The sequence below is a fragment of the Papio anubis genome, chromosome 12 (assembly GCF_008728515.1).
Source record: "Papio anubis isolate 15944 chromosome 12, Panubis1.0, whole genome shotgun sequence".
Lineage (NCBI taxonomy): Eukaryota > Metazoa > Chordata > Mammalia > Primates > Cercopithecidae > Papio > Papio anubis.
This window is the reverse complement of record NC_044987.1, coordinates 96,453,657-96,597,835: the sequence shown is the minus strand read 5'-3', so window position 1 is coordinate 96,597,835 and position 144,179 is coordinate 96,453,657. Positions and strand designations below refer to the sequence as shown.

Here is a 144,179-nt window from a genome sequence, read left to right as displayed (position 1 = left end):
ACTCCTTAAATAAAAAATAATTCAAGATGGATTAGAGACTTAAATGTTAGACCTAAAACCATAAAAATCCTAGAAGAAAACCTAGGTAATACCATTCAGGACATAGGCATGGGCAAGGACTTCATGTCTAAAACACCAAAAGCAATGGCAACAAAAGCCAAAACTGACAAATGGGATCTAATTAAACTAAAGAGCTTCTGCACTGCAAAAGAAACTACCATCAGAGTGAACAGGCAACCTACAGAATGGGAGAAAATGTTTGCAATCTACTCATCTGACAAAGGGCTAATATCCAGAACCTACAAAGAACTCAAACAAATTTACAAGAAAAAAACAAACAACCCCATCAAAAAGTGGGCAAAGGATATGAACAGACACTTCTCAAAAGAAGACATTCATACAGCCAACAGACACATGAAAAAATGCTCATCATCACTGGCCATCAGAGAAATGCAAATCAAAACCACAATGAGATACCACCTCACACCAGTTAGAATGGCAATCATTAAAAAATCAGGAAACAACAGGTGCTGGAGAGGATGTGGAGAAATAGGAACACTTTTACACTGTTGGTGGGACTGTAAACTAGTTCAACCATTGTGGAAAACAGTGTGGCAATTCCTCAAGGATCTAGAACTAGAAATACCATTTGACCCAGCCATCCCATTACTGGGTATATACCCAAAGGATTATAAATCATGCTGCTATAAAGATACATGCACACATATGTTTATTGTGGCACTATTCACAATAGCAAAGACTTGGAACCAACCCAAATGTCCATTAGTGACAGACTGGATTAAGAAAATGTGGCACATATATACCATGGAATACTATGCAGCCATAAAAAAGGATGAGTTTGTGTCCTCTGTAGGGACATGGGTGCAGCTGGAAACCATCATTCTTAGCAAACTATCGAAAGAACAGAAAACCAAACACCACATGTTCTCACTCACAGGTAGGAATTGAACAATGAGATCACTTGGACACAGGAAGGGGAACATCACACACCAGGGCCTATTGTGGGGAGTGGGGAGGGGGAGAGGGGAGGGATAGCATTAGGAGATGTACCTAATGTAAATGACGAGTTAATGGGTGCAGCACACCAACATGGCACATGTATACATATGTAACAAACCTGCACGTTGTGCACATGTACCCTAGAACTTAAAGTATAATAAAAAATAATAAAAAATAAAACAGCTTTGATAAAAATCTGTTGATAAATATACAGATGAATAAATCAATAAACTGACTCATTTTTAGTAAATGGATAAATAAAAGAAAATTAGAGAACATTTTTTATTTGAATAGAATGGTAGGCAGCCTGGAGATTTTTGGGGAGGTTCAAAAAATGACAGCAGATATATAGAGAGGGAGTAAAGTACGGCAAGTTATAAAAGTCAAGCAAAAAAGTTTGTGCTTGTCATATGTGGAAATACAGAAGTTCTCATGAGCTTTTAAGTTACAAAACGATAACACAGTTAGTGCCTATATTTCTAGGTTAAATTTTATACCATGAATACATGGTATTCCTCTGCTTCTGTTATAGGAATAAAATGCCATGGCATATTTTACCATTTGTTAACAAATTCCATTCACCATCAACTATGCAACAAGTTTTACTGACTTAATCCTCACAAAAATCCTTTAATGCTGGTTCCAAATTTTTCAAAAAAAGGAAATTGAAATTTTAAAAGATTAAATAATTTTCCCAATGTAACATCAGAAGAGGAAGTTATAGAATTTGGGAACAGGTTTCTTTGAGAAAATTATCACAATTTTCCTACCATTTAAAGATGTGTTATTAGCTTAAGCCTTTACTTTTTAAGTGAATATTTAACTACTTTGTATAAATTAGCTCTGTGTAACTATTGGAAGAGAATCACACAGGTAAAATATGCTTAGGACCAGCTACACGTTCTATTGAGAACATTTTCTAGATGAATTAAATCTCAAAGAATTTAAAGGATGTCTCTGGAAAGTTTCACTTTTTGTCAAAGTCCTGGAGGAAGATAAGGAATTTTGAGATGATTTTTCACCAAAGGTACTCCAATTACAACCGTATTAACTTTTTTTCAGAGAGAAGTAGAGGAGAGAGAGAAGAAAAGACTTAGGGCCATAGCAATACTGCATAATATCTTTTTAAACACTGCAGTATTTAAAGAAAATGGAGCTCCCATTAAATTAAAAAGACATAAAACAGTTCAATTTGATTATAAATTCACCTAGTTAAATCATAAAATAATTAAAATAAAATATTCAAATCCAATCACTTTGAGATAGTTCTTGGCATAGGCCTCTGAGTAAATGTTCATGCTCGTCTTTACCCAGAAGTTTACTGTTATTATAGATAGTTTTATATCATTACTACTACTATAATTAACCATTAATTAAATGTGTATTATGCTATCTTCTCTCACTTTAGATACTAGCTGTGGTCCCGCTACACAGATGTCAAAGAAAGAAAGATATCACTTAAAACCCTCAGCAGGTTGGAAATAAACATGATATGAAATTTGGATGAATAATCTGGTTGCCCTACATAAAGAATACAAAGTATTCACTTCTATATACCAAAATAAATTCAATTTTATTAAAGGGCTGCCTTTCTTAAAAAAAAAAGAAAGTGTAAAATTACTAGGTTATTAGTATAGGTTTGAGGATCAGAACAGCTAAAATTTCATTTCAGCTCCACTTCTTATTAGATGTGTGACGTTAAACAACATAATTTATCTCTCGCCCTAGTCTTTTAATCTCTAGAGATTATAATTTATTTTATAAAGTTGTTATAAAGGATTAAATAGATAACACATGTAAAGTTCTTAGCATTTTCTGTAGGTTTATAAGTATACAGTTATATTAATATCACTATTATATTCAATCAATATGAATCTGCCCTCATAGATTACTTTGTCATTTTAATGTAACAAATTTAAATAGAAATATGAGATAAGAGAAATACTGTTTTTGATTTTAATGTCGAAACATTATCTAAATAAGGCTCAAGAAAAAAGTCAATTTTCGACTTGCCATTATTTGTACATACATGCATAAATTTTTTTTACTTTATTGTGACAAAATTTATATACATTTTGAAATCACAGATATTAAGTACACAATTTGATGGGTCTTGATACATGTATAAACCTGTGAAGCCGACACTTCAATGAAGATGTAGAATAGTCCCATCATCACAGAGAGTTTTCTCATAGCCCTTTCCTGTCCATCTTCACACTCCAAAAGAAATCACCATTTTAATGCCCATCTTAATGGCTTTGTTTATGGATTTTATATAAAAGGACTCACATATTTAGTACTCTTTTTTTTGAATGGTTTATTTCCTTAATATCATTTTCTTGAGATTTAGTCATGGTGTTCTATCTATTGCTGGTAAAAATATTTCCTTGTATGAATACATTACACAAGAGTTTATTTATTCCTATACTGATAGACATTTTTCCCCATTTTCTTTTTCTTGAATTTCTTAAATATGTTCACAATGGGGTTTTAAATTTCTAGTCTTCTAATTTTATAAGGTGGCGCATCTCAGGATCTATTTATATTGACTACCGCTTTTCTTATGTTGTATTTTGTGTTATACATTTCTGCTTTGTCATATACTTATGAATTTATTATTGTATGCTTAGATAATATAGATACTACATTTAGAGTATCTGTTATATTGTCTTTATTGAAAAAGTACTATGTTTTAGTCTGGCCAACAGAAATAGTTCTAGCAAATCTTTCCTATACTTTCACACATTTTTTTTGTTTTTCCCTGGCAATATTTCAAGAAAATTGTTATAGACAGAAATAATGAAAGAATTATACAGTGATGGTAGTATATGAGTGAAAACTCAAATCCCATCATTTTGAGATAGTTTTAGGCAACAACCTCTTATTTACCTCTCATGTGAGTGAAAATTCACATACCGCCATTTTTTACAATTGTCAAAACTTTGCTATGTTGATTTGGTTTTACATCTATCTATCCATATGTCATTTGTTGATACATTTCAAGGTGAGGTGCAAGCATCAGTAACCTTCACATCTAAAAAGTTCAGCATTTCAGGCTTGTTTATTAATATGGAGCTACACTGATATTTGTCCTTAGTCTTGAGAGCATATCCCTTCCTCCAGGGTGTTGTCATTACTATCAAGGTGGGGATTTTCTATAACCAAACTTGAAGGTTTGAGGTTCTCACCAAGATTACTCTGACTGTAATATATCTAATGTCTCCCAGCGCTGTATGCCACTAGTGTCTGTTCAGATCTCAGTTACACAGTAGCCACTATCTTTGTGGAATCTCACTGTGTGTGTATACTCAGTGTAGAGTAGTGTTCAGGAAGTTCTTTCTTATGCAGACATATTTTATAATCTCTCTACATAGCTCTCTTCTCTTTATACAATGCCCCATTAATACTAGCTGCTTCAACACCCTAGAACTCGTCACCCTTGAAGTTTAACTCAAACAAAATCTTGTGCTCTGCTTGGACTTCAAACCCTTGCTTTAACAGCTAAACCAGCACTGTTGAAAAGAATCTCCTGTGATTTAAAAAAAAAAAAAAAAAAGTCCAATTCTACACTGCTCAATATGGAAGCCATGAGCAACACATTGAGCACTAGAAATGTGTATTGTTTGCAGCATTGGATTTATAATTTCAGCAAATTGCTGCATAATCATTTGGCTTTAAGAAAGAGGACCAAAGCAGCAGTCCAGCTGGAAGCTGATTCCCTCACCTTCCTTTGTGCTGTCTTTGATCTTGTATTTCCCTTTATCATAACATTTGCAACCTATAATTTTGTTACTGTTACTAGACTGCTAGCAACTTTACGGCAAGTCTTTCACATCCGTGTTGTTAGTCCCCAGCATAGTACTTAATACATAGTACGCATCAATAAACGTATGTTAAGTGAACAAGTAAAGGAAATACTCATTCCATCTGCGCTTTTAAGTAAACTGATTAAGAAGGGCAAGAAGTTTTAACTTAAAGCCTTATTTTTCTCTCAGGTTTGTGGGAATGGGAGAAACTTCCAAAACACCTACCACTAAAGGTAGATCACAGGAAGCACAGAAAAGAGGGATTGTTCTCTTAACTGGTTGTTCAAACTCAGGCCTGCAGAGTCCCAGTCTTGACCTTCAACAGATTTATAGAATGCCATGGAGCAAATCTAACATCAAATACATAGAATCATGAAGATGTTATGTTGCTTTCACTTTGAGATCCAGCCTTCCCCAAAATTTTTACTTTTTAGCCCAAAGGCATGGATGTCTACTGGAGAAGACTATGTTAAATAAAGTAGCCAATTATTTTATTTTCCCATACTTGTGTGATGCTAATCATTAAGTTTGTCATTTATACAATGATTTAAACTCAGAGTGCATGCACAGCATTAATAAAATGTTTTATCCATTTTCTGCTTAATTCTTCTACTTAATTTTCTTGCCATTGCACATTTTGCTTAATTCAATTGGATGCATGGTTTCTTCTTTAGGTCTACACAAAATGAGTATTCCTCTGCAATTATAAGTAATCCTACAAAGAAAGGAATAAAGACTCAATTATGGAGTGCTTTAAATATAAGCTGCACTGTGGATAGGAATACATCTCTCTCTACAAGTTCAGTGCAACATGAAGAAAGATGGGGATGTAACATAATAAGAATTCAACAGGCTCATATGGGGGAGCATTTTCCACATTTATACAATTTGAAGTGCAGCAAGCTATCTTAAACATAAAATATTTTTATAAAAAGATGATGCTGAAATTGTTTCTTTGCATAAAAAAAGTCACTGTTGTATTTGGCAGGCTATTACTCATAGTCTATTTTTTGTTTATGTTTTAAATTTATTAATATTCAAATCAATGAACATACACAAAATTTTGTGCAATTTTCCATTTTTCTTCCTACCAACAATATTTGGAATTAGTTCAATTCTGTATACACTGAAATATCAGTTTTAAAATAACAAATACATAGAAAGCTCCCTCTAGGATAAAGAGAAGGTTGATTCTATGACCATTACACATTATATAATTTTTAGGTTTAGTTTTAATTTTCAACCTTCCACATGTTTCTTTTCCTTCACTTTCTTTTTACTTTTTGTTACTCATAACTTCTTCTTATATTAATGTTTACCGATGGAGATAGCTGTCTAAATTTGACTAGAGCTAGAAGTTAGATTTTTCAAGTGTATCTGATAAACAGGGAATAGTGTTTGAGTTGCTGTGATTTAGCCAATACTGTTAGGTATTTATATCTCTGTGAATGTACTAAATTCTGTAATGCTTAGATATTTGATAAGTGCTATTTATAAGAAAATTTAGAAAAACAATGGCCAATAGATCACACTGCCAATTAATCATTTAGTTCTTAGGGAAGGGAAAAGCAAAGCAATCACATGAAATCAGCAGCACTGATTGTGCAAGAGGGAACAGCCTACAGAAGAACACTGACTTTTGATTATAGAAAAGTGAAAAAATTGCATTTGACATCTAAATATGTTGTTAACTTTATGGAGAGGGGTTCCAGTGGCTTGTGAATAGTTATTACTAATCCAAACATACTTGTTCTTTTGACATCCTACTCCCTCGAGAATACAAGTACAAAATTAATATGATAGCAACACACTTTGTTTCGATGAGAGTGAAAAAGCATGGTTTTACATCTTGTCTTATTATCTAGCAGCCACACTAACTTGATAAATGCATAGCCAAAGAATATTCATCCTTTCCTAGCTTGATTGCTCCTATGCCTGTTCCCATTATTGCCTTCATGAATGTATTTCCAACTTGGAAAGAAACAAATAGAATTAGTCTTCGAAGGAAGTAGGCCAACTGCTCACTAGAAAAAATAGTAAAATTAAGAAAAATAAAAGGTTTAGCTACGTGGAATCCAACAAGGGCTTTGTTTGGTCTTTTTTTTCTTTGCATTTTCTCCAGCTCATATTTTTGGTTAAATTTTAGAACATTTCTTAACTTTCCTTTGGCAACCCTTGATTCCCATTCTATCACTTTTTACTTTTTCAATTGTATAACTACCTAAATGTTTCTTTACATGTTGACAAAGATGCCCTCCTTAACCAAGCTTTAGGCGGGCCCATTGGACATGTCCTTAAGAGCCGAGTGTTAGCAGGAATTGTCGTCAGTTGGGCCAGAATACCTCCTTCTCTTCATGTTTCCTTTTAGTAATTTTCTTTCCACCGACACACTCATTCTGCTCCATAGCTATAAATCCCCAGTTTCCTTGTTGTTCTGGAGTTGAGTCCACTCTCTCTTGCCCATTGCAAAATCCCCTTGCAGGAGTCCCTATATGTACCTCAATAGACCTGAATAGTTTGCCTTACCATTTAACAAGAGTCGGAATAATTTCTTTTTCAACAATATCATAAAATGGATCTTCTTCCCTAGCTGTGGTAAGGGCAGACTATTTGAGGAATTATTTCAGGTTATTATTCTTTGCCTTGCCTGAGAGGCTTCTCCCTACCTCATGCCTCATCAAGCTCATTTGTTTATTGTTCCATGTCTATTATGGCATTTCAAATGAGGATAATTTAGCACAAAGTTTTCATTTAGTATTTTATTATAAAATGAATATATATTTGAACACTGTGCATTTTTTAAATATAGAAAATAAAACACAAAAGGAAACAGACACATCGAAGGACCAAAAGCCTGAGAAAAACCTCCAGCTCTCCATTGGCAGGCCTAACTCAGTGATCTTTCAAAAAGCAAATGTAGTGAAAACCTTTATCTGTTGAGACCTTTGCCATAGATTTTTACATCCCACAGGACAAAGTCCACATTGCTTACTGTGGCAAACTAAGCTCTGCATAATCTGGCTCCCTCCAAAGCATTCTAATAATCTCAAAAATTTAATGCAGTAGTTCTCAAACCTGAGAATATATACAAACCACTCTCACCTGCATCTCCGGAGGTTTTGTTTATTTATTTGTTTGCTTTTATTCCAAACCCTGGTTGGTGCATTCTAAAACTGTGACTGAATAGGTCTAAAATGAGGCCCTCAAATTCACATTTTTAACGTGTACCCTGTGGGATTGTGGTGCAGGCGGCTGTCAGACAAGTCTGAAAAATATTTTTCTAGGCACCAAGTTTATACAATTGTCTCTATTTTACTACCCTGTGATTCATATGTGCTATTTTCCCTATGCAAAATGCATTACTCATCTTTTCAAATAGCATATTCTTAATAATCCTTCAAAATTTAAGCGTAAATAAAAATTATTTGATAGTAGGGAGAACAAGCAACAACAAAAGGTTTCTTATCACATCAACCCAATGTATTAAACTCCACAGTGTTCATTTTTCTTTCTGTATTAAAAAAAATAAATTAAAAACCTAGAATTAAAACCTAGAATAAAAACAGTGGCAATATTTCTACTAAGAACATTGAATTTTTAAAACAACCTATCCTCTTGAATTTACACATCTCTACAACCCCCAGGCTATGGACTGGTACTGATTCGAGGCCTATTAGGAACTGGGCCACACAGCAGGAGGTGAGCAGCACATAAGGGGAGCATTACCACCTGAGCTCTGCCTCCTATCAGGTCAGCGGTGGCATTAGATTCTCACAGGAGTGCGAACCCTGTTGTGAACTGTGCATGGGAGGGATCTAGGTTACGCATTCCTTAGGAAAATCTAATGCCTGATGCTGTGAGGTGGAACAGTTTCATCCCAAAATCATTCCCCTACCCTCCCACCCCCACATCCATGGAAAAATTGTCTTAGACAAAACTGATCCCTTGTGCCAAAGTGGTTGGGGACCGCTGCTGTACCAGGCATTGAGGACAAAATAGTGAAAAGAATTCAGAGCCTGAGGATGCTCATTACCAGAAGCTAAGACAAAATACACATTAGAGAACAATAAGAATATATATATATATTCATATATATATAATTAATTTATATATTATATATAATATATAAATATATATATATGGGCCAAGGTTTAGATTATATATCCGTATTAGTCAGGGTTCTCCAAAGAGACAGAACCAATAGGATATGTGTATGTGTATATAAATAGAGATAGATAGTAGACAGACAGATAGATAGATAGATAGATAGATAGATAGATAGATAGATAGATAGATAGATATAGAGAAATACAGAGAGAGGGAGATTTTAATGAATTGGCTCACATGATTATGGAGGTTGGCAAGTCCAAAATCCGCAGGGTAGACCAGCAGGTTAAAAATCCAGGGAAGAGTTGCAGTTTGAATCAAAAGACCATTTTCTGGTAGAATTCCTTCTTGTTCAAGGAAGGTCAGTCTTCGTTCTATTAAGGCCTTCAGCTACTTAGATATGGGTATTCAAATTATGAAGAATAACCTGCTTTACTCAAAGTTTACTCATCTAAATGTTAATCTTATCTAAAAAAAGCCTCATGAAAACATTTAGAATAGTGTTTGAACGAATATCTGGATCATGTGACCTAATCAAATTAACACAAACTAACCACTACAGCATCAGAATTGAAATATAGGATTTTCTGTGGATTGACAGATTGATTAATTCATAAAAATTCACATATGTTAAAAGTGAGGCATAGTATGAATTGCTATCCTTTTTGTTAGACCAAAATCTTTAGAGCTAAACCCCCCCAAAGAACTTTAACAGTGGTTCATGGAATTCTTTTTGAGCAAACAATATGATTCAGAGTTTAGCAAAGGAAGAAACCAATATATTAGGTAGACTTACCAAAAATTTCAAAATGTATAAAAGTGGAAGGGTGAATCAAAAATATAGAATCTCTCCTTCCAACACTTAACAAGAGAAAAAGTCAAAGACAAATAGAACAGAAATAAATTATCCAGCAATAGCTGAACAAAGAAAATTTTGAAAATCTGTATCCAGCTAGAGAGTTGGAATATTATCTGAAGTAAGGTTCGATGGACCTTTTAACCATTTCCCCACCATAGCCCCTACCTGCCAAAAGTAGAAATTAAAAGAGGATTAAATAAAATTCTGAAAGCTTTCACTAATAAATTCTATATTGGGAAAGGTGGACCAAGGCATCAGTAGATAACCTTATACATAGTCAAGAAAATACATTCACACCAAGACCTCAATAAAACAAGAAAAGCAACCAGAGTTTGTCATCTTCCAGGGAAGTATGCTGAGTTAAAATAACACTGCAAAATAAAATGCAGAAGACCTAGTTAAGTTTTAATTGCAGATAAACAACAAATATATAAATATACACAGACACAAACATACATATATGTGGGTTTGCGTGTGTGTATGTATGTACACACACACTTAACCAGAGAAAAAGTCAAAGAAAAATAGAGCAAAACATAAATTATTCAGCAATAGCTGAACAGACATTAGTATATGTTCTCAACATTGCAAAGGGCATATTTATACTAAAATATATATTTGATGTTTATATGATGTTAAAATTTAACTGTTCACCATATGTTTTTATTTGCTAAATCTGGCAACTCTTGGTTGGAGCCACTAGCTGATGGCCACCGGAGTGAAAAGCATCTCTGGATGAGTAAAGAATCCTGGAATAGGATTTGTGACAGAATCTATCCTAGTTGAGTTGCCTCCTTCTCCCATTTTTGTACCTATAATGTATGAAAAGCAATACCAATAACTCAAACTGTAGCTCAAACCACCAAACAGAAATTGATGCTTAAAAAAGATGTCCATAGTAAAGTTTGGTGGGAAGAAAAGATATGACATGGCAACCAAACAAGAATACCAGATGTGGATGGTGAAATGGAAAAATAAGGTTTGGTGGGGATTTGTGAGGAAAGGAGGAAAGAGGTAATAAAGAAGGGAGGAAAGAATGAGAAGAAGTAAGGGGAGAGGAAGAAAGAGGAGATGGAAGGGAGGGAAGAAAGGAAGAAAAAGGGAAATATAAATGAAGAACCCATTGGGCAGGGGGAGGTGCCTAGTCCAAGGAAGGGAAGCACACTCACTACAAAAGCTAAGATTCTAGAAGAACTTTAAAAGAACGAGATTTTTTTTAAAAAAGGCTTAAAGTTCAAAAAGACATCAAAGATGACTTAATTATAACAACAGAATTCATTAAAGTTGAGATTGCAAAAGTAAGAAAATATTCAAAGTAAAGCAATTACAGAAGTAATAAATTAGAAAAGCTCAAACTTGCATGTCTGAAAACGCTATTACTGTTTTAGATAAAAGGCTTGATATGAACATAGTGTTTGCAGAAAAACAAGACAAAGATTAAAGCAATTACAGAAGACATTATACATATGGAGGACAAAGACCTCTGCGTACGTGTTTGTGCTCATGTGTCTGTATTGCAGAAAATCTTTCCTTAAAAGAGGAATTCTGTGTGTTGCATAAAAGAGCATGCAGGCCAGGTGCAGTGGCTCATGCCTGTTATCCCAGTATTTTGAGAGCCCAAGGCTGGAGAATCACTTTAGGCTGGCAGTTTGAGACCAGTCTAGTCAACATAGCAAGACCCCATCTCTACAAAAAAAAAAAAAAAAAGAAAGAAAGAAAATTGGTTTTAATTATCCAGGTGTGGCATTGCATGCTGGTAGTTCCAGCTACTTGGGAGGCTGAGGGAGGACTGTTTAAGTGTAGGAGCTCAAGGCTGCATCAAGTGCTATGATCACACCACTGCACTCCAGCCAGGGCAATAGAGTGAGAACTTATTTCCAAAAATAAAGAACATGCAATACAATTGAAAAATAATTGGTAAACAATCATAAAATATATACCAGATGCATTATCAAGCTTCATAAATAAAGGACATGGTTCTTCAAGAGTATAGGCAAGGGACGCAAATCACCGGCAAGAAGAGAAAACAGACTGGTTTCAGGCTTCTCTACAACCACATTCAGTGATATAACAAAAAGGAGTTATGAACACAAGTTTCTGGCAGGAGACAAAACCTCTTACCGAAAAATATTCTACCCAAACAACTTATCATTCAGCTATAAAGGTATCAGACAATGCATCTCAAATCTGATAGAACTATAGAACCATGAACTGCTTTTACAGAAAAAAAAAATGATGCAATTCAGCTAACCAAGGGATCAATAAAAATAAAATGTAAAGAATAAAAATTATAATAAAAATGGGGTGGTGAACATTAAATCCAGTAAATGTTTTCCTGTGACTGAACATCTGGGGAATTGTAATTGCAGGACAGATGGTAAATTTTATAAACTCTAACAGTTTAAAACATAACTAATAAATACTGGAAGGTTTGGGGTGGAGAAGTAGGAGAAAGTATGAGAATGCTAATTTTCCTTCTCCCAAAGTAAAGAATTCATTGATGCTATCTCAAGCTGAAAGTTGTAGCTACAAATCACAATGATTAAAATCACTTAGTAGAATTAATCTTTTTGGAAAGAAAAATTAGCCCAGCTTCATTAATCTCAATGCTATTTTTTTCCTGCTAAATTCAAGTAAACTTAAACTTAACATTTTAATTATAAAAATATTATCTACATTTTCATATGTATTTCTATATGCATGTATATAAAGATACATATTTGGAAGGATATAAAACAAATATTAAAACTGGTAAGATTTTAGGCAATTTTTAGTTTTATAATTTTGTGTATAGCTTGAATTTTCTCTTATGATGAACCTATGTAATTTTGATAGGAATAAACAAAATTGTAGTGACATGTTTTATAGGCAGGTAGAAATGTTTCTTATGTTTGAGTTTTTTTCTTTGTTTGTTTTCTGTCTTTTTAAAATTTTATCAGTTCGAATACTATAGAAATGTCTTGAGAGAAAATTATTGCATTTGTTTCACTATGGGAAATATTTTGTCCTCATTGCAGCATCCTTACTAGAATAAATGAATGAAAGGATATGGAATGGCAGAAAATAGTGTTGAGCAACATTTTGTAAAGAAATCTCTGATCTAGATTGTTTTATAATAAACGATGAGGCCACTCTTACTGTTCCCATTCACATGTTGACCCTGGAGATCATGGTTCTGGACACAGTTGTTGCTTAGTAAGTATCTTTTGGGTTTTTCTGTGCAACAACTTCAAAGCCTTTTGCCTTATGGACAGGTTATTGAGCACAGGTCAACTAAAGTCAGTAAATTTGTATTAAGAGCTGTACTCTCTCCCAGATGTTAGTTTTTTTTAACCTCGTGAAAATGTACACAAACCAAATGTCCAACTGCTCAATAAAGAATCCATAAGATTATACTCAGGCAGGAAGAGCTCCGTGCCAAATGGCCTGAAGATCAGTATGCAACCCCCATCAGTTTTTGGCATGAACTTTTTATATATTTCCAACATTTCAAATGGTTCCTTTTATTTTATGTTCTTTTTCAGATAAAGATTTCACATAAGATTAAACCTAACATCCACCACATTCAACATGCCCAATGTTTTCCTTCTTTATTTCAATCATGGTACTGTTAATATTAGCTGTTTGATTTTCTTTTCCATTTTCCCTTCACTTTAATAAAACAAGCAAGATGCAATAAACATTAATCTAATGTAACCAACACAGCTGAAATTGAACAACTGATCTATTTTACATAAGTCAATACATAAAAGTCAAAAAGTTTCAATGTAGAGTGTGAAAATGCCAGGCATGATGGCCTGTAATACCAGCACTTCGGGAGGTTTAGGTAGGAAGATCACTTGCGGGGCAGGAGTTCAAGACCAGCCCATGCAAAAAAGCAAGACTCCATTTGTATGAGATATATAAAAAAAAAAAAAAAATTAGCTGGGTCTGGTGGCATGTGCCTATAGTCTCAGCTACGCAGGAGACTGAGGCAGGAGAATCACTTGAATCCAGGAGTTTGAGGTTACAGTAAGCTGATGGTGCCACTGCCCTCAAGCCTGGATGACAGAGGATGACAGAGTGAGACACAGTCCCCTCCCCACAAGAAAAATAAAAATGAAAGTGCTAAGTGTACAAGTCAAATAAATGTTCACCATTCAAGGACCAGCTCTAACCTGAAGAGCATCAGAATGCTTTAAGCCTCCTTTAAATTTGTTGAGATACGGATTTTGGAAATTTGGTCACAGAAAGGCAAAAAGGAGTGAAATTGTCTACAAATCATTACAGCTGTAGAAAGGGAGAGTGTTGGCCAGAGACCCAAACATAACCAACAAGCCAAATGTAGTGGAATAGTTTCAAAAAGTGCTTACTCTAAACTGAATATGAAACACAGGGAATGACAGAGCTGTGACTGAAACCTAGGCAAATTTAAATAAATGCTTCAGCCCCTGGAAAATACGCCTACGGCAGTTACAATAACACTTTAGCTAGTAATGTGATAAACATCTCCTCCTCCACTCCACACGACTATCGTTTTTTAAATATGAGGATGAACATTTGCAGAGAAACGTTATCATAAATATTTCTGGTATTGTTACCAACTAGAAAAAAGTAATCCTCTATTTGGATCCTCACAGCTGTAGAAATCATTATGTCTTCAGAAGAGGAAGGTAAAAAATAAACCTTCAGCTCAAATGAAATCTTATTTTCATGCAAATATCTCTAGTAATACAACAGAAGGAAAAGAAAGTAGGAATATGGTGAATACATATAGTCAATTGTCTGGAAAGAAAATGTCTGTCAAAAGCCAATAACTGTTTTGAAAATTCTTGTTTCATGGCAAGAAATATAACATAAATGAGGCACTTATACACAGATGTGGTCATTATTTGGCACATTTAGAGAAAGTCTTGATATTAATTTTTTATTTTATTATATTTGAAATATTTAACTTCCTAGTACTTATCAGAGCACATTTTATTTTCATTTCTATTTATGGCTTTCATTACGTGCTTTGAATTCAGACCACCTGAGATTGTACCTTTGTGAAATACTCAGAAGTCTTAGACCTTAAGAAAAATTCCATGAAGTTCAGTGCTTCAGTTTCCTTGATCGTAAAATGGGAATAATAAGAGTATCATCCTCATAAGATTGTAATAAAGGTTAAATAAAACAACAAACTGCACTGAGAATGATGCTCAGCTCATGGTATATGTTCAGTGAAGTCTGGCTACTGTTACAATTGATTTATCTACCAAACAACAACAGTTGTCTACACTTCTGTGCTAGACAAAAATCTAAGTGTTACAGTAGATAGGCAGATGTGAGCAGGGCAGGAGAGGATCCACCACACCAGGAATGGTAGGTGACCATAAGGTGCTGGTTAGGTGGTTGTTAGCTGTCTCTCTAAAATAATAATGGTCGCAGCCAACACCAGAGAAAGGCCTTTTCCCAATAGATAGAAACACCCACCTGAAACTGGTGATCAACAGCTTCCCAATAAGATCTCAGGAGTAGGGCAAGTGGGCTCAAACATGTGCATTGAGAGGCAAAATGGCAGAGTTTAACTGGTATATGACTTTCCAAAGACATTCCACCAGTAAAGGGAAGAATGCATCAGGGTGAGCATGCATGTAACTCCAGTAAACACACTGCGCATGCTCACCTCCCAAGTGCTAGCAGGCCACTGCGCAAGTAGGCAGCCCACTGAAAGGGAAAAATCAAGGGAAAAGGGATGCAAGATTCCAGATGTATGCCAACATATAAAACCACAAATCAAAAGGTGAAACCCTACATTTGTCCTCCAAGATGCCCACTTGGCCGTCTTCCAAGTGTACTTTACTTTCTCTTCATTCCTGCTCTAAAGCTTTTTAAATAAACTTTCACTCTTACTCTAAACCTTGCCTTGATCTCTCCTTCTGCCTTTTGTCCCTCAGTTGAATTCTTTCTTCTGAGGAGGCAAGAATTGAGCTTGCTGCAGACCTGTAAGATTTGTCACCAGTAACTCAAATACCCACCACCAAAAACATAAGTGTTTTACATATACTAACTCATTAAATCCTCCCATAGCCTATAAATTAGTTTATATAATTATTTCCCCCATTTAACAGAAGAGGAAACTGGGTAGCTGAAAGATTACATAGATTTTCCAGAGCCTGTGTTCTTAACCATCAAGTTGAAATCACCTTTGCAAAAATTACATCATTGAGAAAATTACGATAAGGAAAGAGATGTGAGCTAATCCACCTACCATCTGCCTTTCCCTTAATTATTCCTGGGCTATTGGGCTTGGCTAAGTTCGAGAGACGTAATAGGCCTCCCCAAAACTCAGCTGCCTTTATAAAGCTGATGGGAGGCCACCAGTCTTGGAGGAGAAGAGAAGCCTATGTCCTGCTAAGGCACAGACATAAGTGATTGTCAGCCATTATTCCAGAGCTTATAAGATATGCAACTTCCCCAATTACTCCTTCAAACAACACCACTCTTGCAGATTGGCCTTTTGAGATAGATTTTCAGGTTTTTTGAATGTCTGACATCCATAGTTCTACCTGGACCTGCCAACCACACTCCGGCAGCCCCACTCAGAGGTGATTCAGCCCACAGAAGGACAGCTTCAACCTGCTATGCCTTTAAATAACCCCTAACCCACTAGTTTCCAAGGAGATAATTTGAGCACTAACTCCAACTCCCACATGGTGTGGCCAGCCTTGTGTCTATGAAACTCTTTCTTTACTGCAATGCTGTGGTCTTTCTTTATGCAGGCGGAAGGAAGAACCCCTCGGGCAGTTACAAATTGATTCTCAACTTCAGCTATACCACTAGAATCACTTGGGGAACTTTCAATAGTTCTGATTTTTTGTTGTACCCTAATTCAATTAAGTTGGAATCTCTAGAAATGGCCCCAGTAGTTTTTAAAACTCCTGAATCATGGCATTGGGCTACTCCATAACACATGCCTTTCAGAGTGAAAAATCAGAAAGACACTTAAAGTGAAAGAAGAACACCTGATAAAGCAGACTCTTCTCACAGCTACTCCAGGTTCTTGTTACAACAGCGAGACCCAGAAGTCCAATGTGTCTACAAATGAAATGAAGGAAATAAGACCCAGCAGCAATTGCTTACTAAAGCAATGGTAGACGATATACTTACCTTTGTTATGATTAATGGCCTCAGTAGGAAGGAAGCATTAGCAATTCCATTAATCAGTATTCTGTTCACTCTTGCTCTGTGGACCATAACCATGGGGTAGCTTAAGAAATAATAAACTATTCTTGTCAGCATGTAATCCTGATTTCTTGTTATGTGAGGCAAAGTCATTTGAAGTGAGAAGTTATGTTTATTCACAGCTACATGCAATGTAATCAAGACAGAACACATTTAAATGAATTAATAGCACTATAAGAGACAAAATGATTCCTGATTAATACAATTACTAATTTTCTCTCTTCACTTCTATTACTATTTATTTCTGTATTTATTCATTATTCAACAAATACTCATTGAGCATGTTACATGCTACACACTCAGTTATAGGCTCACATTGATAAAAATGATCAACATGTTCCCAGTCCTTCTAGATTGTACAGTCGGTCATGTTAAAAAATAATAATAATATTCATTGACACTTGCTAAAGCGTGATAAGGTAGACATTATCCAGGACCACTGCAATAGATATACAGACAATGGGAATGGGATTTTGCAGTCAGGGAGAGGTATTGGGCTCAACTCAAACTCAGCTGGGCAAGTGGAAATTTATAGCCTTGGAGAAGTGGATGGAATAATACTAAGAGGTAATATTAGGAGTAAGTAGGATTCTGTCTAAAGTGACATAACAAGATTCTTAGTAAAGATAGGCAAGAGTGATCAAACATCATCTTGGAAATGGTGAAGGGTCAGGAACCCAATAAGAAACTGAGGGTGAGAAATCAAGAGTGGGGGATTGTTTCTAAACTGACTTATGAAGGTTTTTGCTAAAGCTAGATTTTATAAGGAGGCATACTGAGGCACCAAAGAGAAAGTTCAGTAGCCTGACTAAAGACTGGCCAAGCAAGGAATCTTTGTCAACCATTAAGCAAAAACATGAAAAAAAAATTTTAAATAATGACTATCATCTAGAATTCTAATTTCTTTTATCATCTCCAATCAACATATTAACTGTTTATCAAAGGTTCTAGACCAAATATCAAATAGTAAACTTTCCAAAAGTCCTTTTAAGCTTGAAGACAGAATTTAAAAATACCCTACGTAAGCATCTACCCTAAAAGTGGTATTAGTCCAGAAAAGAAAACAAACTTTGTCTAAGTAAAATGCCAAGAGAATATTTGATAATGTTCAGGGTATGGAGTGGGTTAGTAAGAATGAATTAATTTCTCAGGTGAAACTCACAACAGGCATGATTATGTTATTCATCAGAGATCATACTCAAAGCAGATAATAAATGGTGTGGGTGTGGGTGTGGGTGTGTACACTCTATATACACTATTGTCTCAGTATCCTTAGGGTGTTGCTTTTCCAGATGGAAAACCTGAGGCTGGTGGCACCTTTGCCTGAGTTTTTGCTAGCGTCTGCTGGGTTTGTCACTCCCCACTGCAGCCAGAGTCTTTGCAGTGGCCACTTCAGACAGCACACCACTGTCATTGCTGTTTTACATATAATATAGATATATTTCTATTATACAAGTTCTTGCTTTAAGAACTTTAGGAAAGAACTTGTCATTCTACCTTCTCAGGAGAAAACATCTTAATACGTGATCCAAAACTCTGTCAGTAATTTGATAGTTTTCAATGATTTACAATTAAAATTTTAATCTTTTTTAGCAAAGTATTTCTCAACTAGTCCATTTATCCCATTTATATTTGACTTTTATTAAATAAGTTCAAAACAGCCTAAGATAACATAATCAGGTAAAAGGGAAAATTGATTTTATATTCCCATCACTCATGCCAAGGTGGATAAAGTTATAGCGAATACCTATAATTTCAGTAACAGGATTCACAATGCTACCTGAAAATATGGCACCTTGGCATACTGAATATTTTAAGCTGAAGGAAATTTGAGAAAACAACAGATGGAGGAAGCTCTCTTTGATCTTTCTTTGACTCTTCTTACCTGAAGCAAGTCATAATAACCTCATGTGAGAAGGGTCCTCTCTACACCTAGAGAAAAGGAGCGTCCTTTTCATCACCCTGAAGACTAACAGAACACAGAGAGGCACCTGAACAAACAGATGTTCCTAATTTCCCCAGTTTATTGCATTTAACGTAAATGCTGTGATTTCTCCACGACTCTCCACTCTTCAGAAAACCTAGCATAAAAACACTAAGGTTCAAGTGCTTCTTCAGGTCTTTACTTCCTGATGAAGGCTCCTGTATTAAGCTGTTCTCATATTGCCATAAAGAAATACCTTAGACTGGGTAATTTAAAAGAAAACAGGCTTAATTGGCTCACTGTTCTGCAAGCTCTACAGGAAGCATAGCAGCTTCTGCTTCTGGGGAGTCCTTAGGACACTTACAATCAAGGTGGAAGGTGAAGGGGAAGCAGGCATGTCTTATATGGCTGAAGCAGGAGAAAGAGAGGGAAGGGAGAGGTGCCACACACTTTTAAACAACCAGATCTTGTGAGAACTCACTCACTATACAATACCGAGGGAGGACGGTGCTAAATTATTCATGAGAACTCTGCCCCCATTATCCAATCTCCTCCCACCAGGCCCCTCCTCCGACACTGGGGTATACAATTCAACATGAGATTTGGGTAGGGAAAAAGAACCAAACCATAGCAGCTCCCATGTCAGGTAAAAGTTGAATTACATAAATGTGCGTGCTTTTTCTTATTAATTTTTCTTTTGTTATACAGGCCCCAGTCAACAAACCTCAAATGGGTAGAACAAGATAGCTTTCCTCCCCTATGCTTCCAAGACATCCTTGCTCATTTATGCTCCTCCCATATCATCTACATGCTACAAGAAATATGCTAAAACATTATTTGTATGCTACTAGGGAAGAGCAAGCATTTATGTGAAAATACTAGCTTACATTATAAACAAAGAATCTTTTTTATGATAACACAGTGGTACTGGGAATAATACGTATTGCTTCATAATTGTTGCTAAAGCTTCTCCTAGGAGTTTGGTACAAGGCAATGAATAATAAATAAACTATATTTTAAAAGAAAAAATATTTTTTAGTTAAATTTTATACCCATCTTTTTCTACTCCTTCTTTCCTCCGATCTTCCTTAATACCTGAGGATCCTTATAATTAGAAGGAATCTCCATTCAAATTTAATTATAGATGAAATAACTACGTGTTCATCTACTTAACTTCATAAATTCTAAGTGCTGAAACCATGGAGTGTTAGAGATAGAAATAAAATAGCATACAGCTGCAAGTGTCTATTTAGTACCATCTGGGTGTTCATTCAAACTATGTCCATTATCTAGTCCCTCACACCTGCTATGATCCCTTAAAGCCTCATGAATTCACACTGAAAGTGAAGAGAGAAAACATTTTCTTGCATCCTTTTCTTTGTCCTATACTTCTTCCGTAAAGTTATGTTCCACACGATGTCTTTGATACTACATAATGACAAACTTTGGGAATTCTTTCTTTGCTTACTAAGATTCAATGCCTAAAATATTTTTTATCATCATCCTGTAACCTTTATGAGTAGCTCATAGTTGAAGATCACCGAAGCGATTAGAAGACAAATCTTATCTCAACTGCTTCCCTTATCTGACGAAGGCAGATTCTCCTTAAAATAGAGTTACCATTAACCCCACTCGTATAAGGAAGTTTCCGGTTGGAAGAAGATTGATCCCTAGCATGTGGATGTGTTAATTCACCTGTCTAGCTCTAGGGGAGCGTGTAGCTAGGGAGACTGCCCTTAACATCAGGATGAAAAGGCCCAAGAGAACTTTAGTAATTTCCAGTTGAAGTCCTAACCCTACCCCCTTTTGTGAAACTAATATATAAACTCTTACCTTAGGCTATTCTTCCAGTTACTTGCTGACAAATCCTCCAACATAGGTTATGCATTTTTCTCCTGTGAATCTGTCTATTATCAGTTAATTCACATGCCCCCAGACACTTGGAACTAGGTGGGTAAATGAAAAGTTATTCCTCCAAGTGTCAAAATTCCACACTACTCTTGAAACCCATAGATGTTTCTGAGGGGAAAAAAAAATCAGAGACAAGTAGATAATTTTTTAAAGATTTTTTTTCTAAACACTACAAGGAGCTTATGAATTTCCCCCAAATACTTGGATTCTCCTATTGTGGAAATTTAAGTCATAGCCCAGAGTATATGTAGATATAGCTAATCCTAGGAGGATTTGATCTATATCACTGCTTCAACTGACAATTTGTTTCAACCACAAATTAAGTCCCAAGGAACTGGAGGAGAAGTAAAAGAGAAATTGTTAAACTAATCTGTTTGCCTTGAGAGTACAGAAACATGCTCCTTGAAAGTTAAGGATACACGTGACAGCCAATTGAAGTTTCCATGTTTCAAGCAGCCCACATTCTAGGCTTAGATGAAGATGATTTAGATTGTGAGTTGGACCAAATGAGTTTAAACCAATTAATGCAATCCAGTTATTGTTAACAACAAACAAATGATATAATATGTCCCAAATATTGAATGGGACATCCTGATATGTCCCATCATTGCTTATCTAAAATTCAGATTTAACAGGACATATTGTATTTTGTTTAGAAGTCTTATTTTTAATTTATCTAGTGCACAAAACAGGATTGAGAGTTACTACAACACATAAACTATATATTATAAACTCCATTTATAATATCTTTTTTATTCTTTGTTGTTTGGATTGTTTCTCTTTGGGAAAAAGAGTAAACAACAGAATATGAACAAACCTTTAGTAACAGTGCTTTACTGGGCAAAAATAAAAGTCTCTATATGTAACTATACACAAATCACTGCCAAATAAAAATATAGAAAATTTCAATAACTCAAAGCATTAATTAAGCTCCACCTCTACTGCCTAAAATAATAAATACGCATTCACCAAGACTTTGAGGGAGTGGTAAATGGAACTATTAGAACTAAATGAAAAAAAGAATGGTAAGGGAAGGCTAGCTCCTTGCTACTCAAAGTACAATGCTTGGACCAGCATCACCAGCAATATCCGGGAGCTTGTTAGAAATGCAGACTCTCAGGACACATCAAGACCTACTGAATTAGAACTGGTTTCAGCAAAATCATCAAAGGATTTATATACACACCAAAGTTTGTAAAGATCTGTTCTTGATCATGCAATTCAAAAAAGGGTAAATATGAGCATTAAGGGTCACAAAAAGGAGTCAAGAAGACACAAAATAAAGAAGTAAAGCATTTTAAATGTAGATTTCTTTTCTCCTGGTCAATTTCTATAAGCAGCAAGTAGCCTAGTTCCTGTGAACAGGAGTTGCCTAGGTGAAAGGACATCCCTTGCCCCTCTACACTCAACAAACCTAATGAGGTGAATTAGTTAAGGCTAGTTCACTGCCCTTTATCTACTACTTCTCTGAAAGAACTTAGGATATAACCCTGCAAGCTTGAAATGGGAACATTAGGCACTTTCTAATCAAATTTAAAATTGAATAAACAAGTAGATATAATTATTCCAGGTACATCAGCAAAATCTGCATCCAGAATACCAGGTCAATCTTGCTTTAAGTGCATACATATTGATAAAAATCTGATCTTAATGACATTTACTTGAGAAATATTCCTACTATAATATATGACAGCCATAAGAATGCCAAGGACAGGATATATTTAATAGGGTTTGTAATCTCATCCCTTTAAAATTACCTTGGGGGAACATAGCTATTTTCCAACCAAGGACAAGAAATATCAATAGGTATAATAAAATTGAATCATACTTTATTTAGATAAATTCTCATTCGGTATTTTTAAAGTGTTAGCACAATGTTTTCTAAGCACTTCGACAAGCTTCTGAGAAATATCTAATTTGTGAGTGCTGCCTAGCAAAGGAGGCACAATGATTCAAACACAAGTTAATGATATTTATATACTCAAATAACTGCCCCATTTATCAGGAGAGAGAGGGAAATATGCAGGAATTGGTTGGGTCAGGTAATTGGCCAGTTGCAAAATGGAATTTGCTATTTGCTAATCAATTGATTTATTATGATTTCTCAGGCTAAGCCTCTAGCACCATTTCTGTCAATCCATCCAAAAGAAGCTAAGTTAGAGTATGGTTGCATTAAAGCCACAAATACTCCGGCAGGATTGCACTTTTGTGTTTCCCAGGACAGTACAGCTGTGTAACAAAACTATCCTAAGAAGCTTGCTTCTTTTCTGTTTCAGAGGCAAGTGACAGGCATTTACCAAAGGAAATTAGACTGAGGCTGTTCCCACAGAATTGGAGAGAAATTAGGTTCAAATTATCTCTACCAAGCAGGCCAAAACCCCAATACAAACACACAAATCTATTATCTCTATCTCTCCATCTTCCCTGCAGGCAGAATTCTAATTCAATAAAATCAGTTCCTTTCTATTCAGCCACTAATAAGGGAAGAAGCTTCTTAGCCTTTTCCTTCTCAGAAGTGGAGAGTAAATGTGTGTTTACGCCAATCAAGATAATTTATTTTTTTCTCTCCAGTGATTGGTTTAGAAACAAGTCTGCGAGATCATTTTGCACAATGTGATTCTGCTGAGAGGTTAGAGTTTTCTAGACTTTTTAAAAAAGGTACATAAAGAGAAACTTCCACTCCTGTTTCTGGGTGAAATCATCTGCACAAGATACTTGGAATTGCCACAAGCCATACTGGGGCCACGAGAGAAGCAAACCTAAGAAAAGCCAACACTTTGAAGTTGGCAGGAAAAAAAAATAAGAAGACTTGGGTCACTTATCATATAATTGAGCCAGTGAATAAATCAAACCTGGAAACACCTAATCTGTTACATAACATAATAGATCTATTTTGAATTCGATTTCTTTTACTTGCAGCCAAAATTTCTTAACTAACAAAGACAACTAGCCAGAGATTCTATCATTCCTGTCTCATCTGTTTTAGAGAGGAAAATCATGTGGAAACACATAGATCATTACACAGGTGTACGATGACTCACAAAATATGTATACTTAAATAAAGGGAAGGGTGTCCTGCAAACTTAAGACAAAATGTTATTTCATTCAATGCCAGGGTAGACCACCAGTGTTTCCTTCTATAATATAAAGGCATCTATATACTATACTACATGTAATCTAATTAAAATGATATATTTCTGAGTTAATAATCAGAATTTAAAATATCAGGCTGCTTTTCACCTAATATGTGATCTTCACTTAGAATCCTATTAACTAGTTTTCTGTTCATTGTATATGACATTCATTCAGATTGCCCATAGCTGTCATCCTGAAATCTATGTTTCAAGTTAAAACCTGAACTAAAATTGGCTTAAAAAGTAAAGATAATTTATTGGCTCAAAAAAATCCAATTGCTCTAATTATGGTATCTACAGACAAAGTTCCATTTTCTCTGAAGTCTAAACAAACATCTCACAACTCATGAGCTGTGATTTATATATAACCCCAGGCTAGGGTGAAGAAATAGAATACAATTGTGCAGGCTAATAATTGCCTACTCCTGGAACAAGATTGGAGTTAATTCTACCTAAGCCAATTGGCTGATAAAGAAAGGGGAACATCCAAAAGAGAAACCATGGTCTTCTTGGTGAGATAAGTAAGGAAGAATGAATACGATGGAAGCAATAAATAAATATTCATTACACCATGGAGAAATTAGCATTAATTATTTAGACCATGTGTGCAAATGAGTAAAATTTGGTTTCCACTTATTATGCTTAAATCCTGCTATTTTTAAGTTCTCATTTCTATTTAATTAGTTTAGGGATAAAGGTTACAAATTTGGCCCACTGGAAAGAGACAAATAACATTATAGAAAAATCACAGATACTACAGGAAAACTCTTGAGTAACAAGGCTTATATTTGGCAGGTTGATTATACATTGCAAAGTTTTTATGTTCTAACATTAAATTCCAAATGTGTCCACAACCCTCACAATGTCTGTCACTTGTTTTCTCTTGTAAGCACCAAGAAAATTACCCACAAAGGAAATTTCAGAGAAACTCTAAATGTACTTTTGTCTATGATTAAATTATGTGAACAAACTTGCCTCACCTTTTTTTTTTCCTTTCCAACACCTCTACTTGGCAGATTACTAGGTGGCAGAGGGATACAAAAAAGAATTTTAAGTAGAAATATTAGTTTTTAATGCCCACAACTTTCACATAATAATTTTTTCTCTCACATTAAATACTTACACAGTGTATTCAGCTATGCCCCATTTAGCACCACGTTATACAATTTTTAGCTAATTGTGTGTTGTTTCCTGTATAAGATTACTGCTATTTTAAGTCATTCATCTTATTGTAAATCTTATTTCTGCTCTCTTGAACAATGCAGCATATGACTTTCATTATTATTATGATACTTTAGTAGTTTTAATGAGGTAGGGCTTGGTGTTTCATAATAAAGATTATGCAACTTTCAACTTTGCAATTTTAAAAGTGGTTTAGTATCTGTTCCATTTACTCAAAGTTATTTCACATATATATCACATTACAAAGTTCAGGTAAAAATTCTAGCCAATCAAGCCAAAATAATGATATAATCATCATCTGATGCATTTATTAAGAATAAATGCAGAACAAGATTCGGGTGACACATTGTATTGTAATTGAATTACATTTCATTTGTCTATCCATTCCTTCATTTATGCATGCACGTACTCAGGTACATTCTAAGTTAGGTATTATGTATATGAAATGCAGTAAGACACACACCTTGTCTCCATAGTTTACTGTTGTCCATTTACTCGGGCAATTTATTAACTTATGTGAGTCTCTCAGCTTCTTTGTGGCTCAAAGCTCTCATCCGCCTGGTGAAGATAATAACAGTACCTACTTACTGTCTATTTTTTCTTTTTCTTATTTTAAGACAGGTTCTCACTCTGCCCATGCTGGAGTGCAGTGGTGGAATCATGGCTCACTGCAGCTTTGACCCTGCCAAGCTCAGGTGTTCCTCCCAAGTATGTGCCACCACAACTGGCTAATTTTTTGTACGTTTAGTAGAGATGGGGTTTCACCATGTTGCCCAGGCTGGTCTCGAACTCGTGAGCTCCAGAGATCCCTCCACCTCAGCCTCCCAAAGTGCTTAGATTATAGCTGTGAAGCACCTTGCCCAGTCTACTCTCTGTTTTTTTTAAAAGTCTGTTGTGACCTTGAAATAAGAAAATACACATGAAATGTTCAGAATTTATCTAACAACCTAATATATACTTATTGTTAGCTATTATTGTTAATATTATAGAAGGAGAGAAAGATCAAAGTTCTATTAATTTGTTTAATGTGTTCTAAGTACTGATAGCAGTGGTGGTCCATCTAGAGAGGCGCTGCCATGACACTGGCTGCAGTGGAGGAGGCACAACCGGGCTGCATGCTCCATGGAGCCAGTGGGTGCTGGAAACAGGAGAAAACCTCGGCCCCCTTCTGAGTTGACAGGGTTGGAGCTTTGTGCTCCCCAGGTGCAGCTGTGGCCGCCCAGCAGCAGCGGCTGGTGCAGACCCAGGCATCTCCGCACACTTGGAAACCAGGAGCAGGCAGGAGCTCTGCCCTCCTGGGTGCAGCTGCATCCACCCAAGCTGTGGCTGCAGAACTAGAGATCTCTGTACTCTCAGGGGCCCAGGAAGGCCCCACCTGCCAGCACAGGCTTGGAAGTGTCTACTCCCAGTGTCTGGCCTCTCCTCACTCCCAGAGCTCACTCCAATCTTGGAGCAAAGTTGAGGCCAAGCCTGGACGCTGTCACAACCTGGCCAGGTATGTGCACACTTGAGGCAGCACTGACATGACAGCCCCTTGCCATCTTCGTCCCCTCCGGAATTTGGGCACCAATGAGCATGGGAGGGAAACCAAGGGGTTGCTAAGGGAAGCTCAGCACTGGCTTGCAGGCACCCCTCAGCAGGAAAAGCCTGGGTTCCATAAACAGCAGTAGCAGACAGACAGGTTCCTGGGAAAGCGGTGGGTACTGGGTGAAGTCCCACCTTCAAGCCAGGGAAGACCTGAAGCCTGGAGGCCAAGCTGCCAGTCCTGCAGACTGGCATGGAAATTTATTATGCTTTTTCTGGGCCTGCCCATGGCCAACCACAATCAATCAGCATACATTTCCTCCCCTCTGAAACCCATAAAAACCCCTGACTCAGCCAGACACAGATAGATGTCAGAACAATCAGCTGCAAAGAGGAGCTATCCACTCTGAGGTCTCCATTCTGCTGAGAACTGAGCATATTCCAAGACAAGCAGTGGCAGAGCAGAGCTACCCACTCCAGGGTCTCCTCTGTGCTGATAGGTGAGCAGATGCTGGGACAATCAGCTGCAGAAAGGAGCTACCCATTCAGGATCTCCTCTCTGCTGAAAGCTGAACACCTGTTGGAACACCCTGGATGTAGACAGGAGGTACCCCCTGCAAGTCTTCTCTGAGCTGTTCTATCACTCAGTAAAGCTCCTCTTCACCTTGCTCACCCTCCACTTGTTCAGGTACCTCATTCTTCCTGGACACGGGACAAGAACTCAGGACCCACCAAATGGTGGGGCTGAAAGAGCTGTAACACAAAAAGGACTGAAACATGCCCCTTGCTTGCTATACTGCAGGTGCCAAGAAGGAGAGAAGAGCTGTGACCCTTCAGGGAACCCAAATGTACGAGCTCCTGAAGCCAGGGCTGACACCCTCCTTGGGGCTCTGTGGTTCCCAGCATCTCCAAGCTTCTGGGTGCCACTGCATTCCCCAGAGCCAGCAGTGGAAGCTGCTTCCATCCAGGGTGCCTGGTCCAGCCGCAACCTCACAGGGAGCCAGTGCCAATGCTGGCACCTGGAGCTCCCTGCCCTGCCATGCCACAGTGAGTGCGTCTGGCTGTGTTCAGTGATTGGACCCCACACTCACTCACACACACACCCCTCACGGCTCTGCTCCCCCTTGGCAAGCACAGGATACAGGCTGTTAGCGTGAGCTTAGTGCAGCCTGTCACTCCTAGTGGGCCCAGTGGGTCTGAGCAAAACTTAGGTAAAGGTGCCACTGGCCACAGAGGTGTCTGGCTAGTGAAGCCACACCCCAAAGTTCCCGTAACAGTACTCACTATATTCCATCTTATGCAAAGCCCTCAGAATATAGCAGAGTATGACAGACATGTTATCTGCCCTCATAGGATATTTAACCTAACTCATATATGAGGAAAAACACAATATTAAAAGGGAAGGGTAAAACATGGAGAATACAATTAAAATACTTTGATTATTTAGTATGTTTCATATCTTGTGTCAGAAACTTTAGAGAAATTGCTCATTTCATTATTACATGAGGAATCAAAGCTCAGAGTGATCCAAAGTCACATATTTTCTAAAAGCAGAACCAAGACCCAAATACTGATTTATTTTCTTAACTCTATACTGTAAGAAATCCTACCTTCCAGAGAGCAGTTAGAAGACCTGCAGATGTCTTCACCAAGAAAATTAAAAGCTATGAAAAATACCTCTTTGAAAAATACATTTCAAGTAACTAGCTTACATTGGTATTTCCTGATGTGTACTCTGTGGGACCATATTTGCATAAGATATTAGTAAGATCAACTGTTATTGGGAAGATAGAAGTAGTGCCATAGTTTATAACCTCCTTAAGTTCTATCATAAAATCAAAGCCACCAGGAAATAAAGCCAAAACCCACAGAAAAATAGCAAGTAGTAAACTGGCAAAGTAGTCTCATGACTTAACATGAGAGGTAGAAATCCACCAACCACTATAATATATGCATAGTATCAGCACCTATGTGGAAAGAAACAAAAGGAACCAAATGAGTGTCTGATAAATCAAATAGGAACACTTGAAAATTGTTAATAGATTTTCAAGAGTGGTCCAAGATTTTGAACTAGATAGTGGTGTTACCCATTTGCAGGTGATTTGAAGGAGTCAGTTGTAAGGTCTGTATGATTGAAGCAATTTGGGCCTTATGTAATTTCTAAAACAATTAGCCAAATACCCTAAGACAAACATCAACCAAGGAGAAACTTCTGAAAATTAACTTGAAATTGTACAACACAGAGGCAACAGAGGAAAAAAAAATGTCCAGGTAAAAACAGGAGTGAGGAACCGAGTAAGAATATCTCTGAAAGTATAAAAACATATTTTAAAACTTCAGAAAACAACAGAAGTGTTTGTAGATCAAGGGTGTTAAAAACAACTAAACAACTATCATGACCCATTTTTCCCTTCTAAAAATGTGTCCGGAATTGGTGGGTTCTTGGTCTCGCTGACTTGAAGAATGAAGTCATAGACCCTCACGATGAGTGTTAACAGTTCTTAAAAATGGTGTGTGTGGAGCGTCTTCCTTCTGGTGGGTTCGTGGTCTCGCTGACAGGAGTGAAGCTGCAGACCTTCGCAGTGAGTGTTAGGGCTCTTAAAGGTGGCGCATCTGGAGTTGTTCATTTTTCCTGGTGGGTTCATGGTCTGGCTGGCTTCAGGAGCGAAACTGCAGACCTTCCCAGAGAGTGTTAACAGCTCATAAAGGCAGCGTGGACCCAAAGAGTGAGCAGCAGCAAGATTCATTGTAAAGAGCATAAGAACAACCCTCATAGCCTCAAAACGGACCCGAGCAGATTCCTGCTGGCTTGCTGGGGCAGCCTGCTTTTATACCCTTATCTGACCCCACCCACATCCTGCTGATTGGTCCATTTTACAGAGAGCTGATTGGTCTGTTTTACAGAGAGCTGATTGGTCCATTTTGACAGAGTGCTGATTGGTGCATTTATAATCCCTGAGCTAGACACAGAGTGCTGATTAGTGCATTTACAATCCTCTAGCTAGACACAGAGTGCTAGACAGAAAAGTTCTCCATGTCCCCACGAAGTTAGCTAGATACAGAGTACTGATTGGTGTATTTACAAACCTTGAGCTAGACATGGTGCTGATTGGTGTATTTATAATCCCTCAGCTAGACATAAAGGTTCTCCAAGTCCCCACTACAGTCAGGAGCCCAGCTGGCTTCACCTGGTGGATCCTGCACTGGGGCTGCAGGTGGAGCTGCCGGCCAGTCTCGCGTCATGCACTGGCACTACTCAGCCCTTGGGCAGTTGATGGGACCGGGTGTTCTTTGGGGAGGCTTGGGCAGTGCAGGAGCCCACGGTGGGGGTGGGGGTGGGGGAGGCTCTGACATGGTGGCCTGCAGGTTCCAAACCTTGCACCGTGGGGAAGCATCTGAGGTCTGGTGAGAATTCGAGCACAGCGCCGGTGGGCCGGCACTATTGGGGTACCTGGCAGACCCTCTGCAGCTGCTGGCCTGGGTGCTCAGCCCCTCACTGCCTGAGTCTGGCAGCACTGGCCTGCCGCTTGGAGTGTGGGCCTGCCGAGCCCATGCCCACATGGAACTCACACTGGCCTGTGAGCGCTGAGCTCAGCCCCAGTTCTTGCCAGCGCCTCTCCCTCCACACCTCTGGGCAAGCAGACGGAGCCAGATGGGGCCTCGGTCAGCCCAGAGGGGCTCCCACAGTGCTGTGTTGGGCTGAAGGGCTCCTCAAGTCAGAGTGGACGCAGAGGCCAAGGAGGCGCCAAGAGTGAGGGCTGCTAACATGTTGTTACCTCTCAAAAATATCAGGAAAATAAATTTTATTTTAACAAAGTCAACAGAAAAAAAATACACTAAAATTACATTAAAAGATAATATAATAAAAAAGATAATAAGGATTAGAATTACATTCCTATAAGTAAGTTGTGACAAAAATACCTTCTTAAAAACTGATAGGCCGAGCGCAGTGACTCATGCCTGTAATCCCAGCACTTCAGGAGGCTGAGGGCAGATCACGAGGTCAAGAGATCGAGACCATCCTGGCCAACATGGTGAAACCCCGTCTCTCCTAAAAATACAAAAATTAGTTGGGCATGGTGGCATGTGCCTGTAGTAAATAATCCAAAATATATAAATAAAAACTAGGCAAAATATGAAAGAACATGAGGAATGATGAGGAAAACTCAGAAATAGGTTCTAGAATTTAGGAGAAAAACCAGGTATTTGAAAACATAAAATCTCAGTTTATAAATGAAGGCTAACCCAGGAAGAACACATGGACAAGTCAACACAAAGACACACAGAATGCTTGAAGAGAAAAAGAAGTGAAAAAGAAGTTTAAAAAGTAAAAATATTAAATAATTTGAGTAAATATCAAATACAACAGATAGAAAAATACTCAATAATATTTTATATCAAAATATAAAAATAACAGTATATTATATATATTTTATTGTTCTCAAATAGGAAAACTCAGTGCATAAGAACAAATCTTTTAAAACTATAAATTTAGAAAACTTACTTGAAATATACATATGAAACTAAATATTGGAAAACATATTTATGAAACTTCATATTAAAATGTGTATTTATATATATTTTTGAAAATACTATCTATATATAATTCTATTGATATTTACCATTATAAATTAATTCTATAAAAATACATATTTTCACAAATATATGAAACGGCATAGTAAATGTAATGAGTTATGGTATTAGTTGCCCATGCTTTCTGATTCTTAATTTGATAAATTCACTAAAACTTTCAGTAATTGTACAGCTGAAAAGCTACTACATCAAGGAATTTTGAAACAGCCCTTTCTTTTAATCCATTTATTGTTTTCAGAAAAATTATTATTCTTAAATATGTGACTGTCCTTATAACTCTTTTAAACTGTAAAGAAAAATACTACTTTTTCTTTTGTTCAAAATTTCAGATTCTCTCATTCTTTTGAACTACAGAATTTATGAAAAATACAGTATCCCTCTGGACTATGTTGATGAAAACTACATAACTAACTAAAGTTACATGATGTTAAGTATAAATTAAAGTAAGATTAGGCTCCCACTGTGTTTGATCTGTTGTTACACATTTAACTCCTGCAACCCACCCAAAACACTTGCAGTCAAAACCAATCACATTCACACCCAAAACACTTGAGCTCTAGAATGCTTTCAAATCCATCTATGCAATGCCATCCAGCCTGCCTTATCTGCAGTTTTGTTTTCTGCAGTTATAGTTACTTGCAGTAAATAAGGTTCAAAAATACTAAATAAAAATTCCAGAAACAATTGATAAGTTTTCAATTGTGTGGTGTTCTGAGTAGTTTGATGAAATCTCATACCATTCTGCTCCATTACCCTGGGATAGGAATTATCTCTTTGTCTAACCTAAGCTGTATATGTTACCCATATACTAAGTGACTACTAACTTAATCACTTAGTAGCCCTCTAGGTTATCAGATTGACTGTTGCTGTATCACAGTGCTTGTGTTTTAGTAACATTTATTTGACTTAATATGGCCCCAAATTGCAAGAGTAGTGATGCTGGCAATTCAGATATGCCAAAATGAAGCCGTAAAATACTTCCTTTAAGTAAAAAGGTGAAAGTTCATGACTTAATGAAAAAAAAAATTGTATGCCGAGGTTGCCCACCCCCATAAAAGAACACCAAATCAAACTATCCACACACACAAAAAGTACCTTCACAAGAACCAATAATCAGGTGAGTGATCACAGTGCCTTGTTTTAATATCACATCAAGGAAAGAGACACTGAAGAAGGTAGAAAAGACAGTCGTGAATTGCTGACACCACTTCCCACATTCCCTGGCAACAGCCATGTGGCATGCAGAGAGAACCTTTGTGCTTAGGGGAGAGAGAATGCAGTGATCGTGGGACTTTGCATTGGAACTCAGTGCTGCCTTAACACAGCAGAAAGCAACACTGGACAGAATTCTGCTTATAACTATGAAGGGAACATTTAGACCAGCCTTAGCTAGACAGAAATCATCCATCCCGGTGGTTGGAACCTGAGTTCTGGTTAGCCCCACCATTGCAGGCAAAAGCACTCTGGGGTTCTAAACAAACTCAAAAGGCAATCTAGGTCATAAGGAATGCAATTCATGGGAAATCTTAGTGCTGGGCTGAGCTCAGACACAATGGACTTGGGATACACATCACCTAGTGGAAAATCAGCTGGGGTGGCTAAGGGAGTGTTTGTGTTCTGCTGCCCCAAACTCAGACAACACAGCTCATAGCTCTTGGAGAGACTCCTTCGTTCTGCTTAAGGATAGTAGAGGGAGAGTAAAGGGTACTTTGTTTTGCAACATGGATACCAGCACAGCCATAGTAAAATAGGGCACAATGTTGAATCCTGAGGCCCCCATTCTGGGCCCTAACTCCCAGATGAAATTTCTGGACACATCCTAGGTCAAAAGGGAACCTGGTGCCTTGAAAGAAAGACCCAGTCCTGACAGGATTCATCACTTTCTGACTAAAGAGCTCTTGGGTCTGAATAAATATCAGCAGCACATAGGCAGTATTCTCTGCGGGCCATGGGTGAGACCCAGAGCCATATTGGTTTCAGGAGTGATCCAGCACACTCCCAGCTGCAGTGTCCATGGGAAGACTCCTTCTGCTTGAGGGAAGGAGAAGAAACAGTAGAGAGAACTTTGTCTTGTAGCTTGGGCACCAGATTGGCACAGAGGGGTAAAGCAACAAGTGGGCTCCTGGGGTTCAAAATTTCAGGCCTTGGATGTTGGATCTGGACCCACCCTGAGCCACAGGGAACCTGTTGCACTGAAGAAAGAGATTCAAGCCTGCCAGCATTCATCATGAGCTGGCTGAAGAGTCCTTGGGCGTTGAGTGAATATAGGTGGTAGCCAAACAGTACTCGCCATGGGCCTGGGGCAGTGGTGGCCATGAGGAGGGACAACGAAAGAGTGGGAAGGATATTGTCCTGTGGCTTGGGTGCCAGCTCAGCCACAATAGAATAAGCATGAGATAGATTCGTAAGATTCTTAACTCCAAGTCCTGTCTCCCAGACGGAATTATTGGACCCACCCTGGGCACGTAAGCAGCTTGCTACACCAAAGGAAAGGAGAAAAACTTGGCTGGATTCACCAAATGTTGACTGAAGAGTCCTTGAGCTTTGAGAGAATATTGGTGGTAACCAGGCAGTGTCAGCTGCGGCCTTGGGCCAGACCCAATGTGGTGCTGGCTTCAGGTCTGACCCAGTGCAGTCACAATAGCGGTAGCTACAGGGGTGCTTGTGTTACCTCTCCCCCAGCTCTGGCAGCTCAGCAGAGAGAGAGAGGGAGAGAGAGAGAGATACTCCATTTGACTGGGGAAAATTAAGGGAAAAGAACAGGAATTTCTACCTAATAATCTAGGGAATTGTCCTGGATATTACCCAAGACCAGCGGAGCAGTGCCTCTATGATCTGCAACAGTCTCAGCATTACTGGGCTTGGGTTGCCCCTTACTGCATATATGGCTGCAGTGACTAAAGATTTAGACCATTTAATTTGCTATACTTTGGCTGTGGCCCTACCCCAATTTCATCTTGAATTGCATCTCCCATAATTTTCACTTGTCAGGAGGGACTCAGTGGGAGGTATTTTAATGATGGGGGTGGGTCTTTCCCATGCTGTTCTCATGATAGTGAATAAGTCTCATGAGATCTGATGGTTTTATAAGGGGGGGATCCCCTACACAAGCTCTCTTGACTGACAGCATGTAAGATGTTACTTTGCTCCTCATTTGTCTTCCACCATGATTGTGAGGCCTCCCCAGCCATGAGGAACTGTGAGTCCATTAAACCTATTTCCTTTATAAATTACCTAGTCTCAGGTATGTCTTTATTAGCATCATGAGAACAGACTAATACAGTAAATTGGTACTGAGTAGTGGGGTGCTGCTTTAACGATACCTGAGAATGTGAAAGTGACTTTGGAACTGGGTAACAGGCAGAGGTTGGAACCATTTAGAGATTTCAGAAGATAAGAAATTGTGGGAAAGTTTGGAACTTCCTAGAGACTTGTTGACAGGGATATGAACAATAAAGTCCGGACTGAGGTGGTCTCAAATGGAGATGAGGAACTTGTTGGGAACTGGAGTAAGGTCACTCTTGCTATGCAAAGAGATCGGTGGCATTTTGCCCCTGCCCTAGAGATCTGTGGAAATATGAACTTAACAGAAGTGATTTAGGGTATTTGGTAGAAGAAATTCCTAACCTGCCAAGCATTCAAGAGGAAGCAGAGCATAAGAGTTTGGAAAATTTGCAGCCTGACAATGCAATAGAAAAGGAAAACCCATTTTCTGGGGAGAAATTCAACCCTGCTGCAGAAATCTGCATAAGCAACAAGAAGCCAAATCTTAATCATCAAGACAATGAAGCAAATGTCTCCAGGGCATGTCAGAGGTCTTTACAACAGCCCCTCCCATCACAGACCCAGAGGCCTAGGAGGGAAAAATGATTCTGTGGGCTGAGCCCAGGGCCCGCTGCTGTGTGCAGCCTAAGGACATAGTGACCTACAACCTAACTGCTCCACCTGTGGCTAAAAGGGGCTAAGGTACAGGTTGGGCCCTGGCTTCAGGGGATGCAAGCCCCAAGCCTTGGCAGCTTCCACATGGTGTTGACTGGATGGGTACACAGAAGTCAAGAATCGAGGTTTGGGAACCTCTGCCTAGATTTCAGAGAACGTATGGACATGCCTGGATATCCAGGCAAAAGTTTGCTGCAAGGGTGGAGCTCTCATGGAGAACCTCTGCTGGGGCAGTGCAGAAGAGAAATATGGGGTGGGAAGCCCCACATGGAGTCCCCACTGGGGTATTGCCTAGAGAAGCTGTGAGAAATGGGCCACCATCCTTCAGACCCTGGAATATTAGATCCATCCAGAATGGTAGGTCAACAAACAGCTTGCAGTGTGTGCCTGGAAGTCACAGACACTCAATGCCAGTCCATGAAAGCAGCCAGGAGGGTGACTAGCCTGTGAAAGCAGCCAGCAAAGTCACAGGGTGGAGTTGCTCAGGGCTGTGGGAACCAACCTCTTACATCAGTGTGACCTGGATATGAGACATGAAGTCAAAGGAGATCATTTTGGAACTTTAAGATTTGACTGCCCCACTGAATTTTGGACTTGCATGGGGCCTGTAACCCCTTGGTTTTGGGAAAATTTGTCCCATTGGAATGGGAGCATTTACCCAATGCCTGTACCCCCATTGTATCTAGGAAGTAACTAACTTTCTTTTAATTTTACAGGTCATAGGCAGAAGGGACTTGCCTTGTCTCAGATGAGACTTTGGACTGTGGGTTTTTGAGTTCATGCTGAAATGAGTTAAGCCTTTGGGGGATAGTTGGGAAGGCATGATTGGTTTTGAAATGTGAGGACATGAGATTTGGGAGGGGCCAGGGGCAGAATGATATGGTTTGACTGTGTCCCCACCCAAATCTTCTCTTGAAAATTAGCTCCCATTATTCATGGGAGGGTCCTGGTGGGAGGTAATTGAATGATGGGGGAAGGTCTTTTCTGTGCTGTTCTCATGGTAGTGAATAAGTCTCACAAGACCTGGTGGTTTTATAAAGGGGAATCCCCCTACCCAAGTTTTCTTGCCTGCTGCCATGTAAGATGAGAATTTTCTCCTCATTCACCTTCTGCCAGGATTGTGAGGCCTCCCCAGCCATGTAGAACTGTGAGTCCATTAAACCTGTTTCCTCTATAAATTACGCAGTCTCGGGTATGTATTTATTAGCAGCATGAGAACAGACTAATATATTTGGAAAGGCTTCCCAAGAAAAATATGTACAAAAAAGCCCAGACTGCAAAGATTATAATAAACAGCTAACTCTTCAATCCCCAGACATCGAAGAACATCCATAAGCATCACAGTCATCCAGGAAAACATGACCTCACCAAACAAACTAACTAAGGTACTAGTGACTAATTCTGGAATGCCAGAGATATGTGACTTTTCAGGCAGAGAATTTAAAATAGCTGCTTTGAGTTGGTGCAACAAAATTTAAGATAACACAGAGAAGGAATTCAGAATACTACCAGGTAAATTTAACAAAGAAGTTAAAGTAATTGTTTAAAGTCAAGCAGAAATTTTGGAGCTGAAAAATTCAACTGACATGCTGGAGAATGCCTCAGAGTCTCTCGACAGCAGAATTGATCAAGCAGAAAAAGGAATTGGTGAGCTTGAAGACAGGATATTTGAAAATACACAGTCAGAGGAGGCAAAAGAAATAACATAGAAAAGAATAAAGCATGCTTACAAGATCTAGAACACAGCCTCAAAAAGGCAAATTTTAGAGTACTGGCCTTAAAGAGAAGGGAGAGAGAGAGAAAGTGGGAGGGAGAGAGAGAAAGAAAGAGAGAGGGAGAGAGAGAGAGAGAAAGAGAGAGAGAGAGAGAGATCTGGATCAAAAGCTATTCAAAGGGATAATAACAGAGAACTTTTAAAACCTAGCCAAAGATATAAATATTCAAATACAAAAGAGTTATAGAACACTAAGCAGATATATCTCAAATAGGCCTACCTCAAGGCATTTAATAATCAAACTGCCAAGAATCAAAGCTAGAGAAAGGATTCTAAAAGCAGCAAGACAAAAGAAAAAATGTACAAAGGAGCTTCAGTATATCTGGCAGCAGACATCTCAGTGGCAATATTACAGGACAGAATAAAGTGGCCTAACATATTTAAAGTGCTGAAGAAAAAAAAAAACTTTTATTCTAGAATAGTATATCCAGTGAAAATATCCCTCAAACATAAAAGAGAATAAAGACCTTCCCAGACAAACAAAAGCTGAGGAATTTTAACAACACCAGCAGTATCCTACAAGAACTATTAAAGAGAGTTTTTCAATCTGAAAGAAAAGGATCTTAATGAACAATTAAAAATAATCTGAAGGTAAAACACTCACTGGTAATAGTTAAATATACAGACAAACAGAATATTATAACACTATAATTATGGTATATAAACTAATATCTTCAGTAGGAAAACTAAAAGATGAACCCATGAAAAATAATAACTGCAATAACTTTTCAAGACATCTAGTATATTCAAATATAAATAGAAACCACAAAAAGTTAAAAAGAAGGAGGATAAAGTTAAAGTATATAATTTTTATTAGGTTTTTTCTGCTTGTTTGTAAGTTTGTTTACTTTTGCAATCAGTGTTAAGCTGTCATCATGTTAAAATAATGAGTTACAATACATTATTTGCAAGCCTGATGGTAACCTCAAATCAAAAACCATACAACAGGTACACACAAAATAAAAAGCAAGAAGTTAAATTATACCACCAAGGGAATAAAACTAAAAATCAATAGCAAGAGGAACTTTGGTATCTATATGAGCACATGGAAATTAAACAATATGCCCCAGAATGACCAGTGGGTCAATGAGGAAATTAAAAACTTTTTGAAACAAATGAAAATAGAAAACAACATACCAAAACCTATGGGATACAGCAAAAGCAGTACTTAGAGGAAAATTTATAGCAATAAGCACCTATATCATAAAGTAGAAAAACTTCAAATAACCTAATGATGCATCTTAAAGAACCATAAAAGCAAGAGGAAATAAACCCAAATTATTAGAAGAAAAAAATAATAAATCTCAGAGCAGAAATAAATGCAATTTAAAAAAAATCAAAAATCATAAAATGAAATTTTTTTTGAAAAGATAAACAAAATTGGCAAACCTTTAGCCAGACTAAGAAAAAAAGAGAGAAGGCTCAAATAAATAAAATGAGTGACAAAAAAGGAGACATTTGATATCACAGAAATTCAAAAGATTATTAGAGACTAGTATGACCAAGTATATGCCAAAAATAAAATGGAAAACATACAAGTGGATACGTTCCTAGACACATGCATCCTACCAAGTTTGAACCATGAAGAAATCTAAAACCTGAATAGACCAATAACAAATAATGAGACTTAAGCCAGAATAAATAGACTCCCAGGGGGACAAATACAAGCCTAGGATCCAATGTCTTCACTGTTGTATTTTGCCAAACATTTAAAGAAAAACTAATACCAATTAAACTCAAACTATTTTGAAAAAGAGAGGAGGAAGGAATACTTTCAAACTCAAACTCATTTTATGAGACCAATATTACCCTGCTGCTAAAATCAGACAAGGACACGTTAAAAAAAATATATATATATATATATATATATGCGCGCAAATATTCCTGATGAACATTGATTAAAACTCCTCTACTAAATATTAGAAAACTGAATTCAACAATGTATTTAAAAAATCATGCATCAAGACCAAGTGGGCTTTTTCCCAGGGATGCAAGTATGATTCAACATAAGCAAATCAATCACAATGTGATACATCATATCAACAGAATGAAGGACAAAAACCATATGATCATTTCAAATGATAATGAAAAGGCACTTTATAAAATTTAACATCCCTTTACTTAAAAAAAACCATTAAAATACTAAGTTAAGAAGAAACATACATCAATATAATAAAAGCCATATATGACAGACCCACAGCTAGTACCACACTGAATGGGGAAAAACTGAAAGCCTTTCTACTAAGAAGAAAGGAAGACAAGGACGCCCATTTTCACCACTGTTATTTAACAGAGTACAGGAAGTCCTAGCTAGAGGACAACAGATTACAGAGCAATGAGACAACAGAAAGACATAAAGGACATCCAGACTGCAAAGGAAGAAGTCAAATTATCTCTGTTTGCATATGAAATGATCTTATATTTGGAAAAGCCAGTAAAGACTGTCAAAAAACTATTAGAACAATAAACAAATTCAGTATTGTTGCCGGATACAAAATTAACATACAAAAACTGAGTAGCATTTCTATATGCCAACAGCAAACAATCTGAAAAAGAAATCAGAAAGTAATTTACAAGGGCAACAAATAAAATAAGATACCTAGGAATAAACTTAACCATAAAGTAAAAGATCTCTACAATGAAAACTATAAAACATTGATGCAAGAAATTGAAGAGGACACACAAAAAAGGAAAGATATTCCATGTCCATGGATTGGAAGAATCAATATTTTTTAAATGTTCGCACTGCCCAAAGCAATATACAGATTCAATGCAATTCGTATCAAAATATCAATGATATTCTTCACAGAAATAGGAAAAAAAATTCTCAAATTTACATGGAAAAAAAAAGACTCAAAACAGACAAAGTTATCCTATGCAAAAAGAAAAAAACTGGAGGAATTATATTACCTGACTTCAAATTATACTACAGAGCTATAGTAATTAAAACAGCATGGTACTGGCATAAAAACATGGTTCTCTATTCTATTCCATTTTTTCACATTGATGAATGGAATAGAACTGAAAATCCAGAAATAAATCCATACATCTACAGTGAATTCATTTTCAAAAAAGGTGCCAAGAACATATGTTTGGGAAAGGACAGTCACTTCAATAAATAGAGGTAGGAAAATTAAATGTTCACAAACTGAAGAATAAAACCAGACCCTTATCTCTTGCCACATACATAAATCAAATAAAAATAGACTAAAGACATAAATCTAAAACTGCAAACTATGAAACTACTACAAGAAAACATTGGAGAAACTCTCTAGGACATTGGACTGGGGAAAAGATTTATTGAGCCATACTCCACAGGCCCAGCAAACAAAGCAAAAATGGGATCACACCACGTAAAAAAAATAAATAAATAAATAAATAAATAAATAAATACCTTCTGCATGGCAAAGGAAACAATCAACAAAGTGAAGAGATAACTCCTGGAATGGGAGAAACTATCCATGTGACAAGGGATTAATAACCAGAATAATATTTAAGGAACCTAAACAATGCTACAATATTCCTGGGCAAGATGTCCAAATAGGAACAGCTCTGGTCTTCAGCTCCCAGCGAGACCAATGCAGAATGCAGGTGATTTCTGCATTTCTAACTAAGGTACCTGGTTCATCTCATTGAGACTGGTTAGACAGTGGATGTAGCCCATGGAGGGCAAGCAGAAGTAGGGTGGGGTATCACCTCACCCAGGAAGTGCAAGGGGTCAGGGAACTCCTTCCCCTAGTCAAGGAAAGCCGTGAGGGACCATGCTGTGAGGGACAGTGATATTCAGCCCAGATACTATGCTTTTCCCATGGTCTTCACAACCCACAGACCAAGAGATTCACTCGGATGCCTATACCACAAGAGCCCTGGGTTTCAAGCACAAAATTGGGTAGCCATTTGGCCACACACTGAGCTAGCTGCAGGAGTTTTTTTTTTGTTTTTTTGTTTTTTTTTCATACCGCAGTGGCACCTAGAACACCAGAAAGACAGAACCATTCACTCCCCTGGAAAGCGGCCTGAAGCCAGGGAGCCAAGTGGTCTTGCCCACTGGATCCCATCCCCGCAAAATCCAGCAAGCTAAGATCCACTGGCTTGAAATTCTTGCTGCCAGCACAGCAGTCTAAAGTTGACCTGGGATGCTCCAGCTTGGGGTGGGGGAAGAGAGTTGACCATTAATGAAGCTTGAGTAGGCAGTTTCCCCCTCACGGTGTGTAAAAAGCAGCTGGGAAATTCAGACTGGGTGGAGCCCACCACAGTGCCACAAAGCCACTGTAGCCAGACTGCCTTTCTAGATTCCCCCTCTCTGGCCAGGGTATCTCTGAAAGAAAGGCAGCAGCCCCAGTCAAAGGATAGATAAAACTCTCATCTCCCTAGGACAGAGCACATTGGGGAAGAGGTGGCTGTGGGCGGAGCTTCAGCAGACTTAAACATTCCTGCCTGCAGGCTCTGAAGAGAATGGTAGATCTCCAGCACACTGCTCCAGCTCTGCTAAGAGACAGACTAGACAGGAAAAACAAGTACCAGCCACTGCAAAAACAAACAAAAATATAAAGACCATTGACATTATAAAGAAACTACATCAAGTAATGGGCAAAATAACCAGGAAGCATCATAATGACAGGATCAAATTCACACAAAAAACTATTAACCTTAAATGTAAACACAATTACAAGACACAGACTGGCAAACTGGGTAAAGAGTCAAGATCCATCAGTGTGCTGTATGCAGGAGACCCATCTCATGTGCAAAGACACACATAGGCTCAAAATAAAGGGATGGAAGATATTTATCAAGCAAATGGAAAGCAAGAAAAAGCAAGGGTTGCAATCCTAGTCTCTGATAAAACAGACTTTAAACCAACAAAAATCAAGAGAGACAAAGAAGGGCATTACATAATGGTAAGGGAATCAATGCAACAAGAAGAGCTAACTATGCTAAATATATATGCACCCAATACAGGAGCAACCAGATTTATAAAGCAAACTCTTAGAGACCTACAAAGAGGCTTAGACTCCCACACAATAATAGTGGGAGACTTTAACACCCCACCATCAATGTTAGACAGATCAATGAGACAGAAAATTAACAAGAATATTCAGGACTTGAACTCAGCTCTGGACCAAATGGACGTAAAAGACATCTACAGAACTCTCCATCCCAAATCAACAGAATATATATTCTTCTCAGCACCACGTTGCACTTATTCTAAAATTGACCACTTATGTGTAAATGTTTTACTTCCACATAATTGGAAGGAAAACACTCCTCAGCAAATGCAAAAGAATGGAAATCATAACAAACAGTCTCTCAGACCACAGTGCAATCAAATTAGAACTCAGGATTAAGCACCTCACTCAAAACTGCACAACTACATGGAAACTGAACAACCTACTCCTGAATGACTACTGGGTAAATAACAAAATTAAGGAAGAAGTAAATAAATTCTTTGAAACCAATGAAAACAAAGACACAATGTACCAGAATCTTTGGGACCCAGCTAAGGCAGTGTTTAAATGGACATTTATAGAACTAAATGCCCACAAGAGAAAACAGGAAAGATCTAAAATCAACCTCCTAACATCACAAAAGAAACAGACAAGCAAGAGCAAACAAATACAAAAGCTAGCAGAAGACAAGAAACAACTAACATCAGTGCAGGACTGAAGGAGATAGAGACACAAAAATCCCTTTAAAAAATCAGTGATTCCAGGAGCTGGTTTTTTGAAAAGATTCACAAAATAGATAGACCACTAGCCAGACTAGTAAAGAAGAAAAGAAAGAAGAATCAAACAGACACAACATAAAATGATAAAGAGGGTATCACCACTGATCCCACAGAAATACAATCTACCATCAGAGAATACTATACACACCTCTAAGCAACTAAACTAGAAAATATAGGAGAAATGGATAAATTCCTGGACACATACACCCTCCCGAGACTAAACCAGGAAGAAATTGAATCCCTGAATAGACCAATAACAATTTCTGAAATTGAGGCAATAATTAAAATCCTACCAACCAAAAAAATCCCATGGCAGGACGGATTCACAGCTGAATTCTACCAGAGATACAAAGAGGAGCTAGTACCATTCCTTCTGAAACTATTCCAAAAAATAGAAAAAGAGGGACTCCTCCCTAACTCATTTTATGAGTCCAGCATCATTCTGACAGCAAAACCTGGCAGAGACACACTAAAAGAAAAGAAAAAAAAATTCAGGCCACTATCACTGATGAAGATAGATGTGAAAATCTTCAATACAATACTGGCAAACTGAATCCATCAGCACATGAAAAAGCTTATCCACCACGATCACATTGACTTCATCCCTGGAATGCAAGGTTGCTTCAACATACACAAATCAATAAACATACTGCATCACATAAACAGAACCAGTGACAAACCTGCATGATTCTCTCAGTAGATGCAGAAAAGGCCTTAGATAAAATTCAACACATCTTCATGCTAAAAGCACTCAATAAACTAGGTATTATTGAAATGTCTCTCAAAATAATAAGAGCTGTTTATGACAAACCAACAGCCAGTATCATACTGAATGGGCAAAAGCTGGAAGCATTCCCTTTGAAAACTGGCACAAGACAAGGATACCCTCTCTCATTACTCCTATTTGACATAGTATTGTTCTGGCCAGGGCAATCAGGCGAGAGAAAGAAATAAAGCATATTCAAATAGGAAGAGAGGAAGTCAAATTATCACTGTTTGCAGATGAAATGATTGTATGTTTAGAAAACCCCATCATCTCAGCCCCAAAACTCCTTAAGCTGATAGGCAACTTCAACAAAGTCTCAGGATACAAAATCAATGTGCACAACTCACAAGCATTCCTATACACCAATAATAGACAGACAGAGAGTCAAATCATGAGCAAACTCCCGTTCACAATTCCTACAAAGAGAATAAAATACCTAGGAATACAACTTACAAGGGATGTGAAGGACCTCTTCAAGGAGAACTACAAACCACTGCTCAAGGAAATAAGAGAGGACACAAACAAATGGAAAAAGATTCCATGCTCATGGATAGGAAGAATCAATATCATGAAAATGACCATAATGCCCAAAGTAATTCATATATTCAATGCTATTCCCATCAAGCTACCATGACTTTCTTCACAGAACTAGAAAAAAATACTTTAAATTTCATATGGAACCAAAAAAGAGCCAATATAGCCAAGTCAATCGTAAGCAAAAGAACAAAGCTGGAGGCATCATGCTACCTGACTTCAAACTATACTACAAGGCTACAGTAACCAAAACAGCCTGATACTGGCACAAAGACAGATATATAGATGAATAGAACAGAACAGAGGCCTCAGAAATAATACCACACATCTACAATCATGTGATCTTTGAAAAACCTGACAAACACAAGCAATGGGGAAAGGATTCCCTATTTAATAAATGGTGTTGGGAAAACTGGCTAGCCATATGTAGAAAGCTAAAACTGAACCCCCTCCTTACATCATCTACAAAAATTAACTCAAGATGGATTAAAGATTTAAACATAAGACCTGAAACCATAAAAAAACCTAGAAGAATACCTACACAAAACCCTTTAGGACATAGGCATGGGCAAAGTCTTCATGAATAAAACACCAAAAGCAAGGACAACAAAAGCCAAAATTGACAAATGGGATTTAATTAAACTAAAGAGCTTCTGCACACCAAAAGAAACTATCATCAGAATGAAAAGGCAACTACAGAATGGGAGAAAAATTTTGCAATCTATCCATCTGACAAAGGGCTCATATCCAGAATCTACAAGGAACTTAAACAAATTTACAAGAAAAAAAACAACCCCATCAAAAAGTGGGCAAAGCATATGAACAGACACTTTTCAAAAGAAGACATTTATGCCACCAACAAACATGAAAAAAAGCTCTTCATCACTGGTCATTAGAGAAATGCAAATCAAAACCACAATGAGACACTATCTCACACCAGTTAGAATAGTGATCACTAAAAAGTCAGGAAAGAACAGATGCTGGAGAAGATGTGGAGAAATAGGAATGCTTTTACACTGTTGGGAGTGTAAATTAATTCGACCATTGTGGGAGACAGTGTGGTGATTTCTCAAGGATCTAGAACTAGAAATACCACTTGACCCAGCAATCCCATTACTGAGTATAAACCCACAGTATTATATATCATTCTACTATAAAGACACATGCACACCTAAGTTTCTTGCAGCACTATTCACAATAGCCAAGACTTGGAACCAACCCAAATGCCCATCAGTGATAGACTGGATAAAGAAAACATGGCACATATACACCATGGAATACTATGCAGTCATAAAAAAGAATGAGTTCATGTCATTTGCAGCAAACTAACACAGGGGCAGAAAACCAAACACTGCATATTCTCGCCCATAAGTGGGAGTTTAACAATGAGAACATATGGGCACAGGGAGGGGAACATCACACACCAGGGCCTGTCGGGGGTGGGGAGCAGTGGGGGAATACATTAGGAGAAATATCTAATGTAGATGATGGGTTGATGGGTGCAGCAAACCACCATGGCACATGTATACCTATGTAACAAACCTGCATATTCTGCACATGTATCCCAGAACTTAGAGTATAAAGAAAAAGCTATGGAAAAAAATCTAATAATCCAATTTTTAAAAATGAGCAGAAGAGCTGAACAGACATTTCTCAAAAGAAGACATACAAATGAAAAACAATACTATGAAAAGGTTCTCAACACCATTGATCATCTGAGAAATGCAAATCAAGATTACAATGAGATGTCATCTCACCCCAGTTAAAATGGCTTTTATCCAAAAGACAGGCAATAACAAATGCTGGCAAAGATGTGGAGAAAGGGAACCCATGTCCATTGCTGGTGGGAATCTAAATTAGTACAGCCACTATGGAGAAGAGTATGGAGGTTTCTCAGAAAACTAAAGATAGAACTACCATATGATCCAACGATTCCACTACTGGGTATTTATCCAAAGGAAATGAATTTAGTGTGTCAAAGCAATATCTGCACCCCCATGTTTATTACAGCATATTCAGAATAGCCAAGATTTGGAAGTATCCATCAACAGATGAATGGATATTGAAAATGTGCTACATATACACAATGGTGAACTATTCATCCAAAAAAAAAAAAAGAAAAAGAAAATGAGATCCTGTCATCTGCAACATGGATGGAACTAGAGGTCATTATACTAGTTAACTGAGATAACCCAGGTACAGAAATACAAACTTCTCATTTTCTCACTCATTTGTGAGAGCTAAAAATTAAAACAATTGAACTCATGGAGATAGTAAAATGATGGTTATCAGAGACTAGGAAGGGTTGTGGGGATGAGGAAGAAGTAAGGATGGTGTATGGATACAAAATATAGTTAAATAGAATGAATAAGGTCTAGTATTTGACAGCACAACAGGGTGACTAAGTCAGCAATTATTTACCGTACTTTAAAAATGACTAAAAGTATAATTGGAATGTTTGTAACACACACACACACACACACACACACAAATGCTTTAAGTAACTGACACCGTCTCACAAAAAAAAGAACGATTCTTTATGCATAAAATTGTAAAGAAGAAAAACGGAACGGGTAAAATAAATTAAAAGGTAAGTTACAGTCACAGCTCATAATAAGTACTTAGTTAAGATAGAAAAAAACGTAAATTTGTGGGTGTAAGACATGAACATAAACATGTCCTACAGCAATCAATTTTAGTATTGTCCAGTTTCAGGCACTCACTAGGGGCCTTTGAATATATCCCTTGAAGATAAGGGGGAACTGCTGTACCTACAATAATAGTGGCTAATGTTTTATGAGTATTATTTATGAGTCAGGCACATTGTGAAGTAGTTTTTGACGTGTATATAATTATTAATTTTATGTGTCTATGTAGTTGAGTCACATTATTCAGATATTTCTCCTAATAAGAAAGTCTTGTCTTCTTGGATCTGGGAGAAATTCTAGGTCATACTCATTTCAACAACAACAACAAAAATTTTAGAGGACATGCACAGGATACGTGTCAAGTAATTTTGGTTTATATCTCATAGAGTAGGACTTACTATTTAATTCCTACAGCATGCTGACATGGAGCTGATCTAATATCTACCAAATTCTCTAATTATCTGCCTAAAATTATTCCTGTATACATATGTTTATGTTTCAGGGACACAATTTGATTTGGATATCTACCACACTTAAGTGGCATATAATGATTCATGTACTTGTTATGAAGAAATGGATTTCTTTCCCATGTCCACTTATTTCCACAAAACAAACCTGGTCTCAGTCCAGAGGTATAAAGAAGCTAATATACCTCCCAAAGTGCACAACTCATGATTAACACAGTCAGGTCACAATGGCACCACTTAGCAGTTCTGGAAGAAGGCCTAAATTACTGCCAGGCACTGGTTCAGATGCCCCAGGAATTTGGCTCGACATATTTTTCTGTAGCTCTGGGAAGCATGCTAAATCATACTCATCATGATTCCTGCCAACACTGATGCTGAATGGGTGCCACAGTTTTCCTAAAACCTTTTGAGAGATACTTCCTGTGGTAACACATTCCTGTGCTTTAGAATAAAATTGTAGAAGGTCAGAGCAGTAAGAAAATGCAAGAATCATAAATTGGCACCCGAATTTTACAGATATAGAAACGAAGTCTCAAAAAGGTGGGAAGGACAACTTGTGTAAGTGTACCAAGAAGCTAGTTGCATGCTCTATTTTTTTGTAAATATTTGGACTTGTTTTATCTCCACCATCCCATGCTCCTCCTAATAAGGTATGGGTGTCAGCAAAATCAGGCCAAAATAATTCCATCAAAACCTGTAGATTTTTATCTTCTATTCTTTTATTCCTTTCATGGTATCTTACCCCAACAAGTTGTTTTTCTTTCATTTACGAATGCTGGAGGCAGCCTTCTCTGAGTAATTTTGAGTTTATCGTGATTTTTATTAACTATAGTGAAAACACTTTCTTTTGTCTAATGTCTAAGGCAGCAAGTCTGCATCAGGCAGCCCCAGCAGTGAAGCCCTGAACCTGGTCACTTTTCCCTTTCTTTCTTTCTTTCTTTTTTTTTTTTTTTTAGACAGAGTCTGGCTCTGTGGCCAGAATGGAAAGGAGTGGCACGATCTTGACTCACTGCAAGGTCAACCTCCTGGGTTCACGCCATTCTCCTGCCTCAGCCTCCCAAGTAGCTGAGACTACAGGCACCTGCCACTACGCTCAGCTAATTTTTTGTATTTTTAGTAGAGACAGGGTTTCACCGTGTTAGCCAAGATGGTCTCGATCTCCTGACCACGTGATCTGCCCACCTCAGCCTCCCAAAGTGCTAGGATTACAGGCGTGAGCCACTGCGCTCAGCCTCACTTTTCGCTGTCAATGCTCTCGCTATGAACCCTGTTGCTCATATTTTCCAAATATCAGGGGTTTCTGCAATGTTTCTGCCACCAACAGCAAAACCCAAAGTGGGTCAGAAGAGTGAAACTCAGAAGGCTGGAGCACATGCAGGCAGCCCAGGGGATGCAGAGGAAGCCCAGAGAGACATAGTCCTTGGTGGGATCAAAATGGACACCTTTCTTGAGTGTCAATGTATTTTACCCCGTATGTAGAATGCAACAAGAAAGCCGTCTAGCATTTATTAAGTGTATCTTCTCTACCACAAACAATTCTCTGTGCCTTATGTATGTTATATCATCTATGGCTCTGTGAGTAGATACTACTTAAGATTTACAGAGAAACTGAAACTCAATGCCCAGGCAGTAAATGACAGAAACAGGAGCCTGACCCCAAAGTCCCTGTTCAACATCATTTGCTTAAAAGGCAGGGACATTTCAGGGGGTATAAAAATGTGTAGGACACCAGAAAATGCCATCCCAAAATATGCCTCTTTGGTGTAAGGATTATTTTGAGCTGATTATTTTGAAAAAAATAGCAGAAACAGGAGGAGCTATGAAAACAGAGTAGAAGTTGCCCTTTTGCAAAGAAAATTTACATCTATAAAGAAAATCTTTATTAGTAAGAGTGTCTTCCTCTCTACCAGCAAAAAAAAAAAAGAAATGACTAAATCATAAGAAATTTGTATTAATGAAGAAGGCAAAGATTGAAATCTGCATAACAAACCTTACTCTTGTTTGCTGGACTTTTCCTGGTCAGCTTCCCGTAACTGTCCTCTCCAATCCCCTCCCTCTTTTGTCTTTAGTGGAAGATGTTATTTAAGCCTCAATTCTAAGCCACCTCTCAGAGATGTACTTATTTTTCCTTGAATATCTTCTGTGCATACATGAGGTATACAAGTTAATAAACTTCGGCTTTTCTCTTGTTAATCTGATTTTGCTGCAGGGCATCTCAGCTAAGAACAAAGAATGGCAGAAAAAAATATATTTCTTCTCCTAGAAATGCTAATTAGAGAAAGCAATCAATTTCTAAACGGTTAAGAAAACCCAACTAGCTTCTCATAACAGTTGCAACCTAGACTCTCTGATGATTATTGATTAAAAGGCAAATCCAAGACTTTTCAATTCTAAAACCAAACCAGAATGTTCAATCAACCCAGTCAAATGAGTTAATTTAATTAACTTTTAAAAAACAAGCAAAATTGATTTATTTTACTAGAGGAATGGAAATTTCCCTTGAATAATTAATCAGTACCATCAAAACAATTTGGTGACAGATTGTGAACACAAGCATCCTCTTGGGAAAAACAGCAGAGTAGTTGAAACACACAGCATGGACTTCCATAGCCACCATGGGTTAAAAAAAAAAAAAAAAAAAAAAAAAAAAAAAAAAAAAAAAAAAAAAAAAAAAAAAAAAATCAGAGAACCAAAACTGGAACCGGTAAGGGTCTTGCAAACATTTCTGTAAACTCATAGGAATTTTGCAGTTTGAGCTTGAAGGACCCACAGATAAATTAACAGTTGAATTTGGAAGATCACCAGTGTATAAGTGAGATCTCTACTCATAGCAGCAACTGAAATGACACCAGGCAGGATTGCCATTAGTTACGTAAATGTAGATGTCTACACTGACGGCCTGATGGATATAGATTCAGAAGGGTAAATAAGAACCAATACAAACAGTGCCAACTCAGAAACAATAGCAGGTCTCAGTACAGGTAGCAAGGATCATGGGAAAAAGATGAATTATCTTTTTACAAATTGAACTAAAAAAATCTTTATTTTGCATATAAGGTAACTTGTTAGAAAATTAAGTTCCAGTCAAGAGTAGTGAAAACATGGTGGTACAATAGTTATTTTGAGAACAAGTGAACATCACCTACAACATTCTGACCTGGAATAAGAAATAATGAGCTTAATATCAAGCTTAGTCCTCCAGTTTAAAATGTCTAGTTACCCCTGATGCAGGCTTTCTTAACTTTTTAGCAAAATATTAGTGAAAGCATAAAAAATTACAACGCAAGAGCACTAGGCTTCTCAAGGAAATAATATTGTGAAAAAAATTAGGTTTAGCTTGATTGTTAAGCAGTGTGTCAAGCAGTTAGGCTGGGAACAGAAAAACAAGCAATTTTAAATCTTTGTGTATGCCCAATAACCCTCCCTAGATCTTACCTAGCTTGAAAATAAACATAGAGAAATACACAACAGCCTAGACCCTATTCAAAATGTACATTGCTACTTGAGAAACAGAACATAGCCTGTGACACAATGCAAAAATAAAATAAAATAAAATAAAATAAGACCACAGTCCTTGACTTCTGTCTGTATCCATGTTCTTTGGTATGTGACTTTGCATTCTCGCCATGAATAAATGGAGTCTCCTTCCCCTCCTTTAACCTAGGCTGAACTCCCGATTTGCTGATTCATGAGATGTGATGGAGGCAGAGGCAATGTTATGCCAGTTTCAAGCCTAAAGCTCAAGAGTCCTTGCACACTTCTTATTCCTGGAAACTTGCTCATCTGCCATATAAACAAGCCTAGTCTAACCTGAGGTTAATGAGAGACCCTGTGGAGCAGAGAGAGCTGTCCTGGGTAAGGCTGTCCTAGACCAGCCACCCCTAGCTGACCTGACACTGATAGCAATGTCAAGAATGAGCTCAGTTAAGGAAGACAATTACCACAGTGAGCCCACCTCTGATTTCTGACCTCCAGGATAGTAAGCTTAATAAATGGTCCTATTTGAAGCCCCTAAGTTTTAAGGTGCCTTGTTTCACAGCTTAATTGATATATCACTCAAAACACTTATCATTGGGAGTACAGACTCCCTAAATAAGAATTTACTACTGCAAGCAAAACATAATATTAGCATATGTTTGGCAAAGCATCCTAAATAGAATATTACTACTTGTTTATTTATTTGGAAGAAATGATATTTTTATTTTCTTTGTATTAAAACCACTCTTTCTTTACTTTTGTTAGTACAGATTTTTGTCCCTATGATGAGGTCAGGTGACAAGGTCAGATTTTTTAAATATTGTAAGAAAATGAAAATGTCAATAGCAGAATTAAAGGATGCATTGGATGCTAAATAAAGCAGAACTGATCTTTAGAAAATAGATACAGTGGAATGGAAGATAAAATTGAGACATTCTATCAGGAGGCAGAGGAAAAAATCAAACCAATACTAACATGCCAAGAATTCATATAAAAATTCCAAAGCTGTAATAACTAAAACTGTGATGTTGGAACATGGAAAGACAAATTGACCAATGGCACACTTTTGGTCAATGGTCAACCCCCTCTTTCCTACCTCTCAATAACATGAAAAAAATGTTTGACAGAGCTGATTTTCCTAATAAGAGGATAAAAACTAAATTTTTTTGTTTATTTAAGGACACACATGTAATAAAATTATAACAAAAAGCAATAAAACATAAATACAATATTTGGGGATTTATTAATGGCATAAAGTGAAAGGTAAAGTTTCATTTCCTAACTGAGATGATAGGTACAAAAGTGTTAATGGAATTAGCCTATCTTGCATATATATTTTATTATTCTATTTATTCAAGCAATGTTTAATGAGCCATCTTTTATAAAGGATATTTCAGAATGAAAAATATAATGAAAAGTCAAGTGTATATAATATAAACATTTTTAACTTGGAGTTCTGCATTTAACATCTAACTCAAAAAGAGGTACATAAGCCCATATGTAAAATCAGAAATATTGATAAATGTGTTAGCTGTTATCACTGGAATCTAAAATTAAATACTTATTGAATTTTTTAGTAAGTTCATAATAGATTCTAATTTTAGAATCAGGTATTAGAAGGTTATGGTACTTTTAATAATACTACAAAATGTTTATCATTGCACCCAAACTGTGGTCCAACAGACATGAACTGGGTAAGAATGATGAACATTTATTTTAAGTGACAAAATCTAGGTTTAAGAGAAAGCGACTCAGTCATTGAAATAAGTACAACTACCAGAACTACTATAATTTATTGAGCACTTTTTAAATGTGTTTGGCATTGTGCCCTGTGTGAATTGCTCAAGTAATCAACACCTTTTACAAAGTGACAGTTGAGCAAAGCTTTTGCCTTCTTTAGAGGGAGATCAGCATCTCTGATGAGTTTAGACAGAAATATAAAGTTACATGTTTACTTGTCAACCAGTTACACAGTCAAGTGCTCTGGAATGAATAGAAAAATCTTTTGAGGACATATTATCAATAATCTGTGGAAAACAGTTGCCTTATATGAAGACAGCTGTCATTAAAGTTCCTCAAATCAGAAAAGAGGCATTTAATGAGTAAGATAGAGGCAAGACCTCCATGACCTGGTTTTATCTAGTTTTGTGGGATAGTAGAGAGGATTCCATAAATAACATACTTCTTATCAGTCTAAATTCTGAATCAAGTTATATTTAATACAAAGGAATCACTATTTGTGGAGAAAAACATCTTACTATTGGTAAATATTAGGCTGGAGCATATGTTTTTATTTATAGAGAAGAAGAATTTCTTATAGAAAATCCCAGAATTAGTCAGACTTACTGGCAACCCTGAATCAGTAAAGAACTATCCCTGACCAGGCACAGTGCCTCGCTCCTATAATCCTAGCACTTTGGGAGGCGGAGGTGGTCGTATCACCTGAGGTTGGGAGTTTGAGACCAGTCTGACCAACATGGAGAAATCCTGTCTCTACTAAAAATACAAAATTAGCCAGGCATGGTGTCACATACCTGTAATCCCAGCTACTCGGGAGGCTGAGGCAGGAGAATCTCTTGAACCCAGGAGGCAGAGTTTGCAGTGAGCTGAGACTGCACCACTGCACTCCAGCTTGGGCAACAAGAGTGAAACTCCATCTCAAAAAGAAAAAAAAAAAAAGAACTATCCTATAGTACTGCATCATCTTCACCACAAAGTGGAATACATGACTGCTCTCAACAAAACAGAGGGAAGTACACGTTTGCCTATTATCTCTTTCCAAATAAACCAATTACATAACCCATTCCAACTCCTCAGGAATACAATAAGTGAAAGAAATGTAACTTTCCACGTTTTACTCGCTTAGCTAATTGGACCCAATCATTTAGCCTATCTAGGACATGATACATCTTCTCCATAAGAAGATCAAGTAGCCTATTAAGATAGACTTTGCTATAGTTTAGTTGTCTGCCCTCCCAAACTTTATAGTGAAATTGGATCCCAATGCTGGAGGCAGCCTATAATAGAAGGTGTTTGAGTTAGGGAGCAAATCTCTCATGAATAGATTAGTACCCTCTGTGTGTGGAGGCAGTGAGGGGGTTCTTGCTCTTTTAGTTCCCATCATAGCTGATTGGTAAAAAGAGGCTGGCACATGCCCCACTTCCTTTTTGCTTCCCCTGTTGCCATATGATCTCTGCACATGCCAGCTCCCCTTCACCTTCCACTGTGAGAGGAAGCAGCCCAAAGCTCCCGTCAGATGCCTGATCTTCTAGTCAACAGAATTGTGAGTCAAATAAACCTTTCTTATTTATAAGATACTCAGCCTCAGGTATTCCTATAAAGCAACACAAATGGACTGTGACGGAAAATTGGTACTGAGGAGTGGGGTGTTGCTATAAAGATACCTGAAAATGTGGAAATGGCTTTGAAACTGGGACAGTTTATTTTAAGTGTTTGTATGGCTGACAAGAAGAAGACAAAACAAGAAGAAAAAATTTGGAACTTCTTACAGATTGGTTAAGTAATTATAACCAAGATGCTGATAGAAATATAGACAGTAAAGGCCATGTTGAGGAGGTCTCAGATAGAAATGAGGAATTTATTGGAAACCAGAGAAAAGCTTAGCCTTATTATACAGTAGCAAAGAATTTAGCTGCATTGTCCCATGCCCTAGGGCTTTGTGGAAGACCAAACATAAGTGTGATGACCCAGGGTATCTGGTTGTAGACATTTCTAAGCAGCAAGGCCCTAAAGAAGTAATACAGCTACTTTTTTTTTTTTTTACAGCTTACAAACAGATATGACAGCAAAGGGATATTCTAAAGGTGGAATTTATAATTAAGAGGGAATCACAGTGTGAAAATTTGAGAAATTCACAACGTGGCTATGTAGCAGACAAGGAAAGAGCATTTGCAAGAGACAGATCCAAGGGTGCTCTAGAGAAACCACTTGATAAAGAGATTAGCTGGACTAAAAGAAAGCCAGGAGCTAATAGTCAAGACAATGGGAAAAAGACCCTGAAGGCATTTCAGAAATCTTTGAGGCAAAAATTCCCATCACAGGCCCGGAGGCCTAAGAGGACAGAAGGGCCTGCAGTGCTGTTGCCCTGCACTGTCGCAGGATGTTGCTCCTCAGATCCCAGCTGCTTCAGTTCCAACTACAGCTAATGGGGCCTGAATACTGCTTGGGCCACTGCTCCAGAGAGCACATGCAGTAAGCCTTAGTGGCATCCATGTAATGCTAAGTCTGAAAGTGTCCAGAATACAAGACAGGTAGAGGCCTGGTGACTTCCACATGGATTTCAGAGGCTGTATCAGAAAGCTTGGGAGTGTAGATCTGCCTCAGGGGTAGAGCTACAGCAGTGGACAGTGAAGCTGTGGGAACAGGAATGTTGCAGATACCCTAGAATTACAGAGCCACCAGCCACATGCAACTTCAGCCCAGAAAAGCCACAAGCGCCAGACCCAAACCCGTGAAAGCAGCCACTTCTGCTGTGCCTTGCAAAGCCATGGGGCCAGGGCTGCCTCAGGCCTTGGGAGCCCACCCCTGGCACCAGTGTACTCAGGATCCAGGACACTGAGCAAAGGAGATTATTCTGGAGCGTAAAGACTTAATGTCTGCCCTGATGGATTTTGGATTTGCATGGGGCCTGTTATTTCTGCCTTTTAACCTGTTTCTTCCATTCCTCCCTTTTACAATAGGAATGTTTACCAACTACTTTTACCACCATTCTATCTTGGAAGTAAATAACTTATTTGATTTTACAGGCTCATAGGTAGAAGGAACTTGCCTTGAGTCTCAGATGAGACTTTGGACTTTGGGCTTTTGAGTTGATATTGGAATAAGCTAATAATACTTTGGGAGACTATTGGGAAGGGATGATTGTATTCTACAATATGAGAGGAATATGAGTTTTGAGGGACCAAGGGCAAAATGCTATATTAGACATTGTTCCCCCAAACTTCATACTGAAATTTGATCCCAATGTTGGAGGTAGGGCTCTAATGTGAGGGGTTTAGGCCATGGGGGCAGGGCAGATCCCTCATGAAGATTAATGCCCTCCCTGTAGTGGGGTGGTAAGTGAGTTCTGCCTTATTAGATCCTGTGACAGCTGATTATTTTTTTTAAAAAAAGAGCTTTTTATCTTTCCCCTCTTTCTTTTCTTTCCACTTACTGTGTGATCTCTGCACATGCTGGCTCCTCTTTGTCTTCCACCAGAAGTGGAAGCAGCCTGAGACTTTCACCAGGTGCTCAACATTCCAGTCAGTCTTTATAAGTTACCATCTTTATAAATTACCCAGTCTCAGGAATTTCTTTATGGCAACATAAATGGATTAAGACAGACTTGTGTGCCCCTTCATAAGGCTGCTTCTCACAATAGCAACCACTAATCCTATAGGTATCCTCATGGACAATGCAGATTTTTGTCCAGAGGATTTCATTTTGCTGAGTTAAATGGCCAGCATCTGCTTAATGTTTCAAAGGCTTATGTGTTTGCTAAGCCTTGAGTGGCCCTAAATATTTCCTGAGGACCAAGATATCTCATATCTTCACTAAGACATGAGTTACTTCTCAACATTGCTGAAGCGTGCCTTCCATTTGCCTAATTCTCACTGGGCGCATGTAGTACTGCCTCAACAGAAAGAGCTATTTGCCTGTGGACAAACTTCCATTAAGTTGCAGTGAGGTCAAAATAACTCAGGGCAAAAATCAAAGTTCCTTTCCCAATTTGCAAGAAGTAACAGTCAACCACGTAACTGTAAAATGAGTCTTATGGACTAGCATAAACTTCCAAGGCCCCAAATCAACAACAAACGAAATCTAAGGCCTAAATCTAGAGGAGATGTTCCCCACTTACAACCATTTGATTGTATATTTTCCCCCAAAAAATACTTTCTCCCCAATTATTTCTCAAGGTTTGTGTCCCAATATACATTCTAACACTCCTAAATTAAATCACCCCCCTCAAAACAGCATTTAACTTCCCCATCACCCATCCTCATCTTTGACTTAGGGGCAAAACCTGTCTCTGTAAATGTAAGACATGGAGAAAACCAAATGGGAACAATTACACCTTGCAGGTAAGCTGGCTCCCAGTAGAGAGAAGAGAAAAAGGTTAGGAACACACATTTCTAGTTTCACCTCCCAAACCCAGGTACATCAACCCCACCCACCGTAGGAGAGATATAAGTGGATGGCAGAAGGACAAGTGTGTTACACTGATAGATAGTCCTCCACCTGGAAGAAAGCACAGAAATAAAAGCTGTTTTCTTTCATTCCTACTTTTTTCCCCTTAATATTTTGTACTCTAGTACTTCTAGATTGATTATAATTCTAATTTTACACCCAATGGTGTTTCATGCCATTGTGCCTTTGTCCATGCCATTTCCTCCTCGTAATACTTGTTTTGGTCACCCTCCCATCCACCATCTCTGTACTCTCAGACACATTCTCTTCCTTCTTCCAGAAGTAACTTTTACTCATTATTCAAGCTGAAGTTTAATGCCCCCTTTCCAAGAAGTCTTATGTTCCCTCTTAAGATCCTTGCACTCTCAAATCATTCACATAGTTCTCGAGGCTGTTCTGTTTCCAGGCAATGGCCATATACATTGAAAATATCTATGTATATACCTGCTCCTATGCTAAAGGAAAATGCTAGTGAATAAAATAATGCAGAAGTAATAAGGTAAACTATGAATTCCTATAACACAAATTACACTCATGAAGTAATTTTCAGTTGCAATAAAATGCTTTTAAAACTGTAACTTAAATAAAATCAAGCAATAATAGTAATTGTACAATGGAAATGTCATGTTTGTAGTATCCTTGATGTAGAAGCCATAACATCAGTGAATGTTCTGTGTCCTGACATCATCTGATTCATTAGCTTATTTAGAAAAAAAAAAAAAACACTCTTATGGACATGCTTGAATGAAATAAATTCTATACTTAGAAACAAAGAAGTCTGGGCCAGGGTGAGGAGTGAAGACTTTAAATCATCCTTAAAATTAGAAAGCAGCTATTATTTTCGAAATGACCTTGTGGGGCTAGTTATTCTTACTTTACTATTTAGTTTATTAACAGACTTGTTGTTTTCCTACAAATCACTCATACTGGTTAGCTGTTTATAATTAGGAAAGACAAAACCTTTCTCAATGCAGAGATGAGTTGTTTGTCAAACAACAACAACAACAGAATGTGCCTAGTTAGTACCTAGTTATAATATCCTAGTTAGTACCCAGTTTATATCCTAGCAGTAACTTTAGTCTGCTTATGCACAGATAGTGAGTCCTTGGAGGGTCTTTGCTTTCTAAATACCATGATACCTTATAATATTTTGTAATTTACAAACACCTTTACTCATATGTTGTTTGGGTATCACAGCAATTCTAGGTAGTCAATATTATTACTTTGCCATTTTTCAGATGAGGAAATTAAGGCACTTAGCAGATCTTCAAATGCAGAGCAACTTATTCTAGTTCCAGTAATATTTCTATTATGCTACAGCTACACCTGGCCCAATCCTAATATGATATATAATAAACTAATTTCTGGTACACATCTAATGCAGTATTCAAAGTACCACTAATATGTAATTCACGATTTGTAACTGTTATTCATTCCTATAAAATAGTTACATTCGTCAACTCAACAAGCATGTATAAATTCCTTGTAGAGAACGAAACAAATCCAGGACTGAGGAAGACTGAAAAAACTTAGCAAAGACAATAATATACATTGTTTTGACTTAAAAAGTTATTTTTTAGCTTGATTAATCTCAATAACCTAGTAGCTGTACTATTATTTACCTATTTATTATATTTCAGTTTTTTAAAGTTATTGGCCCAATTCAGTTTCCTTGAGTTTCTTTACTAACAAATTCATTTAATAGGTTAAACCATATGAAAAGGCCAACCTTAAGAAAGCTCTTGACCTACAAAAACAGTAATGTTATATGGTTTAATTTCGTGTTTCTGTAAATTGGGACAGAACAGGAATATTTTGTCTCTCCAAGTTAGCAAACAGGTAACATCAAATTTGATGAGATGCCATCCAGCCTAACACAGACTAGCAATTTCCCAAACAGTCAGCATTTTAGAAATAAATCTCATATCTAACATTATTTAATGCACTTTGAAGGAAAATTTCTGAGCTTTTTTGGGATGTCTTTACCTGTATTTACATCACAGAAACATGAATACCACAACAGAGAAACACAAGTGTGTCAATGTGTTACACAAGAAGCAATTTTTTTAGAGTATTTCAAATTATATCAGTCAATGGCAGTGACACATTAAGTGACTTTTTTCCAAATTTTTTGTGTATTTTATAATCTCTGAGGAGGAATTTAAAAATAAACACGTTAAGAAAATTCTGACTAGTTACACAAGGTTGAAATCCTGTCATGTGCTCTTACAAACTTTTTATTCTGATACATGCCATAGGTTAGAAGCCAGCATAATAAACACTGACTAAGAGATAAATTGTTGCAGGAAGTCAGGGACCCTAAATGGAAGGACCGCCTGAAGCCATGGCAGAAGAACATAAATTGTAAAGATTTCATGGACATTTATCACTTCTCTAATCAATACTCTTGTGATTTCCTATGCCCGTCTACTTTAATCTCTTAATCCCATCATCTTCATAAGATGAGGATATGTGTTGCCTCAGGACCCTGTGATGATTGTGCTAACTGCACAAATTGTTCATAAAGCATGTGTGTTTAAACAATATGAAATCTGGGCACCCTGAAAAAAGAACAGGATAACAGCGATGTTCAAGGAACAAGGGAGATAACCATTAGGTCTGACTGCCTGAGAGCCGGGTGGAACAGAGCCATATTTCTCTTCTTACATAAGCAAACAGGAGAAATATCGCTGAATTCTTTTTCTCAGCAAAGAACAGCCCTGAGAAAGAGAATGCATTCCTAGGGGGAGGTCTCTGAAATGGTCGCTCTGGGAATGTCTGTCTTATATGGTTGCAGATAAGGAATGAAATAAGCCCTGGTCTCCCATAGCGCTACCAGGCCTATTAGGACAAGGAAATTCCCACCTAGGAAATTTTAGTCAGACCAGTTGTCTGCTCTCAAACCCTGTCTCCTGATAAGATGTTATCAATGAGAATAATGACAATGCATGCCCGAAACTTCATTAGCAATTTTAATTTTGCCCCGGTTCTATGATCTCACTCTGCTCTCATTTGCCTTGTGATATTTTATTGCCCTGTGAAGCAAGTGATCTCTGTGACCCACACCCTATTTGTACACTCCTTCCCCTTTGAAAATCACTAATAAAAACTTGCTGGTTTTGTGGCTTTGGGGGCAACACAGAACCTGCCGACATGTGATGTCTCTTCCGGACACCCAGCTTTAAAATTTCTCTCTTTTGTACTCTTTCCCTTTATTTCTCAGACCAGCCAACACTTAGGGATGTAGAAAAGAACGTACATTGAATACTGGGGACTGGTTCCCCCCAATAATAAATGTTAAAGGTGATTGATTCATTTGTATAGCCACACCAAGCCTGCCATTATCTGCAACTGTAACTTATAAGGAAAGCTTGTTTAGAACCAAAGAGCAACTTACAGGCACATATTAAAGGCTCCACATAAGAGTGTAATACAAAGATAAAATCCAAAAAGACCAGTTTATCTCCAAGCTATTTCTACAGATTCAGATTTATCATCTTCTAAACCAGCAGATAGACAGTAAAGCAATTACCACCACTCATTTCTATTCAGAATAGACAGTCTTTCCTGGTCCACATCCCTGCTAAGGTCAATAAGACTTTACTATTCTTGAATTATTTACCTATATTCCTGTGTGATGATTAATAACAAGTGTTCACTTGACTGCATTGAAGGATACCCAGGTGGCTAGTAAGATACTGTTTCTTGAAGTGTCTGTGAGGGTATTGCCAGAAGAGATTGACATTTAAGCCTATAGACTGGGAGAGAAAGACCCATCCTCACTGTGGCACAATCCAATCAGCTGCTCGCACAGCTAGTACAAAGCAGGCCGAAGAAAGTAAAAGTAGCTTGTCGAGTCCTCTCATGCACTCTCTCTCTCTGTCTCTCTCTTCCTGAGCTGGATGCTCTCCTTCTTCTACTCTTGCCCTTGGACATGAGACTCCAGGTTCTTTCGCCTTTGGACTGTGGAACTTGCACCAGCAGTCTCCCAGGGGACCTCAGGTCTTTGGCCTCAGACTGGGGACTGCACTGTTGGCTTTCCTGGTTTTGAGGCTTTTGGACTTGGATTGAGACACACTACTGGCTTCTCTCTTTCCTCAGCTTGCAGAAGGCCTATCTTGGGACTTCTTGTAATCATGTGAGCCAATTCTCCTTAATAAACTTTCTTTCATATGTACATACATCCTATTAGCTCTATACCTCTAGAAAACCCTAATACATGCTATAACAAATTATCACAAACTTAATGGCTTAAAATCATACAAATGTATTCTCTTATAGTTCTGGCTGGATATCAAAAATCAAGGTGTTGGCAGGACTGTGTTTTTTCTAGAGGTTTCAGAAAAGAATCCCTTTCCTTACCTTTTTGAGCTTCTACAGGTGCATTTTTTCCATTCTTTAACTCATGCCCCTTCTTCCATCTTCAAAGCCAGCAGCGTGGACACATGTCCTTCTCCTCTTCTGTGGTCAAATCTGCCTCTCTCTCATAAGGATCCTTGTAATTACATTTAGCAGCCACCCAGATAATTCAGGATAATCTCCTCATTTGAAGATTCTTAAATTAATCACATATGCAATATCCATATTGCTCTATAAGATGACATTCACAGGTTCCGGAAATTAGGTATTGAATGTCTTTGGGGGCCGTTACTCAGCCTACCACACTTCTCAACACAACAGTGTTGGGCTGTGAAATCCATTTTTCTGAGATGATGTCTCTTTGAATTATGAATATAAAATATTAGAAATCTAAATTATCGTATTTGAACTTCACATTTTACAGATTGTAAAACTGAAGTCTCCTAAGGGCTTCAATAAACTATCTTGAGTAGCATGGGTTATTAGGAGCAAAGCTGTGACCAGAGCCCAAGCCTCCTAATAACTATACCCATGTTTATTCCATCACCATCCAATGGTAGTGGAAATGGATACTTAGAAATAAAAGCTTGGAGGCAGTCATATGTGGAAAGTTCAATATACTAAGGTAATATTGCAATCTCTCAAGCACGGAGACAGGGAAAGACCCTAGGTTATATAGGGCTTACATAGGCTTTTAGAACAGCCAATCAATTAATTAGTCTCCTTTGTTGTAGTGGTATTTGTTACTCTGTTTGATTCAGAAACGATTCCAAAATCACAAAAGATGGATATTAGTGGCTTTCTCATAAACTTTTATAGACTTTTTTTCATACCTACCCTTAAGGAGTGATTTGCTATAGCAGACAGAAAAGAGAGAGGGAGGAGGAGAATAGGGTAAAAGGAAGAGGAAGAAGGAAAGGTAAGGAAAGAGAGAGAGAGAGGAAGGAGAGAGAGAGATTTTCTTAGGTGGGCAGTAGGAGTCCTGTCTAGACAGCTCTAGCTTTCTTGAAAAACACAGAGGTAACATTTTTTAGTTGCTATAGGACTTTATGTGAAAATTGTCTGCAGAATTTTCCCTGATTGGCATATGACCATAACATGGGACATTGACAGCCTGATGTTGAATATGTGCCTCCTGTATTGATTAGGATGCATTCAGGTGGAAGTAACACACCACCTCCCTGATTATGGCTTAACTCATAAAACTCAACTTGCTCATTTAACAAGAAATCTGAATGTAAGAATCTCAGGAATGGTCCTAAAACTTAGCAATGCCATTAAGGAGCCAAACTTTCCATGCTTCCACACCACCATCCTCAGTATGCTGATTCCTGTCCTCGGTCTTATTGCCTCATGGATGACACCAAATTGTGGTCACAGTTTCAGTCATTATGTCTTAATGCAAGAGTCCAAAGCAGAAATTTCATTTGGAAAGGGATGCAGAGGCAAAACAATACATCTTCTTGTACCTCTCTCAGGAAAGAAAAGCTTTACTAGGAGTTATCAATAGACTTCTCCTTACATCCCGGTGGGCATAAGTGGGTGAAAAGCTTTCCAAAGATTATTAACTAACAACGGGGAATTAAGTTGTTATGATTGCCTTAGAACATTATATTTATCCTGTGTGGCTAAGTACATTGCTATAGATGAAGCAAGGAAACATTCTGGGATGAGAAAGAAACAAGGAAGTACTGTTGGTCAGGCCAAGGCAAATACATGCCACCATGATCACATATATACCATCTTCAGCTTCTTACTTGTCTCTTCTTCACTCTCAATCCCCTATCTCGACAGATGATACTTGTTTATTACTCTAGGTAATTTATCTGTAAATAAGTCTCTCCTCCAACTTATAACTCATTTAAAGGAGATGATAGATTAGATAGATAGAAGACATCTAGCTAGTTAGCCAGATAGATAGATAGATAGATAGATAGATAGATAGATAGATAGATAGACAGACAGATAGATAGATAATAGAAGGTTATTATAGAAGCATAGATAGATAGATAGATAGATAGATAGATAGATAGATAGATAGATAGATAGATAGATAGATAGTAGACAGACAGGTAATAGAAGGTAGAGGGCTAAGGCCAAGACACAATCTTCAGTGGTTGTTATTTTTACAAGCTGTTTTCTTATACACCAAGTATATGTTAAAACCACCATGGACATGGAAGAAGCTATTGAGAGGTTTAGAAAGTATGCAGTATGGTATAGTACAACCCCAATTACTGAGGTTACCATATGTTCTAGTTGGGCTGGGACAGTTCCATGTAACTGTTGCATTGTGTAAATTTGAATAGTGTCTGTTTTAACTTGCATAAATGTTCTGACTTGGACTACGAATTATGCAGTCACATTACCTAGTGCTTCTTTCGCCACAGTGTATGAGCACATATAGAGATAAGAATGTTTTCATTTGTTTGTTTATCAAACAGGCTCTCACTCTCATGGAGGCTAGAGTGCAGTGGCATGATCATGGCTCACTGCAGCCTCAATCTCCTGGGCTGAAGAGATCCTTCTGATTCAGTCTCCTGGGTAGCTGGGACTACAGGCATGCACCCACACACCACACTAATTTTTAATTTTTTGTAGAGACGGGGTCTCACTGTGTTGCCCAGACTAGCCTCAAACTCCTGGGCTCAAACAATTCTCCCTCCTTGGCCTTCCAAAGTGCAGGGATTATGGGCATGAGCCACTGTGCTCAGTCCACATTTAAACTTTTGATCAAAAGTTATAGAAACTTAATTCAATCCAGACTACTTTAGGAAGAAAAGAAGAATCTAGCGTCTTATGTAACCGAAACTTCCAAAGATAACTGGATTCAAGCATTATATTTTAGAGCCCTGTGTCTTTTTCTGTGTTTCAGTGAATTTACCTTCGGGGAATAAAAACAATCACCTGTGACAGCCCTATAGCCACACCCTCGCCACCTAGCAACCACAACGAAAGATGCCATCATTTTAAAGCCTCTGGCAGAAGATTCCTGGGTAGCAGACTCAGTGGCCTGAATTGAGCCATGTGCCTATCTCTAAACCTACTGTTAGGTTCAGGAGGATAAAGTATTTTTATAGTCCAAGCTCGGGCTTCATGACCATCTCTGTGTCTGGGACAAATTTTGTGAAGTTAAAGAACTTAACTCTGTTGAAACTTACGGAATAGCTTCCTCAGAGGAAAATCACCGCTGTTATAAGAGAATTGGAAAAAGAAAGCTAAATGAAACAGATGTTCACTACCCTCAGGGATAATTCTGTGAAAAAATCTTTCAGGAGACGCATGAGATGTTCCGCCTTTCCTATTGCAACGTGGCATTTGTCTTCTAGCTCAGCAGTAGGCCCGCTATTTTCCTAAAATCCATTATATTCATAACATTAGAACAGAGAAGGAGGAAACACGCCTTAAATCATAGTCCTTTATTGTAATAAAGTTTGCTTTGATTCACACTATCCATATGACTGCAGTTTCTAATTGTAAAACCAAAACACATGGAAAATTCAAACACACAAGCAGTGCAAATTGTGTTTAAATGTCTCTTTCCAATGAGCTTTTCTCCCCCTACTTTTTCTCCTGGGTTCCTGGGTTCTGTTTATGGCATGGAAAGACTCACATGGCTAATGGCACATAGAGAGTTTTGGCTACTGAAGTATCTTGAAGTGGTGATGTGTGTGTAGAGAGGTCCTGCCTTTCCTTATTACTTCGCATTGCCCTTGTTTTGTAGTTCTCCTGCCTACAGAGGGAAGGATCAACCCCCGACCAACATCAAGATAATACCATCATACATCACCTAGAGGATATAAAAGGCTTATTAAACACATGATGGGATTTTTTTTTTTTTTCAGGTGGAGCCTCGCTCTGTCACCCAGGCTGGAGTGCAGTGGTGCAATCTTGGCTCACTGCAAGCTCCGCCTCCTGGGTTCATTCCATTCTCCTGCCTCAGCCTCCCGAGTAGCTGGTACTACAGGCGCCCGCCACCACACCTGGCTAATTTTTTGTATTTTTAGTAGAGACAGGGTTTCACCGTGTTAGCCAGGATGGTCTCCATCTCCTGACCTCGTGATCCACCCGCCTCAGCCTTCCAAAGTGCTGGGATTACAGGCGTGAGCCACTGCGCCTGGCAGATGGGACTTTTTTAATAGAGCGGGGTAGGCACCCAAGCTGGTGGGGGGAAGCATGAGGAAAGAAAGAGGCAAGTGTCTCCGGTTTTTACTGTCATTAGGGAATGGGACCGGGATGAGGATGGTGAGGGTTATTATGGGCAGAGGTTTGTAGGATTTAGTTCCACTTTTCTATGGACTTACTTAGATGTGAGACAAAAGGGAAAGGTAGAAAAAGTGGTGCCTCAAGCTGTTAGCAATCAAACATTTTTTAAAATGCAGGCATCTGACTGTTCACCATCTCGTTTTAGAATCTCAGCTCCACCACTGACTAGCTGTGTGTTCTTGTTAAGTGATGTCAAGTTTCTGGGTTCACTTCTATTTTTGAAGAGGACCATCATACTTTCTTCATAGTGTTATTGTGTGGATTAAATACATAACAGTAGAGGGCTTAATGCTTTGCATGATTCAAAATAAAAATATAACAAATACTATTTCCCCTTTCTCCTGTGCCACTTAAACCTTCTTTATGCTCTAGGTGCTAATATCTAGAAGGCCATTTTTATTTAAATATCTATTCAAATATGCCATATATATATAAATATATCTCAACATACAGCTGGCCTTCTGTATTCTTGTGTTCTACATCTGTGAATTCAACCAAATGTGGATGCAATTTTATTTATTTATTTATTTTTTTAGATAGAGTTTCACTCTTGTCACCCAGGCTAGAGTGCAGTGGCGCAATCTTGGCTCACTGTAACCTCTGCCTCCTGGGTTCAAGTGATTCACCAGCCTCAGCCTCCCTAGTCACTGGGATTATAGGCATCACCACCATGCGCAGCTAATTTTTGTATTTTCAGTAGAGACGGGGTTTCACCATGTTAGCCAGGCTGGTCTGGAACTCCTGACCTCAGGTGATCTGCACACCTTGGCCTCCCAAAGTCCTGGGATTACGGGCATGAGTCACCATGCCCGGCCTAAAATATTTTTTTAAAAAATAATGCTTGCATCTGTACCGAACCTGTATAGACTATTGTCTTGTCATTATTCCCTAAACAATACAGTATGACAGCTATTTACATAGCATTTACATTTTCTTAGGTATTATAAGTAATCTAGAGATGATTTATTTATACAGAAGAATGCTCATAGGTTATATCCAAGTTACTGTGCTATTTTATGTAAGAGACTTGAGCATCCATAAATTATGGTGTTCAAGGGGTGTTCTGGAACCAATCCCGCATGATACCAATGACATCTGTATATTTATTCAATACAAAAATACATAAACATATCCAAATATGTCCATGTTTGTCCAAATATGCTTATAAGAAAGGAACCACAAGGTAAAAGTAAAAGTTAACCCAAGAGAATGAACGGCTTAAAGGGTGCAAAATGTTGGTGCAATAGCCATCCCAGGAACTTCAACTCAACCTCCATAAACATCCATCCTACCTTGTATATCTATGTGAATTATGCGTCATATCCAAAATGATGTTAAGGCAGATACCCTTTCTTCTTGAAGAAGCTTCCAGATGGATATTGGAAGTGCCCTCCATGACATGTGTCATTAACCTTTTCCTCAGCTTTATAAAATTTAGACAAGCATCTTCCTGTCTCTAGGACCCTAAAGTCCTTTTCCTTAAACCATTTACTTTAAGAAAACTTGTCATTGTAAATTCTTTCTCTGCCCCTTTAAAGTATATGCAAATCTTCCCCAGCCTCTTGCCAGTTTTACAACCCTGGAAATGCCTTTCTCAAGGACCTGAGAACCCTCTCTTTGAAATGTCATCAATTTTCAAGGAAAATAGCACTCCTATCTCCAGGTCTTCATGAGAAGGTGAGTGTCTTGCTCTAAGTTGTAAAACTACCTCCTGCCTTGAAAATAAGAGCAAGTTTTTTCCTATGGGGAAGGCCAATTAGCAAACACAGATGGCCTATGTTTCCCCACCATCTCTCCAGCTCTTTTAAAAGCTCTCTGGCATTTTGTTTCAGCAGAGTTAAGCTCATGTGCTGGTTGCTTACCTCTCTTTCCTATTGCAATAACTTTAAATAAAGTCTTCTTCACCTGTTAAACTTTGTCAAGATGCAAGTTTGCTTTCACCAGTGCTCTCCTAACATCTGATTTTGTCATTGTTTTGTTTGCAGAAAGAAGTTTTATGCAGAGCTAGTAGGTATTTTTCTTTCCCCATTATTTTCTCTGTGTGTGTGTGTGTGTGTGTGTGTGTGTGTCTGCGCGTGCGCATGTGTGTCACTGGGGAGCTCATGTGAATTCTGGTGCATTTTACCCAGGGAAGAAGAAATTTCATTTGAGCAATAAGTACACTCTAAATGACACTGGAGGAATCTATACTGCTCAAATGTTCCTCTGTGACTTTTACATACTGCACATTTTTTTCCTTCTTATGGGTCAAAAGTTGTCATGTTGTTTACTTCAGTGTGAAGGGAACATTATTGCTTTCTGAGTATGGATAACCCTCTGGGAGGGGAAATAGCAGCACTTTTTAAAACACGGGAAAGCACCAGAACATTTCTGGGTAGCTTGTTACATTTTAATGTTTCCAGGCTGGGCAAGGTGGAGCACACCTGTAGTTTCAGCTACTTGGGAAGCTGAGGCAAGAGGATTGCTTGAGCCCAGGAGTTTGAAGCTGCATTCAGCTATGATTGCACCAATGCATTCCAGCCTGGGAGACAGAGTGAGAAAATTATATATATATAATTTTGAGACAAGCTCTCACTCTGTTTTCCAGGCTGGAAGACATATATATATATATACACACACACACACACACACTCACACATATATATATATATATATATATATATATATAATCTGTTACAACTGAAATTTCACATCAGTGACAAACTGCCCTGCCCACAGAAGGAAGCACTACATTTCTTGATAATTCTGACCTGTTGCTGTCATGGCAATGTGGTGATGGTAACACGTTAGTGCCTGAATAGGAGGACCTACAGCCTGAGAAATGCATGGCAGAGGAAAAAAAAAAAAATATATATATATATATATATATATATGTATATATACACACATACACACATATATAGTTCTTCTGTCATATATATGACAGAAGGACAACAGGTGGCTCCCGTAACAGAAAAGCCAGTGAGAACATTGTTAGAAGCAATTTATTTGCACCAAAGCTACCTCTATTTACATTATAAGTTTATGTATTTTACATAAGTTACATATCCAGATTATCCAGAAAATCTACAGTGCAATTTACATGTATAAATTTACATTTGTGATCTACTCATCAACATACTCCTACTCTCAGAGTTTCAAAATATAGCATATATCTATAAAGAATTTCATAAGCAGAATCAAAATAGTTGTGATCCTAAGCTTTTGGACCCTTTAAGATAATTCTGGTCACCTAAATCAAGGTGTATCGTATGCTATTGGTTGGAGTAAAAATAAATAATAGCGAAGAGGAGAGATAGGCTCATACCTTCAACCCGAAAGAGCAGAAGATTGACAAAAAAAAAAAATCAACAACACAAAAGAAAGGTTTATTCAATAATACCAAGGAATAGAGCTCCAGGATAGAAGCTGCTGCAGAAAGATAAGAGCAGCAAGCAGAGAGACCTCCTCAAAACAAGGAGAAAAATCTAAGTGAATTCAGAACATTTCTTTCCAATATCAAAGAGAATATAAATGCTAAAGTTACCCTGAATATTAAAATAATTTTTGTTTAAAAGAGCTGAGTAAATAATGATAGAAAACATTTATTTACTGAAGCTTTAAAGATATTTTATCCTTAAAAGTTTCTTTTAAATTTTTTATCTTTATCTTATTTTATTTACATTTTAACATCTGTTAGGTAAGTTAGTTAAATTACATTTTATTATCTTAAATGAATGTTTACCATTTTAGATAGTTTTAAAAACACTTCTATATCACTGTATTAGTTTGTCATGTTTCCTAGGACAAAACATGTTACGAAATAAAACCATTTATTTCCACACATAGGATGGACATTAAAGAACAAAATTACTTCCCCTCAGAGTTTACTGTCTACCTAAATATTACTAGTATTCCAATGTCTTCATTAGCACACGTTTACTATTATGTGAGTCTCTCGCCCAGGCAAATAACTAGATTGCTCATTACAAAATCTTCCTGAAATATCTACCAGCTCTTCCCTAGAAAGCATGAAGTTATGCCCTAAGGCTCTTCTGAACCCCTTGCCTCAAAATCCTTGTCTTGCAGTTTCTGCCAATCCTAAACTGTAATATCACGATTCTTATGCAATCCTATTTGTCCTCTACCTGGCAATGCTGACATTAAAAGGTATACCTTATCTTGCAACTGTCTAGTAAGTTTTTCTAGTAAGTTCTAATCCTGTATTTTCCTCTCTGAAACATTATCCAAGCTTCGGGTGTAATGTTTTCTCTTAACAAGATAATCAATAACTGCAGTTTTGCCTTATCAATAGATTGTGATATTAGAGATGGAAACATCCAACAATGTTCATGTTTAAATGGCTAGACTTCCCATGTTATTCCTGAAGGCTTGAACTCCAAAGTCAAATTACAGCTCTATCTGGGCACTGGATTTCCTGACCAAAGGGGACATGAATAATGTTCTCACACAGCTACTGTTGTTGTCTTCCCAACTTATCTTCCTCCCTCCCTCCCTCTAGTAACAGCATCCTTCTTTCCGTGGGAGATCCACTCCATATGGTTTGTCTGAGACTTTCCCCTCTCACATTCCAAAAATGTAACACATGATACTGTTGCAGAACTTTCTCCTCAGTTCAGCTAAAATCCAGCTCTTGTCACACAACCAGGAAAGATTAGGCCGGCAGACACATAGAAGGGTGAGGAAAATGGAATTTATTGGGCGAACAGGAAAAATAACTCTCAGAAAAGCAAGAGAGAGTCCTGCTAGCAGGTTTCCCACCTCACAGATTGAATCCCAGGTCACCACAAAGGAACAGGAGAGGCCAGACTCCTCACCACTGCAAATGGCGGACACTTCCCGAAGCTCCACGACATTGTACCAGTGGGCAGGTGGGCCCACTGGTACAATGATTCCCAGAAAGAATCATTTGGGAAAGGGCAGGCTTCATCCGGACCAGCAGTCTGGTTTTTCAGCCTTCAGGCTGTTTCAGGCTTGAAGGCAGGGTTCCACTGAGGTGGGGGTGCCTAAGCTGCCTCTATCAATACCAACCTGGACAACAAGAGCAGCCCATCCTCAAGGCACAGTTCTTAGCACATTGTTATCGGTGGAAGAGACCAGAGTTACCCCAAGTCACTGCTGGCCTATCTGTATGGGTCTGTAGAAACTTCAGTCCTTGCCTCCTCAGTAGAAAGAATTCAACTAAGGGGCATATTGCAGAAAAAGAGATCAAGGCAAGTTCCAGAGAAGGAATGGAAGTTTATTTTAAAAGGTCTTAGAACAGGAAAGAAATGAAAATTTGCCTCAGGGGGACCTAAGTGGCACGCGAAGGTTGAAGACAGAAGGTTGAGTGCCCCGTTTAACTGGGATCCTAGGACTTTTATAGGCTTGCCTCTTTCCCATGATTCTTCCCTTTTGATGGGTTTCCTGCATGCACAGTGCTTTCCTTACCCTTTTCCCTTTCCAGTTGTAAAAAGTAAAGTAGAGGTTCCTCTTCAAAGACTTTCTTCCCCATCTAATTAAGAATAAATAATAACTTCTCTTAGAAGCAAAATTTATTCAAAGACCTGTGCTAACATTCTTAAATATCTGCTAGTCGTAATAAAGAAATCAATGTACTTTATGTTCTTAGCTCCCACAATTTAACCTAAATATTTGCCCTGGCATGCTTATACTAGTCCAAGCAAGCATTAGTTCATAGCCTGTTCGTCTTCCTTATTTGAAGGTGTTTTTACCTTTCTCAACAATTCCACAAGTTACTTCCTCCTTCCTTTTTTCTCCTCTGCCTTTGTCTCTTTTAAAAAGTTCAAAATTGCTAGCTGATCAGGACAAATACAGAATGTGAGGTCCCGTTCCAGCCAATGGAAACTGGACACAGCAGTAGGGAGGACGCATCAGGTTATAAATGACCCTGTCTCCTTTGTTCAGTGTACTGTCATGGCAAAACTGCTGGTGAGTGTACCCTTTCTGCAGAAAGTATAAAAACGGCCTTGCTGAGTGTTATTTATTTATGGCACCAGGGAACAAGCATTTCAAACACAGTGGAGTGTATCCCCCACCCTGGAAGATCATACTTCACCATTTTCGACTCTTAACATGCATGCCCAGGATGCTGCTTCTTCCTGGGGCCTGCATTTGGTTAACATTTTGTTGTTAACAAGTGTGGACCATCAGGAAATGGCCTCTTCTGGGAGCTGCTGAATGACCATTTTTAGAGAGGAAATGCGAGAATCGCAGAACCATCACCCAACATCCTTAGTGGGTGACGGGGGAGAGCCCTCTCCTGCCCCACTCTTGCCTAACTACCTATAACAACATGACCCAAGATGACATAGAGGCTCTCCAGTGACTTTGCCTATTTTGGCAAAGGGATATTTTCTTCTCCAGAATCTCAAATTCTATAGCTGATTTAAGTTTGGAGTTTAGTGGCCATCTGTCCCCACCCTGGTAAGAAGTTATTTGAGAAGGAAACCAGAACAAAAATAAAAAGGCTGGAGGGAAAAGACAGACAGGACTCCCCAGTGACTTGTATCTTCTGAATCTAGCCATTGCCAAAATCTTACCCTTGCCTGTTTCTGTGAAATAACTGCACCATTTGAAATTAAATGATTTTTAATGGTAAATGATCAATAAGTTCTCCTTTTAGTTCAACTTAGAGATTGGATTTCTGACACTTAAAACCAAAGTTTCTTCTGTGACACAGAGAAGAATTACCCTAATGAACTATTCTCACTGAGATGAAGTTAGTAACCCCAGGGCAGGACTGTAAATACTGCCCTTTAGTTATTATAAAGCTAACATAAGCTTCTCAGGAAGTGTCTCCAGGTATTTCCACTAACCTTGGCTCGCCTTCAATCGTATTTGAAACTTCTTGGGCTTGGGCTCCATTTGAGAGTCTAATGAATATGTTCCTATGATTATGAGCAGCAAAACCTCTTCTCACACGTTGCCATTGAGAGTTTTATTCACAGTTCACTGATGTTTATGCTGGGTGGTTGCTTCTTTTATGTATCATGTAAATGTTTTTTATATTCATCTAGAAATCTTGATACTTAGGCTCTACACCATGCCTAAGAAGAATAAACACACTCTGCTGAGGAAATACATTTTGCTTTTCTTCCTTCCACCCTTACTCAAATAAATATAACTATTCTAATCAAAGATACCCGCAGACCTTGGCACAGAATAAAAATATATAACTGGAAAACCATAAAGCAAAGAGTCACTTTGCTTCAGGGAAAAAAGAACTAATCTTTGGCTGAATTTAGAAACCTGAATAAGGGAAAATATTTATTCTGGATCTGACTTTATTTTCATTTCAATTATGCTTATTACTTAAATAGTCCCTCTACTGATAATTTATCGAATTGGCATACACAAATTGCCTGGCATACAGTAGTCATTATTAAATAATAATTTGCCTTTACTTCTCCTAATTCTCCATAAGAGACAATGTATCCATGTTAAGAGAGAAACAAAACTGTAAAACATTTTGAAGAGGTTTATTCTGAGCCAATTGGAGTGACCATGGCCTGGGAAATAGTTGCAAGAGGTCCTGAGAATTGTGGTTGGGTTACAGTTTGGTTTTATACATTGTAGGGAGACAGAATTACAGGCAAAGACATAAATCAATACATGGAAGGTATACATTGGTTTGGCCCCAAAAGAGGTCATAAAAGTCATAGGTGGGTTTCAGGGATTCTTTTGTTGACAAATTAAGGGAGTTAAGCTACTGTCTAAAGACTTAAAGTCAGTGGAAAGGAATGCTGGAGTTGGATAAGCAGGTTGGCCAGGTGTGATGCTCACATCTGTAATCCCAGCACTTTGTGAGGCTAAGATAAGAGGATCCCTTGAGCCCAGAAGTTCAAAAATAGCCTGGACAACAAGCAAGACCTCATCTCTGCAAATTGGAAAAAGATAATTAGTCGGGCATGGTGGCATGTGTCTGTAGTGCCAGCTACTTGGGAGGCTGAGGCAGGAAAATTGCTTGAGTATGGGTAGTTGAGGCTGTAGTGAGGTGTGATCTTGCTACTGCCCTTCAGCCTGGACAACGCAGTGAGAGCCTGCCTCAAAAATAAATAAATAAATAAATAAATAAATAAGCAGGTTGTAGAGGCCACAGTTCTTTTTACCTTCATAGGTAGCAACCCTTAGAGAGAATGGATGGTAAATGTGTCTTTTCGGACTATATTTTTATGTATTGATTTTTCTTCTTTTTTAGATACAGAGTCTCACTGTGTTGCCCAGGCTAGTCTTGAACTCCTGGGCTCAAGCAATCCTCCCGCATCAGCCTTGCAAAGTGCGAAGATTATAGGCATGAGCCACACCACACCTGGCCTTTCTTCAGACCGTTAAAGTTATTAGACTCTCAGTTAATCTCTCCCAGATCCAGGAAAGGCCTAGAAAGGAAAAGCCTGGCTGCATGAATGAAGATTCTCTAAAGATACAAATTCCTCCCATAAAATACAGCTTTACAAATCCATTTCAAAACGTGCCAAAGAAATACATTTTGGGGTAAAATATTTTTATTTCCTTCAGGATCTGCTATCTGTTATGTGATGCTATACCAGAGTCAGGTGAGAAAGTAAGCCACATTAGACTGGGTGAAATTTAAAAGCCCATTTAATGAGATTTTAGGGTTTGTACATTGTGACAACCCTTATCTTGCATGGCCTTGGGTCTTGTTTATAATTTGGTATCTTATCACCACAAAGAATCCGTTTTGTCAGTCTTATGATCTCTATTTTAACCTTAATACTGGTCAGTTGCGCCTGAACTCCAAAAGTGGGGGATTAAAGTGAAGCATGTCTGACCACTCTTCCTGTCATGATCATGGCTGAAAATTTAGTTTTTCAGGTTTCTCTGGGGTACCTTGGCCAAGAGGAAGTCCATTCAGTCTGCTAGGGAGACTTAGGGTTTTATTTTTGGTTTACATCAGCAGAAGCTAGGTTATGCTGTGGTAACACATCTCCTTAAATCTCAATAACTTACATCAAAATAAAAGTCCATATGGAAACTTTATGTTCACCTAAGATCTGATGCTGACAGAGCAGCCTCTAACTGGGACATTCCTAGTATTGTGGCAGAACTGGACAACCCATATTCTGTTGATAAAACTGCCACTCCCATTTTGTTAACCAATGAGGAGGGGAACTTAACCCTTCCCCAGGAAAAGTAGCAAATATTTTGAAATAATAATATAGTCTACTCCATGTGAGGAGATATCGGCCCATGCCCTAGCATTAATCAACAGGAGTCAAGGAGAAAAATGGGGTACAACACTAAAAGTTCAGTGATCCTGTTATCTAACAGAGAGGATCTGGCCTGCAGGCAAGTAAGACATTCTGAAGATTTCAGTGGATCCTTCTTTTGTTTGAGCCCATCTTTCTTTGGCAACGAACACAGCAGCAACCATTTATTGGTTAAAATGATACCATGAAGAAGGCATACAGAAAACTGTGCTGAATTACAGACATCCTCAACGACAATCCATTCAATGGTCTTACCAGGACTTTTCTAAAGTTGATAAATTGGAGATTGCAGATGATTAAAAAGGTTATTCTCTTTTCAGTGCATTTTTCACATACGAGTTCATCATCTTCCTTACTCAGATCCTATAATTATTTTAATGTCCAAGAGAAAAGTAGAAGAAAGAAAATACTTCTTTTATTTGTTGGTAGATTTTTTTTCTTTTCAATAAGAAGAAATATCTGGGCCAGGCACAGTGGTTCACGCCTGTAATCCCAGAACTTTGGGAAACCCAGGCTGTTGAATCACTTGAAGCCTGGTGTTTGAGACCAGCCTGGGCAACATATCAGATCCTGTCTATTCAAACAAACAAATAAATAAAAATAGAAACAAAACAACTGTGTTCACTTAGTTTTAGTTTTGTTTTTTTTTTTTCTTTTTTCAATACAAGTAATAATGTCTTAGTATTCTCTTGCTTTTGTAATATGGAGCATGCTTATTAAATCAGAATGAGCTTCCTTCAGAAAGCAAATTATTTCAATAGTAGAGAGCAATATGAGTTTCATTTATAAAATCCAAAGGAAGCAAATAGAAAAGCACTTGATCCAGCATTTCAATACTCTGAAAGATTGCATTGACAACATTTTCAAACTAAACCACTGGACAGAACGATTCATGAGGATGCCAGAAGTCATTGATTCGGGAACGTTGATATGGAGCGTTACTGGGTTGCTTGGTATATTTTGTAGCCAATCTGTTCATGCACAGATTTCTATATAGCCTTACTCCATAAAACTCCCATCGGAATCCTACTTGGCATTTAGTCAATTCCTTTTCCCAAACATGCCAGCTTAATCTTAGGAAAGTTTGAATAAAACGCTATAGTAAGGAGAAAAATAATATAACTTGCAATAAGATCCTAATATATTATAACAGGAAAACATATGGGCCCAGGATCTCTAAGGCATATTAGGGACAATTGGTTTTATTTAGTGCAGAAGTGCCTTTTAGTTGTCCCTTTTGAAGTGACTATAATACAATAATTTATTTGGGATGAGTCAAATAAACTAACAGGATAAACAAAATTGGTATGATAAATAGTCTTACATGGCTCATCATGCCAACAAACATCCTAGCATGATGAATTACAAGCATTCGATCACAAGGAGGCTGGCTAGATTAGCTTCACAAGCTTATGTAAAATGTGTTACTTTAACAAAGTGAAAAGGAACAAGTGAATAAAAATTCTCCCCAGAAGCCATTATAAATAATTCATGCAAAATATTTTTTAAATTGGTACAAAATTCACTTTAGAGTGGGTGCAATTTTTTCCTACTATACCTCCTACTTCCAAAATTAGTCTGTATTCTGGGACCACACCAAATATACAGATGACTTAAAGAAGGTAGTATAGTGTTATTTCCATCAATGAAGGGCATGTATCCCTTTTGGCTTCAAAAACTTTACCATCAATAGGGGCAAGGATCTTATTTTATACTGTAGGGGCAAAAAGGCAGTATCTTTTCCTCACCCATTGCAAGGTACGTGGCTGACACCCTTATAACAAGTGACATCAGCAAGAGAAAACCATACCAAATTTATTTAACTGAAGTTTTATGGGGCACAGGAGTAGACCTTATATTTTTATGCTTAGGTTCGACATAGTGTGGAACGACGTGTAGAAGCGCAATTAGACAAAAGGGGTGTGATCTAACGTTAATAAACTGAGAGGGGAACCCAGAAAAACCTGTTTGCTCAAATTCTTCTTGGCCTCTCTGTGTCGCATTCCTTCCTCAAGGTATGGGGCAGGATACCTGTCACATGAGGGTCTTCAGGAGAAAAGGGAGAGGGTTGGAGAATGACATTTCTAGGTTTTATGGCTTGCTTGGAGGAGAGGAGTTCTAGTTTCTGTGGTTGCCCTGGGGAAGAAGAATTCTAGCTTTGACAACTTGTTTCAGAGGAGAAATGGAGGAAGGAGAAAAGAGGGTGGATGAAGGTCAGAGAGCACTTATTGCTTCTGAGGCTCTTCCAACGTCCTTCAGTTCAAGGTACTCAGTATGCCAAAGCACCATACTTTGAGTATTATTTTCTGAACCCCAACAATGCCTTCACTGTAAAAATGGAAATAGTGCCCTAATGAGGAAGCTGGCTGTCCTCAGCACACTCACAATTCCCTTAATCTAAATCTGACCCAGTTGCTGGATTGAACCACTGGTTATGCTTGTCTGAGTTAGAAGAATTCAGTTTTCATTCCAGCTCTTCTAATATAGACATTCAACATTGACACCATCACTTAAAACTGTCAGAGTTTTACTTCCTCTTTGGCATAAAGAGAGGAATGATTTTTTTCAACTTTGGCAATCTGTAATTAATATAGTAAATAAAATTGAGATATCATTGCATACATAGAAAATATATTGTATGGCCAAATTACAATTGATTTACCCTTCCTATTGTTGCACTAATAAAGCTAAAGTATATAGACAATGCTGTTACATGAAAAACGTTTTCTTCTTCCTACTCGGGTCTGGTGTTTGGGGTTTGCAAAGTAACTGACAATAAATGAAGTAACAAAAGAAAAAACAAGATTTATTTTATTTACATGTTCATGTACAATAAGTAAAGGTTTATACTTATATATCAACTTAAAGGGGAGACTTTTAGGGTTTCAATGGGAGAGAATGAAAGGTTCTATTGAGCTTTTTAATGCTAATGGAAATGGGCATTCTGTCTCCAAGGCAGCTGAATTTGTAGGAAATTCCCTATATTCGTTCATTTTCACACTGCTTTACAAAACTACTTGAGACTGGGTAATTTATACAGAAAAGTTTAATTGACTCACAATTCCACACGGCTGGGGAGGCCTCAGGAAACTTATAATCATGGCAGAAGGCAAAGGGGAAGCAAGGCACATCTTACATAGGGGCAGGAGAGAGAGAGCAAAGGGGGAAGTGCCACACTTTCAAACCACTGGATCTTGTGAGAATTCACTGTCATGAAAACAGCATGGGAGCAATCTGCCCCCAAAATTCAATCACCTCCCACCAGGTTCCTACCCTGACATTTGCACATTACAATTGTAGATGAGATCTTGATGGAGACACAGAGGCAAACCATATCACTTCCTTAGAAAGGGGTGAATGCCAGCTGGTATTTTCAGGACAATAGGCTTTAGCCAGATAAGGGGAAGTTCAGGTAACTTTTCTTTCCAGCATCTTTCGTAGCTCAGATGTTTTCACTTAAATAACCTTTCTGCCAACTCTGGGGACCTAAGTCTATCCCCACAACTTCACTTCTGCAGATTTCTAGAACTCGAACCTGTCTTTACTTTCTCTTCCGGCAGCAGTGACCATAAACATGGTCTACTGCTGGAAGGAAGATGTTTATTTTTTATAGAGTCTTTTGCTTGGACTTTCATTTGTATTTAAAAGAGAGATCTGCTAGGCTGTGTTTGTGATTTAAAGATAATTACACAGCATGTGGCCACATTAAGTTTGGAGAATTTTGCTCTTAAAGTCACTTTCAGAAAATAAGCAAAAGCCTAAGTTTTAAAAAAAATTATTATAATAAAATTTGTAGTCCTTATATATTTGTCTTAGACAAATTTACAAATATGTATGACTATGTGTGTTTGTGTGTGTGTGTGTGTGTGTGTGTGTGTGACTATTCTTTAAGTTGCCCAACGTCGGTCTGCTTGGTACAATTTCAATACTTTAGATTTCATCCTTGTACCTTCAAGGTTGGTGATTTTGCCAATTTAGATTTATTCCTAGGTCACTGTAAACTTGAAACTTAAAGAACATCAAAGCTTTTATTTTCCATTTCATTTTTCTTTCCTCTAGGCCACAGATGAAGATCTTACAACCTTTAATGAATAGCTCATTTGTCCTTATGCTGACCGAGTTTTACTATCTTTTTAATCAAATAGTTGATATATGAAGCCATCTCCAATCTTGCAGAATGATGCAGGAATCATAGCTGTCAGTTAAAATTTAGATCTCCCTGCAAGACGCAACACAAAAGCAAACTAAATTGATAAAGTTCTTCACTTTTAGGAATTCAGAACTTAAACCTGAGAAATAAAAATGAAATTCTAAGCCCCGCAAACAAGGGAGTGGACCATAGGTTGATCACAGGGACCCCAGAGAAACCTTGGAAGTTGAGTTCCCAGCCATGACAGGACAAGAGGTTAGAGGAGCATTTTTGCAACCCCTCCCTTGCTAACTTACATCATTAGACTTTCTTTCCTAAGGGCTAAGCAGAAACCAGTCTTTTCAAAAGACTCCACCACTGCTATCAACCAACCCCTGACACTTACTCCACCCTTTTGTGTTTCGACAAAACAACCAATCAGCATTCCTTCCTGACAGAGACCGCCTACCACTGAGTGGTTCTGGCTAGTCTACTGAGGATGCAGAGTGAGAATTTTCATGTCCTCTGCTTCACCTTTTGACATCAGAGGAACAAAACATCCACCCTCAGATCATGCTAACACTGCTACTTTTTTTTTTTTTTTAAACATGGGACCCATGGAGGGGCCTAAGCTCAATTGCACATGTGCATGTTTTCCTTTCATAAATATTCATGTCTTTTCCAATAGCTTACTGAATATGTATATATGGCTATCCCATTCAGCATCAATTCCTTCTTATTCTTCCCATCCTCAAAGTATCTTTTTCTGACTCCCTTCCACAGACTATGCTTCCAGCCTGTCAGAATGGCCACCCTGCAGGCTTCTGCGTAACTGATTTTCTTTTTCTTTTTTTTTTTTTTTTCTGAGAGAGGGTCTTGCTCTGTCACCAACTAGAGTGTAGTGATACAATCACTACTCACTGCAGCCTCCATTTTTCAGGCTCAAGCAATTCTCCCATCTCAGCCTCCCAACTGGCTGGGACTACAGGTGTGTGTCACTGTGCCTGGTTAATTTTTTTTTTATTATTTATTTCTTTTGAAGAGGCAGGGTCTCACTATGCTCAGGCTGGTCTTGAACTCCTGGGTTAAGCAATCCTCCTGCCTCAACCTCCTGAAGTGCTGGGATTACTGGCATGAGGCACCATGTCTGGCCAGCTTAGCTGATTTTTTATACAAAATTATTGCTGTGTTTTGATCCTAAAGATTCAAGGAAACATGGAATACATTATTCTAAACAAGGAAACGTTTTTCATATGGTCAGTGGTTCTTAACCAGGGGCAATTTTTTACTTGCAATGACAACTGACAATATCTGGAGGTTTATTTGTGTACCTCAACTGGGGAGGTGCTCCTGGGATCTCAGTAGAGGCCAGCAATGATACTTATTAAACATTGTAGGAGACCAGAATATGCTACCCCAGAATATGAAGAATGGTTGTGCTAAAGGCGATTGAGAAACAGATGAAGGACAGCTTTCTCCTCCCTTGCTCTATTTGCCTAACCAGGACATTTACAAAGACAAAAGGTTTTCTCCCCCACCACCTCTTTCTGCCAGGAAGAACAAGGTTAACCACTGAAGTAAACTTTGGACCCTTATCGTCTGAATATGACACTAGAGGAATCTATATTAACAAGCTTCACTACATAGCCCTTATCTGTCATTTATTTCCCTTCCTACAAATTGCTGCCCTGAGATACCAAAAATACTTTTACTTTTTATTGTCACTTCTCCAAAAATTTACTGTACTTTGTTGAAAATGTTATAAAGCTGGTGTTCAAAGTCATCTCTTTGAGAATGACTCATTCCCTGGGTATCTGCCATGTACATATGAAATATACATATTAATAAGCTTCTGTTTTGCTGCTGTTGTTGTTAATCTGTCTTTAGTCACAGGGGTCTATTCCAACTAACAACCTATCAGAATTGAAAAAAAAATTATATTTTCCCCCCTGCAATATTCTCAATGCAAAAAAATAGTACCCGCCCGACTCCACCACACACACACACACACACATAAATAATTATCAGGCTCAAAACAGGAAAGCACACGCAGATTTAAAACTCTGTTATACCTTGAGGACATATGGTTTGCTCCATAGATCTCTGCATAGTGGGTGCTCTATTTTTAATTTTACGAGAAAATGTATTCAAATAGATTACAAAATTAGGAGAGATTTGCGTAAACAGTGATTTATTCTTTCTTTGTTTAAGAAACAAAAATAGACAAAACAAAACAAAATAAAAACCCTTCTTTTAGGGATTAACTACATGATTTTTGCTAACATGAGTTTACCCACATACTAAGATAAGCGGCCTACTAATCCTGAGCTGGCAATTAAGTCCTAGATCTTCTATCTGCTGAAACAGAAGACAAAGCCAAAATCTGAATCATAAAAGTGTATTGTTGGTGTTACACAATTTATACCCATATGAAGTAAAATTACTCTTCAAAAGAGAAACACAGCTAACAGTACCAAATTTTCACCCAATGGACACATATGAAATATTGGTTATGCTTCTAAAGGTTGTATTTCCCTTCTAAAATCATATTTATGAATAAGTAAAAATTCAGGATATTAGTCAAATCAGGCCTCAGCCCAAATGAAATATTACAGTTGATTCATTCTCCTTCACAATGAAAAGTATAAGTTATTATCTTTCTAAAGTAAAAAATCTAAAGATGTTACTCCTTCAATATAAAAATCCACTGTTTCCCTGACTAAGAGACCCTTCACAAAATAATTCCAAATGAGTTCTTCAATCTTATATTTCTCTTTTTTCTATTACCTGTGATCCAATCGCAAACAGTTTTTGCTCTTCATTTCTTCCCCAAGTGTTGCATGCCCTTTCAAGATTTCCTGCCTTTATACATTTTAATGTGAATATCGTCTTGTCCCAAGCAACTCTGGTTGCCATGTTTCTGCTCACACATCATCGATTACAGAAAGTTTTCCAAACCTACCCCTCTTATTTCCCTTCAAATGCACTAAGTAATGTTTTCTTCTATTTTTTTAACCTGTACCACTTGATCATCATCAAAAACTAGTATTACAACTATTTACCCACATATTCTTGATGGATTTTATTCACTGTTTTATCCCTAACATGCAAGTATGACTCATAGTAGATGCCAACTTACTGTGTTTGCTGATTATGTGTTTATATAAAGGAACTGACTTTGTGACAAGAATTTCAATTACTATAATTTGATTTTGATTAAGGCATTTTATAAACTCACTACACATGAATAAGGTTATTGATTTGGTGGTAGAAATTTAAATGTTTTCAATGAACAAACATCCACCAAATAATTATGAATGTATGATCATTAATAAAAATATTGATATTCATTTGAAAACCTAAGACTTGTTCAACACTTGGTGCTATAAAAATCTGAATGTTTATGATTTTCTAAAATTCAGGTATTGACACCTAATCAGCCATCTGATGGTGTTAGAAAGCGGGGTGGGAGATGATTAAGTCATGAAGCCAGAGCCCTCATGAATGGAATTAGTGTCCTTGTGAAAGAGGCCCCATAGCTCCCTCGCCGCTTTCATCAAGTGAAGTTACAGCAGGAAGATGGCCATTTATTAACAAATAAATTGGTTCTCACCAGACACTGATTCTGCCAGCAACTTGCTCTTGGAGTTCCTTGCCTCCAGAATAATAACAAATAAATTTCTGTTACTTATAAGGTACCCAGTTTATGGTATTTTTGTTATAGAAGTCGAAATGAACTGAGAGAAAAGTCTTATCCAGAAGTGGAGCACTTCTGTAACAGACACCTAAAATGTAGAAGTGGCTTTGGAATTGGGTTATGGGTAATGGCTGGAAGAATTTTAAGGTTCACACTAGAAAAAGAACAGACCATAAAGGACAATGTTGGTGATGGCTCAGAATATTAGAAGAGCTATGGAGAAAGCTTCAGTCTTTTTAGAGAATACCTAAGTAGTCATAATCAGAATGTCGGTAGCAATATAGACATTAAAGGCCAGGCTAATGAGGTCTCAGATGGAAATAAGGAACATATTATTGGAAAATGGAGGAAAGGCAATTGTTGTTATAAAGTAATAAAGAACTCAGTTGAAATTCATATGTGTCCTAGTGTTTTATGGAAGGCAGAAGTTGGGATCAATGAAATTGGATATTTGGTTGAGGAAATTTTTAAGCAAAGCACTGAAGGGTACAGCTTGGTTTCTCTTGAGTAGTTACAGTAAGACACAAGAGGAGAAATAACAATGACAGCATTGTTAATCAAAAGGAAACAGAACTGGAAAATTAAGAAAAGTCTTATCCTGTTCATATTAAAAGGAATGGAAAAGCACGTTTAAGAGAGAAGTGTGTGACCAAATGACATTCATTGATGAGTATGAATCTACCATATCCAGAGAAGCTTTTTCATCAAGACAATGGAACAATAAGGACAAAGGAATTTTGGAGATTATCAGGGCTTCTGGCCTATCACAGAATGATTTTGAAGGAGAAGTTATGGGCCCTCGCAGAATCTCAGTGCTCTCTGTGTGACACCATAGCAAGAATCTGCTCATCACATTCCAATGCTGGGCTCCTCAGCTGCCACAGGTACAGCACAACCCACTGTGGCTGCCCCTGTAGAGAATACAGGTTATAAACCTTGGTGGTGTCCACAGTGCCATCTCTACTGGTACACAAGAGTGCGTGAGCTGTAGGGCATGGCTGCCTCAACACAGATTTCAAAGGATGCCCTAGAGACCCACAGGGCCCCAGCAGAGAATTGCCAAGGGAGTGGACCTGCTGCAGGGAGTCCCTACTTGGGCAACGTCCAGCAGAGCTCTGAGGATGGGTTTCCATTAAGGATCTCAGACCAGTAGTCCCACGAGAGGACAATTCCAGCCCAGGATAGCCATGGGCACATTACCCAGGCATAGAGCTGTGGTGTTGGTGGGGCTATGCAGAGAACCACTATAGGCCTGGATGGCAGAACCTTGTGTCAAAGAATATTATTCTCTTCTTAAGATTTTGAACTTGTATAGGATTGTTACCCCTTTCTTCTTTTCTGTTTATCCCTTTTGGAATGAGAATATCTAGCCTATGCCTGTCCTACTGAGACAGGATTGTTCCCTTGACCTCCATCGTCGGTGGGAAGTGGAGTGACTCGTTTCACTCATTCTCCCACTGGCCATTTCTTGTGAGAGGGAGTATGTGAGCAAGTGAGTGTGGGAACTGGAGGGAATGAACTCTGGAACTGGCTTGTCGCTCCTCTCTGGCAGAAGCAGGCTCTGTGCAGGCTCCACGGCAATGTCCAAGCCCTTGCCCTCTCGACACCTGGGTTCTTGTGCAGCGTCCAGGAAGAATCAGGTCACACCGTTTGAAGGATAGTGTATGCAGAGGACTTTACTGGCCAATGGAAGTGGCTCTCAGTGGTATGGGGAGTTGGAAAGGGGATAGTGCAAGAAAGTGACCTTTCCCTGAAGCCACACCATCTGAACTTAACCATGTCTATCCATAGTCTCTAGCACTCAGTTTCTTCTCTGCTTACTGCTCAGCCACTTGTATCGCTCTGGCAGCTCAAGTATTTTTTTATGGGCACAGGATGGTGCATGGCAGGCCAAAAAGGCAACATCCGGGCATAAAAACGGGGTCAGCTGTTTTCACTTAGGGCAGTTCCAGGCTTCAGGGTAGGGGTTTAGCCAGGACCCCAGCTGTTCTGTATCACTACCATTCTATTTTTGAAACACATAGCATGTTTTATTTCATAAGTTCACAGTTATAGTGCAATTTGTTTCACAATGAATTACACGTTGAGTTTCACCTATATTTAATTCAGAGCTATTAAGATGAGACACTGGACTTGACTTTCAAGTTGATGCTGGAATGAGCTAAGATTTTCAAGGATATTTGGATGGTATTAATACGTTTTGCATGAGAGCACATAAATTTGGAGGGAGTCTGAATGGTTGTGTCCCCCATCAAAATCTATATGCTAAAACCTAATCATCAATGTGATGGTGCTGAGAGATGGGTGTTTGGGAGGTGATTAGCTCATGGGGCAGAGCCCTCATGAATGGGATTCGTGCCTTTCGAAAGAAGCCTGAGAGTGCTGCCTTGCCTCCTGCTACCAGGAGAAAAGTCACCATCTATTAATCAGACAATGGGCCTTCACTAGGTATTGAATGTGCTGATCCTTGGATGTTGAACTTCCCAGATTCCAAAACTATCAGAAATAAATTTCTGTAGCTTATAAACTACTCAGTTCATGGCATTTTCTGGTGGTTGCACAAATAGACTAAGAAACTTGGCAATTCTAAGAGTGTAAAATATTATCTTGATGTTAAGAACCCTATTGTCAAGTTTAAATACAAGGCAGGTTCAGAATGGGAAATCAAAATAAGTAAAATAATCCAGTGTTTATTACTTTCCGGCAAATATTAGTGCTCAAAAAATTTTATCTTAATAATGATAACAATGATGGTGGTGATCATTCTAAACATCAACTGAGCTATAAAGACATTAAAGATCTTATAGGCGTTGAGGGGAAAGATCATGTGGACAGGAGCAGTATGGTAAGATGTCATGAAAAGAAGTATGGGAACTAGATAATTTGAAAATGGAGAAAAGATATTGTTCATAGGTAGTTGGCATATGGACAAAGGTGTATAAGTAAGAAAATGATCATTGTCTAGGAAAGTAGTAGTTAGAAAAGATTAGAGAACAATAGGTAAGGTCTAGGCTGTATTAATAGGATATTTTAAATGTCTGGTCTCAAAGTTTGATTTTTATCTTGAATGTTATTGTGAACCACCAGAAGTTTATGAATAGGAAGAATAATATTGAAAAGGAGTCTTTTGAACGAGCCTTGCAACTATGTCCTGGGGAAAGGTATTGGCTCGAAGAGAGATAAGCAAATAACCAGTTAGAAGATCACTTAAATATGAATTAAATAATACAGTACTATTTGAGCAAACATTACTTATCTTTGCAAATCATTCTAGGAGAAGAAAAATATTAATATGTAGTCAACTTCCCAAGAGAGTCTATAATTTTTTTGAGAAGGGAGATTTAAATACAAGAAATAGACCTGGAATGATAAATAAGATAGAACATAATGTGATAATGTCTTTAACTAAATGATACACATAGTAACAGAAACAGATAAAAGAAAGAGAACATGAGAGTTATAAGGGAAGACGTCTTGAAAAAAGTGACATTTGAGTTTGTTGTAAGATAATAACATTTAAGTGGCCAGAAAGGAATATAAAAAAGACGTTTTGATGGAAACACATTATAAGCAAAAGTGTGGAGATATGAATGAGTATAGCTTGTGGACAATAAGCATATGCTTGGGACAATAAGCATAAAATGTGTGCTTGATGAATCTATGCAGGGGTTAAGAGAAGAACGGATAAATTAATAATGCCTAATTAGGTATCCAAATGGAAGAGTAGATCAAGTTGTGTTCATTATCGAATTCTCTACTCCATGTTAGGCATTGGTTAATATTTCCAGATGTGGGTTTGTTTAGTGCTCATAACATTCCCGTGAAGTCGATATCATCCCCTACCTACAGATGCAGAAACTGAGGCTTAAAAAGCTTGAGTTAGAAAACAGGAAATTTGACAAACATTTTCAAACCCCCAATATGTGGTATAAAGTGCCAGAGTTACTGATAGTCAATATTTGAATTCACATCTGTTTCACTCCAAAGACCTTGCACTCTCACCATCCCCTGCTGCCACTGTCCACAGGACAACCCAAAGCCCATCTACAGTTTTGAATAAGTGAGTGGAAGGAGGCAACTATGATTGAAATTTCAAGTTCACACTAAGTATCACATCCTCATGTTGCCTAACAATGTTTTCCAGCTCTATGTTAATGTAGTGTCCCTTTTATTGCATCCTTTAAAAGTCTTTCTTAGTCATAAAAAGTAGTTTTTAAAACTAGAGTTATAAATGGGGCCATAAGCTGGTGCTTTGCAATTCAGATGAAATCATTAGAAGGCAGCACTGACATCCTATCTTACACTCTGCGTGTGGAGGGTGGCTCAGACTCTGCAGGCTACAAACTTGAGCTGAGACACATCAGAAAGAGCAAGTTAGTGGGCTATACTGCAGAGCCTTCAGAGAAAGAAAATCACATCACATCATCTCACAGCTACGTGTAGAAAACCATAATGGGCTTAAATGAGATTTAAATTAACTGGACACATGCTTGCAGTGACAATTATAAAGACCTTCAAGCAAACAAGAAAATTAGGCCAGAAAAGAAGCTATGTCTAAAACTTCCTATTAAAAAAATGACTTCTCGCTCTTTCTGCATACACGCACATACACACACCCCAACACACACACACCCCAACATACATGCACATCCCAACATACAAGCACATATTAACATAGAAACACACCAACATACACACAGATGCCAACATACACACATACCAACACACTCACAAACACCAACATACACATACACACCAACATACATATGCTCATAGACACATATGCTAACATGCTTGTACGCACATATAAACACCTGTCACTTGCCGCTGATTTAGCTGCAGAAATTATGCCTTATAGGAAGAGTATTTTATTTTTTCTTTTAATTTTAATTTTTTTTTTTTTTTTTTGAGACAGGATCTTGCTCTGTCATCCAGGCTAGAGTGCAGTAGTGCGATCATGGCTCACTGCAGCCTCAACCTTCTAGGTTCAAGTGACCTTCCTGTCTCAGCCTTCTGAGTAGTTGAGATCACAAGTATGTGCCACTGTGCCTGGCTAATTGTTTTATTTTAATTTTTTATAGAGATGAGATCTCAGTATGTTGCCCAGGGTGGTCTCAAACTCCTGGGCTCAAGCAATTCTCCTGCCTTGTCTTCCAAAAGGGCTGTGATTATGGGTGTGAGCCACCACGCCCGGCTGAGAAAGATGATTTTAAAATGCATGTACTACTTAATTTCAGCCAATCCAAATACAACCACCACAGGATTTTAGACAAAAAACTACGTGAGTTTAATATGCAGCAAAATTATTTACTTATTTAATTGAATCTTCATGGAGTATTTGCCTCCAGAGTTGAAGTTAAGGAATTAAATGTTGTGGAACGAATATAAGAACTACAGTCTAAACAGAGTTCTAGTAATCGTTTACCATTTACTAGTAATAGAACTTTAGAAAGTTCTATATTATCTCACTCTAAGTTTTATTGCCTACAAAATGAGATAATATCTACTACATTGCAAGGTTTTTGTGAATGATAGTCAAGATCAAGTAAAGTGACTTGTCCTGCATCTATCATAAATAGAGGGTATTCAGTGACTACTAAGCCCATTAACCTTGTCTGTGTTGTCTTGTTTGAGATCCCTGAGAGGCAGACCCTTAGACACAGATTCAAGTGTAAGCAGTTGTTTGGGAGGTGATGGTAGGGAAAGGAAGAAGGGATGCAGAGAATGAAGCTGATAAAGAATAAGTCGTCCAGCCACAGGGCTTTGGGAAACTAAAGCTCAATTTCACTGTGGAAATCTGGGTGACAAAGTAGAACATACCTTAAATTATATCAAAAGAGAAGTGAGGAAGCTGGGCTGTATCTACTCCCCATCTTTCCTGGGCAAAGCGGTGCCTAGTGTGGTATTCTCTGTCATTTCTGCCTTGTCATATATGCTTGCCTAGGGTGCTCCCTAGGCCAATAAAAAAGAAAAGAAAAAAAAAGTTCTCAAGCACAGAGAGCCACATATGTTCACAGTAAATGACCCTCAGAGTTAAGGGAGGTGAGGGCCAAGACGATGTGGAGAACATCAACAACATCTAGTAACAAAATATATAGAAAAAATATTTTAAAAATATCCTCTTTTCCAAGATTTACCAAGATTCAGTCCTCATCCCTTTGACTCTTCTAAATGAGGGTTCCATTTCCTGATTTATCCCAAGCTTCCTGTATATAGAAGGTATTTCATAGGTATTTTGATACATTTTATAATATATACTACTTTTTCTTTACTTCTTAAGGAACTGGCACTGTGGTAAGTGATGCAGATATATTATTTATATATTATTTCATTTGATCTTCATTATTTCTCCATTTTCCTTACTTAATGGAGGACAGAAACAAATGAGAGAAATTAGAAAAATGTACTATATATCTGAATCCTGAATCCATGAGCTTAATTACCATCATATTACCTTCCTCCTCACTCTCACACCTTTGCAGAGCTCCTTCACTTCCTCTTTCTTCTTTAGATATCACAGCATGCCTTCAAATTCTCTCTCTCTAAAGTGAAGCCCTTTTCCTCCTCCACAAATTTCTGCTTATGTCTAGGGTATCAGACTCAGATCCTCTGAGTCATCCCTGACGCTGCTCAGCCTCCTCAGTACAATATTCACAAGTATAAGTATTAGTGTATGCTACCTGTCCTTTAATTGATTCCCTGCTATGTGCTAACAAGATATATGACTTGGATCTTATGAAGAATCCTCTTATGAATATTTGTGAAAGTCCACATGTTATACATATCATGAAAAAAACAACAGTCAAGGACCACAAATGAGGTACACATGTAATGCTATATGCAAAAGTAAGATGATAAGATTATAAAAATTTCCAAAGTGTTTCCATGACTCCCTTTCTTCTCCTGCAGAAGACCCACTATTTCAAAGTCCGCTTCTATCATAAAGAGAAGAAGAATCTGGCTTTTTTTTTTTTTCTTTTTTTTGCATATCTTGGCTGTTAACAACCCCCTTGGAATCACAGTGAGTAGCTGGAGGTTAGGTTGTTCATTACTGCTTTAGTGCTGGCTAGAATGACAAGAGTTCTTAGGAAAGTTTAAGACAAAGTCTTTAACTTTTTCCAGTTTCTTCTCAGGCTTAGATGCTGGCAGAACATACTTTTTAAGGCTTTGTGATAATTCAGTAATTGGGAATTTCAGATCTAAAAAAGTCTTTAAAATCCTAAAGACACTAAAATATATAACATAACTACTTATATCTCAAATGGGGACAATGTCATCAAGATGAGGCTAATGGTGATAACACCATGTTGTACTAGTTGAGCACTTATATCCACAAACAACAGTTATCTGTTATCTACTCTGAAATGAGAATAGCCAGGCATGGTGGATGCAGAGAGAATGAGATACTCAGAGACATATCCTAGGGGAAGTGAATGAAGGGGATGCATAGTGATCTCATGTCCTAGATGGAGTTTGAAGCACAAATGGAAATTTTCGAGGTGAACCGCTGTCTCTCTCGGCCACTCAGAAGTCATAGAATTATCCATGAGAACTGATGGACTCTGCTAAACAAAGGAGGTCATCAATCTGCTGACCATGACAGAGGTCTCTGTCTAGGAATTTGTGCCCTTTTCTCTAAAATGATGATCAAATGGCTCTTAACAATAGTAAGTATATGATCTATTGATAGAGAATAAGAAAAACCATCCAACATCAAAATGCCTCAGTCGGTCCTAACATGCCTCGGTATTAAGAAGTAAATGAAATATACCATAACCCAGGCATTTGCTTAAACAAGACAATTGCCAACCAAGCCTCTAGACCCCCATATTCCTTCAAATCATTTATATTCATTCCAAATGAAACCATTAGTGCTTATTTCTGTAGCCCACTGAACTGTAAAGCTTCTACTGCAAGGACAGCTTAATTCACATTTATTGTCTTGGAACCTATTCTACACTTTTATTTTTCCTTTCGTTTTTTAATTTTTTTAAGAATAAAGCCTTACTATGTTGCCCAGCCTGAACTTGAACTCCTGGGTTGAAGTTGTTCTCCCACGTCAGCCTCTTGAGTAGCCGGGACTACAGGTGAGTGCCACCTGGACTGGCGACTTCCTTTTTAAACATTAAAAGCTATTACACACAAAATGACAGTTACAGAGACAAATACATCATATGTTGTTTTGCCTACCAATACAATTAACAAGTCTAGACTTCTAACATATTGGCTCCAAATATTTTCAGATAAATGAAACATAGATCCAGTTGAAGTCTCCTTCGTACCTCTGCCCCATAAAATTACCTCCTTCCCTCTTTGGAGGCATCACTGTTTTGAAGTTTGTGTTCATTCCTCCTATCTTTTCTATATATTTTTGTATTTATAATTAAGATTTGATTATTTTGTCTATTTTTGACTATTTGTACATCTTATTTAGAAGGGACACAGGAAAGTATCATTACACAGCTTGCTTTTTTTCACTTTATATTTTTTCACTTTATATATAAAATATATAAAATATATTTTATAGTATTCACTTTACATTATAAGTAGATACATTTGGATCTTGTTATCATTTTATCTGGTATACAGTATTCCATCCTGTGGATTTCCCATCATGAAAAATCTATTCCCTTAATAATATTGATATGGTTTAGATGTCTTATCTTGGTCAGTTCTCATGTTGAAATGTGAGCTCCAATGCTGGAGGTGGGACTACTGGGAAGTGTTTGAGTCATGGGGGCAGCACTTATGAATGGCTCAGTATCCTCCCCACAGTGATCAGAGAATTCTCATTTGATTAGTTTATGTAAAAGCTGGTTGTTTAAAAGAGTCTGGTATCACCTCCTCTCTCTCTCTTGCTCCGTCTCACACCATGTAACATGCCTACTCCCTGTCCACTTTCTGCCATTATTATAAGCTTTCTGAGGCCTCACCAGAAGCTGGGCACATGTTGGTAATATGCTTGTACAGTCTGCAGAACCGTGAGCCAAATAAACCTCCTTTGTTTATAAATTACCCAGCCTCAGGTATTCCTTTATAATAATGTAAAATGGATCATCACAGAAGTACATTACTGATAAAGCATAATTTTCTATCAAAGATGCTGCTTCCTTTTTTGTCCTTCTCGTTCTTTAGTAAGAATCCTGTCTCTATATACCACTTAGCATAGATAATATATGTTTGCTTACAGTTATCTACCACATAGAAACCAGAGGATGAAAATTTAAGACCCAGATCTATCTATAGTCACTTATGTTAATATGGATTTGTCATATTCCTATTTTTACCACAGTTTTCTCATCTGCAAAATTAACTGGAATGGTGGGAATAAACCCACAACATTCATAAAAGTCACTTTCCCATTCATTTTCATGCACTACTCTGCTGGGCTGGTGGACATACGATTTCAGAACCACTAAAGCAGGAGTGTGTGAAAATGAACAGTGTTTTTAGATAGAATTTTATGGCCCCATTAATGGTTTAAAAATGAAGACTTCTAAGCTTGTTGTTACTTACACTTTAAATAATGTAGACAGCTATATCATGCACAGTTGGAATGGCATACAATTCAAAGGGTGATAGAACAAACCCCATCTTCACCCTATACAAGCACCCCACAATACCACCATCTCACCTCCCGTCAGCTCTCCAGAAATCTGAGTTTGTCTTTTCCTAAAGGAATGTTCAGGTATGTCTTGGTGGCAAAATGGAGTCATGAGATAGTGATAGGGTTGCAAGGAACGATTATGCCATTTCAATAAAGTCTTCTTTCCTCTGATAGCTTCCCTCCACACCTGTGTGATCCGCCTCCTTGCTTCTTCAGTCCCATGTCCACTGTCAATAATTCTATCTTCTTTTAGTATTGGTTTTCTTTTGCAGTACACCAAGCTTCTTTCCAAGACAAAGGTTTAGATTTTGGCCGATTCGGTCGGCCCCACTGAATCATGCAAATAAGAGGTGAAATGTTCTCTCAGCCTGGAACATTTTTCCCCTGTTCTTCTCCCAGTCAGTTCCTACTCACCTTTCCAGTCTTAGAAACTAAACTTCAAACTAAGCTAATCTTTCAAATCTTAAAAACTAAACTTAAAAACCAGATTAGAAATCTAAATTACCCAACTTCAAAACATTTTAGGCTCATTAGTAGTACTTAGTGCAATTTTAAATAAATAGTTTTAGTGGAATGATTTGATGTCTTTCTTATTTATGCAATTCTGTGCTGTGTCTAAATTTGTCTTTTTAAAAATGTTTTTAATTAAATAAAATACTTTTTGGGGTCTGTCTATGTTGTCCAGGGTGTCTTCGAACTCCTGGGCTCAAGAGATTTTTCCACTTCAGCCTCCCTAGTAGCTGGGATTACAAGTGCACACCACCATATCTTGCTCTGTATATTTCTTTATTGCACTGCCTAGCACAGTGCAGAGCAAGCCAGTAGACGTTCATCGAATTTTCACTGAAACCATGAAAGAAACTGCCCTCAAAATGCTGGTCCTATAGTGAATATTATGTGAAAAAGTACAAAAAGAAACCAACTTAACATTCTTTGTTTCTAGATGCAGCTTCTATGAAATGGTGGACTGAAAATTTACTGTTCTCACTCTTCCCAGCTATTTCTTTTTGGATTGATCATTGGGTAATGCCCAAGATGTTTTTCGTTTCAAATAAAAATGAGTTTGTTTTGTTATTTCTTCAATACATTTTCAAAATTAGAAGGAGAGGAAAATTAACGAAAGTGTCAAATTCCGTCCAGAGTGTGTTTTGTTCTATGCTATTTCTAGCCTCCAGCCTTTTGTCTTTTTCTTTCTTGCTACTATGCAGTTGTCACAAAAGCAACATGATTTCTCTTGGCACTATTGGTTATCTGCCTCTTATTATCTCAATATAGACATTTGAATTTGTATTAACTCAGCTAAGAAAATCGAATGCATGTGTGTATGTATATATACACACATGCAGAGTGTGTATGTGAATGAGATAGAGTTTGCCACTGATAGCGCTCCTTTTTTAGATTTCCAAACTTACAAGACAGTTGTTTTTACAAGTTTTTGTTTTCCTCTCCACTTTTCCAGAGGAAAAGTTCCGATTAATCTATAATCTCTTTTATACAAGCAGCAGAAAAGCTCAGTTCTAAGCTCTATGAAATAGTATGATTGAGTTTAGCATAAAGGGCCAAAAAAAACCTCACTCTAAAAAGTGATTCAGAACTTTATGCATCTGTGATTTTCTACTGCATAAGTTAATAATTAGGTCATTTGTTCTCAAATTTTTGAGTGTATCAGAATCACCTGGAGTGCCTATTAAAATGCAGATTGCTGGGCCACACACTCAGAGTTTCTGATTCAGCATGTCTGAGGAGGGGCCAGAGACTGCCTTTCTGATTAAGTTCTCAGGCGATGCTGATGTTAGTGGTTCAGCTTTACACATCGAAAGCAGTTGCACTAAATAGTTTACAGATAGAGATGTTGTTGGAACACGTGAGCTGTATACTTAAGGTTCGTGTTCTCAAAGAAGATCCCTTTGCAATGAAAGAGATGGCCATTCTTGATGAAGGGCTTAGTAGGATGAACAGAATCCTGACAATGCTTGACTGAGGACATGGGAAAATATATATCCCTATCCTGCCCAGGAGAGTGGCTTTTAGTTATCAAATATTGCTTTGGAAAGTTTTTATGTTTTTGCCATTTAATATCCCTATGAACCAGGACAAAATTTGTTTTCCTTTCCGTGCCTCAGTTTCTCAGGTATAAAGTGGAGATAAAAAGATCTATTATGAGTAATTGTAAATATTCATAAAATAATATGGTAAAGACCTCCACATGCTATGTGCGGTACAGTAAGTGAAAACAAATCTTAGTTCCCTTCTCTTACTGAAGATTCATATTGGATAATTCTTAGGACATGTATTTCAGCTTTTTCTTTTGGATACATTCAATTAAGATAATATTCCAAAAGTGATTCCCCAGATTGGTAATCAACCTGGGCAGGTAAGAAAGGAAAAAGGTTTGGAGACTACTTGTGAAGTTGGTCCCATTGAATCATGCAAATAAGAGGTGGAATTTTTTTCAAAGACAAGGTGAGGGAAGAAGGGGGACTCCATTATTTTGTTTAGATGTCAGCAGTATCCCAAGCAAGGAGGGCAATTAATAAATAAACCTTCAAATTATTGGAAAAGTTGTCTCTGTGGCTTGTAATGTAGGCAGGCTAAGTATTTATACCAATATTCCCAGATGGTGTCTTCACAATCGCATTGGAAACCAATGTAACTTTAGAGAAATAAGCAAAGTACTAAAGAATAGTCTTCCTGTCCTCTAAGGAAGGCATGTAGCCTGTGAAGACAAAGTCTCTGTTCAATGCTGGAGTCTCCTCATTAGGACTAGATCTGCCATTGAACTAATTAAGATGAATTATGGAAATATGGTTTTTTTCCTGGATTCCAGAATTCTTGGTGCAGAAAAGCAGCTCCTAAAATAATATTTATATAATTCATTGAATTTATATTGGCCTCAAGAAGAAAATCTTCATGAAAATAAAAATTAAAAAAACACACACACACAAGATTCATTCCCTGCAAAGCCATAGGGGTAGAATCTGGACTGATTGGATTTTGAATTGCTTTAAATAATTAATATAAAATCTAAATTTAAAATTTCTTTCATATTACCCTAAGTAGCCCTTTTCTTTTGGAATGTTTTATTTCTGAATTGACATGTCACATTATAATGAATCATGGACTTACAGTAATGGCACAAAAAGACCAACCTTTAGCTGAGGAAAGAAGCTCCTCAGTTAAATTAGAAAGTAAATTAAAATCTTTAAATTGATCAAAATTAAAAGAGGTAATGGAAGATAATAAGAGATACTCAATAAAGATTTAAAGCTTATGTTAGATAAAGAAATACATCCTATAATTCTACAGACTGAGTTCAAACCTAGTTCCCTGTTTATTCACTATGCAACTAGAACATATCCTTAACTTTTTGGGTCAATCAACTTCCTCATCATCACAGTTGTTTATAGAACACAACTAATAAAATGAATGGCACATAATTTGTGATCTATGTTTTCTCTTTTTCATAGTATCTTCAAAATTCTGGTAGGATTAAGCTAACTTGTGAGATGGAGTGATTTAAAAAATGCTCAAAGGTAATTTCAGTGGTGTTCAGATAAAATTTTTTCTCCTTACTAAATATAAGGTAACTTTTCAAACCCCAGCTGAGTTGAACATAAAATTGCACTCTGTTTATTAGTAAGTAACTTTTCCAGGATTACCATTTTCCTGTAAATAACTTCTTCAGGGAAAACCAAAATATATCATCTAAAAGTAATCAGGGACAGAAAGAGAGAAATTAATTTTTTAAAAAAGGGAAAATGACAAACTCACTAATGGCATTACATCATGTAATGAGTTGAAACTGCTTTATCAGTTTGAATTCATAACTCTAATGGGGAAAGGATCAGAGTAAACAAGAATTTAAAATCGTATCTCTGCCTTTTCCAGAGTGCAGAGTACTTGCCCATAAATTCTTAATCAATATTCAAAAGGAAGAATTAAAGTAAATTATATTTTCTTCCATGTAGGATTTAGCCTGGCTCATTACTGGATTTCCAATTATAGTCACATGACAAGATTTAAAAAAAATTTTTTTTTTGGTGGCTAAATTCATCAGCCATTCTGATAGACCTTATTTTTCTTCTTTTTAATATTTGATAGTAGAGATTTAGGTGAATAAGGAGAAAAAATGAAATGGTCTTACTTCTTATTGTCCATATCAGTCATTTTACTATGGTCTAGATGATTTCGGCAACAATAATATCTCATAATGCAATCCCAGAAGCTTATCCAATCACTTTAATGAATTCCCACCAAGTATGAAAAATAATGCCCTTCATGATTAATTTAATGGTCAGAGTTATAATTGTCTGGATTTCTCTCCTAAACTGGCTGGTGTAGCAGCCTCAAACTCCCTCATATAATGAGAAAAAAAATGGAATTAAGTTTGAGAGCCTTGAGCCATTATAATGGTTAAATCATATTTCTCTATTTTTCAAACCATGTATCTATATTTATGCAATATAATAGCAAGGGAACTCGGGAAAGAGATAACTAATAAATGACGGAATATTATGAGATAATAACTACAATTCTCTTTAAAGGTCATCTTTAGATGAGAAAGTATAATGCTCTATTAATATTGCTTGTCATTTTAGGACTGGGCATCATTTTCTTAGAGAAATATAACCCCAGATACCACTTTTCTTCTCTCTCTCTCTCTCTCTCACACACAAAACAGATTAACATCTGACAAAGTGTTAATCTTGAGAAATGCCTTGCCTTGTAATGGATTTTTAAAAAGAAAAAAATGATTCTGAATGAGGAAAAATGTTCTATTTCAAGTTACCAAAATTTAACTCATTTCTCTTTCTTTGGTTTTCTCTGGTTGCTTAATCTCTGAAGAAGCTTTTTCAGATCTTTTCATCATAAAACAAGGTGTAACCATATCTTTGTCTTTAGCATAAATGAGAGTCATATAGTTAATAGTTTTTAGAAGTTATACAAATGAAGAAAAATCCTTAAGATCTAACATATATTTATAATCAACCAGTTTAACAATTTAATACTTTAAAATTTTATTACATTTAATAAAGTTGATGCTAAATATGTTAAAGAAGAAATGAGTAAAATTTCATGAATATGTTCTATTAGATAAAATAATGGTGGAAAACACAATGTCAAATTATTTTAATCCCATCTATTAGAGAGGGATATTAATATTACTGGTTTGAGTTATGCAGGGTTAGAATAATTTTAACCTAAATTTATCTGATTTGTAATTTCAGTGTGATGCCCCACACAGCACTGCCTTTGGACTTATGCAAATATATTTAGCTCAAACCTGGAATGTCAAACATCTATTAACCAACTTATGTATCTAATCTTATTTACTATGCAAAATATGATATGAAACAGAATATTGTTATTCCTATTTTATGAATGAGAAACCTGAAACTCAAGAAATTTGAAAGTTGAATCACTGTCCTCCAAGTTCACAAAGGTCTTGGTAGAGCTGAACTGTGAACCCAAGTATATCAGACACTAACATCTGTGTTATTAATCACAGTGTTCTCCTGCTGGCCAATCTGAACACAGCTGAGCTGAAAACACTGGTTTACAGAAATGTGAGTCCACTTTCACGATCGAGGAAGAGAGGCTGAACTTCAGGCTGCTTTGGCCAGAAGGTGCTGAGATTGGAATTCAGTCCTTGATTTGAGTAATGCCAACCTGAGCTCAGAGTCTTCATTCCTGCTATAGTGGAGATCATCACTCAAATCCGGTAATGAGGGAAGAAACTTTAACTCATTGGGCAAATGACTCTGTTGGGACTTTAAAAAAAAAATGTGCAATAGGAATATTGTGGAGAGAAGCCACCCAGTTTGGAATTGTTCAATTCTTGTATACCATGCCTCATAGCACAAATTCATATGTCACCCTCACATTGACAGACATTACTGAGGGCTCAATTAGAGTAGCTATAGCTAATGACACCTACAGCTGGAGGAAGCCTTCTCTACACAAAGCACATAAAGACTATTTACAAACAGAACCCTCCACAAGGCCCCTCAAGGGGACTATTCAAGGATGTAACCTTGAAGAGACCATCTGTGTAGTCAACTGGATGTGATCATGACTGATAAAATGCATGCACCATTAATTTCAAATGTGATACTTTGTGTTATAAAAACATATATTTTTGATTTTAAGACATTTGCACTCTGATTACAAATATAAAATATTTGTTATAAAAGTTGGAGAAAAATAGAAAAGCATAAATAGGAAAATAAAGCCACATCATCTACATATAACAACTGCTAGAAAGTTGATACCTATCTTTCCTGTATGTGTGTTCATCTATGTGTGTGTACAAGTATGTTTGTTTATAGCCCTGTAAAAGTTGGCTCATATTTACATATTTGATTGAAACTTCATTTTTCAATGAATTAATATATTGGTAATATTTTAAAATATTCTCCTACAAAATAATTTTATTAATTATCAATTATATTAAATAATATATAAGTAGCAATACATTGATATTTAGACATTATTTTTATATAGTGGTAAGTAATATATAATTTTTATCTAATATATTATAAGTATTAAAAAATATATTATTAATTATTTCCATTAGTGTTGAGCATAGAAACTATTTTTATTATGTAAAATAATGCTCTATGAACACTGGTAAACAGAATTTTATGGTTGTCCATAAATATGTCTTCTTATAATTATATTTTCCATATTTCAGTCTGACTCAGAGTAGGTACCTGATAAACACATACATACTCCTATTGAATTGTGAATGTAATACATAATATTAAGACAATAATCTAAGAACTGTTAGTGTCACATTTGGTGCAAAGACCACAGACCCCTCAAGGAACTATAACTGATAATTCTTAGGCTCATTCAAAATTTAATAATAACTTAGTTTCTTTGATGTGCATGATTGTCCACATCCTGTTCACTAACACTAGTTTCCTGGTATATTTACACAGCTTCTTAGCATTCATCTCTCTGTGCCTCATTCACATCTTCCTTCTAAAAAAAAGAAAATCACACCTCACTTGAGAACCTTTTTTTCTACCTTTTCCCCATTTTAACATTTCAAATAAAATTGTCTCTTTTCATCAGGTACTGATTCTATGCTTAATTAGCCAGTAGATAAGTACTTAATTGAGATATTAATATGTGACTAGCACTGTAATGTACAGTATGAGAAAATACTACATTAGTGTAGTTCTGTGTGAGTTGAATATATGGTGGTCTCTATCATCAAATAATTGACATATGTTAGGCAATATAATGGCTCAGAGTTCAGATTAAGAGGGAGATAAATATCATAGGCTAAAGTAATTGAAAAACATTCATAAAAGTGCTAGGACTTGATAAAATCTTGGGAAAAAAATGAGTGAAATTTGAAGGAAAAAAAAAGAAGACCATGTCAGACCAAAGGAAAAACTTAAGGAAAGGCACTATAAGCGATCATATTTATAGATTTAAGATACTCTGTGAGGGAGTAGTAAGAAAGTATTCGCTATTTAGAATAGAGTTCAAGTCTAGAGAGTCTCTCAAAAGAAAATTTGAGGGCAAGTAGAAGGGGTCATATGATAAAATATATTTCAGTGACTCTCATAAGCCAAAGTACTGTTTCTCCAAATCTTCTATTTCTCAGAACACATAGAAAACGCCATTTGTACAGCACGACATGGAAAGGAAAGAGATGAAGATATGCATGGATGGAAGTGATAGTCCTGGGGTGTCCAGCTGTCAGGCCCACCTGCTTGCCCTAAAGACAGAGGGGATGAATAGTCTCAGCACATCTGAATCATCAGATCAGGGGAAGCCTGTGTGGAAGCTGTGGACTAGAACATATTAAACGATCTAGGGCTGGTCCAAATTTGTGTGCTCCTATCCTCAAGGGATAAACTTTAATAAAATAGAGAATTTGGGGTAATAAAATTGTGGACACAAAGGATGTCTCTGATAGATGATCAGAGACAATGGATTTTGTTTTGTCAGTTGAGCTTTTAGCAATTTTTAAAACAAATGCTACTAGTCTTGTTCATTTAGTATAGAGACTCCTTTGTACACCATGTATTGTCTATATAACTTGTCACGTAGTCAGATGGTTTTCTGTGGAAGTGGTCCATGATATAGGCATGGATAAATTGAGTGATTGATCAATGTGATCATTCAATGTGATCACTGATCCAAAAATGTGGAAACAAAAAATATGTTCATGTCAGGGTCATGATAAGATCACTAACCCTATCAATAGAACACAATCTATTCATCCATTGTATAGAATCCAGCAAATTCTTGAGCAGTCTGTGTCAATACTAAGGAGAATTCCATAACAAAATTCAATGGGAATTTTCAGAATCTCATTTTAACCCTTTATCTTAAATATGTGGAAAAACAGAATCAATGAGGTGAAGTGATATTTTCAAAGTGTCCGAGTGAATATAATATCCAAGAGAGAGATAGAAATCAAGTTTCTTTATTCCAGTCCAGGACCCTTGACGAACACCACACTGACACTGACCTATTGGCAATTTTATGTAAATATTAGAATACAATTTAGTCACATCCCAAAAGTTTTGGCAAGTCATCACATTCCCAAAGGTTTAGTTGAAGCCAGTACAATTTCACTCCTCTTTCTTTATTAGGTTCTATAAGAATAAAAGCAAAATATATTAGTTAGCTATCACTGTGTTACAAACCAACCCAAAATTAATAGTTAGAAATAACTGTTTATTTAGCTTATAATTTTGTGTGTCAGTAATTTGGATGGACCTCAGATGGGTGGTTCTTTTCATTCTAGATGTAGTTACTTATATAACTGTAATCAGGTACTGGGTCAGTTGGAGGCTGATTGATCTAAGATGGCTCAGCTAGACTGGCTCATCTCATTCCCACGTGGTCTTTTATCCTTCAGCAGGCTAAACAGACTCTGATAACACAGTGACTGGGCAGAATTCACAGGGAGATAGTGAAAGCATCCAAGACCTCTTATGGCCCTCTTATGGCTTAGGCACATAACTAATACAATATTGTTTTTATTGCAACTTGTTGACTACAGCAAGTCATAAGACTAACCGGTATTCAAATGGAGGATAATAGATTCTACATCTTAATGACAGGTGATGTAAGTCAGATGTTAACGGCATGGATACACAGAGAGGAAGATCAGGGCCTCTTAGCAAACAATTTCCACAAAGAGAAGAGATTTTCATAAATATTCTTGCTGCATTTACAACATTGGAAATAAGGTGGATTAGAAGTTGAAATCAGTGCTTCCATTCCACATTAACCTAAGCCTTGTGACAATAGGATCAATATCCTTAAATGTATACCTTCAAGTATAAAAATAGACTGGGAAAAATCATTTTTGATGAAAAAAGATATTAGCAATATTGGCAATTGTGAATAGACATTAAAACCAAAAAAGCACAAATGGAAGTAAAAATATCTGAGACATATTCTTTCTACATCTTCGCCCACATCTTTCCGGTCTGCTTTGCTGATTGCATTTTTGCCACCAGTCCTGCAAAGTTTGGCTGCCATAGGAGTCTGTCCTTGGAATTTTCTTTGTCTTTATACTCTCAAACTAGATGTCATCAATTCCATCACCTTGAATATCACAAATATGCTGATGGCTGTCAAATTTAATTTGCCATTGAGAGCTTTCTTCTAAACTCCAGATTTTTAAGCAACCGCCTAACCTACATTTCCATTGTCCATTCAAATTCATCATGCCCTAATCTACTGAATTGTTTGTATTAAAATAAAATATATCCCAAGCTCTTTAAAATCAAGATTAATGGTACCAATAGTATCCATCCAATGTTCAGGTAAAAACTAGTTGTTTCCCAAATTCCTTGTAGTCATCCATCAATTTTCTTGTTTAGTTTCTGATTCCAAAATACATGTCAAATCTGACCACAGTGTTCAGTCCAACCAACATTGCCCCTTATCTGCAATAGCCTTCTGCTGTTCTCCTGGTTCCTACAGCCTATCCTCCAGAGAGCAGTCAGAATAAGCTTTTAAAAAAGTACAATAGACTATGTCATTTTCCTGCCTCAACATCACTAGTAGTACCCCCAGTATAATTAGATTAAAAATTAAACTCTTTACTTACTACAACAACCTAAATGGTTTCACTTAACTTGAACCTTGACTTCATGTCCACTTCGTCTCTACTCTCCCTTTTGTTGCTCCATCCAAGTCTTTATAAATGAGCTGTTCCTTCCATTTGAAATATTCCAAGTGGTGTAAAATCTGTTTATTCTGCATGGCTGCCTTCTCTTCATTTGGGTGCCAACTCAAATGGAATAGTATCAGGAGGTTAACCTGAGACCTTAGCTACTCTAAGCAGAATCCCCCACCCCAATTACTCTACCATATGGCATTTTTATATTTTCATCTTAGCAGTAAAAAATAATTGAAATTCCCATCTCTCTCTCTCTCTTTTTTTTTTTTTTTTGAGACAGAATTTTGCTCTGTCACCCAGGCTGGAGTGCAGTGGTGCTATCACAGCTCACTGCAGCCTCGGACTCCTGGGCTCAAGCAATCCTCCTTCCTCAGTTTCCTGAGGAGCTGGGACCACAAGTATGTACCACCATGACTATTTTATTTTATTTTATTATTTTATTTTTAGTAGAGACAAGGTCTCACTATGTTGCTCAGGCTGCCTCAAACTCCGGAGCTAAAGCAATCCTCCACCTCAGCCTCTGATATTGTTTGGCTGTGTCCCCACCCAAATCTCATCTTAAATTCCCACATGATATGGGAGGGACCCAATGGGAGATAATTGAATCACGGGTGCAGATCTTCCCTGTGCTATTCTCATGACAGTGAATAAGTCTCATGAGATCTGATGGTTTTAAAAATGGGTCTCACTGCACAAGCTATCTTTGCCTGCCACCATCCACATAAGATGTGACTTGCTTCTCCTTGTTTTCCACCATGATTGTGAGGCTTTTCCAGACATACAAAACTGTAGGTCCAATTGAAGTTCTTAATTTTGTAAATTGTCCAGTCTCAAGTATGTCTTTATCAGCAACATGAAAACAAAATAATACAGTAAATTGGTACCAGTAGAGTGGGGCATTGTTGAAAAACTACCCGAAAATGTGGAAGCAACTTTGGAACTGGGTAACAGACAGAGGTTGGAGCAATTTGGAGGGCTCAGAAGAAGATAGAAAAACGCGGGAAAGTTTGGAACTTCCTAGAGACTTGTTGAATGGCTTTGTCCAAAATGCTGATGGTGATATGAACAATAAGGTCCAGGCTGAGGTAGTCTTAGATGGAGATGAGAACTGGAGCAAAGGTGACTCTTGTTATATCTTAGCAAAGAGACTGGCAGCCTTTTGCCCCTGCCCTGGAGATTTTTGGAACTTTGAACTTGAGAGAGATGATTTAGAATATCTGGCAGAAGAAATTTGTAAGCAGCAAAGCATTCAAGAGGTAATTTGGGTGCTGTTAAAGGCATTCAGTTTTTATAAAGGAAGCAGAGCATAAAAGATTGAAAAATTTGTAGCCTGACAATGTGATAGAAAAGAAAAACTCATTTTCTGAGGAGAAATTCAAGCTGGTTACAGAAATTTGCATAAGTAATGAGCAGCTGAATGTTAATCACCAAGACAATGGGGAAAACGTCTCCAGGGTATGTCAAAGGTCATCGTGGCAGCCCCTCCCAACACAAGCCAGGAGGCCTAGGAGGAAAGGGTTTCCTGGGCCAGTGCCAGGGTCCCTGTGCTGTGGGCAGCCTAGGGACTTGGTGCCGTCGATCCCAGCCACTCCAGTTATGACTAAAAGGGGCCAAGGAACAGCTCAGCCTGTTGTTTCAGAGGGTGGAAGTCCCAACCCTTAGCAGCTTCCACATGGTATTGAGCCTGCAGGTGCACAGAAGTCAAGAATTGAGGTTTGGGAACCTCCACCTAGATTTCAGAAGATGTAGGGAAATATCTGGATGCCCAGGCAAAAGTTTGGTGGGGCTCTCATGGAGAACCTCTGCTAGGGCGGTGCAGAAGGGAAATGTGGGGTCTGAGTTACCACACAGAGTCCCTACTGGGGCACCTCCTAGTGGAACTGTGAGAAGAGGGCCATGTCCTCCAGGCCACAGAATGGAAGATGTACTGACAGTTTGCACCGTGCATGTGGAAAAGCCACAGACACTGAACACCAGCCTGCAAAAGCAGTTGGAAAGGAGGCTGTACCCTGCAAAGTCACAGGGACAGAGTTGCCCAAGACCATGGAAACCCACCTCTTGCATCAGTGTGACCTAGATGTGAGATATGGAGTCAAAGATCATTTTGGAGATTTAAGATTTGACTGCCCTGCCGGGTTTTGGCCTTGCATGGGGCCTGTAGCCCCTTTGTTTTGGCCAGTGTCTCCCATTTGGAATGGCTGTATTTATCCAATGCCTGTACCCCCATTGTATCTAGGAAATAACTAACTTACTTTTGATTTTACAGGCTCATAGGCAGAAATGATTTGCCTTGTCTTGGATGAGACTTTGGACTGTGACTTTTGATTAATGCTGAAACAAGTTACGACTTTGGGGCACCATCAGGAAGGCATGATTGGTTTTGAAATGTGAGGACATGATATTTGGGAGGGGCCAGGGGCAGAATGATACGGTTTGGCTGTGTCCCCACGCAAATCTCATCTTGAATTCCCAAGTGTTGTGGGAGGGACTCTGGTGGGAGATAACTGAATCATGGGTACAGATCTTTCCCATTCTGTTCTTGTGATAATGAATAAGTCTCATGAGATTGGATGGTTTTAAAAATGGGTCTCCCTGCACAAGCTCTCTCTTTGCCTGCCGCCATCCACATAAGAAGTGACTTGCTCTTCCTTGCCTTTTGCCGTGATTGTGAGGCCTCCCTAGCCACATAGAACTGTAAGTCCAATTAAACCTCGTTATTTTGTAAATTACCCAGTCTCAGATATGTCTTTATCAGCAGCATGAAAACAGACAAATACAGCCTCCCAAACGCCTGGGATTAAAGGCGTGAGCTACCATGCCCAGCCTTTTCTCTTTATTTTTTTTTTTTTATTGTCTGTCTTTCTTTCCTAGAATATAACTTCATGACGACAAAAGGTCTATGTTGTTCACTACTGTTCTCATAAGAGATGCTTGCTAAATATTTGTTAACCTCTAATGACCTACAAAAATCTACTTACTAAAATATATAGGGCAAACTCTTTTTACTGCTCCCCATCCCCCTTTACTGACTCAGTAGAAATTTATTATCTCTAAGGTTAACTTTTAAATTTTGTTTTGTTTTGCAGGAGAATACTTTAAAGATTGTTGACTTCCAAAGCCCTATTTCCTTGGGCTCTGAGCATCTTAAAGCTAAACTTAAGAACTTTATGCCTAGTCACTGAATGATTAGTAACTCAAGCTATATTTCTATGACCCTAATTCTCAATGAAACTACTGCCCTAAAATATTTGTTAAACTACTTTAGCAATTATTAAATTTCACAGTAAAAGAAGTAAACCTAGATATCAATAAAATATTGAATAAAGGTAACTCTCTTAAATTGTCCAAATTATTTAATCAGAAGTTTTGCTCTCTTATTTTTCAGACCAGGACAGAATTCAATCTTTCATGTCTCTTGAGGTCACCAATGGTACTTCTCTCTTCTCACTACATTTAAAATGACTACAAATATTATAAAAGCACAGAGTAATTTATATGAATAAATATGCAGATATTTGGCAAAATAATTAGATAAATTTATATGTCTAAGTTAAACTATCTTTTAAATGAATAAGTTTTTTAGATATTATAATTATCCCATCTAAAAATGATTACTGTTAATTATCCTAGGACCCTGGAAGCTAGCCTAAATGCCCACCCAAGGGGAAGGAAAAAGAAAAAGTAAATAACCCAATGTGGTAGGTTTTTTAAACTCAAAGCTGCCAAAAAATACACAGCAACCTAGTTTGTGACTGAATTTCATAGATAATAAATTTTTCAGATGGCAATTAACCTTAGTAAAATATTTCTATCTACCTTAAATGTCTTAGCCACTTGTTCTGAATATAAAATAACTCACTACAGATATTAACTAACTGCTTCCTTGTTCAGTGTAGCATGAAAAATTTAACACCCAAAATATTTTCTCCTCTATAAATTTGTGAATGGAATAGTTAAGACTGCACTACATTTTTGTTCATTTGAAAATTGATACTACACAAAGAGGTACTGGATATTTTTTTCTATAAACAGCTAAAGAAAATGCTATGTTTATAGTTGACAGTGCTCAAATCTGATTCAGTTTAAATATTTGTCATTCTTGTGAAGACTGGACACAGGCAGAATGCCTTCTGTCTTGGGACTTTTTCTAAACTGTAAAATTTACTGAAAAACCCATAAAATAGCTTATATTTCCTGAAGCTTTGCTTTGTGGTCATTTCATTATCTGGATGATATCATTACAATTTTTCTTTCCTTTTAGGTATAAAATCATGTTACACTTCTCTGACACAATGAAAAAAAAATCTAGCAATATTGAACTACGCTTCTGGGTTTCCAAGATTAGCACATTACAAAGAGTGAACCCAATCTACTTCGTCAATAAGATGCCAAGGTTCTTGTCATGGTAAGCATATTAAAAAGGATGATTGTGAAGAAAATGTGTCTGTAAACATTTGGCATAACCTTAAAATATATTACAAAAAGAGTCCTGAAAAAGAAAACTGAAAAGAGGCAACCCATCAAAAAAGTAACAGATATGGCCGGGGGCGGTGGCTCACGCCTGTAATCCCAGCACTTTGGGAGGCCGAGGTGGGCGGATCACGAGGTCAGCAGATCAAGACCATCCTGGCTAACACGGTGAAAGCCCGCTTCTACTAAAAATACAAAAAATTAGCCAGGCGTGGTGGCGGGCGCCTGTAGTCCCCGCTACTCGGGAGGCTGAGGCAGGAGAATGGCGTGAACCCGGAAGGCGGAGCTTACAGTGAGCAGAGATGGCGCCACTGCACTCCAGCCTGGACGACAGAGCAAGACTCCGTCTCAAAAAAAAAAAAAAAAAAAAAAAGTAACAGATATTTACTCTATAAAAGGAAGACAAGGAATACAATTTATGACCATGGTGTAGTTACAAGACATGAATTTACTCTACTGGTCTACACAACTAGAAAACCAGACAAATATGAATCAACTGTTCTCAAACTTTGGACAATGGACACATGGGACTATGATACCAGAGGGAAGGAAAATCAAATGAGCTTTGTAGCTGTTACAGATTACTGTATGACCTGAGGATTCCAGGCTGTAGAGTAGGGAAAGGGAGCCCAAATAGAACCCAGAAGTCTCATTGAAAGAGACAAAAGTAAGTGTTCATGGGGGAGAAAGTGACTAGAATTTGTGGGACAGAGTACTAAAAAGAAGAGAATTGCCCAGAGAACTCTGTAGATACATAAAAGGGTCCCCCGAAGTCTTTACCTTAGTATTTATCTGTGTATAAGTGAAAGAAAACTAGCTGAGGCTAGGAAAGGAACTACTGGAAAGGAAAAGGCAGAATAATTTCCAGGGTTCACACAAGGCTAGAAATAATTTACCTTTCCCTGACTAGGCAGAAATGCTTCCTATTATACGAGCATCCGGTAAAGTTCTCAGAAAGAAATACCTTATGTTTGGAGCTCAATTAGATCTAGACTGAAAAAACAGTTCAAACCCACCTTAAAAGAACCTAAAAGCAAGTCTCAAAAGGAGTAATTTGAACCCAAATAACTTTAAAGTGTACCAGGAATTCATCAAATACTATTGAAAAAAACAAAAAACAATCCAACTTTCTACAATGTAAAATTATACACAGTATCCTGCATCCAGTGGAAAAATTTTCACGCGTGCAACAAAGCAGGATATTATGGCCCACGGCAGGAGAAAAAAAGTCAATAGATACAGATCCAGAAATGACAGAGATTGTAAAAATACTAGACAAGTGTATTAACCAGGGTCCTCTAGAGGGACAGAACTGATAGGATAGATGTGTATATAAAGGGGAGTTTATTAAGGAGTATTGACTCACACAACCACAAGGTGAAGTTCCACAATAGGCCATCTGCAAGCTGAGGAGAAAGGAAGCCAGTCTGAGTTCTGAAACCTCAAAAGTGGGAAGCCAACAGTGCCTCCTTCAGTCAGTGATTGCAGGTCCAACAGTCCAAAACCTGAAGAACCTGGAATCTGACGTTTGATGGCAGGAAGCATCTAACATGGGAGAAAGAGGTAGGCCAGAAGAATAAGCCAGTATAGTGTTTCCATGTTCCCCTGCCTGCTTTTATCATAGCCACACTGGTAGCTGATTAGGTGGTGCTCACCCAGATTGAGGGTGAGTCTTCCTCTCCCAGTCCACTGACTCAAATGTTATATCCCCGCTAAAATTCTCACCCGTTCATAACGGAGTAAGTATAAGTATGTTCATGGCAACATCACAAATGGCGTTAAAGAGTAGGAAGCAGTCTGGGTTTCGTCTAGGAGAGTGGTAGGTAAAGTATGGTGGACACACTATGCAATCACAAAGTACAGTAGATTCAACTACACAGGGAAAATGAGCAAATATTAAAAATATAGGCTGGGCGTGGTGGCTCATGCCTGTAATCTCAGCACTTTGGGAGGCTGAGGCAGGAGGATCACGAGGTCAGGAAATCAAGACCATCCTGGCTAACACAGTGAAACCCTGTCTCTACTAAAAATACAAAAAATTAGCCAGGCATGGTGGCGGGCACCTGTAGTCCCAGCTACTCGGGAGGCTGAGGCAGGAGAATGGCTTGAACCTGGGAGGCAGAGGTTGCAGTGAGCCGAGATCACACCACTGCACTCCAGCCTGGGTGACAGAGCAAGCCTCCATCTTTAAAAAAACAAAAACAAACAAAAAACACAGCACAATACTGAATTTAAAAAATAAGAAATAGAATGAGATCTACAAAACATTTTCTGTTAGTTATATCAATAAGACAATAATGTATTTTACAAGCCCATACAATAAAATGTATATGAAACATGTAAGAATATTGAGGGGAAAGGGAATGGAACTGATCTAGGTGTTAAATATGAAAAATTAGAAACAAGAAACAATAAAGGGGTTTTGCAAGGACAAGTTATAATAATGTGTCTTGAACTCAGGAGTATGATTAGTTCAATACTGTCTAGCTGATGTCAAAAAAAAAAAGAGAGAAAAAAGTTAATATAGTAGGTAAGATCACAAAGGTGAAAGCTATATGAACATGAAATGGACAAAGTAGTGTGCTTGGTTTCATTTTTTCTAACATATCTTTGCAAATAGGCCCAGAGATCCAGCAGTGAAAAATGAATGAGACTCTGTGAATAAAATATCATGTTATAAAAATAAAGCTGCTTTACTTCTACTCTGATTTCTCGGCAGGGTCACAATGCAAAGAGAATTATGATTCTGTCGTTTGTCCAGAATAAGCCTATATAAAATGTCCCAATTTAGAAGTGGAAGGAAATTCAGGGATCGCTTAGCTCAAGCATTTCAATTTTTAAAAACATGGAAATAATGAGCCACCATTCTTAAGTGACTTGCATAAAATATCCACTTGGTGAGTACAATAATTGGGCCGAGAACCCCATTTTCTGCCCTGTTCCATGAGGTCCCCTTCTGTTTAGCTCTACTGACCTCATTACCCACTTGAAGAACACACCAGATGTGGAGGAGGCCACACTACAAACTGTGGTGACAAAACACTCAAAGATCCAAATAAAATTATGCCTCAGTCTGAAGCCTTTGGTATGAGTTTTTACATGTACTTGATTTGGGGTTGCTTTCATTAAAACACACACTTTTGGTTTCAATTCTTACTAATGAGATCATCTCTTTCTTTAAAAGATTAGTATCCGTTTTTCTGCCTGAATAAAAAATTTGAAAAAAATTACATTATATTAACTTGCATGCAATATTTCATGTTCCTCATTTGAAGCCTGAAGTTATTTATGGTCACCAGTAAAGAAAGTACAGAATATTCTGCCAGATCATTTCTTATCCCAAAGACCTGGAAGTTGTGTCTTGTTACTTTTTTATTAGAAAGTTTATATTTATTACGGTTAAAATATTCTTACAATTAATTACGTACAATCCAAACAACAGATTTCAAGTACAAATAAGATTTCTGATATAGCATAGCTAATAAATTACAGAACCATTCAATTGTACTATTGCTGAATCCAGTAATCTCTAGAGAGCAATAGAAGTCAAAACATGCCCTGTGAAATTCCAACCTGGATAAAAAATATCATGACCTTAAGCTGTATCAGAGTTCACTCACGATATATTCATATTGCCACAGCACACATCCAGATTAGCATGTGTGCAAGATTTTTCAATTTTAGTGAATTATCATTAATAATAATTACATCAAATTAAGCCAGGATGATTAAACAGACTTTCATTGTGTACTTGCAGCATCTGTCATCTAGTAGTGTATGAATCACATGTGCAGTGAACATAGTTCTCATTTTTAACACATAGTTAAATCTGAAAGGAGACCACAGATAACTAACACATCTTGCATTCACTAGACTATTTGTTTACAGAACTTAACTAACCCATCCTCTATTAGTCCGTTTTCATGCTGTGATAAAGATATACCAGAGACTGGGAAGAAAAAGAGGTTTAATGGACTTACTGTTCCACGTAGCTGGAAAGAACTCACAATCATGGTAGAAGGCAAGGAGAAGCAAATCACATCTTACATGGATGGCAGCAGGAAAATAGAAGAGAAAAGAACTTATACAGGGAAACTCACATTTTTAAAACCATGAGAATTGTGAGACTCATTCACTAGCACGAGAAGAGCACTGGAAATACCCACCACCATGATTCAACTGTTTCCCACCAGCTTCCTCCCACAACACATGGGAGTCCAAGATGAGATTTGAGTGGGGACACAGACAAACCATATTATTCTGCCGCTGGCCCCTCCCAAATTTCATGTTCTCACATTTCAAATCCAATCATGCCTTCCCAACAGTCCCCCAAAGTCTTAACTCATTTCAGCATTAACTCAAAAGTCCACAGTCAAATGTCTCATCTGAGACATAGCAAGTCCCCTCTGCCTATGAGCCTGTAAACTCAAAAGCAAGCTAGTTACTTCCTAGATACAAGGGAGATACAGGCATTGAGTAAATACAGCCATTACAGGTGGGAGAAATTGGCCAAAACAAAGGGGTTACAGGCTCCACACAAGTCCAAAATGCAGTGGGGCAGTCAAATCTTAAACTTCAAAAATGATCTCCTTTGACTCCAGGTCTCATATCCAGGTCACCCTGATTCAAGAGGTGGGTTCCCGCAGTGTTGGGCAGCTCTGACTCTGTGGTTTTGCACAGTATAGCCCCACTCCTGGCTGTTTTCACAGGCTGGCATTGAGTGTCTGTGGCTTTTCCAGGCACACAGTGCAAGCTGTTGGTGTACCTCATTCTGGGGTCCAGAGGACAGTGGTCCTCTTCTCACAACTCCACTAGGTGGTGCCCCAGTAGGGACTCAGGGTGGGGGCTCTGACCCCACATTTCCCTTCCACACTGCCCTAGCAGGGGTTCTCCATGAGAGCCCTGCACCTTCAGTAGACTCCTGCTTTGGCATCCAGGTATTTCCATAGATCCTCTGAAATCTAGGCTGAAGTTCCCAAACCCCAATTCTTGACTTCTGTGCACCTGCAGGCTCAACACCACATGGAAGCAATCAAGGCTTAGGGCTTCCGCCTTCTGAAACAATATCCTGAACTGTACCTTGGCCCCTTACAGTCATGGCTGGAGCAGCTGGGACGCAGGGCACCAAGTCCCTAGGCTGTACACAGCACAGGGACCCTGGGTCTTTGACATGCCCTGAAGACATTTTCCCCATTGTCTTGGGGATTAACATTGTCTTGGGGAATAACATTATTATTAACATAATAAAAAATTAACTTATGCAAATTTCAGCAGCAGGCTTGAATTTCTCCCTAGAAAATGGAATTTTCTTTTCTATTACATTGTCAGGCTGCAAATTTTCTGAACTTTTATGCTTTTCTTCACTTATAAAACTAAATGCATTTAACAGCACCCAAGTCACTTCTCGAATGCTTTGCTAATTAGAAATTTACTCTGCTAGATATCCTAAATCTTCTCTCTCAAGTTCAAAGTCCCACAAATCTCTAGGGCAGAGGCAAAAGGTCACCAGTCTCTTTGCTAAAACATAACAAGAGTCACCTTTGCTCCAGTTCCCAACAAGTTCCTCATTTCCATCTGAGACCACTTCAGCCTGGACTTTATTGTCCATATCACTATCGGCATTTTGGTCAAAGCCATTCAAGAAGTCTCTAGGGAGTTCCAAATTTTCCCACATTTTCCTGTCTTCTTCTGAGCCCTCCAAACTGTTCCAACCTCTGCATGTTACCCAGTTCCAAAGTCACTTCCATATTTTTGGGCATCTTTTCAGCAGTGCCCCACTCTATTGGTATCTATTTACTGTATTAGTCCATTTTCATGCTGCTGATGAAGACATAGCTGAGACTGGGCAATTTACAAAAGAAAGATGTTTAATAAACTTACAGTTCCATGTAGCTAGGGAGGCATCTCAATCATGGCAGAAGACAAGGAGGAGCAAGTCACATCTTACATGAATGGCAGCAGGCAAAGAGAAGAGAGTTTGTGCAGGGAAACTCCCATTTTTAAAAACATCAGATCTTGTGAGAGTCACTCACTCTCACAAGAACACATGGGAAAGACTCACCACTATGAGTCAACTACCTCCCACCAGGTTCTTCCCATTACACGTGGGAATTCAAAATGAGATTTGGGTGGGGACACAGGCAAGCCATATCATCTCTTTTAAGGAAAGCACACTGGTCATTTGCTGATAAAACAAAGTATGCTCAGATACAAGTGGTAAGGGTCAGCTTACTCTTTCTGATCTCAGATTGTAGTGGAACAGCATTTGATTTCTCTATTAGCAATTTGGTACTCCAGATAGTGGTTCTGTGGCTCTTGCTGTAGACTGTTAAATGCAGTAGGCTTGCAGGTCACATTCAATGGGTTCAATGGGAAATATGGGAAATTATTGGTTAGACGCACATGAACCATGGGCAGGAAAAAGAGGCTGAGCATTCCAACTGTAGAGAGCTGTCTGAACACTCTTGCTACAATAATTCTGCCATGTATTAAATGCCATATATCTAAGAGTTCTTTATTGTTTGATAATGCTTTTTGAGTTTGTAATAAGTCCTTTCAGCAATGAGCTAAAAATAATGAAAATGCTTTATAAATAAAAAATTAAAGACTAAATTTTCTTATTTCAAAAAAGGTGATGATAAATGTTTAGCTTGGACAAAATATTTATCAACATTTACTTCCCATCATATGAAGAATGTGATATCATTAACTCCATCTAAACACAAAGACAAAAATATACAGAAAAGATGTCTACATCTACCTCAGAAGTTAATACTAGTTTTTAAGAAAAATATTCCCTAAGATGACAACTTAAAATTTGCAGCTGAAAAAGGTGCTACACATCACCCTGTGAGGTATGTCTTTTCATTTAGATCTAATAATTATTTGTTTAAACTCATTCTGCCAATGTTCAGTTCCAAGATTTCTTATGCACAAGGAGTCAACCACTTGCTGTTAATGGACTTTGTGAACATAAAATGATCCTTGTGAACAGTTCAAGTATACAGACTTGATTTCAGTGTCTTAGATGCTTCAAAAAGAAATTAACTAATTCCAATAATGATTTGAATTTTTAATCTAATTTATGAAACCAACATAAAGCTTTTGAAAATTCATTCCAATGAAGGTGAAAAATCTGACATTGTTTTTGGTGTTTTCAAAAATATCATTAAAAAGTGTAGCCATACAGATAAAACTATTTTTGTATTATAAACTAATTTTGATGAAGCATGGTCATGACAAAAACATTTTTGCTAATTTAAGTGTGATAGACTATATTTTGTAAAGAACAATAATTGTAATAATATCTCCCATCCACATGCTCTGCTTACAAGAGAGTTGTAAACGCTCCAGGCAACAGTTCAGCCAAGGTCTTAATCAACAATTGGTTTCATTTACCAAGTAAAGGAATGACAACTTCTCCAGATGATTCTAGCCCCCAGGTGCTAAGTTACTTCAAACTTCTAATTCTTCCTACCTGAGGTCCGAGACATTGTGTGGCAAACATGGGTCATCCTGTTGTACTCTTTCTAAATTCCTGACACAGACAATCTGGAGTATAACAAAGTTGTTATATGCCATGATGTATTGGGGGGTAATTCGTTAGGTAGTTATAGCTAACCAGTACATTTTTTAAAATGTTGAAGAAGAAATGTGTTTGAAATCTATTATGATGTACATATAACTCAAAACAGTTTCTGAGACAGCTGTGATATTCTACAATTTGAAATAGAAGCTACAGCTGTCAGAAATTATACAACTACGTTATATATAAGTGTTTAGAGTAAACAAAATATAAAATATTATGAAGGAGCTGAGATTTAATACAAAAACTGTTTAGTACAGTGGCATGGACTTTTTCTCTTGACTGCTCAGCACCATTTATTGAAACTCACTCTTTAAAAATGCACTTTTGAAATCAACCTAAATATCCTATATAGGGTAAACATTCTATTAAAAAGTTATCCACATTTAGGTTACCTATTGTCCAAAATCAGTTGTACATCTTTAATCTAACTATTTAACAATTAACAATTATAATATTTAACAAGTAGAATACATACTCAAGAGATTTGGAAGCTTTTAGAAATTTGTAAATGTTAAAATGAACCTTCTTGCAAACAGGAATATATTGAACTTTTTCTTAAAGTGATGGGGGAAATCTTAAGAATGATCAAATGATAAGAATGACAAGATTTCAAACAGGATAAAATTTAATTTTTTAATTCTACAAACTTTGGAGTATCTTAAATGCTGAGGAAAATAATGGTATAGAGATTCTATTTTTATTGAAAACACCTATATTTTGAAACAGCATGGGATTAATATTGAGAATTCTACAATTTATTTGAAAAATTTTGACTTAAAAATAACTTCCAGAGCAAGATACTTGGAATGGAGTAAAGAAAGACAGTGTCTATAAAAATATTTATGTGGATACATCATGTTTCAGAATGAAAGAATAGTAAGAATATTCTTTATATAGCAGAATTTGATCTTAATAGGTATACCAGCATCTATAAAGTGTTTACTCAATTAAAAATACTGATGGACATCACTTAAAGATGTCCATATCAAATATGTTAATAATATAATACAACTTTCAAATGTTTGCAGTCACTTTGATGTAAAAAAATAAGATCCTGGCCAGGAGTGTTGGTTCATGCCTGTAATCCCAGCACTTTGAAAGGCTGAGGCAGGTGAATTGCTTGAGCCCAGAAGTTTAAGACCAGCTTGGGCAACATGGCAAAATCCCATCTCTACAAAAAATATTAAAAAATTAGCTCAGTATAGTGGTATTCACCCATAGTCCCAGCGACCCGGGAGGCTGAGATGGGAGGGTCACCTGAGCCTGGGAGGTGGGGGCTACAGTGAACCATGATCATGCCACTGCACTCCAGTCTGGGTGACAGAGTGAGACCCTGTCAAAAAAAAAAAAAAAAAAAAATTGTTCTTTAGAAAAATACTAATGATAAATTATTAGAAAGGAACAAGACTAAAAAAGCTGATTCAAGTACAGGAATACAGAGCAAGAATAATTATTTTGTTTGTTTTTTTTAATGTTCATATCATTCATAACATTTTTACTTTTTATAAAGAGTTTGTTTTATAAAATAATTTTAAATAAGACTTTTTATGTCTACCAATATACTAAAACCAATTTTTTAGTCAACAAATATTCATATATGTAAAATTATAATTACTTCTAGTGGGTCTTTTTATTTTCAAAAGCATTCTACTTGAACAGTAAGTTATGTGGCCACCTGAATATACAGGAGTTATTTTTAATAACTATTCAAAACTAAGCAGTTCTGCCTTCACTTCAGGTCGGTAAAGTAGAGATAATTCTCATAAGGTGCTAAGCCTTAGGAATTAAATCCACTTTGGGGTCATTATACACAATTGGGAAAATAAATAGCTCTTTGGCAGCTCCCCAGACCTACAGATTGCAGGTCTGATCAGAAGGCTGACAGATAAATTTATTTTTTAAGTAGCAATGCTACAAAGTACAAGGGAACGTGTTCAAGTGCTCAGTGGCAGATATTGGCTATAGTTAACTTGGTAGATAGTGGCTGCTCCTTCACCACTCTCCTATTCTTATCCTAGAGATTTACCCATCTGCTTTTTACCCATGGGCTTCCAAACAGCACTGTGAGTGTTCTAGAAACTCAATTAAGCTAGTGGAATCAGATGGCAGGAGGTGGATACTCTCTGAAATAGGCCAAACATTTTCAGTGTTGGTCAGCCCTACAAAATTGAGAAAGAACTTTTGTTTTTCCTTCTACATGCAGTACCAAATTAATGGATCCTTGTGATTTAAATTGTGTTCATTAGAATCTTCTCATTTAAAACTTCACAAAGTCAGGTTGCCTGTGGGGCACAGAAACTGTAATGAGCTGGTGACTGCCAAAGTTAGGGCAATAATGATTTCAAGGTCATAGACCGGAAGAACGCTGAAGGAGAGATGACTGGCAAATATCAAAGATGTAGAAGAAGAAAGTGTATTCAAGGATTTGTTGAAATTGTGCCACTGCTAGAATTTATTTAAGTAGGTTTGAGACAGTAAAATTAGCAGGGTTGTGAAAACGTGCTTTGTGAATAATTCTCATGGCAAAGTAAATCATAATGATTTTGCAACTAATCTAAAATGGAGAATAGAGAGCAAGAAATGGGGGCAGGAAGAGTGGAGAAAAAGAAAAGAAGACATATTGTTTTTTTCTTACTACTTGCTCAATTAAAGTCGCTAAGGAAATTCCCATACCTCACTGAGTATTTATTGAGGAAGGCCTTTTGTCTTTAACTCATAGACCAAAGGAGAATCAGCTAATAATAGTATGTAACAATTGTCATGTCTTCACCCATTTCTGAGTGTCTAGTGTGATTCAAACAGTGCTTGAAGTTCTGGGGATTTAGCAGGGAATAAAACAAGCAAAGCCTCCCCTTATAGAGTTCATGTTAGAATAGACACTAAGCAAATACCAGCTATAGAGAGTGACAGATGCTATTTTTAAAGGATGATCAGAGAAGTTACTTGAGCAACAGACTGTGATGAATTGAAGTTGCTAGCCATGTGAATATCTGGGCAATGAGTGTTTCAGGGCAAAGAGCAGCCATTGAAAACGCCCTGAGTCAGCAACATGCTGAGACCCATCAAGAGACAGACGGAGTCCAGATTGTTCAGGAGTTGACACCGAAGGAAACAATAGGCAAAGGAAATGAGGGAGAAATTTACCAGGCACCAGACCATCACAAAACACAGAAATCTAGGACCTCTGTGGCCAGGATTTTAGAGCATAGAAGTCAATATATGAAAGTATTTGTTGAAACCCTCATTGTGGGAAGAAAATTACAATTTTCAACGATTCACACTGTTTCAATGTATTGATACAGAACCTATGTCTTTCTGAATTGTCTGCCATGGTCCTTTAAACAGACCTACCTTCCCAGCATGCCCAAAACTTGGCCAGGATTTTCTCCCAACGAACAATTCAGCCCCTGCATCCTAAGCTTGTAGCAGGCCACCAGCTGCAGATTCTTTCATTTTGAAGAAACTCTTTGGACCCTAATTTTTAGCTTTACAAACACAACTCTATGACTCCTTTGGTTTCATCCCACCCACTTGCCTCTCACTTCAGTCCTATGGGTTTCCATACCTGCTGTTTCACATCTCTGTCACCTCCCACAAAAACATGCATACACATGTATACAGACATACACCCCAACTATCCCACCTGCACCAGGTTGCTCCAACAAGATGCTGGCTATGACTGGTTATCTGAAACACTCAAATGATTAATCTTGATAACAGCATCGTATACAGGACCCCATGGACATAAATTATTAATTGATCTTTCCTGACTACTCACAGCAATATTTGAAAAGTTCAGTGAAATTAGACATCACCTGGACAACGTTATTGTGTGTTTGCATTTGGATGTTCATAATCAAAAGAAGCTCTATATAATATTTCTGTTGCAGCTATATCAACCCATTCCCCAATGCAACAAAAGCCTATAAAGTGGTGCGGGGGGGGAGAGAGAGAGAAAGAGAGAGAGTGAGAGAGAGAGAAAGAGACAGAGAGAGAGAGAGAGAGAGACTCTGATTAGTGAAAGAATCTTAAATCTCATCCCTGCTCATCTTCCCCCCACAGCTTTAAAATATTAGAGGTTTACAGGGCTCTTTCCAAAGCTTGGTCATAGGAAAGTGACTCTTCAGGTTCCCACACTTGATAACAGATACGATATTTTTTTTTTTTTTTTTGAGACAGAGTCTCGCTCTGTCGCCCAGGCTGGAGTGCAGTGGCGCGATCTCGGCTCACTGCAAGCTCCGCTTCCCGGGTTCACGCCATTCTCCTGCCTCAGCCTCCCGAGTAGCTGGGACTACAGGCGCCCACAACCGCGCCCGGCTAATTTTTTGTATTTTTAGTAGAGACGGGGTTTCACCGTGGTCTCGATCTCCTGACCTTGTGATCCGCCCGCCTCGGCCTCCCAAAGTGCTGGGATTACAGGCGTGAGCCACCGCGCCTGGCCCAGATACGATATTTTTATCTGATGTTTAAGGCCCTTCTGTGCCTAAGAGAAGTAGATGGCAACTCTCTATAAGCAATACTGTTGCAGCAGTTAAAATTGAGGCAAACAGATATGAAATAGGACATTTTTTCCAAGTAGAGGAAAATAGGGATGAGCTGACATGTTTGCACAAGAAATCTGGACTGAATTTCCAAGAATTCAGGTCTCAATTCTTTGCAGAGCTTATTATGGTCCAGCATCTTCTTTAAAGTTACTGATACATACAACAAGCATCACTGCTTCCGATCTCAATCCCAGGGCATCTTCCCATTAACCTTCCTTTATTCAAACAGAAGGTACTCCTTATTGGAAACGTAACCAGTTTTTATTCTATGACAAGATGTTGCCCCTTCACCCACAGTTATTTATTTCCATAATAACTCATTTATAGGAGAACTTATTAAGAGCCAAACAAACAAAAATAATGAAAAAGGAGAAAATTATGCTAAAAAATTATTATCCATGATTTTATTAACCTTTATTTTCCCTCTGAAAATTCCTACAGGTTAGAAAAACTACAGCTTCAGGAATAACCATGCAGTTTGGCCTTATCAGATAAAGATTACAAAGTTGAATTTTTAAATGATCACACTGATGCAGATGTTTCTTAATTAAACCTCATCATCACGTTTTTAAAGTTTGAATGAAGAACTGGCAATGGCTGAAATCTCTTTTAAAAAGACAGAATTTCATGAATATGACAATATACAAACTAATGAATTAATAAATAAATAAAATAAAATAACGTTCAAGGATTCCTATGTCAACACATTTCTTTCCTAGTCCTGTAAAATTCTACTGAGTTATATCAAGTTGATATGACCATCTTAAATTTTTTCTAGGCTGCTTCTTATAAACTGTATTTCCTAGATAGTATCACTTGACTCATTTTCACTGAAGATTTCCCTGTTAAAATAGACCTCCCTAGCTAGATCAATTATCAATATCTGTTGCAAAACAACAAAGAATCATACTAATGTTGGCTAACCAGTCACTCATTCACCTATTTCCTTCGAAACAATTATTTTGTAAAGGTAATTTGCTACGCTTTCTTCTACTGTTTTTCTTCCTTGTTTTCTTCTGAAGTAATTGTCTTGAAGATCAACTAACTGTTGTTCGCCTTTGATGGTGCATACGTATACGGTAGTTCGAGACATTGTGTTAATGAATAGTAATAATTTCAGTAAGAATATTCACTGAGTTTATTCACTAGACTTAAATCTCAGAAAAAGATGTGTTGTAAGACAATTTTATATCCTTTGTAATATGATAATTTTTAAAAAGTGGTTTCAGTTGTAAAAGCTTGATGCAAATAAAAGTCTCATCTTTTCTAAGTACTTAACTATTCCATGTGACTTCTGAAAACATTGTCATTGGAAAGATTAGACTAAAATGATACCAAATGTCCAATAAAACACAGAATATCCTTCTGAATCTGCAGGGTTAGCTGGCATGCTTGCCACTTTACACACACAAACCAACAGAAACTAAACAGGCAATGTATCTTCCAAATTCTCCCAAAGGCAGGATTTTTAGCTAAAATAAATTAGCCTTGAAGAAAGACAGACCTGGCTTTTGAAAAAAATGATAACTTTTTAGATAAATCAGCTGCCCCAAAAATTCACTGTGCATATAAGAAGTGGAAATATATACAAATTTGAAAAACGCAAACTTACTGTAAAATTGCAGATGTTACTATTTAGCCGTCAGAACAAGCAAAAAAAAAATTTAAGAACATTAGTAATATAATGGAACATAAAAAATCTGACACACAGTTAGTATTTGCAATTAACTGGTATTTTTCAGAAGCTAGTTATTCAGAGGAATCAACTAAAACACCTGGAGAAGTTTGCTACAGAAATTTAGGTGGTAAAACTTTTAGCTTAGAAGTGAGGTCAATGCATGCTTGGCCTCTGACACCATATAAAACTATGAGACTGGACAACCAAACTCAATGGCTCTCATTTTTAAACCTCAAATCATTTTTAATTCCATCTTATCTTACAAATTTTGCTTCTATTTCATCACACTCTCTCCATCATTGCTAATACCATTTTTAGCATCCCCTTAAATATTAGAATAATCTTGTACTAAACATCTTCCTTTCTTCATTTTTGTTCATCTTATATGCAGAGCCATGACTGATTGTTCCAAATCTGTTCATGGATTCCTCATTTTCTTAAGGACAAAGTGCAAACTTTGCTCAACCTCTTCCTTATTCTATGAGGCAGGCTGGTGGAGGCTCCATCACTGCAAACACTGCTGGAACATAGGAGGGAAAAGAAAAGGAAACCCAGGAAAGCTGTGTAAGGACAAATCTCATGGTCATACCAGGTTTAAAGGGGTAGGGAGGTGCGATTCAGCCATGTGCCTAGGAGAAGGAGAACCAGAGTACTGGTGGACAGTCCTGATGAGTATCACAGATCTACTGCTCATACACTTTGACAGCCAGACACTGTCTTGAGCCCCTATAGGAAAACTACAGTTCAACTTGGTGTAGCTCTGCACCTCTGTGGAAGAGGATTTTCCTCCTATTGCAAAGGAAAAGATCTTGTGCTCCTCTACTGACATGGCTTTATTATAACAAATTGTGAGTAGCCTTAATAAGGGAACTTCTATTAGAAGTGATCAGAAAGAATAACAGCATCAATGAGCTAAGTATTTAATATTTCATAATTATGGAAGGCTTAGTGTGTGCATGGTACAAGACACTGCATGTATTAACTTATTGAATCCCCACAATTGACCCTGAAACAAGTATTCTTACCAGCATTTCACAGAGGAGAAAACAAAGGCACAGAGAAGTCAAGTAACTCAGCCAGGCTCACACAGCAAATGTGTGACTGAGTATGAATCAAGCACAGAAAGTCTGACTCCAGAGCCAGCCCTTTTGGCCATGGCAATGTACTGCTTCAAAAGGAAATGACTTGGCAAAAAATTATTTCTTAAATTAATTTTGTGGCTTCCATTCAAGAAAAAAATATATAAATCAAATGTTAAAATAGTAGTCCTTCAAATGCAGAAATACAGCCTTGAGCTCTAAACACCTCTGTGTAGCAAATCTTATTCCATTCTTTGAGGCTGCATTTTACAGCTAACATATCCTGGCATGGACACCTGGCTGAAGTACATCAAAAGCAGATGTCATGAATGATATAAACTGAGATCCATTTAGAGCCTTTAACTAATTGGTTAATGACTACCCTTAATATTTTATTCAGGCTAAAACTTCTTCCTCCAAACAAATGATGTAGATATCCAGGATCTCAGAGTCTTCAGCCAAATACTTGAGCAAATTCAAAAATTTTTTTAGAAAAAAAAAATTCTACCCACAGACACCTGGGCAGCCCTTCCTCCAAATGAGAATTGAATGGCCCTCTATTGAGATCAGAGTATGAGTCAGGTTTCTGAATTTTCAAATGAGAAATGTTATTCTTTCTGCCTGCATGCCACACATATAAAGCATGTGGATGTCACTTTAACTGACGACACAGAATGTCTGCATTACAGCTCTCCTGAGAGGATCCAGCCAAGAATTTACTACAGCCCAACATTTGCAAAGAGCTCATTTGACATATCTCATTTTAGAGAGAGTCAACCTAAAGGACATAATAGCTGCTCACTCTTCTAGGTTCTTCTAATTTCATCATTACATTAGATCAGCTTGTGAGATAATAAACTTCACTGGCTTTATTATCTCGACTTTTTTATCCTCCCTCTCCTCACAATTTTTAACGACTTTGTTGGGTTAAATTATAGTTTTATGAACCTAGTTTTCATATAAGATCCATAGAAAATATTCACTAAATCACATTTCTGTAACTCCTACTAATTTGTTGGCAAAGAAATCATGATGTACAGGAATTCCTGTGTATAGATCTATAAGAAATGCTGGTTTCAGAACAAATTTTAACTTTTGTATTTATTATCTAGTGCTACATAAATTATCACAAAATCAGTGAATTACAATGACATACATTTTTTATCTTTCAGTGTCTGTGGTCATACATCCAGCTACTGCTTAGCTTCATGATCTCCTCTGCTTCATGGTTTTTCATGAAGGTGCAATTCAGGGGCTGGCCAGGGTTGATGCCTCACCTGAAGGCTCAACTGGATTTGAAGGGAATCCTTCAAAGTTTGTATTCCTGGTTGCTTGGCAGAATCCTGTTCCTTAAAGTTTATTGGACTGAGGGCCTCAGTTCCCTGTTGGATATTGACTGGAGTCTGCTCTAAGGTTCTTGCCATGTGAGCCTCTCCAACATGGCAATTTACTTTATCAAATCCAGCAAGAGAGAGAAGGCCTAGCTAGCCACAGAAATGGAAGTGACAATTTTCTGTAGCAAAATTACAGAAATGACATCTCATCATCACCTTTGTTGTAGTCTATTGCTTAAAGCAAGTCATTAGTCCAGGCTATGCTCAAGGGGAGGTCATCTTAGAGTCTGCTGGCTGTCCCTTGCTAGATACATTTTAATTCATCTCATCATATTTTTCCTTTTAATCCTGGCAAACTTTTAGGGAAAGTTAAAAGTTTTCTAATACATTATTCTCTTCACACTAAATGTTTTCTAAATAGTTTCTATTTACTTAACTGGTCTTTAATACTTCATTATTGCTAGGAACTCCAAATATATTTTGGAATAAGGTATGCATGTCAAGAAATTAATAACAGATGGTTATCTGGCTACTCAGATCAAGGTGTTAATACATCAACTCAATAATACATTCAAGAAAATATAAAGACTTTTGAAGAATGCATTTCCTTCTTGCTATCTCCTTTAAAGCAGTAATGACCAGAAAAATCTCTCACGGCTGAATGTGAAAAAAATTATGGATTTTGACTGCTGAATATCATGTAAAGAAAAATTATGGTAATGACATTTAGGAGAAAAGGACAACTTCTTCAATGATATGTAATCATACCTAGAGTGCAAATCTTTCCCTAATGTCATGACATGAGTGCTAAAGTCATAGGTAAATTTAAATTAATGATTCTGCCATTGCGTTGTGTCTTCACTTACCTTCTAATTGTAGATGTAAAATAATTCAATATTTACCTATTTATGCCTTGTATTTCTTGCTGAATTTTATGCAATCGTGAAATAACTCCATTTAGCAATCAAGACACTTAATTTAAAGCTTGCCTCACTTCCAATGCTGGGTAACAATCATAAATAATTTTAATGATAATGTCAGGAATGTTAGAAATACTTGAAGGATCATTTGTTTTGCCTGAGCAATATACAGAATTGGAAAGAAGGAATGATTTACATTTTGGTAATTAGGCATTTCTAATCCCTTTCATTCTTCAGTCAAGCTATAACCTACTGAATTGAAAATATAAGATGTCAGTGCTTTTCAATATAAGAATAAATGTTTTCTGGCATTTCTCTGGATCGAACAAAACTTTGGTTTCCATGGATCCCAATTATAGTTTCAAGTTGTTCAGCACCACAGCAACAAAACAAAGGAGAAATTCATTTAAAGCTGTTGAACTTTTAACATGGAATATAAAGGAAAACCAATGAATGCAGGCTTGGTACATGATTGCTCTCCCTAGGAGCCTGACATATCCTGACCAATCACTCCAGTGCTAAGGAATGTCCTTTCAAGACAATGCCACCAGGCAGGTTCATGCAAGAAGGACAAAAAGGTTAAAATGCAACTAATGCTTTCATGTCTTTTATTTAAACTGGCTATAGCCTCACCTAAGAGTAACTGACTTTAAGCTTATCTCCTGGTTAACTGATGAATATCTGTGTCAGATAATCCATAAGTTCACCAACGGTCATTTCAGTAGAAATTAGAAGACTTCCTGGGCTGGCCTGGAGATGGTTATAGGATCAAAAAAAAATTACATTGTTTTAACAGACCCCATAAAACAGACTCATCCTGATGGAACAGTGTGGTATGCATAGAATTAATGAGCTCCTTAAAAGTAATAATCAAATCTCTTTTTTCCTCTTTATATCTCCAACATTCAGCATAATGTCTGGCCCACAGTACGAGAACTTTAGTAGTTTTTTTAGAAGTCAGTTAAAGACATTTTCTTCTACAAAATAGGTAATAATTTCCATTTATTGTCATAAGTATACTGTTTTTCATATTCAAAGGATTGGTAATTAACAATCTATAAAATGTCCAGAGAAACATAATAAAAGTGGAAGTAAATTGTGAACTGGAAAGTACAATGAGAAGTCAATAACTACTTTACATGAACTCATTGTGTGCTGGAAATGTACTGTAGAATTCTATGCAGAACAATATAGAAGGATTTTGCAACCTGAGTTAACTACTAAAGTTTACAATAGCATCAGATTAACTCAATAGTGAAAATCTTTTTCCAGAGATACGTCATAATATAGATTATATTAATTTGAATGTATCTATAATTATGTCCATCTATTGTGTTGTGGGTGGGGAGGAGGTCTCACTTTATGCACCGTGTTTAATACATTTTCCTGGCTGGCATTCCTCCTTCTGAATTATTTGATTTCTACTATTTCCCCTGTTGAAAATCTTTAAAAGTCTCTAAAATCTTCCACTTTAATGAGGGAAAACACAGTTACCTTGCAAACTAAGAGAAATCTGTGCATTTCTAGCTATGTATTTATCTATCTACTTATCTAATTCCTTAAGTAAATTTTAAACGAGGGCTGTACCTTATCCATAGGAAAAAATACACAGATCAGACACATCTCTTTCCACATACAGTGAGTTTGCTTTCAAACCTAAAGAATAGCGCTAGGCAGACATCTACGTGTGTCTCATACTCTGTTTCCGGATGTAGGCAGCTTGGAATTTCAAATGATTGAGTTATTTTGGGGTTGCATGAACTTTATTATTTGATATGATAGACAGTAATGAGTAGTTCAGAATGAACGTCCACAGGTATAACGGACCCGCTAATTAATTTTAAAAATTAATAAACTACTAGCGAGTTGAAATAACATTATCAGTGAATTGTTACTGATCCATAGAATAAAACTTTGAACACTCAAAACACGAGATGAGAATTCATATTCTATTGGGTTGGTGCAAAAGTAATGACAAAAATCACAATTACTTTTGCACCAACCTAATATAAGCAGAAATATATAAAAATGTCTAGTTCTCAATTACTGAATTAGGAACATTTGGTTAATCAGCACCCCAATTTAGTTTTTGATTGAACATATTGCCTCTTTTTTCCGTACACATTAAATATTTAAAGCAGCTAGCTAAGAATACAGTTGTTCAGTTCAACTTCCCTGTTCCAGAGCTCTTTAAAGTTCCGCTAACCATTGTAGAAACCTAAGTTACTACAACGAGACCTGAAAATATTTTCTAACAAAGTAAGTATTGCATTTCTTTCATTTTAATTCAAATATTATTGAGTGCCAAGTCCGTCTAAAGCACTACTGTCAGCATCAAGAGAAGGTCTATTACTATTGAGTTTAAAATTGAGTCAAGGGACGCAAGAGGATAAAATAAGAACCTGGAGAGTGCCTTAGGGATTCAGAGAAATTTTCAACATCGAGAACCCAAAAGAAGCTTCAGAAAGAACAATAGTAAAGAAGCTTCAGAAAGAACAACAGTTGAGCTTGATCTTGAAGAAGTATAATATATATTCTGACCATAAGCAGAACAGTGGACATGGTGAAACCCTGTGTCTACAAAAATACACAAATTAGCCGGGCACAAATGGTGGTCATGCCTGTAATTCCAGGTACCCGGGAGGCTGAGGAAGGAGAATCACTTGAATCTGGGAGGTGGAGGTTGCAGTGAGCAGAGATCATGCCTGGGTGACAAAGTGAGACTCCATCTCTAAATAAATTAATTAATTAATTAAACAAAAATAATGCTTGTTACCATGAAAGGCCATGTTCAAACCTGCTGACAACTGGAAGTTTTCTTTTAAGTTGGCTTCAACTACTTTCCCAAACCCACACTGGACAATTAAATTGTTGTCTTTTATTGACAACTCTTGCTGGGTGATGGAGAGGACTCAGAACCCACTTGTACTTTTTTCCGTTATACTTACAATTTTTTATTTGTTCCCCCAAACAGAATGTAAACTCCAAGGAAGAAGGGTTTAGGGCTCTTTTGCTTTCACTATAGAAACCAAGTATCTAAATGGATGTCTGGATAAAAAGTGTCCAAAATTACTCAATTTTTTGTTTGTTTCTTACTGTGGTAAAAACATTTAACATGAGGTCTACCCTCTTAACAAAGTTTTAAGGGTCCAATGCAGTGTTGTTAACTACAGGCATGATGTACAGCAGATCTCTGGGATTACTCATCCGTCATACCTGAGATTGTAACCTTGCTGAAGAGTGACTCTCCTTTTCTCCCTACCCCTAGTCCCTGGCAACTACTATCTACTCTATGCTTTTATGAGTTTGATTACTTAGATACCATATATAAATGGAATCATTCAGTATTTGTCCTTCTGTGACTGGCTTAATTCACTTCACACAATGTCCTTAAGGTTCATTCACATTGCTACATATGACAGGATTTCCTTCTTACTCGAAGCTGATTAATATTCCAGTCTATGTATATACTACTTGACTTTTTAATAGGTAGAATGCAATGGAAAGCCTCCTGAAGGAAGATCATAAGAGGTGACACAGTTTCCCATTCTCTCTCTTTGTCTTGGGACAAGCAACTTGGGATTCCTAAACCCAGCTACCCTGAAATCATCATGCTTACAAGACAGAACAGAGAGATATGTAGAGTATGCGGAGTCAGGGAGATGCCCAGATTATTCCAACCCCAGTTTTCAAGCTGTCCCAGGTGATGCCAAGTAGAACATCATTCTCCTTGCCAAATCCTGCCTGAATTCTAGATTCCTGAATCAAATCAATATTATGGGTTTCTAATTTGTTTTTAAAGTGTGATTAAATGAATTTTAGTAAATTTACAGACTTGTGAAACCATCACCACAGTCCAGTTTTAGAACATTTCCAACACACCAACAAGATCTCTCATCCCTATTTGCAGTCACTTCCCATTCCCCACCACAAACACTGCCCCCAGCCTCAGGCAACTGCTGACTTCTATCTATAGATTTGCATTTTGTAGACATTTCAAGTAAATAAAATCGCACACTATGCTGTCTTTGTATTTAGCTTCTATCTCTAAGCTTAATGCTTATGAGGTTCATGCATATTGTAGCACTTATTAGTACTTCATTGCTTTTTATGCTGAGAAGCATTGCATTTTATGGATACACCACATTTCTTTTATCTGTTCATCAATTGATGAACATTTGAATTGTTTTCCCTCTGGCTGCTACAAATGATGCTCCTTTGAGTGTTAATATACACATCTCTTTTTGGATAGGTATCTTCATTTATCTTTGGTAGATACCTAGGAGTGAAATGTCTGTGTTGTGCGGTAATTGATATTCCACGTTATAAGAAACTCTAAGCTGTTTTCCAAAGTGACTGGATCATGTTATATGCCTGTTAGCGATATATAAGCTTTCTCAAAATTCTTCTCATTATTTGTCCTTTTGAACCTGTCTTTTTGAATGTCATTATTTTAAGCCACAACATTGTTTCAGGAGAATTTATTACACAGCAATGTATTTCTATAACAATCTTATTATTTTTTTCCTCTACCTCTAAAATATGTTTCACCAAAGCATGGATCTTTGGCTACATTGTTCACCAATCTACCCAAACATCTAGAAACTTGCATATTAAAGGTGCCACCAATATCTAAGAATTGAGTTTTCAAAACAACCACATCAAGTAGGAACTGTAATTACTGTTTATGATATTAAAGCTGAAGTACATGTAACAAGGAGTGTCTCAGTTCACTGATTTTTTTTTCTCTTCTCCCAAAATTCACAGCACTAATGAGTTTTAGAAGGTTGTATTATGACCACTTAAGTTATTCAAGCAAATTATATATATGTAATATATATGTAATACATTTTACCTAAATTTATTTATATTTATATATTTTATATGTGCATGTATATATTTTATATATACACATATGTATACTATATAATATATAGTATATATCATGTATACATATGCATAATTATATGTATTATACACATATGTATAATATATGTATAAATAATAGCTATTATATAACATATATAATACATATACAATATATGTAATATAATTAACCAATTTAGATAAATTTAGAATAACAGGTTGGATTATAAATGTGTGTGTGTGTGTATATATATACACATACATATGTATGTATATACACACACAGAGACATATGGACAGACAATCTATTGCCTCTGGAGGTCCTTAACATAAGGCAGGCATAATGCACAGTCCTAGAAAGGAAGACATTGAAATGTCAACTGACAAAAAAAATATTCACCATAGCTAACAACTGCCTGCCTCTGCTGTGTTTGTTAGGCCCCTGTGGAGGAAACACGTATGGAAAAAATGCTCTAGAGAAGTCCTGAAAAACTTCGGCCAAGCAGGTCCCTGCTGATACCTCAGTGGGTATGCTCAGCCAGAGGTCTAGGGAGACAACATGCATTTAAAGGCATTTTAACCTGTGCTCCTGTGATACCCGGGAATCTAACCCAAGAGCACTTTTTCTCATAGCAGAAGGGAAAAGAGAAAACTCTGGAAGCCCAGAAGTGAATAAAAATTATTTACATGAAAAGTTTTTTCAAGGAAACATATAAACTGTGCTTGAATTACAAGCTCATAGTTTTAAGAAAATTGGGTATATTCAATCATTATCTTTTATAAAAGAAAAATTGATATGTTTTAAAATGGAGAGGTAGAGAGAGGTAATTAAAAGTCACAGTTGAATATTAAAGATGCAAGAAAAAATTTGAATATCCCTACCTCAGGATTACTGGAAATGTCACTGTGATAAATTTAGAATAACAGAACAAGAAATTATAAAAAGTATTTTCGGTCAATTCCCTGCCTTTAAGCAATAATAAATCTAAACTATTCTATAAAGAGAATTATCTATTATGGTCTTAAAATTTTCAACAGAAAATTATCAATATTCATTGACAATGTGATCTACAATTTTACAACTGTTAGTCCAGATCTACAAAACATCAAGTGAAAAACCATAACTCAGATAATTATTTTTTTAGTAAAACATAATTCAGAAGTGCCATCTGCAGAATTCTGGTTTAACTGAATTACTATTATATTTGCCATTACAAGTGAAAAATTTTTTTTTGATGTGTTCTCTAAACAAGACCTCAGGGACCTGGAAAAATGTTTGTGAGCTTCCCAAACTTTCCTTTGGCAGAAAGTCACTAAATACATGGGATAGAGTATGAATTTTCATAAAGGAAAAGCAGCATATCTGGAAGAATCTAGTAAAAATGTGAAAGTATGAGTCTATTGTTGGAATCTTGAAATGGAACTAACATACAATAATAGTAACAAAAATAACAAAATGCTATCATTTGTTCAGCACTAACTACATGGAAGGCCCTGTTGTAAGCTCTCACTTGATTACAACATTATAACCTTTAAAGGCATCCTCATATTACAGGACTCTGAAAGTATATGAGTTCATATCAAGCTCTGACATCAAAACCTATTCTTAACCACCTGACACCATGAAATATGGCCACTAAGTTGAAGCAGTAATTAATATCTAGAACTGAATTCATTTTCATCTACATATTGACTAGCAAGATGGTTCAGACTAACAAATAGTCATCAGCAGAGAAAAATATGCTCACCTCTACGGTTTGCAAGTGGAAATCAATCTTCTCACTTAAAAAGTATACAAAATTAGGGAATTGGAATTTGAATGTCCAAAAGGTGAATATGCATAGAGTTAGGCAGAATAAAACAAGGCAAAAAAGAAAAAAACGTCACTCAGACTAAATAAGGGAGTCATAATCAGCTTATTTTGTCCTTTATATTCTAAATTGTAAACCTACTATATTTAATCCTCATCAGGCAGTAGATAGACATCTGCTTAGGTCAGATTCCCCAGAACTGCAACATGTGATGAGGATTTGTATGAAAATAATTCACTACGGAATTGCTCTGAGAAACCAGTGAGGGAGCAGAGGAAACAAGGCATGGCTATGGAAGCAGCCAACCATGAACATGGTCTCAGGAAAGTTCCTCAGAGCTGCTTCAGCCTGACCCACAGGGGAGTCTTAGATGTGTCCCCACTGGAACAAGAAACCTGACCTCCCACATTCTCGCATCCATCATGAGTACAGTGATCCAAGGGATACGGGTGAAGTCCCCGCAGTATTTGTTACAGTATCTTATCCAATTTTATAGAGGAGAGAGGAAACAGGAACTCAGCGTGGTTAGTAACTTTGCCCAAGGCCTGGGAACCCAACCCAGGTGTATTTGACACCAAAACTCAAGCTCTTTCCAACACTCCGTACCCTCCTGAAATTATTTCTCCACCTAAGTTGTCTGTTAGTCCAGTATTCTATTGCCCATATTTTCTCTGCCAGTTCCTGTAAATGGTATAAAAAGGCAGTCAACCACATGCTGATGGGATTTCACAAATCCCTCCTGATCATTTTCCAGTTTTGCTAGGGCGGACCTTTGCTGCAATCAGCAGTTCCTGCTATCCAGTGTCTTGGGAACATAGTGTTACGTTAACCAAAAGAGCCCTTGGGCGATAGTCGACTCCTCAGAGTGTTGTATAATAGAATATCCCGTTACAGATGGTCTCAGGTTTAAAAAGCCTCGAAAGATTACATGAAAAACAGTAACACAGGGAGAGAAAGGCAGTCTTAGGGATTGGGTGTGTAAACTGCAGAGTTGAAGACTGGGAAAAACACACAGTTTGGGAAAATTATGGCAAACTATCCAGAAAAACAGATTTTTTTTTCCCACTTTTAAAATGTAAGTTTTGGTCCCATCTAACAAAGTCAAAAGTTGAGACTTGATGAAGGTTGATTTGTTCTTTTACCACCAGTACTCGTTGTGGGTGGACAGGCTACTCTGCTTCTAGATTTCCTGTGGCTCTATCTCCACTTACATCTCTCATCTATCTCTAGGCAATCTGGGAACATCTATGCTCATTTATTTATATCTTCATAAATGTAAAACCTAGGGACCTATTTATCTAGTCATTGAAAGTCTATAAAACAGTAATGCGGGATGTAAAATATTCAGTGATTCTAAAGAGAAGAAAATTCTAAATTTGACCTTATTTCCATGGGACCATTCATCAATGACACTAAGTATTATCAGCTTGATAATTGTACATAAATAAGGATTGAATCTCTGATGAGGGATTAAACTAAAATTACTTCAAAAGCAAGCACATCCAAGTCAATGTTTTATAAAACCTTGACTGAGTCATAATTTTGCTTGTCATCTTTTTCATAAAAGAAGATTTACACATCCTATGATAGCACTAACCTTTTCAAAGAATGGCAAGTACACTTCATATATTCAAGTAATTATGAATTATGACTCCTAAATTATAATATCTAAAAAAATCAGAGAAATATGGGAATAAAGAATAACTCAAGAGTAAAAAGTTACTTCATTCTATTTTCAACTCTTTTTGTGTTTAACTCAGTAATATTATAACATCTGATACTTTTGGTTAAGTGATTCTAATTTTCTTTACTTGACATTATATGTAGGGATATAAACACATTAGTTTGTTCAAAGTTATTTATTGAATATCGACTCTGTGCCAAGTGTAAGGTGTTTTATGGCACTAATGTTGTTTAGGAGTTCAGGAGGGAAGGCATGCTATATTTCACGATGACTCTCACTCATTCAGTCATTCAACAGGCATTTATCAAGTATCATCCCTAGTACTAGGGCAGAGAAGTGAATCAGAGTCATTGCCCTCCCCTTTGGAGCACAGTCTTATTTGTGTGTTTCTCTCTCTCTCTCTCTCTCTCTCTCTCTCTGTGTGTGTGTGTGTGTGTGTGTGTGTGTGTGTGTGTGTGAGAGACACCGAGAGAGAGAGAGACACCGAGAGAGAGAGACACTGAGGGAGACTGAGAGAGACGGACAGAGGAACACAGACAACTGTAACACAGCATAGTAAGAGGTGGACATCAGATACAGATGGCTGTGGCACAGAGGAATAATGAATGCTACTCAGCGATCCGACAGCTGGGACTTAAAGGACAGAGTGTTGCAGCTGTGAGGGGCAGAGGCAGAACACAGTTTCCTACATATTTGAGACAGCAGGAAAAGCATATGCAAAGATAAGGAGGTACAAAAATGTAACTGCAAGTGTTTCAGTCCTGGCTGGAGAATGGTGTTGGACAGGAAGTCCAGGAGGGCACAGTTAGTCATGCTGTACAGTCTGGACTCCATCTGACAGAGAATTGGAAACTATTATGGGTCTTTAAACAGGGAACGTTTTGTAACATTTGATCTGCAATTTTAAAGGATCATTCTGAAAGTATTATGGAGAATGGATTAGGAGAAGAGAAGAGATTTTGGGTCAGAGAGAGTAGTTAAAAATCCAACAAATAACGAAAACCTGAACTAACCATAACAGTAATGAAGGAAGCATATATTTCGAGAGTAACCCTCTTGTGCCAGCTTTTACACTAAGCATTTGAATGAAATATCTTACTGAATTGCTCTCAATAACCACAACCCTGCCTCCCCCTAACATTTACATAACCAGTGCCTTTTATGGAAGAGGAAATGAGACAAAAAGAAGTTAAGGAATTTGACCAAAGTCACAGAGCTAGTAAGTGATAGAGCTAAGAATCAAATTCATGGACGCATTTGAGAAATTTGGATGAGGTATAACTGAAATAATTGAATAACTGATTAGCGCTAGGAAGTGAGAGGATGGAGGAGCCACAGTAATTACACCATAACTGGTCACTTTCCTTTTCCCTATTGTACCAAGATTATCAGGAAGTGTGGGGAAGAAGGGCAATTATTACATATATAAAGACAACCTAAAGCCTGACAATAATCAGGTAGCCTACATTGTCAGGAAGGAATAACAGCGACACCCAGGCTGTAGATCTCCAAGAGACACACAAGCTGTGGGAAACCTGTGTTTGTCTTGGCAGTTATAACTCCTGTCTTCCTCATGGACGTATTCTTGTTCTAAGAGAAGCAGTAAGAGACCACATAAGAATTCTTCCACACATGCACTAGATTCATAAGCCCAAGGAAAGATTTCTATCATTATTTTAAAAAATGGCAGATGAAAATTATTCTAGCAAATATCAAAGTAAGGATGCCAAACACCCAATTGGGAGGCATATATTTCACATCCTTCACACAATTTATATTCCCAAACTCTCTACAGAATTAAAAGCTAAATAAAGAAGGAACATGTGGTATAAATTAGAGAAAAAGCAATGGTGCCATAACAGCGAATAAATTTAAACCCTCTAGCACTAACGTGTACATTCCATATGTTTTATGTACATATATACTATGTTACTGTGTGGGCTTTTATGTCTACATATTTTTCAGAAACAATAATTTCTATATTATTTGAGAATATACAATAAATTGGTAAATGTTATCAAGGTAAATGTAATTCACAGGCTGAAGGAAAATACGGACAATTAGAACACATTCCTCTGTAAATACATATCATCTATATAAGAACTATTATAATTTCACTCATACACTTATCCATAATTTTAAAATGTCCCTCTAATGGTCTAATAAGAAATTATTTCTTTCATATACAATGAATTTTTGAAATAATACGCTTCATAAACCATAACCAAACATTGTTCCTTCAGGAAAACTACTTATTTGCAGAGTCACAAAATAATTCATAGGGACCATAAGAAACATCTAATACAGCATTTCCGAATCTAGTTACATGAAAGGGTTTAGCAAGATGAGTTTTCCAAGAATAAGGAATGCTCTTGTCAAGTGTATGAGAAACTGGGTTACACCAAGTTCAATATATTTCTTTACCAAAATCCTTTTAAACTATATTTTAATATGGTAATGAGCAAGGAAAATTTCCAAGAGGGCTGTAATATGTCCAGATATTTTTCTAAATTTATTTGAACATGGAAGTTTTTAATTCTAGGAATAATATAAGAATAATATCAGTGTTCTCTAAAACATGGTTCAGAGAGCTAATCTTATTTAACTATCTTCATTTTATACCTAACACTGAGGTATAGATCGATAAGTGAAGCTTCTCAGAGTCATAAAATTCGATAATGACAGAGCCAGGACTAGAAAACTGTTTTCTAAATACCTCATCCGACTCTGACTTTTTTTTCTGTATGTGGCAGGTGAGGGGCATTATTTTTCTTAGGGTACATTATTTAGCCACTAAAATGACAACAACTGAATTAGACAACAGTACAATGAGAAAATCCTAACAATGGTCACCATTTATGAGTGCCCACCACATGCCAAATTAAAATCAAAGTCTCTAGCAACTTGTCTTTCCTTCTTACAACATTGCAATGTAGTGAGGTACATATTATTTTCCCCATTTAACAGTGGAGGAAAGTGATTGAGAGACATTTGTAACTGGTCATACAACTTGAAGAGACAGAGCAGGTCTGACTGACTCAAATCCCCTGCCCTTTGCACCTGACCACCCCCTCCCCCTTCATATCTGAAAAAGTTATGCTCTTCAAAACACTCATCCTGAATCTATCTCCCCTACTGAATTCCAAAAAAGTAGAAAGTGGGTGCTCTTTCTGAAATAGCCATTTTCACTGACTACAACAGCCATTTGGAATTCATCAAATATTGACTTCTCCCTATTATAAAAGAAATACTACTTTGGGTCACTTTTTTCTTTATTAGATTTCTGGTTTTAAAACCCAATGGCCAAAGACATTTTTTTCTGTTTAAAAGGTTAAAAATGATCACTGAGGTAAATTCTAATCATTAAATTCAATAAGAACTAGCCAAGGTATTCTTGGCATAAATTCCCCAAAGCTAGTAAAAGTGACTTTAAAAGTAACTAAAATGACTGAAATACATTACAATAATATTGTATGAACCAAATCAAAATCAAACTCTGCATATTTTAACAGAATGGCAAAAGTAGACCACATACCACAAGATAATATTAACAATAATGGCTTTCAAAAAATAGCTAATCAAGCCACCAAAATATATAAAATGTTCATCTAGAGTCTGCTTTGAAATCAGACAAAAATAAATAAAGTGAAAGACATGGTTCCTGTCTTACTTTCACTGATGAGTATTAGAGGAATACTAAAGCCTCGAAACATCTATTAGACAGCAAGTAGAAATAATTTGCTGACTTTTGCTATTTTGTTTCCAAGTCGTAGAGCTTTATTAACAATAAGTCTGATCCCAGCAGCAAGGGCATTGATGTGACTGACACCCATAGTAATAAAAATATTACCCTTTGAGGCTTGTCAACTCTTCTTGCTACAGGCAGCTTGAGGAGATCCCTTGACAATGATTCATGGCTTGAAACTTATAACCATCTGCTCTCTTGAAGAATGCCTCAGCCAAGGTGAAGAGGGGAGTTTTTGCAGCTGTATTCTTTTTCCTTCTAAAGTCTATAGAAAAGCATCCAACAAACCACAAAAATCTGGCACTAATTTGAATATGGCAGACATTATCCTCCATATGTTCTTGTTTCAATGGACTCTTTTTACAGTAACTATCTCATTTGATGCCATTTCTTTCCTCTCTTCACGATGTGAAGTGTCAATTTTTCTCACTCTATAAACTTCTTAATATCCTTTCCATCCTAGGCAGTTTGCAGTTACTTGTCCATCTCTATTTTAATGAAAAGTATGTTTTACTATTGATAAAACTTAAGAGTTCAACTAAATTTTATCAAGTTAAATTATTTGTTTTATGTTTAAGGAAACCAAGGTGAAACAAGGTAAATTAATCGCTGTAAAGTCACACAGCCAGTCAATAGAATAATTAGAATTTGACCACTTCTCTCCCAATACCCCACCCAGCATTTCCTGCCCTATTTAAGAGAAGCTTCAGTGTCTCTGCTGTTTTCACTTAGATAACTTAATGAGGAATAGTTTCTGGCTCATTTATCACTTAACAAACCACAAGGAAAATGTCAGATGAACCAAATATTCGAAATTTTTATTGAATGAACTGAGAAGAAATATATACAATTCCAGAAGGATATTTCTTTTTCTTATATGAGAAAAGAAAACTTTTAAAGATAAAGGTAAAACTCAGTTTTGCATATCTTCCCATCATATTCCCAAATGTGATTTCAAATAAGTTCTAAGAAAAGCTAGCATATGCAAATTAGATAATTATATTATAGAGGCAGGTCTATTGTTATCTACAGACACCAAGTAAATTATCACAGGATTCAATGGCTGGAAATAGACAGTGGGTATGAAGATACGTAAAAGATTAACTAAGAAAAGCATTCTCATAAGCCACATATGAGGTCTAGTTTAGGTCTACTTCATACATTAAAATCCTGGGACAGGACTAAAGGAGCTGAAGGAGCTATGGCTACCAACAGTATGCCTTCTTCATACCTCAAGAAGGCTAGTAGAAACTCACCTTGGCTCAAAACTGGCACATTGTCCATTCTTCCACATTTCATTGACCAAAGTAAACCACTTAGCCAAGACCAACACCAGTAGGGTGGTGAGCCATGCCAAGAAAAATGAAAGGAGAACAAATCATGAGCAAATAATTCACCCTATCACTGTCAGAGGGACAACAGCCATTTTAGTAAAATGCTAAAGGCAAAAATAAGATTTAAGTGTGTTTTAGAAACAATGGGAAGAGAGGGAATTGGAAAGATTGAGAAGAAAATGTTGTCAATGACTTTTTCTCAAAGATAACAAAGAATGTGGGCAGGAGAAAAAGGAGGAATTTATTTTGTTTGGAGGAATGTCTTTTTATTTTACAGAATGTAGAAAATATTAGCTGCTTTTGTACTGATGAAAATAATTCTGAAAATAGTAAAAAATTAATGATTCAGGAGAGGAGTTGCAGAAGGATTAGGACAAATTTCTTGTGCTACACCCTTGACTAAGTAAGAAAGGAAAAGGGTTTCCATGAAAGAGGATAGCTGATCCATAGAGAAGAGGATAGAAAATGTATCTATGGTAATGTGAAGAAACTAATATGTGCCAAAACAGGCAGTTGGTTCAAAGTTGTGATGAAAGCTTATGAAAGATCTTTCCTGATTACTTCAGTTTTCTCAGTAAAACAGAAGCAAATGTCATTGGCTGAGAAAAAGGAGGGATATAAGATGCTGAAGATTCCAGAAGGCAGGAGAAGAGACAAAATTGTTATTCTAGAGAATGAGTGAATGAAGGAAGAGAGAAATAGAAAGAAATTGTCAATGTCTTTTGATAGTGAAACATTGTAAAAAACATATGCAATTAGAAGCTATTGGTTAAACAAAAGTTATGAGAGACTTTTAGGTTTAGTTGTAATACATAAAAACTTAGAAGTTATCACGCCCACATCTTTAAGACAATAAAGACTGAACAAGTTGAAAATCTATGGTTTTTGTTAGACCCATCAAAGAATTAAAGTCACAGGGCAAACTGCCACCCCTAAATCTGGAGAAAAAAGTGAATATAGAGATCACAGCCAAGATAAACTTACTTGGAGCAGAAGCCACTGTAGCTATAAACTAGTAGGAATACTTAAAAGGTAATTTGACCAATTGCTAGAGGTTGAGTATAGACTACCTTGAGAATAAGAATTCCTAGGGGATAGTCTTACGTGGTACTCATATATTTACGGATTTTACCTCCAGGGACACTACAGGACGTTCTCACAGTAAAGACTGAAAAACAAAAAAAAAAAACAAAAAAAAACAAAAAAAAAACAAACCTTGTTTTGATGACATGAGAAGAACATAATAATTCTGAAATACACCCAAAGCATTTACCATAAGAAATGCCTACTCTCTAAGGGAAAAGATGGCTTATAAAACTCATTTATTATCTAGGAAATGGGATATTATCCAACTCCAGGCCCTTCTAGCATTTCCATCTTACCTAAAGGGAGACTTAAAAAGTTAAGAAACAGACAACTTAAAAACACAATGATTTATATGTTAAGGGCTCTAAAGGAAAACATACAAGACAAATAGGTAATATATGAAAAGAGATGAAAACTCTTAAGAAATAATCAAAAGGAAATACCTGAAATAAAAAACACTGTAACACAAATGAAGAATGCCTTTGATGGGCTCATCAGTAGGCTGGACATGGCCAAAGAAAGAATTAGTAAGCCTGAAGATATAGCAATAGAAACTTCCCAAACTGACATGCAAAGAGAAAAAAAGAATGAAACAGAACAAAACATTCACAAACCATAAGACAATTTAAAATGGAGTAATATATGCTAATTTGAACACTAGAGATGAAAAAAAGAGATACAGAAGAAATATTTGAAGTAACAATGGTTGGGAATTTTCTAAAATTGGTGACAGACACCAAGCAAAGATACAGGAAGCTCAGCAAATGCCAAAGAAGATAAATACCAAGAAAAAAAATTACACCTAAGCTTGTCATATTCAAATTTCAGAAAACCTAAAACTGAAAGAAAATTTTTGAAATAAGCCAGAGGAAAAAAAAAGCACTTCACCTATAGAGGAACAAGGAGAACTACACTGGACCTTCCCAAATAGGTAAATCCAGAGACAGAAAACAATGGTGGTTTCCGGGGGCTGAGAAGAAGGGAGAATGGAGGAGTAAATGCTTAATGGATATGGGATTTCCTTCTGAGGTGATGATAACATTTGGAACTAGATTGAGGTGGTGGTTGCATAACATTTTGAATGTATTCAATGTCACTAAATTGTTCACTTGAAAATGATTAAGTGTATGTGAATTTCACCTCAATTAAAAAATGTACATTTGAGAAAAAGTAAAGGAATTAAAAAAGACATACCATACTAACACTAATCAAAATAAAGTTTTAGTAGCTACACTAATTTTCAACACAGCAGACATTAAAATAAAGAAAATTTTCAGGGAGAAAGAGGACATTTCATAATGATAAAGGGGTCAATTCTACAAAAGACATAATAATCCCTAAAATGCATGCACCTAACAACAAAGTATCCACATACGTGGTCTCAGCTGATACAGCCACAAAGGGAAGTAGACAAATTCACTATTACAGTTAGAGAAAACACCCTTTTTTTCAGAAATTGATAGATTCAACAGGCATAAAATCAGTGAGAACATACTTGAACTGAACAACATCAAATCATCTTGATCTAATTGGCATTTATAGAATACTTTACCCAACAGTAGCAGACTACTCATTCTTTCCAAGCTCACATGGAACATTCACTAAGATGTACCACCTTCTGAGCCAAAAAACATACCTTCACAATTTAAAAGAATAAAAATCTTACAAAATTATAAAAGGATCACCGCATTTGAAAATGATATTGGAAAGGACCCTTCATTGACATGAACTTGTTTATGATACCTGTTAAAAAAAAAAACAGGTATATCACTATTTAATTTTTGGACAGCATGGAAAAGCACAGAATATTAAAAAGATTTGTACTACATATCTCTGGTATTATGGCAATTTATCTTTTAAAATTTATTTATGTACATTTCCAGTTTCTTATAATTTACATGCATTAACCATATGATGTTCTAAATGTTTTAATGAAAACATAAAATGCCTTGACTTAGTAATTTCACTTCTTAAAACGTATTATAAAATAATCAGAAGGCTGAGGATTTATATATGAATTTATTTCATATCATTATAAAAGAAAAAATTGAATTAATTGAAGTGCAATAATAAAATTTGATGTTATATTTTGATATGTTATTTGAAATATAATTATAAAGTAATTTTTTGGGGAAATGGCATGGGAAAGCAATCATCATATAATAAAAAATGAAAGAAAAAGTTAAATGCAAAGTGTATCTGTATAAAGGAGGATCCCAATTTGTTACAGTGACCTTTGATAAAGGCTATTTCATGTAAGGTGAGATGGAGTAATTTGTTTTCTTCTTTATGGTGTTTGGTATTTTCTGAATTTTCTATAACTAGAAGATACTCTGATTGATAAATGGATTTTAAAATACTCAATAAAATAATAAAGTCAATATGATCAAGAAATTTAATTAACAATTCATCCAATGAGTACCATAAAAGCTTGAGAACAGAGGAGGTTTGATTTATTTCAAGGTGAAATGAGAGGTTATGTCACTATTTTTCAGATAAAGGGACCAGATTCCTCAAGCTGTGGAAACTCTGTTAGCCAAGAGGATCAATGTGTGGATTATGGTGCCTAATTACATGTGCTGTATCCTATACACTGTATTGAGAGTGCTCAATGGAAAATCGTCAAATTGTAAATTATTAAAATTATTGTAACACTCATTAAAATTATTGTCTCATTATTTGATCTTTAAGAATTTCAAAACTGTCACCAATGATGCTTATCAGCTGTAACTGGTTAATATTTTGATGAATATAAGTATGTTGACAAATATAGTCAAAGATAATAAAATGCCCAATAAGCATTTTTTACTTTGCCAAGTTTGGGTGAGTAGAAATAATAAATTATGTAAGGTAAATAAATCTAAAACATCTTTTTACTTTCTAAGGAGAAACAAAAATGGTAGAAAGACAAAATTAGTTCCCAGTTTCTCCATTCTTTAACCAAAAATTTCAGATCACCCTGAGCCACAGAAAGAAAAAGGAGAAAAAAATCCAGAGCCTTGTGCTGTAGCTCAAAACCCTAATCAACACTTGGGAGAGCAATGGCCCAGATCAAGGAATAGAGAGATCAAAGACCATCCTATAGCTACTCACAGTAGAAACCTTGCATCTCTACTAGAAAAATAAAAGCTACTTGAGCCCGAGTAAGCAGAAGCGCCTATAATCCTTCTGGGAGGCTGAGGGCAACAGGAGAATAAGCTGTCAGACAGGGCCAGACTTACAGTGAGCCTGAGACTAGGCGCCTGCCTCCAGCCTGGGTGACAGAGCGAGGACTCGTCTCAAAAAAAAGACAGGGATGGAGTGGGAGGGAGAAACAGGACAGGAAAAAAAGAAGAGGAGAGGCAGAGAAGGAAGAGAAAGATGAAAGCAAAGCAAGAGAGAAAAAGAGGAAGGAAGGAAGGAAGGAAGGGAAGGAAGGAAGGGTCATTTTGAAGCTCACAGCACCATTCTTGGCATTTTTTAATTTAATATTTAAATTTTCAAATACCCCAGAGTTATCCCTAAGATCCATACTGTGGAAGAGAGATAACAATACCTCTATCAGGGAGGAGTCTTTTATTTCTGTCTTCTTATTTCCGAGGAAGCTTAAACTCCTGTAACATGTGCAGCCTTCCTCCTTCACTCCTTGCTGTCCTCCTCAGCAGAGAGGACTAACTTACTGACTGCTAAACTTGGGGAAAACTTGGTCCAGGATACTGTATAGTCTAAGCTGTTTCCTTCCCTACACACGGACGACTGTTCCTTGCAAGCTTATTGGCTGCTTTCTCCATGTCTGGTTTGGTAAATTTAATTATTTAATTAAGAAACTTATTTGATAGAGTCTTAGACATGTCTCACAATAAAGAACTTAGGAAATGGTACTAATTGGCCTTTAGTGTGTGGCTACATGATTTTTCAACAAGCCATCTAAGGAAGAAAATTGGTGTGCAGGGATGACAACATAATAGCTTTGACTGATGAGCTCATGCAGGTGAAGTTTCTGAGGGAGATATGGTAAGTACATTATTATACTTCATTCAAATTCATATCTTCTAGGAGCAAGTATTTCCTATAAGAAGCAACTAATATTTTTTTTTCATGTCTGCTCCTGGTGTTGTTTCACATAGAAAAAGAAATATGCCTGCTCTCACTATGGTGTAACACATTAATTAAAACAGAAATTTTTACTGTCTTCTATTTTCTGCTGGTGATATAGGTAGACAGATGTGGTGAAGACAATCAAAGTGTTAACGCAAGCTAGTCTTCTCCAAAGGAGACAGTTTCATGGGCAATTCCTACACATTTCAAAGTTCCCCAAGGGAGCATCATGCTACCTGCTCATCCTCTGAAAGGCCTGCAGTAGGCTGAATATTGATTCCCAAAGACATCAAGATCCTAACTCCGGGAACCTGTGAATGTTACTTTATATGTGAAAACAGACTTTGCAAATGTAATTAAGTTGAGGATCCTGAGATGGGGAGAATATCCTGGCTTATCTGGGTGGTTCTTAAATGGAGTCACAAATTTACTTGTAAAAGGGAGGCGAGGGGAGATTTGACTATAGAGACAGAAGGCAATGTGAAGACTGAAGAAAGATGTTACACTGATAGCTTTGAAGACAGAGAAAAGAGCCATGAACCAAGGTATGCGGCTCTGAGGCCAGAAGAAGGAAGGAAGTGGATTTTCCTCTAGAGGCTCCAGAGAGAGGATAGCCCTACTGACACCTTGACTTCAGCCCAGTGAAACTGATTTTGAATCTCTGACCTTTCCCATTTTAAGAGAATACATGTATGTTGTTTTAAGCCACAAAGTCTGTGGTAATTTCTTACAGCAATCATAGGAAACTAATCCAGAGCCCATTGCTAATAATAAGTAACTGCAAATATGAAAGACACCACTCACCAACTCATGTCCCATCTCCAGCTCTTTCTCTACCTGCCCACCTCCCCTCCCACCTCTTTCTATTTTCTCGGCCCACAATGAGGACTTGAGAGAATAAATATAAAAAATTATTTTTAGGAATTTACCAAGCCTCAGGGTTTGTTAAAGCAAAAGAACTCAGTTAATTGACTAGATTTTTCTCAAACACAGAGCACTGATTTCTTAAATACAGGGCCAACAGTGCCAATGCCAGAGAATCCCTGGGCTGTTACCTCCAGGGAGACAGATTACAAGCTGACTCATGTTACAAGGCTAATTCCCCAGGGCTGGTTTTAAACCTCAATATCTAAATAGGACACCTACTTATATAATAAATATCATGCAGGAATTCATTTTTAAGAATAAAATATAGGATTATTTTTCTTCAGAACTTATGCCCTATTATGCCCTTTCTTCCTGCTTCATTATAGTTCCAGGAAGTAATCCCTATCCTTATAGGAATTCATTTGAAAGATAAAACATATTAAAAGCAAAACAAACATACAAATATCTCTCCTTCGCATTAAGAAGAGATTTTCCTCTAATAAACAATTGCCAAATCTTGAAAATCAGCCCACTTTAAAATACTTTTTAGAATAAATTATTATAAAATATTACAAATATAAAAATAAATTTTTGTAATAATTTTTGAAATGAAATAATTTTGATGCAACATTTATGATGCCAAAACTGAGTTCAATAGTGTTTTGGTAAATCAGCTTTCTGGAAAAAAGGAAGAGAAAGAGGAAGACTTCTGATTGCCAATTTCCATGGTGATGTAAACAGTCCTCCAATTTTGAGTCACTAATAGTTTAACATCCAGCTCATTAAATTCCGGAATATGTATTCATCAGCCCTTATGCCCAGTCAGTTCTAGCACACCACTGCAAAATGTCAAACTATATGTAA

General features: G+C 37.3%; 2 long non-coding RNA genes across 2 annotated transcripts; both read right to left on the bottom strand.

Annotated features, from left to right (window-relative positions):
• Positions 1-100,503: 100,503 nt before the first annotated feature.
• Positions 100,504-115,616, bottom strand: LOC116269763. The gene is made up of 2 exons (XR_004177521.1): positions 114,180-115,616; positions 100,504-102,343 (listed from the first exon to the last, which is right to left on the bottom strand). It is a non-coding gene; the product is annotated as an uncharacterized LOC116269763 (long non-coding RNA).
• A 13,319-nt stretch (positions 115,617-128,935) lies between these two features.
• Positions 128,936-143,863, bottom strand: LOC103877548. Its single transcript, XR_001894831.3, has 3 exons — positions 141,907-143,863; positions 137,208-137,266; positions 128,936-136,439 (listed from the first exon to the last, which is right to left on the bottom strand). It is a non-coding gene; the product is annotated as an uncharacterized LOC103877548 (long non-coding RNA).
• Between the last annotated feature and the right edge of the window lie 316 nt (positions 143,864-144,179).